At 33.2% G+C, this 144,179-nt stretch overlaps 1 protein-coding gene across 2 annotated transcripts; it reads right to left on the reverse strand.

The window, feature by feature from the left end:
- Nucleotides 1-580: 580 nt before the first annotated feature.
- Nucleotides 581-82,783, reverse strand: LOC126892118 (LIM homeobox transcription factor 1-beta). Of its 2 annotated transcripts, none has more exons than XM_050661592.1 (6): nucleotides 82,587-82,783; nucleotides 42,559-42,621; nucleotides 33,599-33,797; nucleotides 16,660-16,905; nucleotides 9,603-9,856; nucleotides 581-3,991 (listed from the first exon to the last, which is right to left on the reverse strand). In XM_050661592.1, exons 1-6 carry the CDS (start codon nucleotides 82,675-82,677, stop codon nucleotides 3,753-3,755), a joined length of 1,092 nt encoding a protein of 363 aa, XP_050517549.1. In that variant the 5' UTR covers nucleotides 82,678-82,783; the 3' UTR covers nucleotides 581-3,752. The 2 variants fall into 2 exon arrangements, with proteins under 2 accessions (XP_050517549.1, XP_050517548.1); XM_050661591.1 differs by having other exon boundaries at nucleotides 9,462-9,856.
- Nucleotides 82,784-144,179: the final 61,396 nt, after the last annotated feature.

The following is a 144,179-nucleotide window of genomic DNA, read 5'->3' on the forward strand; positions in this document are numbered from 1 at the left end:
ATTTTCGTTTGGCACAATTTTCTCAAAAGTATGGCCAAAAGCAACTGCAGCATCAAATGTTATTTCAGGTTTTCGTGCTACGGGAATATACCCGTATGATCCGAGTATCATTCCTGACATAGCTCTTTGCCCATCAGAAATAACAGAAAATAAATTAGACTCAGAATATTCTGCTATTCTATCAGCTTCGACTTCCGCAACGAATAATCCTATTGGCAGCTCCACTCCAGACAGAAAAAAGAAAATAAAAGCTCTAAAGGAGAAAAATACGCAAGATAGCTCTGAGAGTTCTGACGGTTCTGACAATGAATTTTCAGTACATGACAGCTCAGAAGAAGAAAACGAAATGTCAGTAAGTTTCAACGCAGTGTTAATAACACCAGAATTGGAAACTGGAAAACGCAAAGGTGCTAGAAAGAAATCCCTGAACTATCGAGCACAGGAAGTCACAAAATCATTGTTTGATGAAGCTGGTTTATATGACCCTAAAAACCAATCAAGAAAAGGAAAAAACTTGGCAAACGGAAAAATAGTCAAAAAACAACTAAAAAAAGGAGAAGAGAAAAATAAACACTGCTCACTTGAAACCTCAAAAAACAAAGAAGAACGAAAAGATAGTTGGTATTGTTTCGTCTGCAATGAGGATGTCGTTAAGGATATGAGACTTTGTGACAGCTGCAAACGATATATTCATGAAGAGTGTGTAGGACTTTCAGCAGATGATAAAGACTTAGTTTTCATATGTCCAGGCTGTTTGCAATAATTATTTTAAGTACCTATTATTTTTTACAAAATAAATGTCCTACATGTCACCTTTGTTTAATTTGATTAATGTATAGTTGCACCAATAGACCTTAAGCTTAAGACGTGGAACGTCAATGCGACATAAGCTGAACTGGGCTAAACTGGAGCTGAAGATCTGTTGGTGCAACCAGGCATAATTGTCACATTTAAAAAGTGAGCCTTATTAAGAACATGAAGTGGGCCTTATTAAGAACATGGTGTTCCTAATTAGGCCCAGAAGCAACCATTTTTTAAAGACTAAAAAGTATCAACTCATAAAACATTTGACAAAATTTAACAATCTCATATTAAATTTAAATATGTGATTTATCTTCTCTGTGGTTTTCAGATTTATATCGTGATTTTATTTATCAAAAAACAACTAACAAACATTAAGTGGGCCTTATTTGGTCAACTTACCTTATAGTGTCATAAGTTCACTCACACCCTATTTAATTTGAAAATGGTAGAAAATTGTTCTGTGTGGAAATATAAAATAAAGAAACAATTAACATACTTTTGGTAAATAATAAAATATTCGAATGAAGTTTATACATTTTTTCATGTTTTCAACTTTTCTCCGATCTATATTATTTACATATTACGGTATAGATAAATTTTCTCAGTGGTTATCTCTTATATAAAATCCAAACCTATATTTACGGAATAATATGTATTCTTATTCCGTATCAAATATAATAATTATTATCTGTTAATTAAAGTTTTTGTAAGTCAACAAAGAGTCAGTGAATTAATAAATCTGCCAGTGTTATAATTGCTAAACGAAACATTGAATTTCACAAATAATATTAATCGAGGTATCAACTAGGATGAAATCAGAGTCGTACGATCTACGTATGCCAAAAGACCAATATGAAAGTGAGAGTCAGCCACGTTAAACGAGCAAATGACTGCACAAAAAATCATGGATAACAGATGAGATCCCGAAACTAATGATTGAAAAAAGAAAAGCCAAAAATGACTCAGACCCAGACCCAAAAGAAGGAAAATCAGAGAGGCGAGAGAAAAAGAAGCAGTGAAGAAATAAAAAGAAATTGAGACTCTATGTACAGCCAAAGTACGATAATCACAATGTACATAGGAAAGTTAAAGAACTCAGGTTTACTAAAACGGAGACAGAAAGGAAATCTAACTGATTCTGATAGAAACATCATCTTGGACAAACAGTGTAAAATAAGAACGTGGAAAAGATACCTAGAGAAACTGTTTGAAGACCAAAGAGAACTTTTGAGCTAGAAAAAGAGGAAAATAATGGAGCAAAATTATAACACCAGGAAGTTTATTATCCAATAACAAAGCTAAAGGATGGCAAAGCAGCAGGCCCCGACAACATACAGGCAGAACTACTCAAACTAATGGATGAGTCAATAGCAATACTCACAAAGATACTCAACAATATATATAGAACTCTGGAGAAATATCAACAGAATGGCTGAAATGAATGAACAATTTTAGGCATCTCCTAAAATTGTTCCTAAAGATAATCCATTAGAAAATTTACAAGCTCTGTGAAAGTCAAATTTCCCACAACCATTTCAGGTTCGTAAATAATGCTGTTGGTATCAGAGAAGCTTTGTTCTAAGTGCACGCATGCTTGGTTGTTCAGAGGATCTGCTACCGCACTATAGTCATTATAATTAGTTGTCATATAGTTACCTCTGAATGTATTAAACTCAAGTGAGGGTCAAATGGTGCCCGGGGCCTAATCATGTGATATTTAAAACATCCATGTTAATTATTTTTTACCCAAATATTTTCAATTTTGGTGGCTTAGCATGTGAGCATCCTATTCAGCACTGATGATCTGTAATCAGATCTAAAGCTAGTTCTACATTATGTGATGTAGCCCTTTTTAGGGAATTTTAATAAATTGTATGCCTTTTATAAAGAATTTTACTTAAATTTTTTGTGATATATGGTATACAGCCAGCTACAGGAAAACCTTTTTCCTTGTGGATTTGAAAAGTAAGAATGGTGCGAGGCTATGTCTTGTCAGTCCTTTTTTATGAAGTCAAATTGTGGACCTTAAATGAAGATATGTGCAGAAGATTAGCAGCATTTGAGATATGACTATACCTAAAGGAGAATACTTAAGATCACGTGGACTGACTGAGTCACAAATGACGAGGTCCTCAGAAAAATAAAGAAAAAGAAAAACAGATATGCCCTCCTATAAGCCCAGTGCAAGGAAAATATTTGGAAAGTAAGGTCCAGGAAGGAGAAGAACATCCTGGTTAAAGAACCTCAATACCTGGTTCAACACAACATCTATGAAGTTTTTCTGCCCTACTCCAGATTAGATAAAGATTGTCGTGATAAACGCCAATATTCTTCACTGATATGTTAGGATAGGATAGACATCAAGAAGAAAGATATTTATGTACATAGCTGGTGTAAGATTTTTATAAACAGAAGTAGAAATATAAAGAAGAAAACATAAAATGACCAAAAAAAAAACAGAAAACATATCGCTATAAGTACTTATACTGGTTAAAATGGAAAAACAAGGATAAGTCAAGCAGTCAAGCAGGTAGGTACACAGACACAGCATTTTAGAGTTAACATACTTCATACCATAGAGGTATATATTGACACAGAGAGAGTGTCATTCAAAGCGAAGTGACGACACCATCTTTTTTCTTTGGATTAGTGCTGTTTCACTCTTACACATATTAAGCTGCGTTGTCAGTTAGACAGTTGTCCTCCTCTTCCGTGCCTATACTCACACCTTAATCTCATCTTAGTTTCTCGGTACAATGTGCTAGAAAGAGATAGCGCAAACCAGTCGAAGAGATCTTGTCGTCAGGACGCGCGGAGTGAAAATTTTAGTTTTTAAAATAACCGTAATTTCAACTCAAAATTTGACCAAATACTTAAGTAAAACTTTAATTTTTAACACTTGTTTAAAATCCCTTGAGAAAATTTATCCGTGATCTACTCCTGCTCGTCTACTGTTCTGTGCTAAAGTATGAGTTCTGCATGAGGTAGAGTTTGTCTATGGGATTAGCTATGGAGGTCGATGTGGACGTAGAGCCCGCTTCGTTGTGGTGGGAATGTGACTGAAGTTCGAGGTTTTGGAGAGACATGGTATCCGATGTAGCTTCATCCAGCTGATCGAAGTTTGTACTGTCGTCCAAAGAGATATCTGAGCTGCAGAAACTCTCGCCAGAGTGTGCTGGATAGTTATCTGGAAAAATGTAAATGTTGTAAATACACTATTTTTTAAATTCATTTATTAGATAATAGGTGAGGTGTATTAAAATTTTTTAATATTATGTTTGGTAAAAATAATAAATCACTCTCCATTGATTGCTTTAATGGGAGGGAGTTGAATCCAAATTCACTTGAAAACAAGGAACATTTCCAGAAGATAATAAGCTTATGTTGTTTTGAACTGAGAAACATTATGACGTATTGTTCTCACGTATTAGCTATAACCTATTAAAAGTATTGTTCAATTTTTCACATGCAAAAAATATTTTTTTTTGCTGTAAGATTTCAATCATTTTCATCCTCCATTTTAAACTATTCCTTAAGCCAATCCTGACTAATGCCGGATTTATACTCAGCCTTTGCCACTGCTAATGCCGCTGTCGGAAATATTGCCCGAAATACGATATCGACGCGAGTGAAGTGTTCACTGCAGTCCTCACCAATGTCCGCAATGTCCTCATGACTAATACTCACTCGCATTATACACTCTCCTTTGATTTCCGTCCCAAAAACCGACTTTTTGGGGAGCGTCGTGCAATAGCAGTAGCATGAGCAACGGCAGCGCGAGTGAGCTATTGACACATTCACGCTGCCCACTTTCCTGCCCAATTCCCTGTCCAACAGGACTGAGTTTAAATCCGGTATAACAGTACCTAGTTCATCCCTACCTAATTTCGTCCCTACCCATACAGACAATTATCTCTCTGTCTCTCTCTCTCTCTCTCTCTCTCTCTCTCTGTCTGTCTCTCTCTCTCTCTCTGTCTGTCTCTCTCTCTCTCTCTCTCTCTCTCTCTCTCTCTCTCTCTCTCTTTATCTCTCTCTCTCTCTCTCTTTCTCTCTCTCTCGTTATTGGAAGGCATAACGATTTTAGTAAGTAATAACAACATAGTAGTGCATAAAAGTGAGTTTGGACAAGCATGCGATTGCAAATACTTGGGTCATATGTCATATAGGTAAAGCCGTCATGTTTTTGGGTTGAGCAACTTAATCGTATGCTGCCGATACATTAATCTTAACACAACAGTTAACAAAGGGGTAACATATACTAACTGAAATAGAAAAGAGAACACCCAGTAAGACTCAATTTATTAGTCCTCAGTTGGTTCTACCTTTCACTCCTTGGTTCTACCTTCTACCGCTCACTCCTAGGTATCGAAGATATTAACTGGCATAGTACAGATAAAAGATGAACTGGAACTTTGAATGAAATATCGTTGTATGTTATGATGAATCCATATTATGTTTGGGCATGCATGTTGGTCGTGTGAGGGCGTGAGGGTGCAAAGGCAGGCGACGGGGTGAAAGATAAGATCCTCAATTTTTCATTGTAAGGCATGTAAACCACACTATTGCCATTATGGTATGAGGAGTTACTACTTATAGAAACAGGCTACTTTTGATGTTTATCAGAGGCAACACAACCGTTAACCGTCGTGCGTTACTCCAGGAAGTGGTGGACTTACATGTTCTGCTTCATACATGCACACTCCCCGAAACCATTTTTTCCACAAAATAATGCGTGACCAAATAAAGCCAGAATTAGGGTGCCTATTGCATGATTTATTGTCTTGGCCCCCTAGATTTCCCGATTTTTTACTTCTTGAACACATCTGGGATAGTATGGTATGAAGACTACTCTATTTACGTCATCCTTCACATATTCTAGCGACACCAGGAAAAAATAAACTCTGATGAGATACCTTACTGTATGATGAGTACCCAGACATACTTTTGAGTACGGAAGACATGGTGCAGGCCCAACACATTACTATTTTGTGACATTTTTTTCAACGGTTGGATTCTTCTGAAAATTTGATGACTTGCTTACCTAACCCTAAGAGACATGTATACAAAAAATTGTAATAAATTCAGTGTTACTGGGTTTACCTAACTTAACGATGATTTTTGTGCTATTGACTTGACGAATTATCAAGTTAGCAAAACGAGTATTGTATATTTTTGTGCATGGATATGCTTTAAAACAAGATTTCGAACTTGTACTAATTTTTTTCATAAACAAGTAATCACAAGAGGAGTTCTCACTTATTATACTGAGGGGTTAAAAACATAAAGGGGTAGTAATATGGGATAACGATCCTAACATCTTTAAGTGCTCTCTTCATCAGTGGAGTTGGCAACAATTTTGGAGAACTGTGTGTCTTTCTGCCATTCTCAGGAGTTTCTGCAAATTGAGTAATGTCCAATTGCCGATGTTCTTCAACCAAAGCACTGCCTATGGCCTATATTCTCTGATTCTATGATTAGTTTTGGGATCTGATAGCTTTAGATAGATAGAGTAATATTAATAGTTCTCTTTTTTTCCATTCAGCTCAAAACTTCAGTCCTAACATAAAGATACTATTGCTCATATAATATTTCAATCTGTATTTAGTACGTTCTTTAACGGTAAAATATTGCAAAACCTCTATTGACATTAAATTTGGCATACACATAGCTAATAAGTCAAAGAAAAAAAGTGATATTGTGCCGATGTGTGCTTTTGCCCTAGCGGTGAGTTTCACCCCCTCCGGGGGTGAAAAAATATATGTCCAAAATAATTCCTGAAATGGATGAAACTGGATAAACTGACTAATTCTAAGCAACTTTTGTTCTATATAGCTTTTTCACCAAGTCAATACTTTTCGAGTTATTTGCGAGCGAACATGTTCATTTTTCAACAAAATAACCACGGTTTTAAACGGTTTTTCGCAAATAACTCAAAAAGTAAGTATTTTCTCGAAAAAAACATTCCTAGCAAAAATATAGCCTGTAAAAAAGTGAAAGATGGTGTACATATTAGATCTCTATACGTAGCACAAGCACAGTTACTAGCCAATGAAAATATGTTCATATTCGTCAAATTCCAAATCGAATATTTTAACGTGATATAACCAAAAAGTGAAGCACTTTTTGGGGAAAACTCGTTACAACTTTTTTAAAGTGTTTAAAAAAGCTTTATTTTTGTTTTATAAAAAAAATTATAGCATTACAAGTAAACAAGTTACGCTCAAAATAAAGTTGGTAATTTTTCTTTGGTAAAAAAAAATCAGGAAAATCACCCCTTAATTAATATCTCAAATGAACTTAATCGTTACCATTTCACAAGTTACTTTACTCGTGTATGTATTGTTTATATGATCTGTAAGTTTCATCGGTTCAAAGTAGGGATGGCGGTTTTTGACAAAACACCGGTTTTCGGTTATACCGGTTTTTTTGCTTACGGTTTAACCTGGCGGTTATAACCGGCAAAAAAAACCGGTTTTTGGAAAAACCGGTTTTCGGTTTTTTTAATCCAATAGGTTACAAAGTTACATTTACAATACACTATGGTTTGCGATACTCCATTCGACTCGATATCAATATGATCAAATTACTATCGAAAGAACATATATTACTTTTAACACGTTTGTATATTTGTAGAATAGATACATTTTAACGCATTTAATACTTCCTGTAGGAGTGTATCGTCTTGAAAACGTAGCGAAATTCTTGGAGATTCGTATTCGTAATCAGAAATTCCATATTCATAGTCAGAGCATTATTTTTGGTAATCAGAAAAAGTCATTCACCCACTTTCAATGTCAAGAGTTAAGTGTGAAAAATAGATGATGTTTGCGTCTAATTCAACCAGATCACTTCTTATGTAAATATTATGATTACAAATACCTTTTCAAGTAAATATTATAATAAAATTTAATAATTGTTTCTGGCTGATGTGAGATTGCACTTTCAGTTTGCTTCTTTATTTTATAAAATAAAATAAAATTTGAATTATGGTTTTGTTTGGAATAATTACTTGAGAATAATAATTATGATTGGGATCCAAAATAATACCTAACCTAATCCTAATCACCGTAAAAACCTAATAACCGGTTTTTACTTTAAAAAGAAAAAACCGGTTATAACCGGGACAAAAAAACAACCGGTAAAACCGGTTATTGCGAAGTAAAAAACCGGTTTTAGGTTTAAACCGGTAGGTTTTTCCCATCCCTAGTTCAAAGTCCTTATTTTTGAAAGGGCTGTAGTTAAAAGATTTGAACGATTCACCAATCACGAGTGTATGCAAATTTAGAAACACCAAATCTTAACCAATTTTTGTCTTACAGAAAAACAAAAAAAATACAAAAGATTTAAAAAAGCTAAGCCGAGTTTTCTTATTATTTGAGATTTTTGTTATCTCCAACAATTTTTAAGTTATTTTGAAAAAAAAAAGCATTTTTTTCAAAATTAAAATTTTTAGAAAGTTTATTTTAAAACCAATTGTTTTCAAAAATAAGCACTTTGAATCGATTAAACTTACAGATCATATACACACAACATAAGTAAAGGAACTTGTGAAGCGGTAACGATTAGGTAATTTCATTTAAGTTGCTAATTAGGGAGTGATCTTTACGATTTTTTTTGCCAAAACAAAAGGGACCAACTTTATTTTGAGCGTAACTTGCTTACATTTGATGCTAGAAACTTTTTTTATAAAAACAGAAATAAAACTTTTTTTAAACCCTTTAAAAAAGTTGTAATAGGTTTTCCCCAAAAAGTGCTTCATTTTTTGTATATTTCACGTTAAAATACTCTATTTGGAATTTGGTGAACATGAACCTATTTTTCATTAGCTATAACTCTGGTTCTGCTAGGTGTAGAAACCTCATGCATACACCATTTTTTTTTTACTTTTTTACAGGTTATAGTTTTACTCGGATCATTTTTTTCGATAAAATACTTACTTTTTGAATTATTTGCGAAAAACCGTCTAAAAACGTGGTTATTTTGTTGAAAAATGAACATGTTCACTCGCAAATAACTCAAAAAGTATTGACTTGGTAAAAAAGCTATATAGAACAAAAGTTGCTTAGAATTAGTCAGTTTATTCATTTCAGGAATTATTTTGGACATATATTTTTTCACCCCAGGGAGGGGGTGAAAACTCACCCCCAGGGCAAACAGTCTCCTAAGCAACCGGTGGGGTACGTTAAAATATATTTGTTATTTGTGTATGGTGATAGTCTTGGTAAATAAAGAGTTGGTACTCTTCTTAATGGATTAGAAAAATTTTGTAGTATTCCAAAATGCTGTATCGTGGAAGCTGTTCAAAAACAGGAAAAGGAACTTGGTGTAGCTTTCTACTTACTTTAGTGTAGCAATTCCAATATAATATCCCGAAACTGTTATCATCGCTACAATTTAAGATGCAAATAGAGTCAAGTTCCAATTACACATACTTTTTGGGTCACTCTCTAATAAATTACACCAAAAAAGAATATTAAGATTATATATTCTACTGACTAAAGAATCGCCTTAATTATTTGTCTATTTGACCAAAAATGATGCTACTCAAAGTCAAAGTAATAGCCAGTTTTAAAACAATAATTATGACAGTTCTAAAGGAAATATTAGTTTATCCCCCAGCTACTCTGAATTTACCATAAAAAAATCAAACTATTTACCATCAGGTGAGTACGGAACGTTGGGATTTAGGGGTTGACTAGAAGTTTGAAAATGGCCATCACCCAAATTGCCCAAACTCATATAATGCCCGTGCTCACTACTTGGCGATTCTTGCTTAATAACTTTATCATCCTTATCACCTTTTTCTTTATCACTCGACGATTTCCCGTCGTCCTGTTTGGCTTTTCTTTGGATCTTCTTCATTTTGGCTCTCTGGTTTTGGAACCAAACCTGTACCACCCGGACGCTGAGGCCGGTTTCTTTCGCCAGGGCTTCTCGGACTTTGCGGCAGGGTTTGGGGCTCACTTCGAAGGAGGCTTTGAACTGTCGTCGTTGAGCGGAGGTGAGGATTGTTCTCGGTCGCTTGGGACCTCTTCTGCCATCTCTGGGTCTGCTGGAAGCAAAAATTTAACTATTAGCTTAGCTGAAGACACAAAGACCTTACACAAGTTTAATATACGTAACAGTAAAAACGTAGGTAAATAAATATTTTTTTATTGAAAAATCCTTTATAAAATGTATAAAATTTATTAAAATCCCTCAAATAACTACATCAAGTGCCGAACGTTTTCGATATGTAAAATATCATCATCAGTGCTAGAAGTGGTTGATCACACGCTGAATCACCAAAAAAATTCCAGGGTATAAACTCTTTAAATGGTGTGAAAATTTGTTACATTAATATTCTTCTTCTCCTTCTTTTTGTATAGACATGGCTCTGTCTGTTTTTTAAATGTGCCTTTAGTAAGTTGTCGTTCCATCGTTTTCGTGGTCTTCCCACTGATCATCTTTCTATTGGGGAACCGTCTCCCGCTGTCCTGACTACCCTATTTGTTTGTCATTCGGCTTATGTGGTCATTCCATTCTATTCTTCTGTTTCTTACCCAGTTATTAATGTTATCCACATTGCATCTCCGTCGTATATCTATACTTCTAGCTCTGTCCCATAGAGTCTTACCATTGATTTTTCGAAGGGTTTTCATCTTCGCTGTTTCGAGCCATCTTTTTGTCCTCTCTGTGTCAGGTCGTCGTGTCGGATGAGTGTTTTGTAAATTCTGCCTTTCATTTCTTTTCCGATATTTTTATTTCTCCATATTGTGACATTCAGGCAACCTGCGGCTCTGTTTGCTCTATTCGCTTGATCTTCCACTTCTGTTTCGAGCCTTCCGTAGCTAGATAGTGTGATGCCTAGGTATTTAAACTCCATCACTTGTTCTATTATCTGACCTTCCAGCTCCAATTTACATCTTATTGGATCTGCTGTTATAACCATGCATTTTGTCTTTCTTGAGGAAATTAACATATTAAATTCTGGCCAGTTGGTTGCTTAAACCAGTGCCAATAAAACATAAACACACACACAACATATTAAATTTTCTGGCGATTATGTTGAATTGGTGTAGCATACGTTGTAAATCATCTTCACTTTGAGAGATTAGTATTGCATCGTCCGCATAGCAGATTATTTTAAGTTGTTTTTCTCCCATTTGATATCCTTTTCTAGTTCTTACTTTTTTTATTATTTCGTCCATGATCAGGTTGAAAAATAAAGGACCCAAGGAATCCCCCTGTCTTATCCCATTACCGGCTTCAATTGGGTCAGTTAGTTCATCTTCCACTTTTACTTTTATTGTGTTGTTCTAGTAGATGTTTTCGATCGTTTTAATTATTCCCAGAGGTACCTCTCTCGAATATAACAAGTGGATAACGTCCTTTAATGTGACCCTGTCAAATGCTTTCTTAAGGTCCACGAAACATAAATATACCGGTTTGTTGTATTCCAACGATTTCTCTTGAACTTGCCTCATTATAAATATAGCGTTAGTGCATGACCTTCCCGACCTAAAACCTTGTTGTTCTTCTGCTAATGTTATAATTACATTCAATTTGTTTGTTATCACTTTTGTTGTTAATTTTAATGTTGTGTTTAATAAGTTAATCCCTCTGTAATCCTTCGGGTCTGATTTGTCTCCTTTTTTGAAGAGAGGTATTAGGATGCTTGATCTCCATTCTTGTGGTATTCTGTTTTGTTCTATTATTTTTTGTATTAGTTTTTATAGTTGTTTAGTTAGATCTTGTCCTCTGTACTTTAGGAGTTCGTTCGATATTCTGTCCTCTCCTGGAGATTTTCTATTTTTTAATTTTCGTAATGCTTCCTTTACCTCTCCATTAACATTGTTATTTAAAATCCCAAACGATGGATAACATTTATAAAGATAAAGATATTAGACACTGTATGACTCCCCCATCACGTGTGTTGCTGTTGCAACTGAGTTGCCATCCACCTGTTCAGTAACCCACGTGATGGGGGAGTCATACAGTGCGTAAAAGCCTTATCTTTATAAATTTTATCCATCATTTGGAATTTTAAATAACAATGTTAATGTAACAAACTTTATACCATTTAAATGTTTTATACCCTTGTATTTTTTGGTGACTTAGCATGTGATCAATCAGTTCTAGCACTGATGATGATATTTTATATATCGAGAACGTACTGTGTTTGATTCCTTTAAAGGATTTTAATAAATTGTATACTTTTTATTCAGGATTTTTTTAATTAAAAAAATTTTTGTGTTTGACAGTATACAGTCAGTTACAGGAAAATTCTTTCCTTGTGGATTTTTTAAAAAAATAATAATTTTCTTGTTTTCGAGAAAACATTTTTGTTGTATTTTAAAATACTCTGCAAAAGATCAGAACATTTTTAACAGTATTTGGTTATGATCCTTGGTTATTTTCTTGATGAAATTATTCCTTAACATAGACGACAAAACTGATTCAGTAGCACCCCAATCTACCGATTTAGCTCCAAATGAATTTTTCCTGTGGGTACATGTCAAAAACAAAATTTATAGTAGTGCGGCAGATTCGTGCAAATATTATAAGAATTGTGCATTTAATGATAGAAGCATATAATTTGGACCACATATACTAAACATACCAAACATACTAAACATACTAAACAAAGGTTCAAATTTAGATAGGAGGCCATCTCAGATTTTGCCTTTTACAAAAATGGCGGGGATTCAAAATGGCGACTATACATATGTGACTAATAGCACGATAACTTTTGAACGAGACTTCAGATTTCAACCAAATTTGGTATATAGGCTCTTTTTTTGATGTATAAGATCGAGGTCTTGAACCGGAAGAATCGGTTTACCAGAAGTTGTGTTTTTTCTGGTTTTTATGTAAAAATATGTTGTTTTTTTTCAATTATTTCATCCTGTATGTATTAATTTTTCAAATAGTTAATACGGCCATTAAAAAGAGCGTAAAAATATTTTTTAGGAAAGATTTTTAACTTTTTAGTTATGTTAATTACGATTTATTAAGTGCAAAACCTATCTTCACATGTACAGCTGGTTCCAAAAAAAACTGATACGACTCTTAAAGCGTATTTTATAGAAAATTGAGCAGTGTACTTTCTTCTTCTTCTTCTTTTTGTTTTTGGTCTTGCTGCAAGGCAATTACCAGCACGAATTATAGGCGATCTTGATGTGGTCTGGCTCAAAGCCATATCAAAATCGCTGACTATGTTCTTGTAAAAAGCTTTTGATGATGTGTGATATAATGAATATAAGTTTAATTATATTTAATTTATTATATTTTGATGGATAAATACTTACTATTTACATACTGTCACTGTCACTGCCAAATCTTAAAATTTGTCAGATAACTTCAACCTCAAAAAATGGATGTTTGTTTGTTTATTTTATTATTTATCTGTCATAATAAATATAATATAATGTCAGACCAATCATACACTGCTCAAAATGATCAAATCTTACTTAGAGTCGTATCAGTTTTTTTAGGAACTAGCTGTACCTATACGCTGTGAGCTCGTACTAGAGGGGATATTTATAAATTCGTGAGCGCCAGTAGTGACAAGTCTGTAAACGTTTACCGGAAATTTGACATAAATGTCAAAGTGATTAATTTTAAATTAAAATTAAAAACATTAATTATAAAAAATATTAGTTGATCAAAGCTGTGGTTTATATTTTTACCTTAAATATACTTACGTTTTAAATACTGAATTTGCGTTTTTTAATGTTCTGTAATATGTAATTATAAATTAATCTTGGCGCCATCTACATGATAATTGTGAAAGTATCCGAAGTAAGAAATTAATATTTCATCAATAGAACGTCAAAATGATTAGCAAAATCTTAAAAAAATCTATTACAATTTAATTACTTTTTAGCGTTGTAAATACTAAGCGATAACAATTAAATAATTAATTTAAAAATTACCGGTGAAAGTTGAATTAGTAACCGCTAGGAGCGACACCAGCGAAGCTCAGAGCGTATATGCGGCAGATTCGTGCAAATGCTTATTATAAGAATTATTGTGCATTTATGGTAGAAGCATATAATTTGGACCACATATACTACACATATAGAGGTTCAAATTTAGATACGACGCCATCTCAGTTTTTGTTCTTTTTACGAAAATGGCGGGCATTCAAAATGGCGACTATACATACGTGACTAATAGCACGATAACTTTTGAACGAGATGTCAGATTTCAACCAAATTTGGTATATAGGTTCTTTTTTTGATGAATAATATCGAGGTCTTGAAACGGAAGAATCGGTTCAAGATTCTTGAACCTGTATATACAGTGTGTCAATTTTAAAACTTACAATGGCTATATCTCACGAACAAAAGCTGATATCGAAAAATGCTTGAAACCGTTTCTATTATAGTAAGGGGGAACTAAAATGACACGAAAGAGAACTCACCCCCATCAACCCCCTAGGACCCACCCATCACAACCAAAAAAGTTTAAATTGCAAACCCCTACTTGTGATACATCATTGAAAAGGCTATAAAAAATGCTATTCAATGGTATAAATAATAATTATACAGGGTGAAGCAATAATTGTGAAACTTTGGCTTAAATGAAAAATTTAATAAGGTTTTGTTGAATTACAAATTTATTGAAAATGTCAATTAAGTAAATATTTAATGTAAATTCCGTTGTTTGGTAAACAATAATACAGCCTATTTTCAAATTCTGCACGAAATTTAGCAAATATTCTAGTAATAGGGCGACATGCTTGAGTAATTCTTTCTCGCAATTCCCCAAGTGAAGCAAGTTGAGTTTTATAAACAACTGATTTAGGGTAACCCCATAGAAAAAAGTAATATACTATCCTACTATAAAAAGTACTATCCAATGGTATAAATAATAATTATACAGGGTGTTAATATCAGCTGGCTTACTATGACTTTTGTATTTGTAATGCTATCTCCCGGACTATTATTTTAAATGGTAAGTGTCCTCTCGTACTTTTTTTGTTAATTAAAACTTAATTTGCCATTTTTGCCTTAAATCAGTTGTTTATAAAACTTAACTTGCGTCACTTGGGAAATTGCGAGAAATAATTACTCAAGCATATTACTAGAAAAACATTTGTCAAATTTCGTGCAGAATTTGAAAATGGACTGTATTATTGTTTACAAAACAACGGAACCCACATTGAACATTTACATAATTGATATTTTTATCAAATTTGTATTTCAAGAAAACCTCATTAAACTTTTTAATTTAAGCCTAAGTTTCACAATTATTGCTTCACCCTGTATAATTATTATTTATACCATTGGATAGCATTTTTTATAGCCTTTTCAATGATGTATCACAAGTAGGGGTTTGCAATTTAAACTTTTTTGGTTGGGGTAGGTGGGGCCTAGGGGGTTGATGGGGGTGAGTTCTCTTTCATGTCATTTTAGTTCCCCCTTACTATCCTAGAAACGGTTTCAAGCATTTTTTGTTTTCAGCTTTTGTTCGTGAGATATAGCCATTGTAAGTTTTAAAATTGACACACTGTATATGTAAGAAGGCACTTATGGAATAAAATTATTTCTGTCCTTGTTTTAATCAATTTTAAAAAACGCTGAGACCCGTAGATTTCATATATAAAAATGTGTGCTTTTTAAACATAAATTTAAATGTACTTTAAAAGTAATTTAAATGGATTCATGCAAGCCTACCGTAGTCCATAAGCTTTATTTTTAACACCCTGTATATTTTTATATTTTTAAAAGCTGCTTAATAATCTGATTTCATGCTGTTTATGAATAATACATTTAAAATTATAATGTATGGAAACCACTTATGGAATAAAATTGTTGTCGTGTGTCATTATTTTAGAAAATTATAAAAACGCTAGGATACGTCAACTTTTAAATTCAACTATGGACTATTTAAACATAAATTTGAATATACAGGGTGATTCACTCAAGTCTAGCATAGTCCATTATCCTTAATAAACACCCTGTATATTTTTGTTTTAGAAGCTGCTTAACAACCTCATCTCAAAAATGTGCATTATGTAGGGTCTATTATGAATAATGCAAGGTGAAATTTTGAAATTATGTATAATTTTCGTCAAGATATTAATCACATAAAACTTTGAAATTAATAATTCGGGAATCACACTTTAAATAAGGGTATTATTATTTTTTAAATATCTATCAATTTTCTAAACTAAGTATCAATATAAGTGAGTTTTGTATTTAATGATTTTTATTTAAAGACATTTTTAAATAATTTGAAAATTTCCGTATTTAAAACATTAATGAATACCTATTATGCAGAAAACGATTTCAGAAAACATACATGAGTTATGAACACGTAGTTCCGTCGACAACCTCTAAATAACATCTGTACCTATCTTTTAATCTTTTGTTGTGGAGAGAGGTCATCTTTAATTATTTCAAACACATGTTACTGTGCTTCATCTGTGTTACAAATTTTAAGATTTTTTCACTTGAATAGGTACTATTGTCCTGTTGTCGGAACATGAGCGGAGCGTTAGGGTGCAACATAATACAATTCAGGGGTCTATGTAAAACATAAAAGAAATTCCGTAGTTTTTTTTTTCATTTAAGTTAAAAAAGAATGTTACGTAACACGCTGTTCGAACCCCCTCCCCCCTATGTAACGCGCCGTAACGTTTTACAAGACCCCCCTCCCCCCAAACTGCGTTACGTAATACTTGAACGCTCCCTAAGCGGGTTCGACTGTATAGAGATGTGCTATAAAGACAAGGCCAAAGAAGAGTGACAAAAAAAGATTAAATAAAATAATGAACACTAGTGATTTGTTTAATGTCGGCCTGCATTCAGTTTTTTCTTGTTTTTGCTTATTGCAGCATAATAGTGATAATGAAAAATATTTTACCTATTTTCATCCAGTAGATCATCGTCCCCCGAACTAGCCTGTTGCAAAAGATACAGCTCCTTCTCAAAGTCTCCTCTACAAAAGAGTTGCCCAGCTCTAAGAACGAACTGTTCTCCTTTCTGGAGAGGTTGACCGCAGGCAACACAGGCGAAGCATGGTAAGTGGAATACGTGCTGCTGGGCCCTCATCACCATCTCGTGAGGAAGCAATCGGTCTCCACATCTTGAACACTTCACTCCAAATATCCTAGAAAATAAAAAAAAATATAATTTTAACGCTAAATTATTTTCGGGGTTTACAGACCGTCGTCTAGAATTATTTTTTCTTAATGTTTAATCTGAAACTGTGATGTCTACTCGTATTTATAAGGCCTGTGGTCAAAACAGAGTATCCAAAATTCAAAGAAAGAAGCAAATGTTTAATGGTAACAAAAGGAAAATCATCAGAGAAAAAATATGTGTCTGAATGAATTGAAATATAAGACGTCTCTAGTTTTCGTTTTACAACAGAATTATTATTTATTTCTATTAGTTTCATATATTATGTGGGACCAAGTTATAGAAACCGCGAAGGCGTTACCAGAAATTTTTTTGTCACCCTTGTTGCAAAATAGCAATAATTGCGAAAAAACCATAAAAAAACAAGTATTCGCATTTTAGGTTTTTCAACCATTTATGCTACACTTAGGACTTTCATATTTTACCCAGAAAAACTTTATGATATAATAAAACAATACCGTAAATTTCATTAAGATGGGCTCAATAAATTATGCAAAATAAATTTTGCAATCCAGCTTTCGCAAAAAAAATCATTTTTTCAAAATGTTGCAGAACTGAAAATAAAGCAGATAGCAAGTTGAATGTTTTTTTGCGTATAGAAATGTACTGTACCTTTCATTTGCAATTTGCAAAATTAAAATCGATTAACTACCTCAGCGTCAGGAATTTTTTTAAATAAACATTAATTATTGGTGCTGCGCGCAGGACAGGGGTGTTCGATTCACGCAAATTGATTTCCACCAAAATTTCTTCCAATCTTTATCTAATATATTATTTTCTTGCTCTATATTTTGTTGTATTTTAATATTTTAATTCCACATAAAGCAAACTAATTTGATTATTGTTTGTGAAATATTGTTTAAACAATTGCCTAAGTTTAAAAATAATAAACGTTTATTTTCTAAGTTAAAATATATGAACAAAGCAAATTTTTGGTAAAAAAGTGTTATTTTAAAGGACAGAGTATGTGTTTTTATTTTGAAATAAACAAATTTATTTATTTATATCAAAATGTACTAAAAATTAAAATTTATCAATCATTATCAAAGGTTATTGGAATGCCCAATCAGAGCAAACGTATCCGCTGTCCTGCGCGTAGCACCCAAAATTAATGTTTATTTAAAAAAATTCTTGACGCTGTGGTAGTTAACTGATTTTAATTTTGCAAATTGCAACTTGAAAGGTACAGTATTTTTCTATATGTAGAAAAGATTCAACTTGCTATCTGCTTTATTTTCAGTCCTGCAACATTTGGAAAAAATGAATTTTTTTTTGCATTGCAAAATTTATTTTGCATAATCTATTGAACCGATTTTAATAAAATTTACAGTATTGATTTACTATATCATATAGTTTTTCTGGGTAAAATATGAAGGCCCTAAGTGTAGCATAAATGGTTGAAAAACTAATCCTTTTAAAACTAATCCTTTATTTTAGGAAATTTAATTGCGCAACTTTTATTTTAGTACAACTTTTGTCAGAAATGAATACTTTTAAAGTTATAATCAAAAAACGAAGAAAAAAAATCGAATATTTAAACAATGTTCCGGACCTATTTGAGTGGGAGGATAACTCAAATATTATTATATTCGAGCAATTCGAGTTATTTTCGAGCAATTTCTGCAAAAAAATATGAGTCACCTGTCAACATCCAAATGTACTAATATTTTTACAGATGCGCCCTGGTCTATTAAACATTTTCTTTGTTTATTTAATGTTGTTCTGAAGCTATTTCCTTGTAATAATCTTATTTCCCATTGAAAATAGTTGATCTTCTTTGTTTTTGTACACAGGTACTGGTATTTTTACCCTTCCATAATTCTTCCAAATATTCTATCCCGGATTATTAAAAATAGAAATAAGCTCAAATTGTTTACGTATTTGAATAGGTACATTGTTAAATAATATATACAATCTTTGTAAATATAATATCTAGCAATAAAACAAACACCGACATTGTTACTAGATGAATTGAAGCACCAAAAAACCTACCGGGATAAAATTTTTCATTTTATAACAAGCCATAATGCCAGAAAGTCTATACAATATACACAATGTATTGTATATACACACCGCGAGGCAACATCCGTATCCCCGATTTATCTCGGAGATCCCTGAAAGGCTATACTATAGAAGACCTTTATTGGATCCGCTTCAACGCTTTTCCGAACTCATCACCCTCATCAATGGTGCTACAGCCCTATGAAAGAGTCTCGACCTTCCCAAGTCTATTACGCCAGTCAGTCCTATCCATTGCCAACCGCTGCCAGTTTGCTGCGCCTATTTTTTTCCCATCCTCATCTACACCACCCTTCCATCTGAGTTTGGACCTATCCCTATTTCTACTTCTTACAGGTTGTGACATAAGGATTCTTCTAGGAGGGTTGTTCTGCTGTGATCTTGCTAGATGTCCTGCCCATCTTAGTCTTCCTATTCTTATAAAAGATACTGCATCTTTACCACCAAATATTATGTTTATATCTGTGTTGTACCTCGTAGTTGTACCTCCTACTCCAAACACCATTTTCAAAGATGCCACCGAATATTTCTCTCAGGATCCTTCGTTCAAATATAAGCAGAAGGTTTTCATCTACCTTGGAGATGGTCCATGTCTTCGATCCATATGTCAACACTGGTTGTATAAAGGTTTTGTATGTGGTTATTTTTGTTTTTTGGTTTAAGTTTCTGCTTCTCATATGTCTACTCAGTCCAAAATAGCATTTGTTTGCTAGGATTATCCTTCGCTTGATTTCTTCCGTCATGACTAGTGTTGCCCAAATGCAAGACCAAGACGAGACTTAGACAGTCTTGGTCTTGGTATTGCGCTCCCGGTCTTGGTCTTGGTCTTGGTCTTGCAGCAAGAGTCTTGCAAGTCTCGCAGTTGCCTATTAGCCTATTACATATCTTTGAACAACGTGACAGAGATGTACATTTTAAGCTAGAATTTCATAGCCATAGTAAAGATCAGCCAAATTAATAAATATCTAGACCAGCGGTTCTCAATTTGGGGTGCATGTACCACTGGTGGTACATATCATTATTTGCGGTGGTACATAAAACGCAAACACAGCTAAAATCAGCACCACAATTATTATTATACTTAATTAGATTACCTAGCTAGATACCTATTTCAGTTAGTTGGTAACCATAATAATAAAAAGTATTTTGTGGTTCATGACTCAAAAAGATTGAGAATTACTGATCTAGACAACTACTGATACCGGGTGGAGTTTGAACTCATGATCTAAGATCTTAGTAATCCGTGCCTATGTTCTAACTAACTAAAGTTTATTAGAAACTTATATATTTTATTATATTAATGCAGATTAGAAAAACCATATCCATGATGAACGGCATTCTGTGGGACCAGACAATACCTAAAGCGAACAAACAGCTCATATACAATAGCATACTTAAAAGTATAATCACATATGGCAGTGAAGTTTGGCCACTGAAACAAAGAACGGAGAAAATGCTACTAGTAACAGAAATGGACTTCTGGAGAAGAGCAGCAGGCAAATCAAGAAGAGATCGGATACCAAATGAGAGAATACGAGAAATGATGGGAGTCACACCTACAATAATTGATGACATAAAAATAAAACAACTAGTACGACAGATGACAGGATCCCTAAGCAGATTTTTGCATGGACACCACAAGGGAGAAGAAAAAGAGGAAGGCCGAGAAGAAGCTGGAGGGAGGTAATTGAAAAAGAACTAGAGGAAAGAGAAATCCCTCCAGGTCTATGGTTAAACAGAGAAGAATGGCGGTTAGGAGTCGGAAGGCGTCGAAGAACGCTGTAAACCGATATTAATAGTAGTAGTAGTGTATTTTATTATCCAATATAAGCGAATGTAATGTCCAATATAAGTGAAAATATGAGGTTATCGTTGTAATTTCAGTATTTTATAAATGCTAGAATATTCCACAGAGCGATGCTAGCTCTGTAAAAAAACACACTTTTATTGGTACACCCGGTCTACAGTGACAATAATAATTGACCTGTCTAGCAACAATATTACACAGCGGTATTTATAAAAATAAGAAAACATACATATTAAAAAATCACTTAAATCGAACAAAAGGCTTAGGCTACGGCTCCACGGGCTGGAAATTAACGCTAGCAGTAGCCGCAAAACGAACTTAAGGTTCCACGGAACGGAATAGGAATAGCCGAACTGAACCGACTACGCGCAAGTCCTGTAGTCGGTACAGTTCGGCTATTCCTATTCCGTTCTGCGGAACCTTAAGTTCGTTTTGCGGCTACTGCCAGCGTCAATTTCCAGCCCGTGGAGCCGTAGCCTTAGGAAATTCAAGACATTAACAATGACCTGTTTTTAAGATGGTGAGTAAATTTTTTGGAGAAGTGTATATCGTTAATTTCGGTATTTTATTTACACTGTTCCTTTGTATCGTAATCATACTTTTAAATAATAGTCGCGCTGTTTCGGCAAATTTTCTGTAACCCAGTGATCTCGATCTCATAGCATAGGTCATAGCACATTCAGCAAAAACAATACATAATAGTCTTACTATTCTATATAAGTACCGATAAGATTAAATTTATTAGGTATATTTTTTATCCGCAAGGTGACATATTTTTAAAAAGTTTGGATACGATATTTGATATTACTATCGGCGTCGCAAAGCAAGAATGTTATGTTATGATTAGAAGGCGACTATTTTCATAATAGGTCTGGATCCCGCGTATGAAAAAAAAGTTGATTAATAGCAAGCTGAAAATTTGTTAAGAGCTTAAGGGTGTCTAGTCGTACAAACTTTGATATATGGGAACACTGGAACAGGGGAAGTTTTAATTGTGGAACAGGTTAAAAATTTGGAACGGTCAGACCACGAAAACATCACATGTATTTTGTCCGACAGAACTTCCAATAGATTTGTTACCGTTTCATTAAACTCTCATGCAAAAATGAGACTGATATTTATCACCTGTCATAATTCCTGTCATTTGACATGTTCTACGTGTTCCACTCATTATCATGCCCGTTTGGTGATAAATAGCAGCCTGATTTTTGCATGAGAGTTTAATGAAAGGGTAACAAATCAATTGGAAGTTCTGTCGGACAAAATATATGTGACGTTTTCGTGGTCTGACCGTTCCAAATTTTTAAACTGTTCCACAATTAAAACTTCCTCTGTTCCAGTGTTCCCATATATCAAAGTTTGTCTGACTAAGCACCCTTTAGCTATTAACAAATTTTCAGCTTGCTATTAATCAACTTTTTTTCATACGCGGGATCCAGGCCTATAACCCGTACAACTAATTTCAGAGAAGTCGTCTGATGGGAAGGAAAATACAAAATATTTTATTTTTACATTGTAATAATAACCTGAGTACGTGTCAAATGTGTCAAATGTTCTTTAAATGGATATTTTGACTCTCTATGTATGTTTATGGTATTGTTCGTAGCGAACATAAGTCCAATTTTCAACATTTTTGTTACAAATTTTTTTTGTTTCTCATAAAGTATGTAAGAATATAGCCGAACTAATATACATACTCCCTAAAACGACCCTCAGTTCTAACTGCAAGACGCAAGAGTCTCGCAGGCCAAGTCTTGTTCTTGCTCAAGTCTTGCAAGGTAAGTCTTGGTCTTGGTCTTGCTAAAATTAGGCGGTCTTGGTCTTGGTCTTGGTCTTGCTAAAATTAGGCGGTCTTGGTCTTGGTCTTGGTCTTGCGAAAACGCAAGAACAAGACCAAGACTGCAAGACCAAGACCGATTTTGGGCAACACTAGTCATGACATTCTCCTTGGTGATCAGAGAGATAAGTATGTGAATTTTTCCACCACTTCAAAGGTAGAGTTATCAACCGTGAATTGGTGACCGATGTCTCTTACTCTGTTGTTGGGTATTGATGCCATCATCTTAGTTTTCTTCTCGTTTACTTGCAGGCCCATATTTTTGAGACATTTGAGAAGGTGGTATACATTTCTTCGAGCTTGCGTGTTGTGCGGGCAACTAGGTCCACATCATCTGCATATGCCAAAATTTGGGATGATTTATTAAAAATATTGCCTCTGTTGTCTATTTGGGCATCTCTGGCCGCCTTTTCCAGAGGTATGTTAAAAAGGAGACACGCCAGCGCATCTCCCTGTTGCAGCCCAACATGTGTTTCAAACGCCTGTGATTGTTCGCCCTGTTATGAAAATGAAGACATTTCTTTGAAATAATCATCTCAGTTAATTACTAAGACAATGGAGGGTCAACAAAAATAGAGAACTGTTAAGGACTGTTAAACATCGTAAAATGTCTTATCTGGGACATACTGACATACATATTCAGTGTTTCAATTTATCAATCAAAGATAGAATAAAAATTTAATTTTTTAAAATAACGCGGGCACATAAATTTGATACACCCTGTATATTGATTTGTAAATATTTATTAGAAGTTAGCTTTCACGCAAAGTGGGTTTCTCTTTTAATAAGTTTTCCATGAAGAATTAAAAACATTTTTGTAAATAAAAGTGAAGGGAAAGTTATTTAGGATTATAATTTTAAACCGATTGTTTATTACGGAAAAGGGAAATCCACAGGTAGATGTAATTATTAGTTTTTAGAAAAATAGAGGTAAAGAGAATTGGAATTTTAAATATGTTTGTTTAATGACAGGAATATTTAGATAATTTCCGAAAAGTCATTAGTTTTGAGTAGAAGTATTGTTTGAAAGAATGACTGGGTTTTTCGAGTGAAACAGAGGGAGGTGGAGAGAGAAATGTTTCTGATTGGTTTGGAAATTTGGAATGGGGAAAGTTTTGTTTGAATGTTGAGATAGTTTTGAAAAGAGGAATTCATTGTGTTACTGGCATCCAGAAAGAGCAGTCAAAAGTTTTCGTGAGTAGTTTAGAAGCAAGTACTAGTGTTTTGTTTTGATAGTGGGAGTAGCCGAAAAGTGGTACGAGAGACAAATCAAATCGAGAAGAAATACCTCTTTGATTATGTACAGTCCAAGAGAGTAAGTTACAAGAATTATCATTATAAAAATTATTTGTGACAACAAGTAAAAAATATACTTGGGTCTCAGGAGATTATTGTTGAGAGAAAGAGAGGAGAGAGGTTTGGAGTTTATTGAACGAGTCCTGGTCAAATGAAGCCTGGCTTGTGTTTTGGAGAAATAGTTGCTGGTATCCTGCTGGATTGTTTGCTGAGAACGGAGAGGGCTTTGATTGGTAGCCTAACATAATCAACAAGGAGGAGCTGTTTGGGTCAAGAGGAGACATCATTGTGTGTGAATCAAAAAGGTCAGGCAATAACCTATGTGATAGATTTTTTTTATATTCAGAAGTTAATTTTTTTACGTAAAAGCATATGAATTTAAGATTCCAACATTTCAAAAATTTAATAGGAAGTATAAGTAATTTTGCGAATACCAAATTTGTTTGTTTAGCTGGGTTTATTAATGGTATCAAGAACAAAGCGATAAATATTTGTTTGAATTAGATTAATTTATATGGTAAAAGTTTCTTTTGGACAGTTATGCCCACAGAATTTAATTGATAAATTTACAAAACATTGCTTTAGATAATAAAGGTAATTGTATGTTTTTATTTATGATTTTTCTATTTATTTCCTTTTCCTATTTTATCCCGATAAGGATCAACTAAGAGATACTGAAACCACGAGAGAAGATAAGTATAACATAAGATAATTTAGACATTTTTTTATATTATAAAAAGGCACCCTAAGATTCTTTCTTAATTTTTATGTATGATTTGCGTTAATTAAATAATTGATCAAGTAAATAATAATTAATATCAAAGTAATAGAGAGCAGATCATAACAATATAGTGAGGGGAAATCGATATAGAATATTACAATTGATCCTTAAAGGCAAAATAGAGAGCCGTAGAAGTGTAGGAAGAAAACAAGTTTCTTGGATAAAATATATTTGTGAATAGATTCAGATATCAAAAGCAGAACAACAAAATTATTCCATGTTGCAGAAGACAGAAAAGCCTGCTCAATGGTGATTGCCAACGTCGCATAATTCTGATATAGCACGTGAAGAAGAAGACGAAGTAGCTCTATGGCCCTGTATTTTATATAAATTGTTAAATATCTTCTTTGCTTTTATACACAGATACTGCTTCTCCATATGGTATTTGTACCCTTCCATATAATTCTTCCAATTATTCTATACCGGATTATTAAAAATGGAAATGAGCTCAAATTGTTTACGTATTTGAGTAGGTACAGCTGGTTCCTAAAAAAACTGATACGACTCTTATGGTAGGGGAGCAAAGTATGCTAAATGTGCAGTCACTCGAGCGCTATGGGGACCTATTGGGTTGTGAAGAGTAGGTCCTAAAACCAAAAAAAGTTAAGTAAAGTTTCCCATTTTAGTGGGCGCTTGCCATTTTTTAATTTAATTTTCCATTTCCAACAATCGTTTTTTCCGCTTATAACGCCATCTATCCATAATTCGAAAAAATATTTCGAATAAAAGTTACTTATTTTTACGTAAGGAATCCAAATCTGCAATAAAAAAATGGGGGCTCCTATTTAAGATTATAAAGTAACCTCTCACCCCACGTCCGTGGGGGGTCGTGTTTGGTGCCATTTGATAGATTTTTTAAAAATATTGAATAAGTGTATTTTACAGTTTTTCGATCTGATGTTCATTTCGCGAAATATCGCGGGATTCGTATTTAAAATATTAAATTTACCCCCCACCCCTCTCCGTGGGAAGTCATGTTTGGTATAATTCGATAGATTTTTAAAAAATATTGAGAACATATTTTTTAGTTTTTCGATTTGTCATTCATTTCGCGAAATATACGCTTTTTTCTTGTGAAACTTTGGGACTCCCCCATTTCCTTACGCCCGGCTCAAATCGTCAGATTTTTGAAATATACACTCTTTTGCATGCACTTAACTTGCCTTATCTTAATCTGACAATTTCGAGTTTTTTTAAAGATAGATTCTTTTTTTCGGGCCCCTCTTAACGAACTCCCCTGTGTTAAGAGCCAATATATTATGGTAGAGGTACATCTGCAGGGTACCAGGTTTCTCCCCATATGATAATCTGACGCGCTCGAGTAACTGCAAAAATCCCCGCTTGGGCTCCCCTACCATAGTAAGATTTGATCATTTTGAGCAGTGTATGATTGGTCTGACAGTTTATTATATTTATTATGACAGACAAATAATAAAATAAACAAACAAACAGTCATTTTTGAGGTTGCAGTTATCTGACAAATTTTAAGATTTGGCACTGACAGTGACAGTATGTAACTAATAAGTATTTATCCTTCAAAATATAATAAATTAAATATTGAGGTTGACATTTTTGAGGTTGAAGTTATCTGACAAATTTTAAGATTTGGCAGTGACAGTGACAGTATGTAAATAATAAGTATTTATCTTTCAAAATATAATAAATTAAATATAATTAAACTCATATTCATTATATCACAACTCATCAAAGACTTTTTACAAGAACATAGTCAGCGATTTTGATATGGCTTACGAGCCAGACTACATCAAGATCGCCTATAAATCGTGCTGGTAATTGCCTTGCAGTGACACCAAAAACAAAAAGAAGAAGAAGAAGAAAGTACACTGCTCAATTTTCTACAAAATACGCTTCAAGAGTCGTATCAGTTTTTTTTGGACCAGCTGTACATTGTCAATTAATATATACAATCTTCGTAAATATAATATCTAGCAATAAAACAAGCACCGACATTGTTACTAGATGAATTGAAGCACCAAAAAAGCTACCGGGATAAAATTTTTCATTTTATAACAAGCCATAATGCCAGAAAGTCTATACAATATACACAATGTATTGTATATACACACCGCGAGGCAACATCCGCATCCCCGATTTATCTCGGAGATCCCTTAAAGGCCATAGAAGGCCTTTATTGGATCCGCTTCAACGCTTTTCCGAACTCATATCGCGAGCAAAAAGGGGGTAAAGGGGGAGAGCGAACGGCGCGCCGTGTATATAGAAAGCTCCCTAGTCGATTGTAATAAAGAATAGAGTTTTCCGCGTTTTTCTTTTCAAAAAAGCTCCGCCGTTTCGATTTTCTCTTTTTGTTGTATTTTATGGAAATAGCAAATGATTTTTCTTTCGCTTTTTCTTTTCTTCAATTCCTGCGTTATTTTGTAGCCGGATATTAAAAATTGCTTTTGTGGCAGATTCCGAGAAAAATGTATTCAGGATGCGTTTTTACTCAGAACGGATGATCGTTTATTTGCAACATCTGTTCATAATTTGTACTTTTTGAAATTTTAATGCAATTGTTTAATAACATAAGAAAATCTCCGGTTTCGTTTTGATTTAAATCTGTCTCCCTCCATCCTCCGATAGTACTATTTCTAGGTCTACCTGTTATTAAGGAGGCTCTGAGAAAGATAAATTTACACCAACACGACCGTAGTTTCTCGATATAAATTAAAACTATTTATATCGCAGTATGGTTAGAACGCCCTCTAACGGGGAATAAGTGAGCCTCCTTGACAACAGGTAGACCTAGAAATAGTACTATCGGAGGATGGAGGGAGACAGATTTAAATCAAAACGAAACCGTAAATTTTCTTATTTTACTAATGCCATACTCTGTATTAGAGTGCACAGACTCGTTTCATACAGGTTCTCTGAACTGTAAATTGGAATATTTTCCTAACGGTGCCTTTTGGTATTGTCATACCTGGGTTAAACAGAGAACTTAAATCGAGTCGAAATTCTTTCAATTGTTTAATAACTTGTCACAACTATTCCTCAATATATATTCCCCTCATTATAGTATTAGTTGAACTAACGTGGAAATAGAAGTACATATGTATGTATATGTCATAATGAACCATCCAAAAAGGCGATCCAAAGCGTATAATGGCATTTGAAATTGTGGGCCTATCGTAGAATGTTGCGCATACCACGGACCACACATCAAATAATTCAAGAAGAACTTAAAGAAAGTAAAAACTAGACTCGCCAGAACTATCAACCAAAATATTCTGGACATAAAACTAGAAGGAAAGAAGGCATGGAACGAATAATAGGTGAAGGAAACACAGCGGGTAAAAGATCCACAGAAAGATGCAATTTCTTCCTTGCATGTCTAGTCAATAAGGGTACCTACGTACAATTCGTCCACCTTCTTGCATTCTACAACTGATATATCCTCCACCTCTAATTTAAAAGAGCCCCTGGTATTTATTCCTTTTTTTCTCGAGATTTCCATGTATTGGGATTTATTAATTTTAACTTTCATTTCCATTTTTTAGCTTTCCCGAATTGGTGTTTTTGCTATACATTTTTATTCTTACAGATGATCGTTTATTTGACACATCTGATCATTTGTTCTCTCAATTTTAATGCAGTTGTTTATTAACTTATCACAACTCACAACTATTCTTCAATATATTTTCTCCTCCATCACTGTATCAGTTGAAGTGGCGTGGAATTAGAAGTATATCTGTGAAAATTGCTCCATAGGTGGCATTACTCATTTTTTTTTATTTAAATTTATGTGTCTCGGCAGCAATGGCCATTGACACAAACAATATTGGTTATACAATAATTGTGTGTGTGTGTGTGTGTGTGTGTGTGTGTGTGTGTGTGTGTGTGTGTGTGTGTGTGTGTGTGTGTGTGTGTGTGTGGAAAGATAATGGCATGGAATCAAGTCCATTTGCCACAGAAAGTTGTAAAAGGAATTTTCTTATAGTATAACTACAGAGATGTGGGTTATGCCGTTTTAAATTTGTATTTTATTTTCTTTAATAAAATTTACTAAAAGTTCCAAGGTGTTTTTATTGGCAGCTAACAAAATGTGTGTGAGATTTAATGGAAGAAAATATTTCATTTCAATAAGTGTACGAATTAAATCATTGGATTTTTTTAAATGTTTTTTGCAACCGAAAAATATATGATTTAGATCTCCGTAAGAGTTCTGATCACAACTACAGGCCGAGGACTGTATAATGCCCAGCTTATACAATAATTAATTACAATAAGGACTTAAAACTTAATATTATAACAGTTAATTTCTAAATATTAAATAACATTAGGTAAAAATGATGAAGAAAAAAAATTGGATATATAATAATTGGATAATATAGAGACGAACAACTAATTATAAAATTCCTTCGGTCTTCTTGGGATAATTCGGACGTTGTTTAGTTATAGTAGCAGTTGCATATGAACTAGTAAGATTACTGGAAGAATTGGATCCAGCCATGGTGTTGCTAACAGTGGGGGAACATTGATTTAAATTGTTACTCATGTAGTCAAAAGTAACTTGAATTTGTTTATATTAACGCTTTGGATGTCTGGAAATAAGTGATAACCTTGGATACATCACTCCAATACTGGTTGCCTAACCGTTGGCGTCCGTTGGGACGGGATAGCAACAGTGAAAAACTATTGACAGTTTGACACTGTATGTGTTTAAGTTGGAAGATTATTAAGTAAAACATCTCTTACTGACAGAAGTTACAGCTTGTTCTTGATGATTAACACTTAACACAATTGTTATTAGTCACTATTTAAGCGAAAACTAATTTTGATAACTAGTATTTACAGTAATAATTACAAATTTCGGCACTAATTTACAAATCGATACATACACGTTCTGACGTTAGTTTGACCCGCATTACTAATTATTATAGCAGACTGTATCCCTTTGGCATCGACGCTATAATAGCTGTAAGAGCTTTACCGCCTTTATTGTGAACCCAGTAATGGTAGATTCATCAAAATAAGCAGGCTGCGGTGGCTAGACTCTGTAGGGAGATTGAACGAGATGGAACTGTCGAAACGCATTAGTGAGGTTATGTCATTTATAACCAAATACCGGATATAGTGAGGAGCAGAGGTAGGTCCAGAGCACGATGGTCTGCTGATACTAATAGAACAGGCTGAAACCCACTATGTGTTGTAGAGCCAATGATGATCGTGGTGATATCTCTAAAAAGGGCATTTATTTGTAATACCTTCAAATTTAAAAAATCGTATTCCTTTTTCTTCTTTTTTCCGTGCCATGATCAATTACAGTGCATTGGCTATTAAATTTGCTAATTTGCTATACGTACTAATTTTGTCGACGGCAGCTTGAAAAAGGGATGCAGAGGATCTCTGTTTAAACAATCTTTCAGGTTTCTATGCCTTGACGTTCTTCTTCGACCTGACCACTTTGTGAATTTTGCATTTTGCGGTTGCGTCATTCTTCTTCTGAAGCGGCGAATTTGTCCTCAAACAACTTCTTGGGCCTTTTCTATAAAATATATGCTTAGAGTTATAAGTTTTATAGTGGGAAGAAAGGTCAAAAACAGATTAATAATAGCATAGAAATGTTAAAATCATAATAAATTGTATGAATAAAAAATATATACTTATAGTTAGAAAAGTAAGCCTAACTTTTGTTTTTATTGTATCCCTATGAGCATTCGAGAATTTGGTCAAGTTTGGAGCGCTGTAAAACCTATTAGGGCTGGATCCCGCGTATGAAAAAAAAGTTGATTAATAGCAAGCTGAAAATTTGTTAATAGCTTAAGGGTGTCTAGTCGGACAAACTTTGATATATGGGAACACTGGAACAGGGGAAGTTTTAATTGTGGAACAGGTTAAAAATTTGGAACGGTCAGACCACGAAAACGGCACATGTATTTTGTCCGACAGAACAGACTTAAACTCTCCCAATAGAGATTAAACTCTCATGCAAAAATCAGACTGCTATTTATCACCAAATGGGCGTTTTAATGAGTGGAACATGTAGAATATGTCAAATGACAGGAATTATGACAGGTGATAAATAGCAGTCTGATTTTTGCATGAGAGTTTAATCTCTGTTCGGAGAGTTTAAGTCTGTTCTGTCGGACAAAATAAATGTGCCATTTTCGTGGTCTGACCGTTCCAAATTTTTAACCTGTTCCACAATTAAAACTACCCCTGTTACGGTGTTCCCATATATCAAAGTTTATCCGACTAGACACCCTTAAGCTATTAACAAATTTTCAGCTTGCTATTAATCAACTTTTTTTTCATACGCGGGATCCAGACCTATATATAAATAAATAGAATTAAACAACTTTATAGTGGAAATTGTTCGCTGAAAAACCCTCTACAAAATTGCTATAATGTTGTTTTATTTTAAAATGAACTGAAAAAAAGTTGATGAAAAAAAGAACATCCAAAAGGAAACTTGTTAAAAAAAATTTATATATTTTTGGTTATATCTATTTTTTGGTCACTTGACGATAAAAAGTAATGGAGACAAAATTGTGTAAAATTTAATTTGCTACATTTTATGCTTAATTAGATTTTCCGTAGGTAGGGTTGGTAGTTTACGAGATATAGCGCGAAACCCCTTTGCACCCCATTTCCAAGATGGCGACCGGGGGACAAGGATGGCGACCCCAAAAACTTGAACTTAAGCTTCTACTGATCCCCCCTACACATTAAAGAAATAAAATTGACTCCTCTAAGAAATGCAAGGTACGGTCTAAAAAATGTAACATTTTAATGGACTATTGTATTATTAAATGAAGTATATTATATCTCTCTGGCTGACGAATAACATGGCCAAAATATTTCAGTTTACGATGTTTAACTGTTCTGACCACTTCCGTAACTTTTCCCATCCGCTGCAAAACAACCTGGTTAAGAACTCTATTTACCCAACTTATTTTTAGGACTCTCCGATACACCCAGGTTTCAAACGCTTACAGATTATTGAGAAGTGTATCAGTTAAAGTCCAACCTTCGACACCATATAGGTAAAAGCAAAGTCTCATTTGCTAATATAATTTTAAGTCTCAATGTGATATTGTTTTCACATAAGATTTTCTTAAACTTACAAAACGGAAGGACTAATCAGTTTAAGTTATTGTGTAACCTTTATAATAGTCCAAGTAATGAAGCTTAAAATAGGGCAAAACCTCGCAATTTTTACAGAATGGATCGATTTGCTTGAAAATTTGAGAATAAGTAGTGGATAGTCCAAGGATCAAAATCTATATCATGCCAAAAGGCGCTTTTACCATGGGGTGGTTGCCACCCCATCTCGGGGTGGAAATTTTTATTACATTTTGACCGCAAGAGTTGGTAAAAACATTCATAATAAACAAAAAACGTTCTATACATTTTTTTGATAAAATTAATAGTTTTCTATTTATTCGCTATCGAAAGTGTTAGCTTTATATCGAAAAAATCAATGTTTTTAATCAGTTTTCTGCTAATAACTCAAAAAGTTTTCGTTTTGTCAAAACAACTTTACTTAACAAAAATGTACCTTTTGAAAAAATAAACAAAACCGTTTTTTTTTTATTTTCCTTAAGACCAATAGTAATCGAGCTATACTTTATTATATGTTGGCTCTTCTTCGTCAAATGCTAAATATTGTAGTTTCAAAGTCAAAGAACGGGAAAACTATGCATTTTTCGAGGATAACTTGTTGAAACTAATTTAAAGTATTTAAAAATATGTATCTCCAGAAATAAAAAAAATCTCTAGCTAAAAAAATTAAGTGACATAATGAAAAGAATGTCAGTCCCTATGTTTTTCAGCAAAAAAGTGATCGTGAACAACCCCCTAATCACCACCCCAATTAAAATTTGTCATTGACCTGATTTGGTTTTCTTGATTTATGTATTGGTTTAAAAAAATGGAGTTAAAAGCGAATAACGAGTTTTTGTAGTTTGGTAAAAAATTCCTTTTTCTTCAGAATAGAAAGATTAGCATCAGAGATACGAAAAAATATGTAAATATGAAATTGTAGCTTATTTAATTACCAAGAACTTGGTTTGCAAAAATTGAGTGAGCTATTCACAATTAAAACTTGTAATATCATGCAAAAATCACCTTTACCAACCCTTTCAATGGCACCTCTTTTTGTGCCTGAGAATTTTAAAAGGATTTAATATTAATAGCCGTATAGATCTTGTAAAAACCTACAAATTATTTTTTAACGAACTTTCTAAGATAAAAAATATAAAAGTTACGGTTAAAAAATCAATATATTTTTTTTGAAAAAAAAAGGAGAAATCCAATTGGAAGCATAATAATGTAAGTTAGCGGTGTTTTTAGTCATTTTCCTTATTTATTTTTCTTTATTTATGTATTATTAATAGATTCTAGAAGTTTGGCTGCCTTAGAATGATTAGTTTTAAAAAAAACTGAAGTTTAAAGCGGATAACGAATGTTTGTAATTTGGTAAAAAATGCCATTTTCTTCAGAATAGGAATATTAGCATCAGAGATACAAAAAAATATTTAAATATGAAATTGTAGGTAATTTAATTCCCAAGAACTTGGTTTGATAAAATTTGTTCTATGGCAAAAATTGAGTGAATCGTAAATGAGTATACCATCGAAAAACATTGATTTTTTAGATATAAAACTAACACTTTTGATAGCGAATAAATAAAAAGCTATTAATTTTATCAGAAAAACATTTTTTGCTTAGAATGAATGTTTTTATTAACTTTTGCGATCAAAATATAATAAAAAATTTCCACCCCCGAGATGGGGTGGAATCATATAGATTTTGATCCTTGGACTAGCCACTACTTATTCTCAAATTTTCAAGCAAATTGATCCATTCTGTAAAAATTGCGAGGTGAAAAGCTTTGGTTCCTGGACTATAAACAGATATTTCTCATCAGTTAAAAAAATATAAAATTAATTGCTTACCTATCATAATCAGCCTTGCAATAAAGTTTGGTATTCCTAGTGTAACACGAATGGGACAGCAGTACTCCACATATCGAACAGCAGAGACAATGTTCGTGCCAGCTTGAATCTGCTACTCGCATCAGGTACCTATCGTGGATTTTGTGGCCGCATCCTTCGCACATTTCGTAAGTCTTCTCACATTTTATTATACTGCTATCTACATTAAAAAAGAAAAGCGTGTAAAAAATATATATCTGACAGTAAGTATAGGTACAGTATGAATAACCCTTAAGAGCCTACAGTAGCGCGTTATCAATATAACTTCGGGAGATCATGCCCTTTTTCGAAAGTTCTGCGAAACTTTGGCAACATTTGACATTATCTAAGATCAATTATGACCATATATATACTCATACCCTCACTAATAGAAAACAATTTTATTATTAGTAAATAAATATTTATAAAAATAAAAAAGTATGAAAAAAATATTTTTAAGAAACGCTTTTGTTTAGTTACGAGTGACTAAAATTAAACATATAATAAAAAACGCTGGACGGAAGGGCCGCCCGAGAACTTTATCGTACCGATCTATTATCGTTATGGTACTAGATACTGGCATTCTATAAAAATAACAAAGTTACTCGTTATTTTGATATTTTAGAAACACTTTCTGTACTTGAAAGTATTTTATGGTTCCACGCATCATTAATTCCTGCATTTGAGAAAATGTTCGATGGGCCGCCCGAGAACTTTATCGTACCGATCTATTATCGTTATGGTACTAGATACTGGCATTCTATAAAAATAACAAAGTTACTCGTTATTTTGATATTTTAGAAACACTTTCTGTACTTGAAAGTATTTTATGGTTCCACGCATCATTAATTCCTGCATTTGAGAAAATGTTCGATGCCATATTTCGGGGATACACTATAGATGTATAGATTATTGCATCAATAGAATATTATAGTCATACTTTCATTTCAAATTAGTTCATTTTTCTGAGAAATTAATAGTTTACAATATTTGCATTTCATTCTATTTCGATTACGCTAGTCTTCTTCTTCTTCTTCTTCCTCTTTATAAGCAATTCTGCTTGTTCATTGGCGGATTGATACCTCTATGGAAGGTTGTCGCTCCATCTTTTGCGCGGTCGGCCGATACTTCTTCTGCCGATTGGTGATTTATCTCGTGCTATTTTGACCACACGTGTCTCCCCCATTCTGGTTATATGGTTAAACTCCGCCTGCAGTTTTGTTTGGTGTGATCGAGTAGCTCACAGAACTGTTGCCGGTCCCAAGCCCGGATAAAGGAGGAGGGGGTCTACAGCCAGGTTAGCACCCTACTGATAGACGTTAAAACCATAGCTCATAGAAACAGGATTATGCCTCGGAACAGGATTACGCTAGTCAATGCGCGATATTAAGAACAAGATATTATCTTCAAATTCTATCCTACTGCATGGATTTTAATGAAATTTTGGGAGTAGCCCAATCTCCTAATTCAAAGTCTATCCTATATACTATGGCGCTTTTATCATGGGGGCGGTTCCCACCACTTCTCAGGGGTGAAATATTTTTATTTTCGAATTACATGGAGAAAAAGGAAGATTTTTAAGAAAATTTAAAAATTCATTTTATAATTTGATCACATTTTTTACAAAAACCATTCATTTTAAATCCGTTCAACTTTTTGAAAGTAGAAATAACACTATATTAAAAGGTATTGCAAAAGAAAAACAATGCATTTAAATTATGGTGGATGGGGAGTTAAATGTATATACTTTTCATTTTTCCTTAAAGTACATTAGTCATATATTTTTTTTGCACCATATCTCGCTTAATTTGTATGTAACCGGCATTTAACGGTGCTCGTTTTAAAGGCCTTTTCAAACACTACAAAAGGTGTTGGTAGCATCATACACCTAAAACCTACCGTTCCTCTGTTATTTCAAGTTGAATACACCAATTTGAGCATGCACCAAAAAACAAACTATTTTCACCTACCATATCTCTTTTTGTATTATAAATAGAACATTTACGAAGGAACGAATCTCTTTATTATTTATAATCTAAAAAATGTTTTATATAGTGTTTTTAGTTCGATGCATAGTTTTTAAGGTATTCACAAAAAATCCGTCCGAAAAGGTGTCATTTTTCAATGAAAATGGCCAATTTTCAACTACGCATAACTCAAAAAGTATTGAGTTCTCAAAAAATATATAGACCAGTTTTTGCTTAGAAATAGGTTCTTTAGCCACTTCCGTGCTTATTTTGACCAACAAATTTTCCACCCCCTTGAAGAAGTGGGAACCGCCCCAAGATAAAAGCGCCATAGTATATAGGGTAGATTTTGTTTCTTGAGCTATTCCCTACTTACTGTGAAAATATCAAGTACATCAATGTAGTAGGATGGAATTCGGAGCCAAATACCCTCATTGACTGCCCTACAATAATGCTCTCCTATGATCGCGTGAGAGAGGACACACATAAGATTAAAGCAAAATTTCTATTTAGCGTAACTTTTTGAGTTTTTGAGCTACAGCAATGAATTTTATGCCATTGGAAAGGTAATTTTGCATTCTTTCAAAACATTTAAAAATATACAGGGCGTATCTAAAAAATTAAGATTTATTATTTATTTCCGGTTCAACCGGAAGCCATATTTTTGGTAAAATTTATTGTGATAATAGATAATAAAGTACCATATATGTCTGCAAAATTTCAAATTTTAGTTTCTATTAAGAAGGAAGTTACGGGCACTCAAATATTTTTTTATAAAAAATTCATAACTCTTCTCCTATGGGGAGTTAAGAAATCTGACTAATGTCATTCAATTTAACGATAGGATATCAAAAATATGTCAAAAAATAAAAAAATTCCTTGGAGCTATTTTTGAGAAAATCTAGTTCAAATTTATGTCAAATTTTGACCCCTTAAATATAGGCAACCCGTAACTTTTTCTGAAAAACGATAACATCCTTCTTATAGCCCCATCTTTAGGCTATATAACGACTTTTTCAAATTAAACTTATCTTAAACAAGTTTTTAGATAGGTAGGGAAATGTGTCGGGTGGGCGGTCGGCCATGTTGGCCGCCATTTTGAATTTGGAAATGTCAAATTCCGTATTTTTATTTACCTATCGATGATCTTACTTTGAGTTGAATTTCATTCATTTCGGTCAAAATTTGCAAAAATGGGCCCTAAATAACCCCCCTATTTCGGCCCCCCTTTGAGAGGTTTTTTTTTCAAAGCTTAGTTTCTCGACAAAATTCTCTTAAACTTATACCAAATTTCATCAAAATCGGTTCGGTAGTTTTTGCTGGGCGGTGGCGACATACGTACGTACGTACATACGTACGTACGTACGTACATACGTACGTACGTACGTACGTACGTACATACTTCCGACATGTTTTTTTATTTGCTTTTTAGACTCAGGGGGACTCAAAACGTCGAAAAAAAGTGAAATCTGAAAAATTTTTTTTTGCACGATCCTATAACTTTATCTATTATACTATACTACGTATATAGTACGATAAAGTAAAAATCAACTAAAAAGCAAAAATAAAAAAAATTGAAAAAATTTAACACATTCGTCAAAGAAAAGCGTGGCGCGTCTTCATCGAATAAACGGTTTTCGCCCTACGCTTTTCTTTAACGAATGTGTTAGATTTTTTCATTTTTTTTTATTTTTTGCTTTTTAGTTGATTTTTTTATAATATGTTTAATTTTAGTCACTCTTAACTAAAGAAAAGCGTTTCTTAATAGTTATTTATGATATAAGTGTTAAAAGTACACGTTTAAGGCACGCATGTGAAAGTTTGCAGAATGAGCGAAAGCGAGTTCTGCAATTCACATGAGTGCCTTAAAAATATACTTTTTAACACGCATATCATACAATATTTTTTCTACAAACGTAATTACAGGACCTACAAAAACTTTTACTTAAACTTGACTTTTTAGTTTTTTTTTGACATTACGGTTAAAATTGCCTATACGGTCAATACGAACTGCAGTCTCTTAAAAATTTTAAAGTATTGTACCCTCGGAGATCCGTGGAAAAAATTTACACCCAAAATAACAAAATTCAGTTTGGCAACATTGTGTGAAAGTTGATAGTAACGTATCCTTTTTAAGATAAACACAACTGTAATTTAGTCCAAACAAATTAATATATTTTTTTTGCCAACAAAAATGAGATTTTTCAACGAAATAATGTTTTAAATAAGATGTGCAAAATAATTTCTAATTGGGTTCTGCTAATGGGCTTACTTTTTTTGTCATTAAAGTAAAAAAAAACTTTAAATTTTACTCATTAAATCATCATTGTCCGGTTAGAGTCTTAATTATTTTAACTGTACTAATATCCGTCGAGTAATTATGAATGATTAATAGGTTGTTAAAACATTTTATCTGTAGCGGCTTCTGGAATATCATAAAAATATCGAATTTCATTGATAAAATGCACATATCCCACCGATCTTCGCTTCGACCATACTAGTGCATTAAAGTAGCATTTTTAACGCTCGTATGGAGTGCTAAAAATTTCATTTTTAACACGGTTGTAGAAAAAAATATTTTTTTCATACTTTTTTATTTTTTACTTTTTAGTCTTACACTTTTCAAACATTAAAATATATCGTCATGTTTATTCAAATATGTATAAAACATACCGAGCGATCCACAATTATTGGGATCAAAGCTAGCCCTGCAAGAAATTACATATGTCTTGTTTTAACCTGAATTTATATCATTGGTTTATCAATTAATTTTGATTAACATTATAAAACAAAAAATCAGTCAAAACCTTTAACACAGAACTTTAATCAAAAATAAAAAGAATTCACAAAATTATAAGTAACAATAATAAATAAAATCAAACACGATGCTGTATATGTCTACCAACAATAGGGTGGAGTGAAAACTGGCTCGAAAAAAAAATATCCTTAAATCAATTGACCTATATGTGGAAAAGTTGCCTAATATAATGGTCTATTGTAGAAAAAAAAAGTGGCTTAAAATATTGCCATCTTCTACTGCCCATTTGACCGTGAAATGTAAAAAATTAAAGATAAATATTTTTAAAAGCCGTGATGCAGCTCTTCGCTTATTTCCATAAAAAATTCGTAATCTTTGATGAAAATAACCCAGAACTCAGTGCGTGGAGGTAGCTGCATATCGAGTTCCACCGCCCTCTCTCCCCTTTTTTTGTACTTTTGTGATTAATGTTCATTAAAAACTTGAAGATATTGACTTTTTGTCTCGAATACTCGCAAACTAGCTCTAGAAGCAATTCGTGCCCTTAAAATCCATCCCTTGCTGTATTTCCACATACAGCAACTGACGCTTCTGTTACTAATTTGATGCACCTTTCCACTGCTTGCGTATGGCATGGATATTTTAGAATTTCAATTTCAGCTGGAACATCTAAAATCATTTCTTCTAGTTCTTCATTGGAAATACATTTTGTCAGGGGAGGTTCTGTTATTGTTGTCGACTGCCAGTCAATCATATCGATGTAGTCTTCAGCATAAAAATTTAAAGATGGCAATTTGAATTCCCGTATTTCTTGTTGGTTTGCTGTTTTCCTACACTTCAATAATCTTCTAAGGCCTAATTCTCTCACTGTTTTCGGCTGAACAGCGAACGGCTGTTCACCGTTCAGCGAAAGCTCAAGCTGTCTAATAATTTCATTCTTATTACCAGTATTTACTGCTGTATCATCAGAACCTATAGCCTGCAAATTTGAAACGTCAAAATTATGCTCCAAAAATTCTAGAATGCTCTTCTTTATACTTTGCGAATTGCCAGATGCAGGAGTTAAATGACCAATATATTTGGATCCTGGTTCTGAAGCTAGGACTATATGCTCCTCAATCTTCGTTTTCTTGGACAAACTTACTTCTTCACTAGTTTGAACTAACGTTTGGTCTTTTCTTCCATCAAAATATATTCCATATACCAATTCAGAACCTTCTTCTTTATCTTTTCTCTTGAGCTCAAATCGAGCTTACGAATTTTGCTGCGGTCGACAATTTTTGATGAATCTTCTGTAGTAATTATTCCTATATCTTTTAACGCTGCACTAACAAGAATAATTGCTGCCGTCCTATCAGAAACACCCGTTCTGTCACATGCCTGTGCTACACTTGGTAGTTTTATTCTCATCTGAGAAGTTGAAGGAGTATCGACCCTGTCTTCTAATTTAATGACATTTTCTTCTGATGAACTGTTGTTTGAAGTCTCTTCTTCTAGATTAGATGACACTGACTGGTATGCTCTGCCAATTAAAGATTCTTTGTATTGATCATCATATTCATCATGCCTGATTCTCCTTTCCTCGGTTTTACTTTTACGCTTCCATCTCTTTTCGAGTACTTTTGTAGTTTTTTGATCAACTCTACCGATTACCATTTTACACGAAGTTCTTTGGTCGGTTAGAAATTCACGTTCTTAAAATGTCTTTACATTTGCATAAAGATATATCAAAGAGTTTCTTTTCGGCCAATTCTCTAAATAAAACAAACCTGTTTTGAATTATTAAGTTTACCGTCCTTTTTAGCCGTTTCATTATGTTACGATATTTACCGTGGTATTCTCGAATTTTATGTAATATTTGTTGGTCTGATACAACACAAATGGAACTTTTCTGTCACAAGTTTTTCAAGTCTTTTATTAAACGGGAACAGACATCATCAGCGAAACTAGGTCTTTGTTTACTTTGTTGTACAACAATTTCTTGTCGACGATATAAGTAACATTTAATAATATCCGCGTAGGTCGGCAACACATTGTTCTTAAATGGTTTTGGTACACCAAACACAGGGCACAATGAATCACTTCGCGTAAAAGACATTTTTTACATACGTTAACTGCTCTAATGCTTCCAAACAACTAAAATATTTCAACAACATAAATCAGCGGGGGCAGACGATACATAGGTCTACGACCACAACCGATTTATTGCGACGGAGTTCGTGGAATCCTGTTAGCCTCGTTGGCGCTAAGCCGGCGCAATTCGGTGTCAAAGAGCATGTAGTATTGTTTCAAGGTCATTATATTGAGTTGCTATTTGGTTCTAGGAATGTTTTGTAATACCTTCTTGACGTAATTATCCAGTAATAATTATTCATAAGATATTAGTGACAATAATAAGATATTCTATATATATTTTTAAATATAGGGAAAATTCCAATTTCAAAGCGGTTTGGGCAGTAGAAGTTTTAAGTTGATTGACCTGAGATTTTTTTTGGTCAATACTGGTAGTAAAAGGCAACTTTTCCACACATAGGCTTTAGGGAATTACGAAAAAAAAAATTTCGCTCCACCCTAACCAACAACAGCTCTATATAACCTAACTTTTCTTGTTAAGTTGACGTAAATTGGAAAGTATATCTCTGAATTAAGAATAGACATGCACTGTATAGCTATCTCTGTCGTTCAGAGCCACCTATGGCGACAATAATTTTGGATCACACGTTATTATGATGTACAGACATGAAAAGTAGTCGGAAACGGTCAAAAATTTGAAACTTTATTGTTTATTTATTATTATTATTATACATTAAATTTGAGCAGGGGTCGCAAGATCCATATGCCCATTAAATTACAAGATAATAATTATATAGTATGCATGGAATGTTAAATGGTTACATTACAATAGTTTCATATTAAGCAAACTAACTAACTAAATAAATATAAATAAGTACACTTTTTGAAAATATTGACAGATGGAGCATCTATAACCTCAGCCGGAAGGCTATTCCATATCGAGAACACTCGATTACAGAGAAAAAATTGTCTAGTTGTTGTTAACTTATGAATTTATGAAGCATAACGTAAACAGTTAACGTAAAAAGTGAAATTATGTATAGTTAATATAATTAGCTACAATCTGTAAAAGTTCCAAGTTTCCTCATTGTAAAAAACAAGACAATTTAAGCATTTTCCCTTAAAATCGTTTTTTATTTAAACAATTAATAAACAATTTTTTTTTTATTGACTATTCGTGTATTGTTCCCGCGAATGCATATGTCTGCAAATTTTTAGTCATTTGCATTGAAGAAAAGGCACTCAAATTAACGTCCAAAGATTGGACCCAAACGATTGAACTAAAGAAAAGCGATTAATTAATTAATACGACAAAACGAATTCAAATGTTAATTATAGCACAAAACGTCTCTACCGGTGGTTTTTCTAAGAATACGATAAAAACACGAATTTTTTTATTTCGAGTTTTGGTTAAAGTTTTGTTTCGTATCGTATTGAGATTTGACACGAATAAACGCCGATTTATATATAAACAAATATATGAGCGTTCAAAATTTGAAACTTTATTGTTTATTTATGAAGCATAACGTAAACAATTAACGTAAAAAGTGAAATTATGTATAGTTTATATCATTAGCTACAATCCGTAAAAGTTTCAAGTTTCTACATTGTAAAAAACAAGAGAATTTAAGCATTTTCTGTTAAAATCGTTTTTTTTTATTTAAACAATTATTAATAAACATAAAAAAAATGTTTATTGACTATTCGTGTATTGTTCCCGTGAATGCATATCTCTGTAAATTTTCATTCATTTGCACTGAAGAAAAGTCAGTCAAATTAAAGTCTAAAGATTTGATGCAAACTATTGAAGTAAAGAAATAAACCAAAATGGGTGAAAATTTTATGTTAACATAGGTATTTGCACGAAATAATATTTGCGCGATAATCTGACGCGCTCGAGTAACTCCAAAAATCCCCTCTTGGGCTCCCCTACCATAAGGTATAATCACATAAACACCCACAGATCAACTGAAAATATGGTCAGAGCTTAATAAAAACAACACCTGAGAACAACAATCAGTACCTAAATCATCAGATAGACGCATGAAAACTAGTCTATATTTAAAAATATCTGACAGTTTTCTAATTGTTGAAAATCTAAAAAAACGCACCCAAAAATTAAAGAATGTTATGTCGTTACTTACCTAAAGGATTATGTAAATTGTTATTGTCACACCACGCCTTTTCACATTTTATCAGTCCATTGTCTGTAACAAATAAATAAAATTAAAGTATACAAAAACATCATAATAAGTTAAATGGTACAAATATTAAGAATAAATACTATACATTGTTCTATTTTGTAGTCATTCCATAACTTTATGGTAAAAAAATTACAAGAACAATAGAGAAGAAGCGGAAGAGGAAGATCATATGCTGATATTTTTTGGCTAAAACATCTGAAGAAGAAGTGCTCCCTTGAAATCTTCTTCTTTGTGTGCCTTGTTTGTTTTCAAGCAATCACTATAGTAGTAGTAACAAGCTGATGAAATGTTTCTCGGTCGGCAGCTATATGAAACCATTTCTCGACTGATCGAGGACCATTGTCTAATGTTATGCAGGTAGGACAAATATTCCCCGGACAAATAATCCCGGACAAAAAATCCCCACAAATTATCCCTGGACAAAAAATCCCGAGACCAAAAATCCCCGGACAAAAAATCCGCACAAAAAATCCCGAACAAAATATCCCCAAGAAATATTTGATCAACAATCGATCTTAGGCTACGGCTCCACGGGCGGGGAATTGACGCTAGCAGTAGCAGTAAAATGAACTTAAGGTTCCGCGGAACGGAATGGGAATAGCCGAACTGAACCGACTACGCACAAGTCCTGTAGTCGGTACAGTTCGGCTATCCCTATTCCGTTCCGCGGAACCTTAAGTTCATTTTACTGCTACTGCTAGCGTCAATTTCCCGCCCGTGGAGCCTTAGCCTTACAGGCCTGAAATCACACTGGTAGCTACCAGCTATTTGTTCGGCGTAGTAATATTTTTTCAAACCTGCTTCAAAAGCTATGTCAAAAAAAACCTGTGTGCTGCGTTTTCATAACAAAGCTAAATATTCGTAATGGGGCAAAAGTTTTGCATGGATGCACACAGATAATAGGTAATGTTTTGAACATAGTTATTCAAAGCAAAGTGAGCAAAAGATTTAAGCGAATAATATTGCAACATGATTCCCACAGCCTTAGCTCATTCCCCGTATCTTCCACAATTTTTGAAAAAACTCACACTCTTTTGTCATGTAATTTTGAAGTTTTCAGCATGGAATTGGAATTCGAAATTTGGTAAAATTTCGGGAAACTTTTAGAAAACTATTCATTCTGCAGCAAATATTTCTTGGGGATTTTTTGTTCGGGATTTGTTGTGGGGATATTTTGTCCAAAAAAAATTGTGGGGATTATTTGTCCGGGATTTTTTGTCCGGGGATTTTTTGTCCAGGGATAATTTGTCCAAGGATTATTTGTCCGGACCCCGCCAGAGCAGTTGTTTTCTTCCGACCCTGACCCAGCATTTTCCTTCGATTTTGCCCTGAATGATCAATAGCAATAGTATGGTATAACTAGACCCAAACCCGGACATCCAAAGTAAAAGTTATCCTCCAACACCAAATTATTCTATATGGTCCACATAATGTTCAGAAAAAAGTCACACCATTTTGAGCGTCGGGTCTGGGGGGGAGAGGGGGGGGGGGAAATCGGTAAATTCGTAGTTTTTTACGTTTTCCGTCAATATTTCTAAAACTATGCTTTAGCGTAAACAATGTTCTATACAAAAATGTTCTACATAAAATTTAAAACAAAAAAGGTCTTACACATAATTGTTATAAAATCAACAGTTCCAGAGTTACGGAGGGTGAAAAGTGGAGGTTTTCGATCCTTTTTAAAATTATTTCGGCAATTCCCTACTGATTTTCTTTAACAGGATTGTGTTTTATAAATCAAATTTGCTATTTCAGTGGCCGATGGTATGCTAGTGATAAGCCCTTGAAGAAACGTCAACCTCACCACCCAAAATTATCCTCAATTGCCCAAAAAATATATAAAGTACCGAAAACCTCCACTTTTCACCCTCGGTAACTCTGGAACCGTTGATTTCATAACAATTATGTATAGGACCTTTTTTGTTTTAAATTTTATGTAGAACATTTTTGTATAGAACATTGTTTACGCTAAAGTATAGTTTTAGAAATATTGACGAAAAACCTAAGAAAACTACTAATTTACCGACTTCTCTCCCATCTCCCCCCAAACCAGACGCTCAAAATGGTGTAACTTTTTACTGAACCATATGTGGACCATATAGAACAATTTGGTGTAGGAGGAAAACTTTTATTTTGGATGTCTGGGTTAGGCCTTTTTTTGGACCAATTATACTATGCTACCTCCGTAACTTTGGAACCGTTCATTGTTCATTTTAGAAGGATTATGCATAGGACCTTTTTTATTTCAAATTTAATGTAGAACATTTTTGTATAGAGGGTTATTCATGCTAAACCGCACAGTTTTAGAAATATTGACGAAAAACGTAAAAAACTACGAATTTACCGATTTCTCCCCCCCCCCTCTCCCCCCCAAACCCGACGCTCAAACTGTGACTTTTTTCTGAACATTATATGGACCATATAGAACAATTTGGTGTAGGAGGATAACTTTCACTTTGGATGTCTGGGTTATGCCATCTTTTGGATCAATTCTATCATACTACAACCGGAGTACCTACGTGATATTTAGGTCCTCACATTATATGGGCGAAGTATTGAACCTTTCTGCTTTTAATGATGTTGATCAATTCTTGTTCTTTGTGCGTGGTCTCTAGCACACGTTCGTTAGATTCCCTTGCAATAATCAAAGAACTTTGGCATAAAATATTCTAAAATTTGCCTCTGGCAGCTAAGAGAAACTGCAGTTATGTTACTTGTGTTAAATATGACACCGGAGAACATAAATTATTTTTTTAATTCCACTTTAGCCAGCAACCTAAAAATATACATTTATTTATTATTTATTTATTTATTATTTATACATATGACCTGGCCTCTAGTGACTAATCCAGGTCGTTTTTTCCTGATGGGATTACAGATATATTTTTTTTATTTTTACATTTTTTACTCAACTATTAAATCTATTTTTACAATTAACAATTTGCCATAATCTATTAATTACTTTTAACAAACAAATTTAAATAAACAATTTAAAATATTTTTGGTTCTATCAACTCCCTTCTAAGTTATAAAGACAGTCCCTCTATTTTCAAAAGAGAGTTGGTAGTTTTTTTTTTTTTTTTTAATTTTATGAATTATGTATTGAATTATTATTTTTATTTATTTATTTTATATTGAATTATTATTATTATTATAATTGTAAATATCTATTTTTTAATTTATATTTTATTTTATTTATTTTAACTTTATCTTACTCAGCTTCATCAGGGTTGGATTATTGGTTGTCTTCTTCTATTATTATAGATTTCTTGTTGTTTTTTAGATATTATTTGTGTGAGATTGTTTAATATTTCAAAATATTCTTCATTTTGTAATATATCTCTTATTTCAATTCTTTCTAATCTTCTTCTCATTTCTCTATGTTCTTCATTTTCTATAGTATTTTCACAATGTAACACTATATGTTCTGGTGTACCTAGTTCTCCACATTCACAATATGCATCATCTTTTAAGTTAAATCTTTCCAAATATGTTGGGTACGGTCCATGTCCTGTTAAAAAGTGTATTAAACCTTGTTTTGGATTAAAATAATTTGGAATGTTTTCTAATATTGGTATAAAATTGTACAAACGTCTAGATTTTGTTGAATTTTCCCATTCATTTTGTCTTTTTCTATTTATTATTTCTTTTAATTCTCTTTTATTTCTTATATCTAATCCTATTATTTGTATTATTTTTTCATATTTTTCTTTTTTTAGCCAATAATTACATGCTCTTTTTTGTGTTTCTAAATGCATTGGCATTACTCCAGTTAAAACTGTGAGTGCCTGTGTTGCAGTTGTTCCAAATGCTCCCGTCATTCTTACAAGAAATCCTCTCTGAGCTCTATTTAATTTTTCTGCATTTTTTTTATTTATTAATCTATGTGCCCATACACTTGAACCGTACCCTACAATTGATGCAAGTATTGTACTTAGGTATATTCTCATCTGTCGGAACGAAATTCTATATTCCTTCTGTGCTAGACTAGCAATGGTATGCATGATCTTTGTTGCCTTTTCACAGACACAATTCATGTGTTTTGTAAATAATTTTTGTTCGTCTATTATAATACCTAAATATCTTGTTTCCATTTTTCTTTTTATTGTTTTCCCTCTAATTTTTATAATTGGATCTCTTTCTAAATTTCCTTTTATTAAACTATATGTTGTTTTTGAATCTGATATTGTTAATTTTACTTTATTCATCCAATCATTTACTCTTCTTAGTACTTCATTTGATTTATTTTCTAATTCTCTTCTTGAGTTTGCATCTATGATCAACAACAAATCATCTGCATATGCTATGCTTCCAAGCACTTCAGGATCTATAGTCAATTGTTCCAACAGTTCCTCTAGCATTACATCCCAGAACATAGGTCCACAAACTGATCCTTGTGGACATCCTTTTGTGATATGTTTTGTCTTTTTTCCTGTTGGACAGCTTAGGCTTGCATATCGGTCTTGACAGTAGTTTCTGAGACTTCCGTACAGATTCTTTGGACATCTCATTCTTCGAAGTCTTTCAAAGAATGACGGCCACCAAAGATTGTCAAAAGCCCCAGACACGTCTATAAAGATTATTAAAACATACTTTTTTATGCTTTCGTTTACTATTTCAAATACTTTATTTATTGCATCTTCTGTTGATCTACCTTTCCTAAAACCATACTGACCAGGATGTAATCCAATTTCTGTTCTTATTTGATTTAATTTTTTACATAGTAATTTTTCTTGTAATTTTCCCATTGTATTCAATAAACATACCGGTCTATATGATTTCGGTAAGGCAGGATCTTTATCTTCCCCTTTATGTATTATTATAACTTCTGCTTGTTTAAAATTATTGGGAAACCTTCTTTGTCTAAGACATTCATTATATAATGATGTTAGTACTGGAATTATTTGTTCCGACAATGCTTGAAGTATTTCAACATGAATATTATCCGGTCCAGGTGCCTTCTTTCTTTTCATTTCTCTCATACTTTCATATACTTCTTCTTCTGTGAATTCCTCTATTTCTCTTTCTTCTTCTATTTGGTATTCTTGTATCATTTCTTCTCTTATATTTCTTTGTTCTAATGTTTCTCCTTCTAATTTATCTGGAGGTAATAATACATTAAGTAATGTTTCGGCCGATTCTTCCCAACTTTCTGTAAATGTTCCATCTTCTTTTTTTAATGTAGAAAGCATTGTCGGACATCTAATTTTTTTAGAAACTATTTTATATATTATTCCCCACATATCTAATTCTAAGTGTCTTGATACGAAGGTTTCCCAACTTTTAGCTTTTGTTATTTTTATTTCTTGTTTATATTCTTGTTTTAGTCTTCTATACTCACCTAGAAGGATTTGCCTCTCAAGATAGATACCACATCGTTGATATCGCTTTCGCGCATATCTAACTCTGCTTCTCATTCTTGTGAGGTTTTCCTTCCAGGCTGAGTTTTTTACTTTACTATTTTCTTTTATTTTTGGTATTGCTATATCCATTGCTTTTTTAATTTGTTTGGTTAATTCTTTTGTTGCAATATTTATATTAGATCCCCTTTGTACCAGACAAGGTGGTCGAAACTCAGACTTTAATAGTTCATAATTTGCTTTACCTATATTGTATCTCACCGAAGATATTTCCGTATTACGTGAATTCAGGTTATTAAGATTGAAAGTTATAAGGTTGTGATCACTTATTGTTGCATGCTCCATCACTTTCCAATCCTTAACTAGGTGTGCTACTGCAACATTTGATATTGTTATATCTATATTGCTAGCCGCACCAGCTCTGTTCTGAAAAGTTGGTGGGTTTCCTGGTTTATTGTGTACTATCAACTCTAGTTCATTAATCATATCTTCTACTAATAATCTTTTTTGATCTGTTTGAGTTGAATTCCACAATATTGATTTTGCATTTACGTCTGCTACAACTATAACTTTTTCCTCTCTATACGTTATAAATATAGCTCTTATCTTTTCCACGTATTCATCAATATCTTCACAGAACTGACAATATAGGTTAGCTATGATAAATTTACCTGCTTTTGTTAGCAATTCTACACAGATACAGTGTCGATCACTAAATTGTTTTAGAATTAGAAGTCTCATATTTTTATTGAATAATACGGTTACCGCCATTGGATTTTCTCCTATGCTTGCACATTGTGCATTAATTGGCATGTGTTGAATTTTTCCTAGTCTTGTGTATGGTTCTTGAATGCAAACCATATCAAGACTATTTTCTTCTGCTGTTTTTCTTATTTCATGTAGTACTGTGATACTTCTCATACCATTTATTTGTCCTATTTTTATATTGAATGTTTTATTTGTCATTAATTAATTTGGTTTGTTTTTTTTTATTAATTTCATTTTGGTTTCCGTGTTTATTAGAATCGAATAAATTTTCATTTTTAGTATTTTATCAGTCTAAAAATATACAGTCCACACAACTGAAATTATATTGATTATTGAAGTTATACTTCTTTGGGCACGAAGGTGAATTTTTACATTCCCTGACGCATGCGCACACCGTCAGTATGGTATTAGTCGCTACAACTTTCAAGTTATGTAGCGCAAATAAGGTGTGCGTGAAAAGAATATATTATTAGTGTTTTTAGTAAATATATTTATTGTAATTCTTATGTCTATGGATTTGTCTTCCTCCTAATAAGTATTATTAAAAATGTTTATTTTCAATTAATGTATCTGTCACCGTGATTGTAATCAGGCCCGGCCCCAGGGGTGGGCGAACTGGGCGGCCGCCTAGGGCGGCACATTCAGGGGCGGAAAATTTTAGAGAACAGCTAATTTTTGAAATTGAACAAATAATAACTTATGTTTTTAATATTATAAAAAATCAATATTATGAACAAGAGCGGCAAAAATGCAACTGTAAAAAACGAGAATTAAGTAAGTGAAATAATAACAATTGCAAGGTTCATTCGACGGAAAATCGACAACACCGCCTTCTTCTTCATCGCATATGAATAGTAGGATTAGAACTAAACTAAATTCGCAGAAATTCACTTAAAATTAACTTTACTGAAAATGGATATAATAATTAGAAACATATGGCTGAAGCTTTGTCCAACCACGCTGTCTCCATCTGATCTACAGTCACAGCGACAGTGGGTAGAACTAGCAATTAGACTAGAATCGGGCAAAATCATAGATGAAGAAACACAAAAAGTTCTAAATGCAGGAACTGATCATCGAAAAAATGCAATACAACGACTTATATCAATAATAAAGTTCTTACCACAACAGTGTCTTTCATTGAGGGGCAATTCTGATAAACATGTTTATCAAAACAATGGTAATCTTTTTAAGCTTGTTGAGCTCTTTAAAAATTTTGATTCTGTTTTACAAGTGCACATTAGGAGAATAACTAATGAGAGTAACAAGCAGTATCACTACTTGGGAAAATGTATTCAAAACGAAATTATTCAGCTCCTCCATGACCAAATCAATAATAAAATTTTAAACTTTTTGAAATCAGCAAAGTATTATAGCATAATTTTAAATTGTATATCTGATATTGCTGAGGTGGAACAGATGACTATTGATGTACATTTTGTCGAGTTAGGTTCTTGTTCACATACTGTTAAAATTGAAGAACATTTTCTTGGATTTGTGCCTGTAGTGTAAACCACTGGCTTGGGAGTTACAGAGTCCCAGAATGAACTGGGAACACCTTTGAAAGATATGAGAGGACACGGGTATGATAATGGGGCAAACATGGAAGAGAAGAACTTGGGATTTCAAAACAGAATTTTGAAAATGAATCCTAGAGCATTTTTTGTCCCATGTTCTAGCCATTCACTTAACTTAGTCGTGAACGATGCTGCTAAAGCCTCACAGTTTGCAGTTTCTTTCTTTTCCTTAGTGACAAAAATTTACAACTTTTTCTCAGCATCTTTCATCGTTGGACTATGCTGAAAAATCATATTTCTGGCCTAACATTGAAACCTTTGTCCGAAACTAGATGGGAAAGTAGAATAATAATTGATGCAATTACTCCCATCAGATACCAAATTGAAGAAATCTACGATGCTCTTGTAGAAATCACTGTCAATAAAAACAACGATAAAATGGTTGCTCATGAGGCAAGGTGTTTGGCAAATCAAATCCGTGAGTTTACTTTTCTTTGCTCTGTGGCAATATGGCATGACATTTTACTTCACATCAACGTAGTCGCATATGCAGAGTATTGATATGGGAGCGTATCAAACTATCAGTTTATTAGAAAAATCGGAAATCAAAGCAAAATACCTATTTGATCTGCCAAAATACATAGTATGTAATACTTTTATTTATATAATTTGATTACCATCAAAATTCCTATCAATATTCACCTAATATATTGTTTTTTTACTCTATGTTTTGTTGTATTTTTCAATTCTAAATCATTTCAATTCAAAATTAAAATAATTTGATCAATTTTCAAAATATCAAAATATCACAAGTTTAATCCGTTTAGTTAGTCTATCTTCGTAAATAATGACACATAGTGTCCGTGGCTAAGTGGAGAAGGCGAATGAATTCCAATACCAACCGCTCTTATCAGCGCTGGTTCGAGTCCCAATAGAAACTTTCTTTTTTGTTTTTTTTAATACATTTTATGATTGTAAGTATATTTATTATATAATTGTATTTTCAGAAAATACGTATTTAGTTAAAAAAATTTTCGACAATTAATGTTCAGACATCATTTGTGGCTTGTTTAATGTGTTTGTGTGTGTTTTATTCTTTTATTATTTTAATTTTTGGCACTGTTCTAATAAAAATGTTTGAGAAGTAGTAAGTATAAATTAGTTTAATATTTAAACAAAATATAAATAAAAAGTATATTAATTTCGTTTAAATCATATAATAGAAGTATAACTTCTTACGTGCGTACAAAGTACACACACATTCTTTTTTTTTTAAATTTTTGGTATTCTTTTTGTTCTTTCTAAAAATAGTTTAATATTTAAATACAATACAAAATGCTGTTTAAAGTAGATAGGTATATTGATTTTGTTGAAATCATAATATGAAGTTAGATTATATTATAATAGAAGTATAACTTCTTACGTGCGTACAAAGTACACACACATTCTTTTTTTTAATATAATATGCCATAAATTGCACAATTCTTGTTGACGTCAAAAAAGTATGTATATAAAATATACATCGGTTAAAGACATCTAATCCTTTTTTGAACGAAACTCTTTAATGCTAATTTTGATCAGATCTGTCCCTTAAACGAAAGAAGCGTCAATTGGTATTCAAAATCGAGAAACTGTATTTACGTCATCCGTCAATTAGACAAGTGAGCCGCTGTGTGTTTAAACATCAGCCACCAGCTCAGAAAGCACTGAAGCACTTAACTCCGTCTGTAGCTCTAAAAGCTTGTACCGGCCGAAGATCAGGCAGAGTCGGAAGCTGGGCGACGACAGATCTGGCTGCGAACACGGAAAACGTTTTCTGGCTGCCTATAATTCTGGTGATTAGCGGTGCAGTGAAGATTACATTAGCAACCGCTACCATGGCATGCTCGATTTGGCAAGTCCTCGAGAACACGCCGTCTCCATTTTCTATTGAGGAGCTTTTAAACGCTCGACAGATTTTTGCCGAGTCGAAGTGGTTTTGTCGAATGGAGTGAGGGGTGTTTAATACGACAGGAATCGCTGAAAGAACTTAATGGGTTGGAGTTTTTTTATCGGCGTCGTCAGAGCCAAACCTCGTATGTACATTTTTAACGAAATCCACTATTTTTTTATTTATAATTAAAACAAATAATACTGATATAATCTTTAATATTAGTTCTAAATTTAATAAGATAATAGTACCTACTATTAACACATTTCGGCAAAATGATATTAATTTTGATAAAGATAAAAAAGATACAAGAGTTTTTTTCATTTCCTGAAAAATCTCACAACATGCACATACGAGGTTTGGCACTGATGCCAACGATATAAGTAAATATAATATTATTACTTATCAAATTCTTACCACAAATTTAAGGGTCGAGTTAAGGGCGTAGGCGTAAAATTTCGCTCCGATGTGTTTTAAATTTATTAATTTTTTTCGAATTCATTACCAAGGGCCGAAAGTCCCTGAAAACTTCTATAATGTTTATTTTAATAAGTTACAAGGGTGAAAAAAAATTAGTGTGATTTTTAATTGGAAATATTTGATTCAAAAGAAACTTTTTGTTTATTTTAAGGGACTTTCGGCCTTCGGTAATAATATAATCTTTCATTCTGCGTTTAAATTTTTCAAAAATACTTATTAGTTTTCTCATGATCCGAAAAAAAATAATGCATTTAAGACGCATAGGCCCGAAATTTTGAGCCTACACACTTAAGGCGTTAAAAAATGTATTTGGTAACATAACTGGTAGGTATAAGTACATGGGCTACATAGAATGAATTCAAGCAGTTATATGTATAGTGCACTTAAATTACATCTAGGAACAGTTGGGCATGCATCAAAATGGTAGACACTAAATTCCAGAAGATGGTGATGACCATTCTGAGTTATTTTTGGTCTTCCAGTGTTCAAAAATATTTTTGTAAAAGTGACAGTTAGCACTCCTAATAGGTATTAAAGAACTTTTACAATTTGTATGCACCTACTAGATACTATTCTCTCCCTAGCGCGAAGAAATGTTTAAACAAATATGTGGAATCTGCCATAATTGAACTGAATAATTTAGACATCGAATTATATGGATCAACCAAAAGGCAAAATATGCATAGAGTATAGGTATGCATATAAAATGAAATAAAATAATTAAATTTATCAGAATAAACTTGACGTGAACATGTGTAAGAGGTGAAACTATTGCATTAATTACAAATTCTGTAATAAGCCCAGGAATGTCAATAAATCAGATCCACAAGATTTTGTATTTTTCTGCTTTTTAATTAGCAATTTTTTCACTGTAGTGACCGCAGACCTTCGGATATAATTAGCGTCTTTTTGTAAAGACAATGAATTCGACTTTACTAAATAACAAGACATTTACTCAACACACACTACACATTACATCTGATTGCAAAATCAAGCGTACTGTGATAATAGCCTTAGTTGTCGAGCCATTTAAGCTTAATATGAAAAATATAATAACATATAATTCGCCCTGTGTAAACGGGTATAAAACCATTTTTGTTGCTGAGTTATTTGGCTAGTTGAAAAAAAAACATTATCAGTAAACTGATACAGTAAAAATATTTGTACAAACTTTTTATAGTTAGAATTCACTTTATATGAATCATTTTATAATACAGTGATGAGCGCTCTAATAACTGGTATCTAAAATAACGGAAAAGATAAAAAATATACTACGTTGTGAAATAAAATGCGATGAAACTAGTAGAGGTGAGAAATTATCAAAAAAACCTATAAATTTACATTACATATTTTGATAGTTTCCCACCTTTTAGGCGTATCGGAGAAGTTTGGCAACTTCCACTGTGACAGGAAAATTTCATAAAATTCTCCGGTGACAATTTGACTCGCCTATACGGCTAAAGGAGGGAAACTATCAATATAATATTTACAGGTTCCTATTGATAATTTCCTATATCTACTTTTTTATTTCACAACGTATTATCTTTTCCGACTTTTCCGTTATTTTTCGGTTATTAGCGCACTCGTCACTGTATATTAATTATATAAAATATGTTAGATCTATTGTACGTACGTATTGTTAAGTTGGTACGGCCAACCTAAGTGATTATTAGATATTATTTACGCACGCACCACAAAAAGAATATTGTTTATTAGAAACAATTAAATTAGTTCAATTTTGTATGCATAATATTTTTGCTGAAATCATAAGAAACCACTTACATATAATACCACTAAAGAGAAATACCGAGTACCTAAGCGTAAAATAGCATAAAAATTAAGAAAAAATCCTTGACTATACCGTCATATGTTGATGACATGATCATCAACACATCACAGTATTCTGCTCACAAAATAGGTCTGCTTTCGACAGAAAATTTAACAAATTCTTACTGGAGGATAAAAAATTCGCCTCCTCTTACAGAATCTTTTATCGATACGAATCTTTACCAACCTTATATTTCACAGCTACCAAAATTTCCTATTTTCGAACATGACTTTGAAGTTCTGATAGACAAACCAACCATTATAATGTCATCTTATTCAGACTTGCCAACTTTAACAAATCTTATATTTAAATCCATACTAAACAAATTAGGGAAAAATTTAACAGTAATTTATACAGATGGATCAAAAACATATGAAAGTACTGGTTTCGCATTTTTTGTTTCAAACAACAATTATGCAGAAAAATACCGAATTCCGGATTGCTGTTCTATTTTTACAGCCGAGGCTGCTGCGATACAGAAAGCACTAACTTGGTGTGCTTCTAATTATTGCGAGAACGTTGTAGTAGTCTCAGACTCTCAGGCAGTACTACAAGCTATTTGTAGCCATCCATTAGATAATTTCCAAGACTCCTGTATTCTTGATATCAAAAAAACATTACATAATCTAAAATCCACTAAAAAAACAGTTACTTTACTGTGGGTTAAAGGACATAGCGGAGTGGTTGGAAACGAAATAGTGGACGGAATGGCAAAAAATACATCCGAGATACCAGAAATCACAAACATTTTCAACTTCAAAGACCTATTTTCTGTTATCAGAAGTGTTGGCAGGGAAAGATGGAGGTCCAAATACGAAGATGTTCAGCAGACATCAAGAAATCATTACTTTTCTATTCACCCATTATTACCCAAATGTATACCTCATTTTAACTACAATTATAACAAAGTACATTCCTCATTAATAACCCGGCTAAAACTTAACCATGGCCTTTTTCCAGAGCATCTACAAAGGATTGGAATCTATGAAACTCCCTTCTGTCCGTGTAACTATGAGTCCATCGGGGATCTGAACCATGTATTCTTGGATTGTCTTAATCATAGGGATCAGACTCAAAACTTATATTTAGGTTTAATTAACCTTAACATTAGCCTTCCAGTTAGCATCAGCAATCTTTTATCTTATTCTGACAAATCTATATTTAATATCTTAATCAAGTTTATAAATGATTCTAAGATAAAAATTTAAACATATCTATAACAAAATTCTGTGGCAAAAAGACGCTTTGTCTAATGCCATCTCTTTCTCTCCACACACACACACACACATCACAGTATATTCAAGATTCAATGTCAAGAAAGTTAAAATGAAATCTAATAAAATTCTGATAGGTACCTACTTGTTAATTAAATCAAAGAATGGATTGAGTTGCCAAGAGATTGAATAAAAGTATCATAGTAAATAGTGATGTAACGAATGTCGTTTTTTGAACATTCGCGAATACGAATGCGAATATCTAATAACGACATTCGCGAATGCGGATGCGAATGTTCAGTTTTTTTTTAATTTGTTTCTATTTTTGAAATTATTTCTAAATTTATAATGATAAGTTAATTGATATTTAGTGTAAATCAATCTTAATCTTAAGCTTTATTACATTATACCATATAATAAAATAACGTGAAGGCTGATAATCTGATTATACGAGGTTAAGTTAACTTTTTTTAATAAAAAAAGATGAGAAAGAGAACAGATTTTGATTTTATTAATCTAACGTTATTTTTATTATTTTTTCTCTGATATTCATATTCGCAAAACATTCGCACAAATTTTGCGAATGCGAACGCGAATGCGAATATGAAAAAAGATGCGGATATTCGCGAATGCGAATGCGAATACGAATATTCGTTACACCACTACTATATTTTAATAAAAATTTAAAAAAAAGTTTAAAAATCCAAAAAGGATTACGTTCAGAACGTTTTCGGACTTATCAGTCCATCATCAGTGAACTCCCTGTCCTTGCTAAATAGTCACAATGCCAAACACTGGTTAAGTTGTATGTTCCAACTACATAGTAAAAATTGTAAAAGAATATGGCCTAAATTGGATGCCAATGGATTACTTTCTGCAACATGATGCTCTACTTCATTACACTAAAAGATTTTTTATGTGATTAGGTCTTCATTGAACCACGTTTAGTCTGTCAATAAGTATACTTTTACTATGTAGTTGGAAAATACAACTTAACCAGTGTTTGGCATTGTGGCTATTTAGCAAGGATATCAGTTCACTGATGATGGACTGATAAGTCCGAAAACGTTCTGGACGTAATCCATTTGGATTTTAATTTTTTTTTAATTTTTATTAACCTTTCCGGGACCGTGCTATAAAAACTTACGCTGCAGGCCGTGCGGGGCAACTATGGTACCCCACTAAAATACTTTAATAATTCATTTAAATTTTACATTATTGTTTGGTAAGTTATATAATAAAGCACTAGTAACTGAAATAATTTGTTTTTATTATTAAAAAGATTTACTTTTTTTATTTTTACCTGTAATTACAATTTGATCTAATTCATCATTTTTACAGTCAGGGCATAAAAATGTTTTTCCACCTACCTCTACCGAAAGTATACTTTTTCGGACCTGATTGTAGGGAGAAAAGTTGTACTTTTCCTCCCTAGGGAGGAAAAGTAAAAGTGACATCATGGTATTCCATTCATGAAATAAGTATAACTTATTGACGCCCTGTACAATACCTATTTTCTATTACGTAAGTATCTATAAATTTTAACGTTTATTTAAAAACACACTGTGTTTTGCAGAATGGTAAAAAACAGTAAATTGTTATTCTGATTTCACAATGTTTACATTAATAATTTGACTTATATTTGACAGTTGACAGTTATATTGTAACTACTTGTTAGTTTTAGTTCTAATAAATTTTGTTGGTTAGTTACATAAATAAATTAAGTAAAAATGAAAAAATGACTTGTTATTTGGGGAAGGTGGAAAAAACATATGTATAACATGGGAGTAAAGTGCCTTTTCCTCCCTTGAATGATTACTGCCCTTCGCTACGCGTCGGGCAGTAAACTTCATTCTCGGGAGGAAAAGTAGCACTTTCCTCTCTTGTTATACAAATAGCTATTACTTTCTTCTCGATGTATGGTGCAAATGGGTTTTCTGCATGTACTACATGATATGTTAGTCTTTCTATCACGTGCCCTGGCACAAAAGCTGCATCTTCGACTTGTATATTGTTGAATGTCTCTGGCATGGGTGTCTGGCACTGTGTGCCCCGAATAGTTAATTTCAATTTTAGTATAAAATTTAAATTATATTTAATAATTTTTATAAAAAAACGATTTAGTAATATATTTTCTAAGATTACCTGGAGGGATAAAAAAAAAATAAAAATATTTTGAAAAGTTATAAAGACAAAACCGCATCTGGGGTACCTAAGATGCCCCGCACGGCCACGGAAAGGTTAAAATATACCAACTATATACACCAAGGAGTGTTTTACTTCAAGTTAAATTTTATTTAACTAGATGGTATACAGCCAACCTTCGGGTATTATCCCGTTTTATTGAAATTAAATTGTGGGTGGGACTAATTTATAGAAAAATTGAAGAAATTAATAAAATTACGGTTCGGTAGCTCTCCTTTCATTTTGTTTTGTATCCTTTGTAAAATGCATACCTACATACAACATTTTGGCGAAGGATCTTGAAAATTTTGGCGGATTCTCCCTTACCGTATAAACGGTAGGGTAGATCTGAGCCGTTTGGCAGTTTCGATATAGGTGCCATTACATAACAGGCATGGTATAACAACATCCTTGCATTTTGTGAATATTTATAATAGGAATTATTTAGGAATTTAAATGCCGAGAAATGTGGCGAAATATTTTACAATGTTTTGTATGAATATGAAAGCTAACATGTTTGTTTGAGCACCACTAAAAATAATATATTCTGAGTCTCTGTATTGTATCGTTTGATAGAGAACTGAAGCATTTCATCTATTTAAAGAAAAGCTGCCATACACAGTGTAAAAGAACATGCTGCATTAGCGATTATGATGAATTTTGTAGATTGCGATTTTTATGTAATCAATAAAGTAGAGACTACTACATGGTAATGTAGTAGTAGTACTTTAACAGAAGATCTAACCTATCAGAACAGAAGATTTAAAATCGTTAAAAACAGATCAAAACATCTAGAAAAGGTATTTCAGCCACTAACAAACAGAGCCAATGAAGATGACGACATCTATGCATATTTAGATAGTCCTAATCAAATGAATCTACCACCCAAATGGGCAACTCCTAATGAAGTAAAAGGTCTAATAAAAAACCTCAATAAAAAGAAGTCGCCTGGACATGATCTGATAAAGGCCAACATATTAAATAACCTACCTAGAAAAGGAATAGTAAGTTTAACACAGATCATTAACTCAATACTAAGAACAGGCTACTTTCCTGTACAATGGAAGTTAGCAGAAATCATAACGATTCCAAAACCAGGCAAACCTCCACATGAGATTACATCCTACCGACCCATTAGCTTATTACCAGTTATGTCCAAAATTGCAGAGAAAATCATTGCAAGTAGACTAATTATTGATATTCAGACAAACAATATTATACCATCTCACAATATTATACCAAATCATCAGTTCGGTTTTCGCCAAAACCTCGGCACAACTAAACAAGTGCATAGGGTGGTAGAAAAGATACAAACAGCCTTCCAGGAAAAGAGCTATTGCAATGCCATTTTCCTGAATGTAAGTCAAGAATTTGACAATGTCTGGCATCTAGGATTGTTATTCAAACTGAAGAAACAAATCTCTCAGCCGCTATATACAATACTAAAATCATATCTCAAAGAAAGGCTATTTTACACAAGATACGAAGAAAGTGTGTCTGAAAATCACAAAATAAATGTTGGGGTCCCGCAAGGCAGTGTCTTGGGGCCAATTCTCTACACAATCTTTACAGCTGATTTCCCAACTGGAGAAGAATCTACAATCGCAACATTCGCAGATGACACTGCAATTCTGGTAAAAAAAAACCCAGATCCCATACAGACAGCTGAAATATTGCAACAAAACATACATCTAGTTGAAATATGGGCTAAGAAATGGAAGATAAAGATCAACGAAGCAAAATCAGTTAACGTAGTATTCACTAAATGTCACAAAGAAACACCGAATATCCTAATGCATAACAAGAATATTCCTAAGAATGATACTGTAAAATATCTCGGATTACACCTTGACAAGGGGCTAACATGGAAAAAACACATCTGGACGAAGAGGAGGCAATTAGGAATAAAATACAAAAAACACTACTGGTTACTCTGCCGAAAATCCACCTTATCTCTATCTAACAAAATATTAGTGTATAAAGCAATCATCCGGCCCATTTGGACATACGGGATTGAACTGTGGGGAACAGCAGCAGACAGCAACCTAGCAATACTGGAACGGTTTCAATCCAAGGTTCTTCGTGCTATCACAAATGCACCGTGGCTCATTCCAAATGCAGACATTTACAGGGACTTGAAGATCGAGACAGTGAAGCAGATGATCATCAAATGCAGTGATAAATATTTCAAACGACTGGAAAAGCACCACAACGAATTAGCAGTGAATTTATTGGACAACTCTACACAACTAAATAGACTGAAAATTAGAACTCCTCTTGACTTGCCATTTAGAACGTAAGTGTCTTAAAGTGTTTTAAGGTGTTAAGTTAAAGTAAGTGATTTAGTGTAGTTATTAGTAACAAATCTACTAGGACTTGATAGTCATTGGACTAAAACTCCTCTCACATTTGTTCGTTCAACAAAAATGCTTAGTGTTATTTTTTTTGTGATGTAACAGATTGTATTTAAAAACAAATAAAAAAACTACATGGTAATGTATCAGTTAGACTGCAAATTTATAGAAAATAGTGAGCAATCGGTGCATTACAATATAAAATCTATTTGGAATTTGGTTATTTGTAAGAGAAATAATTTTGATATTCCAAGTTACGTGAAGAAAATTGATTTTGTTTGATTTATTTCGTTTTGAAAATTGATTTATTTCGCCGTGTCCATATTCCTTATTTTTCCTAATTAGACTAGTGGCTTCATAGACGGGATGTCAGTCACAGTCATACTCACTCCTTACCTATTGAACAATCTTCAGAACAAGGTTCACAATCTTTAATTTTTTGCATAAAATTATCTAAAAAGTATATTTAAGTAGATATAAGACTGCAAAGCAAAATTTACCTTTGAAAAACAATATCTTCAGTAGTAAGAAACTTAAAAATAGGCCTTTTTTTATGTTTTATTGCAAAATGGGAAATAAGGCTTTTTTTATTTAGGACTAGGTACGTATATCAGAACAAAAGTCACATAAAAATATGTTGTTCTTTTCTGCAGTATGAGAATACGCTTTATCGCTATTTAAAAAATTAATAGGCCAACAAATAAATAGACATAAAAAACTAAAAAACTAAAAAAGTGTCCCGTTTTGTCCAACTCAGACATTTTTCAAAACAAAAATGGCTCCTGCCTAATCGTGAAAGTAAAATTAGATAGATTACACATGAGAATATTGGTTAATGAGTGCTTAATTAAATGTAATAGTCACCGGAATTATATGTTTAGATATGTAGGCAATATAATGTAGAAAACAACGCACTTAAAAGTACAAAGTACCAAAAAAGTAGAGTCAAACAATTCTAAACACAACAACTTTTCATCAAATAATGGCATCGAGGTAAAACGAACTGAGAATGTTAAAATGACGACTGAGAACAAGTTTTCGTCGTTGTCCGATTGATAGCAGCACTAGTTGTGTCTCTAGGCTAGGTATCCCGTTTTATCCGACTATCCCGTTTTATCCAACTCTCCTCTATTTAGTATTTAATTAAAATTGAATATTTTTGTTACCCCAAAGGTAATCGATTAACCAACATTATAATTAAATAATAAATAACAGTTATACAAATTAATTCTGATTAAATAGATGCCATTAATAAAAAATGTTAATTAAAATTATTTCAAACTCAGTGAAATTAGATAGATATGTGTTGAAAATATATTTTTTTATTTCCAAAAATCATCTTTTTGATGATGATTAACACGTTGATGGACAGTGCGTCAAATGTACCTATAAGCAATACTCTGGGCTAATTAGCAAAATACAAGGAAACGTTATTTACCAGCAATTTTATTGCTTGAGTCGAATGTTATGATTCTATATATTAATAATATATCTAGGTATGCAAAGTCCGCAGATAGTGTGCTATTTTTTTATAAACAAAATGGCGCCCAAAATCGTGTTTTTTCAAGTTTTTCTCTATAACTCCAAAGATTTTAACTTTACACCAAAAACACCCAAATAAAAATTCACCGTAATTAAATTATTTATAGAGACATGTTTTTCTTGATTTACTTCGAAGAAAATTTTCCTCGGAAAATGCGGGTTTTTCCAACAAATCTTTAGTTTTAAACTAAAATTTTAGGTTGGAAAGTAATTATGGATCAATAATTAAATAACTTGGAGATATAAAAGCTATTTTGGTATAGATGATATTTCCAGAAGCCGATCAAAATTGAATGAACAGTTTAGCAGCAATTAAATTGTTAATTAAAAATTTACGGTCGCTATAATAACCATAATAATTATGATGCATAAGAATAACTATGATTTTTGTATAAAAAAGCACTATAACTACCTAATGTAGTTTACAGAATTGAAATTGGACTATTTAAGCGGCCTCAGGAATAGTTAAAATTATAAACAATTTTTTGGCTTATAAACAAATAAATTATCTCGGAAAATATTAAATTAAATTACGAAAATGGTTTTGGAAAGAACCCGACAGGCTGCTTCTTTTAAAAGAAAAATCGTTTAATTGCGATGAGTGGTTCGTGAGATACAACCGGTCAAAATTGACCAGCATGTATGGCGAAGATATAAACGATAGGATGGTAATTTTTGAACCATCACCTTTTTATTTCGGTCCACTTTCTCCACACAAATTTTCATATCTTGAAAAGACTCATAACATATTTTATAATAATAAAAACTGTCGGTATTACGAGTGAAAAATGCCAAAAATAGCAAAATTTCAATCAAAAATCAGGTTGGAGAAAATGGAATCTCAAAGTTCAATATCGGTATACGCTAAAAAAATGCATTTTCTCAGCTTCCCATTGAGCAATTTTCTTCATTTTTTTTTGTTCCCAAGTAACTCGAGTAGAGCCACCTAATTAAAGCATTATTAAATGTCAAAGTTGCTTTTGTTTTGTATAATAATTTAATTTATTTGATTTTGATTTTTTGATTGACAACCTGTTTTTTCGATTGCAATTTTGTTATTTTTGGTAGTTATTTCACTCGTAATACCGATAGTTTTTATTATTATAAAATATGTTATCAGTTCTTCAAAGATACGAAAATTTGTGTGGAGAAAGTGGACCGAAATAAAAAGGTGATGGTTCAAAAATTACCATCCTATAGTTCATATCCTTCTATTTAATTATTGATAAATAGTTACTTACCTAAAATTTTAGTTGAAAATTAAAGATTTTGTTGGAAAACCCCGCATTTTCCGAAGAAAATTTTCGTCGAAGTAAATCGGGAAAAACCTGTCTCTATGCAGAATTTAATTACGGTGAATTTTCATTTGGGTGTTTTTGTTTTAAAGTTAAAATTATTGGAGTTATAGAGAAAAAATTGAAAAAACACGATTTTCGGGCGCCATTTTGTTTATAAAAAAAGTAGCACACTATCTGCGGGCTTTGCATACCTATATTATTAATATACTTACTTACTACTTACTTAAGCCGTCCTCTTGTACCTTACGGTATCGAGGTAAATGGAGAAATCAGACGTCTCCATGCCTTTCGGTCAGTAGCTAGTCTTTCTGCTTCTCTCCACCCAATATTTCTTCTTACGCAAGCCTTTCCAATGTTTGCGTTCCACGTTCTTGCTGGCCTGCCTCTTCGTCGTTTGTTGTCAGATGCCTCTTTCCATACCATCTTCACAGTTCTACCTTCACTCATTCTCGCCGTATGTCCGAATCACGATAACTGTTTCGTTTCAAGTCTGTCTAAGGTCCTTCCAACACCGCACCTTTCACGTATGTCTTCATTTCTTATACGATCACGTCTGGTCACCCCGGATACCGCACGTACATATCGCATTTCGCATGCTTCAATTTTACTACGGATGTTGTCGTTTACTGGCCACGTTTCACTACCGTAGAGTAGCACCGGCTCGTATACAGTTTGAAATACTTTCATTTTTGATTTCAGACTTACTTCTTTTTTTCTAATAAAACTTTTATTTAGTGCATAGTATAATTTTGTTGCACTCATTACCTTGCTGTTTATTTCTGGTTCTATATTTCCTTGCCCATTCATTGTTGATCCTAGATGCTTGAAGTCCTCTACTTGCGTAATGGTCTCATTATTCAGCTTTTCATTTATATTTTCTTGAGCTTTCAATATTACTAAAGCTTCTGTTTTTTCAATATTTATTTTCATCCCACAGGACACCTCACACATCTTATGGAAAATATAATGTCACTCAAATTCAATAAAATTTACATGAATAGATGCGTCATGAAATTTCAATAATTTGATACCATTGCGCCAACTCTGTATTTTAATTAACAAGAGCGTAAATTAATAAAAATAAATCTAAAATCAAATAGGAATGTACCTACGTGTCAGAGGTACATTAAGGCAGAGGTTTACTCTTATCTTTTCCTATTATGTATTATTAATTTATTAATAATAAAGTAGGTATAATTTAGTTGTACCGCCTCTAATCGGCTTAAGCTAGTGGTGAATAGACTGTATTCAATGGCCTCTAGACTAATATTATTTATGAATGCCAGTTTTATGGACTTCAAAATGCGATTTCAATAAACTTTAATTACAATTAACGCACTAATTAAGAAAAATTCAGAGTTGGCACAATGGTATCAAATTATTGAAACTTCAGGTCAGGACGCATCTATTCATGTAAATTTTATTTCATTTGAGTGACATTATATTTTCCATAAGATGTGTGCGGTGTCCTTTCTTAAAGGCTTCATTCCAAACACTCACATTCACTTGCAAGTCTTTTTCTGATTTTGCCACAATTACCAGGTCATCGGCATATATCAACTCTGACACGTAAACTTGTTGAAGTTTATACACCCCAACCCTAGTTCCTTTTACCTTACCCCTGCAATATTTTGCAATTTCGTCCATTAGAGTGATGAATAACAAAGGACTCAGATCACCACCTTGTCTTACACCTGTCCTAGTGTAGAATTCTAGAGATGAGCGATTGTCCGTTCTTACATTATTACGTGTACAATTTATATACACTCTTTATTGCTTGGATTAACTTCGGTTTCACATTTCTACGGTTTAATATTTTCCAGATATTGTTACGTGGCGCCCGATGCCCGATCAAATGTTTTTTCCAAGTCCCCAAAACAGAGAAACAACTTTACTGTTATGCTCTAGGGCTTTTTCTGATAACTATCTCACCGTGAATATTAGAGCGGTTGTAACTCGCCCTGGCCTAAAGCGGCATTGGCGGTCATCCAGTGTGGCCTCGACATTTTCTCGCAGTTTTTGCTCTAGTATTATTTCATAGATTTTACTAGCAACTACCAACAATGATATTCCCCTGTAGTTATAACACTTATGTTTATCACCTTTTTTGTGTAATGGTAGAATAGTTGCAAGAGTCCAATCTCTAGGTATGCATCAGGTACGCCAACAGCTCCTTATGATCTTCCATAGTAATTGTAATCCTTCTCCCTCCATATATTTAATTAGCTCAGCCTTAATATTATCGTGTCCTGTAGCCTTGCCATTTTTTAATTTTAAAATTGCTTCCCTGTATTCTTCTTATGTTATGTCATCATCATCTTGTTCATTTAAATTGTACTCTTCCCTGTCATTCCCTATTTCGTTGTTGTCTCCCATTAATAATTCCATAAAATTTTCCCGCCATCTTTCGGTAATCTCTTCATTTTTTAATAATACGTTACCATCTTTGTCCTCTAAGCCTGTTACTCCGTTTGATTTCTTTTGTCTTAAATTTTTTAGGGTCCTATAGTTCTATAGAGCAACTTCGCATTACCCTTACTATCACTTTCCATTTTATTTCCAAATTCTTCCCATTGACGATTCTTAGCTTCTTTAATTTTATTTTTAACCAGTATTCTCTGTTCCTTATATTCTTAATAATTACTTTCACTTTTATTGCTTATATACTTTTTCCACAATTTTTTCTTCTCCGAAACTTCCAATTTTATGTCATTATTCCACCAAGCTGTACCTTTCAGATATCTTCCTTTCGTTACACCACATACCTACTTTACTCCCAGTTGCATATACCAGCTTCTTAAAAATATTCCATAATATTTCTATATCCTCCTCATTTTTCCAATTTGTTTTTCGTATTTCTTCATTTAATTTACGACAGTATTCTTTCCTAATATTTTCATACTGAAGTTTGTAGGTATACTTTAAATACTTGGTTGTTCGTAGCGATATTATTCATTTTTAATATTAAATGTCTGTTCTCTGCGGGTAGTGGGTAGGAACTCATTTGGACAGTCCTACCAGGAAAAGTGAATCAATCCCTGCCCTCCGCAGATTCCAGGGGTTTCCTGACCCGGGAAACTAGTACCTGCTTAAGGTCCCTTGTCCAGGGTCACGGATGAAGACCACAACGGTATCCACGGCGGAGAAGAAGATCTTCGGTACGGTGTATATGGCGGAGGTGGCGACCCCCGATTTTAGGGATGGTATAAAATCAAATACAAATGGACAGATGGAGCTCTAGAGTCGTAGAGAAAACCATCCATCTAGGAGAAAGCAAACTTCAAAATTAAACTCTGGCCCTCCATGTTGGGGGTTGGATCGTAGGGCTAGCGACTCTACATTCGTAAAAAGGTACTGCTAAAAATCCGAAAACTCAGCCTCGGAACCCGGACCTGAAAAAACCACGACGACATCCGCAACGAAAATGGACAATGAATTATGGTACATGGAACGTCCAAGGATTAAAAGGAAAAATTGAAGACGTAATCAAAGGAATGAGACAACACGAGATATCAGTATCCGTTCTTACTGAAACAAAAAGAAAAGGTAAAGGTATAGAAGAAATTGATAATTTTATCCACATCTTCAGTGGCGAACAAAAACATCAAAGAGCTGCCAAAGGAGTATCAATCCTTATCGATAAGAGATATAAAAATAAAATAACAAATTGGGAAGCAATAAACGAGAGAATTCTGACTGTCAACTTAAACATCCATGGACACAGAACCACAGTAATAGGTATATATGCCCCTACCGAAGATACATTAATAAACGAAAAAGACGCATTCCAACAAGAGTTTGAAGAGACGATTTCTAAAATCGGAGAACAACGGGAGATATTAATGATGGGCGACCTGAATGCAAGAATAGGAAGACAGAAGGACCACAAAATGTTTTGCACCTAAGACATGTCATGCGGACCCATTGCCGTATATATTTGTTCACATATTTTAGATATAAATATGCTACATTGTAGCACTGGTGGCAACGCTTATAGGTAGCTACGAGAAGGTGAAGCGTTTGTAGCCACAGAAAAGGCCAGAAAAAAAGAAGCGAATCGAGATACATGTGTGCAAGATGCGGAGTCGGCCTTTGCGTAGTGTCATGTTTTGAAGAGTACCACACAAAAGAAAACTTTTAATATTAATTTACAGTACATTATTTTTTTTAAGTTTACATTTAAGTTAAGTTTACATAAGTTTAAGTTTTACATTTTTTCGAGTTGGTTTTGCTCTTTGATGAGCACTTTTGAAAAGATAACGTTTAAGTTGGTTAAAAAAAACTCATTAAAAAACATGTTTTGGTCATTTATTTGTTTATTTATATGCGACGTATATATAAGGCAATGGGACTCTAAGCATGAAAAAACCTTTGGGATTGAGGGACCAACATGCAAATTAAGGCCTGGTATAGAAAGGGTTAAAATCAGCGTTTTCGTACACCTGTTGTGTAAAGCACGGCTGGTCAATTTTCTGCGGATCGCCTGAGATTGCTGACACTTCCAGATAAGCAACGCGCTTGCTCAAAGTCTTGTAGTGGCAGTAAGGCCCAGATAGTTGGTCTCACTATTCCTTGCAAGGTTGGCCGTTTTCTCTACAAAAAGTACGGCTCAAGGAAATAGGTCGATGTAGTTTCCTCTTTGGGGTTTTGTTCGTCCTATACAGAAGCTGTTCGCCTGGAAGTGTAAGCATTCGCAGGCGATCCGCAGAAAATTGACCTGCCGTGCTTTACTCAGCAGGTGTACGATAACGCTGATTTTAACGTACATACAATCGACGAATACCACACTTTTTACGTCATATGTGGCATTTCTTGTATTGCGCCAAAACATGCAGTAGCTCCTAAGCAATCCATTCTCGGATAAAAAAACAAACCCGCGTCTGAGGTTTATGGAAGTCAGGGAGCTGTTCAACTTATTCATTTTAAAAGGACAAAATCTCAAGGTTTATCAGAAATCAAGATAACAGATCCGAAGGAAATGTTCACACCAACTGAAACTGTAACTCCATCTGTGCCTGATCTTCTGTGGCTCTAAGGGAAAAGCAGAGACATTCCCGGCCTCTTAAGACGGAATGGACTCATGGAAGCTGTCACAAGAGACATACCATACCTATGAACTATGAACTAACATTTATTATTTGTACAGAAAACTAGGATAAATTTATCAAATGACAGCATTCTAATAAAAAATAAAGTTTTGGAATGTAAAAAGTGGGTTTTGCCGAGACCGTTAAAAATTGGCAATTTTCAACTTGTACTTTAGACCGAACGGTTCGTCTGAAAAAAAAGTAAATAGTGATATTTGTAGATAATTTTAAGTAGGTACTTTAATTTCTGTTAAAAGACTATTTACTAAAAGTTAATGTTTTTCGAGATTTGAGCAAAAAAGCGGAAAAAAGCTGAAATTTTTCGCTTTTTTCAATGTTCCGGTAAGAAATTTTGTCCTCAAACCTCATATTCGGATTCAGCAGCCCAAAATCCATATATAGGTAATGAAATAAATCAGAACTACCCCAAAACTTTCCTAATCAAAACACAATTTTATTGAATCATTACTACGAATTAATCTACTCAGTTTACTCAGCTTTGGTCGACCAGAGGCCTAAGGCTACGGCTCCACGGGCTGGAAATTGACGCTAGCAGTAGCCGCAAAACGAACTTAAGGTTCCGCAGAACGGAATAGGAATAGCCGAACTGTACCGACTACAGGACTTGTGCGTAGTCGGTTCAGTTCGGCTATTCCCATTCCGTTCCGTGGAACCTTAAGTTCGTTTTGCGGCTACTGCTAGCGTCAATTTCCAGCCCGTGGAGCCGTAGCCTAAAGATATATTTTTTTTAATGCCTAGATTTTTTACCGGTGCGAAAGATCGAACTCAGATCCCTCCATGTCATAGTCAAACACGGATTGAGCTACCTATTTGGATGTCTTATATTTTAGGTAGGTCCTTTAGTCAAAACCACGAGTGATGACCGTTTTAACATTAAATGCTGATAACTTTATTACTACTGGACCAGGTAAGGGTATATTTTCGGGGTATAGCAGTTGTACCTGTACCTACCTATTCATATAGCGGTGCTTAAATGAAGTAAAATGAGCAATTTGAAAGAAAATAAAAAACAGTCAAAACATAGGGCGTTATCTCCAGAAGAACGGCGTTTTAGTTCTACAATTGGAAAGTTATTTTAATTTGGAAAAAAATAACATGGGTCCATTGACATCTGTTATGCCAGTTCAGCAGTGGCGGCTCGTCAGGGTCGGCAGTGCCGACCCACACATTTATGGACACATTATAGATTTTTTAAATATTTAATTTAATCGGAGTTGATGATATTCGTTTCTGTGAAGTAAAAAATATATCTGTGAGATAATACAGACTAAATTTTATTCATTGTTTTTAAAAGACTTCGATCCCGATACGTTAGTTAAGTGATCCCTGTGCGCTGTGCGTAAGAGACTTTTCAAATTAATGATCCTATAGCCATGCACCCGCACCCGATTGCGATTGTGTGAATTCTTATTATAAAGCCCGGCACGGCATGCCGTCCCCAGATCGAGGATTTGCTATATAATAAGAAGCTATGGAATATTAGCCGATAGGCAACCAGTTATACATTCTCCGTACTTATTTGAATGCAAAGTACGGCAGCGGGTACCTCTGCCGAGGCCGAGCGGTGATCTGAAAACGGCAGAAACTCACGTACGTAGCCACGTATTGCCTTGCTGGCGCGCCCGGGATAATTATGAAATAGGTAAGTAGTTTTACGTCGTTTAATTATTAATATTATTATTGATATTGTAATTCTTTTAAGTTGTTAGGAATTACCATTTAGGGGACAGGATGTATCGAATCATTCGTTAAATCAAGTTAATTATAGAGAACAAATAAAATTGTTTAACAAATACGATGTGGAATTTTCTAATTTATTTTCTGACTCGAAGAATATACCGGCGTACCTAAAACAGCACAGAATGAAATAATCAATTAGTAGTTACATTTTGATCCTTTTCGGTAGAAGTAGACGAAACTACTGATAGAGGTAACATGTCATTCACAAGTATCAATAATTGTTCTTCGATACGCGTTACGTCTAAATCTATGAGAGGTTGTTAGGTTTTCAGACGTGAGTACACCGAGAGAACAATTTCTTTTCTCCTAAAACACCGATTTCTTTGAGCAATATTTCTTAAAAGTTAACATATCCTATTAACTTAAACATACCGGTTCACATATAAAGAAACGAGTTTTTTAAACACAACTCAATAATTTCTTACAGATAATTTCTTCAATACTAAGAAATGCATTAATGGTTATATTTAATTTTCTTATCCTAAAGTTTTTATTTCTTAAATTGAAAACTACAAATATTTTGCAGTATAAGAAATATAATGTTAAGATAATCCATATTTATATTTGTGAACAAGAAATTTTCTTGCAATCAAATAAATATTTTAAACCACAAGAAATAATTCTTCAGAAATACCCTCTGTAGTAACTGTGGTTATAAAATAAAAACTTTGTCATTAATGCCGAAATGTTACTTGCAAATAGATTTTCTTCCACAAAAGAATTGCGCAGATTAACTATTTATGATTTAGTCGTCAGTGTTTGTCAAGATGGCGTGATATGTTCATATTCATATAGATGTATTTTAGATTTATTGGTGTTCTTTAAAAATTAACGGATATTTTGAAGGTACGTACATATATAGGTATTAAATAAAAGTAAATTGAGTAATTTAAGATGTAATAATAATATTGTTGCGTATGCGAATGGCTAAAAAAGAAACATAATAGTATCTTTATATGCTTTTTAGGTATAATGATGGACGACTCTGAAATAAAGGAGCTTATTATTCTAACTGGGAAATATGCCACAATTTAAAGCTGGGACAGAATGATATAATATATAGCTTCAAAACAATATTAAGAAAGGAGTTATTAACCAACTGCGGGGCCTTCCAGAAATGGTAGAACTTCATACATGTAAGTACCTTTTTAAAAATGTGTATATTTATGTATCAACTATAATAGGTTTCTTGAATGTATCGTCTTCTATAAAAATATACAATACAACGCTATATCAAACATGGCGGGTGCAACGCTGAGGATGTTTTCTATTAATTTATTTGAGATAAAGAAATCAGTTAGTCTAAAAGAAATATATGTTTATGGTTAAGAAATGTTATTGCCGAAAACCGTGAATTAGATAATATGTATTAAATCAGTGATTCTCAACCTGTGGGGCGCGCCCCCCTAGGGGGGCGCGCTTTTAGCAATGGGGTGGCGTGAAAATATCAAAAAAAACCTAAAACATTGACTAATTTACTAAAATCAAAGCAAAACAAAATTCTGACAAGCAAAAAAATAAAATACCCATGAACAAGGAGCTATACATAGTTATGAGCACTGAATACTAAATCAACAAGTTTAATGTAAATTAGTGACTTCCTTGGGCCTGTCTTGCAGACCAAAGCTTATCGAAACAGGGTGTAATATTAGAAATAGACGCTCTCAGTTCTTTCTCTATATTTAGCTGCGCGATCTATAATTGGCCTTTAAAGCAACCATCGCGGAAAATCCTGTTTCGCAAAGGTAGGATGGTGAAAACGGTAATAGTATACGGAACGCTCTGGTTTTCAATGCAGAAAACTCATCATTTACCCCTGCCCAAAATTCAAAGAGGGATCTAATATTAAACTGTTTATTGATTTCGGCATTTGCTGTGAAGTCTATGAAGGTTTCTTCTTCTGCAGTAGAGAGCTCTTCGGGTGTAATTTGAAACGGATTCCCGACCCACTCATAACTATTAGGTACGTATTAATTGGTCGTCGGCTAAAAAGTATCTTTTAAAATTTTTTGTCAGCATTGCTAAATGATTTTCAATGGTTACAAAAACAACTTTCACGTGTTGTTCTTCAACCTGGTAAGCTTTAAAACATTCATCCTCATTTTCAAATATTTCTAGGTTTTTTGCTTTAAATTTCTGCTCCACAATTTCAATTTTCTACAGAAAGCGTTAACTGTATCATTCGTATCAAATGTATATGTATTGGCCCCTTGAAGTTGTAAGTTTAAAATACTTAGTTTCTCGAATATATCAACGAAGTAACTCAATTTCATCAAAAATAAACCATCATGAAACATCTTGACTTGCGGCCTCTTTTCTTCTTCTAGAAAAATGGCGATTTCTTGTCTTAATTCAAAACACGTTGTAAAAATTTCCCACGTAATAACCATCTTGCCTCACAATAAAATAATAATGCTGAATGTACCGCATCCATGTCTTTGCAAAGTACATAAAAGATTCTAGTTTTCAAATGTCTCATTTTTACGTAGATAATTAACTATTGTTACAACCGTAGTTAGCACAATATTCAAGCCAGAGCTTCTCTGTTGTTCATACAGTGCGTCCATATACACATTGGAGACTTTTGTTTCACAAGCGGGTGTAGACTTACCGGACATAGTACGAGCACCATCGGTGCATATTCCAACGCAATTCTTCCACTATATTTTTGCTTCATTTATATAAACATTTAACATAGCAAATATTGCAAGCGACTTTGCTATAAATTCTACTGGTTTGCAGAAAAGTAGTTCTACTACTGATCTGCCATCACAAAATCGAACGTAGGCAATAAAATGAGCATATTTATTGCTACTGTTGCCTCATCAAGCTGAATCGAACTCAGCTTTTCACGCAACTTCCTGATTAGCTGATCCTGTACATATTCAGCTATATCACCAATTCTGCGGGCAGCAGTATCATTTGATAGAGGTATAAACTCCAATTTTTTAGCAAAATTATCTCCAACTTCTTCTAATCTCCAATAACTTTCTACAATTTTGATTGCAGTTGGTAATATAAGATCTTCACCAATAGTGTTAGGCTTTTTGGATCTGGCTATTTAATATCAGACTTTATAAGAGGCAAGCAAAGCTATTTCATTCACAGTCAAAGTTTTTATTAAAACTAATTTTTGCTTTTCACGCCATTTTAATTTTAACTCGAAGAATTCTTGGGGTTTGCTAATGTACTCACTATGAAGCGTTTCCCAATGTCTTTTTAGTTTATTAGGTTTCATGCTGCTCAAGGAATATTATTATTGTATAGATACAGTAGGAACAATGAAAGAATACCCATGAACGAACATATAAAACACGCTGTATTTTCCTGTCACCGTGTCACACAAAAAATTGGCCAGCGCAAGTACATATAATAACTATTATTACATGTACTTGCGCTGGGCAATTTTCTTTGTGACACGGTGATAGGAAAATACAGCGTGTTTTATATGTTCGTTCATGGGTATTCTTTCATTTTTCCGACTGTAGATATATTGTTATTGAACGAGGGGGGGGGGGCGCGGTAAAAATAATTATGGAAAATTGGGGCGCAAATGGTAAAACGTTGAGAAACGCTGTATTAAATGACTTAGATGTAAACTAATAATACTTTCCCGTAATAAAATTTCTTAATGATTAGGTATGCTGTCTCTTTTAGATTATAAAAATTAAGAAAATTACAATATTATTATGTCTGCTTCAATGTTTTACATTGGCTGTATTTCCCTCTTGTTTTAGCTAAACAATGTTTATTGTGTGACTTAATATTATACAGATAAATAATTAATATTTCATTAACACAAAGAAAAAAATTAACAAAGATGTGTAGGTTAAATAATGGCATGTTTGAACTAAATATGATTGATTATTATTAGTATTAATAGTTCTTATGTGGAGCCGTGTGTTTGTTTTTTTTTGTATTTCCTAAATTTGTCAAAATAAATATCTATATCTTTATAAAAAAATTTTATTAAAGTAAGTTTACTCTTTCTACATAACGATTTTGTTTTAGTGAATTGCTGATATACAAAGTGCTATTAACAAAAGAAAGAAAATTTGAGGAAGTTGGATTTGCCTCTCCATCCTTTTATTGTTGTGTAGAAGCCAGTGGTTTAAGAGTGGAGATAATATTTGTATGTAATAATAACGTTTTATATCTTGTTTTATTAATAAATAATGATTTTACCTTAACACAATGATTTATTTCGCCGTATGTAATATCACTTTATTTTCAAGAAATATTAACTTAACTCTAAATATAGTATATAACCTACGTTTATCTCTGCGAAATATATTTCTTACCATTAAATACATTAATTATTAATAGTAGAATAATAATATTCCTTACTAAGAAATATTATTGCTCAGAAGAATAGTTTTGTAATGTGTAGAAAATATATTTTTATGACTAATAAAATTAATTAACATCAAGTGTAATTTCTTTCTGATAAATGGGTTTGAAGTTTGCCAGAAAGTGATAGTTCAATCATGTTTAAGATATATTTCTTTGGCTATAGTAGAATTTATTTGAAATATTTTAGAAAATTATATCTTACATACAAAGATATATTTCTTAGGCAATATGCCAAGTCGATCTTTCTTATATATTAATAAAGTTTCTTTATGTCAAGTATTTTTTTCTCTCGGTGTAGAAGCCATAAGACATAATATATTTTTGCTGTTTTAATTTAAAGGATAGATTAAATTTTTTGATATCAAAAATAAATTGGTAAGGCAAATTTATGACGGGGCTGTCTTGATGTCCAGTGAATTGTATGGTCTCCGGACAAAAGTTAAAACAATTGCACCAGGCAAAACTATTATTTACTCACTGTTATAAGTCATTGACCTCTTTGACTATTCAAAATTTAAAAGTTACGCCAAAGAATTTTCAAAATATCTATTAGACAAGTTCATTAAAAATTATCCATCATTTTTTAATCAAATAAAATAAGAAAATGAATTAACAGTTTTATATTCTGATCCAAATATTTTCGGAAGGTGGGATAAGTTACAGACTATGTATAATTTTATATACTGCAATTCATTAGGTACAACAAACCAGTGGCGGATCCAGGGAGGGGGCCATGGGGGCCATGGCCCCCTCCGAGAATTTAAAAAATGAGAAATTTAAATATTTTCAGTTCAAATGTTTTTAGTTTCAAACACATATATATGTAAAAAACAGGGGATAAATATGTCTTTTGAACTAGAATTGAACAAAAGCTGTAACGGAAGCTTCAAGAATGGCATAGGATGTTTTGTAAATCAAAATGTTAATAATTTTACAAAGTGCCAATTGTTAGAACGACTTTGGCAACCATCAAAATCGTATCAATTTCTGTATTCTGTACACACAAAGAATAAAAAAGAAATGAAGAGTTATACTTGGGTCACCACCACTTAGAACAAAGTTGGTTGGTACTTTCCCACATTCAAAAGAGATTGTTTTGCAAGTATTCCGTTTTATTTTTCTAATGAAAAATATGGTCACAATGAAGGGATGACAGCCCAAAGTCTTGTCACGAAACCTTTAACATTTTTCGCCAAACTCATGGGCAAAGCGGAGCCATAAAACCCATGAAAAAACATCATACCACAAGGAGTGGGTTCAGGTTGGGCCATGATATTTTCTACAAAGTTATCGTAACCAGCAAAAGTCAGTCATTAACCAGATAGCCTCTCAGAGGTCTAAACAGACACAAGAAAATAGAGAAAGACTACGACCAATAGCAGCGTCCTCTAACACATAACATATTCCTCTAAGAGGCCATCGTGATGATGACTTTCTGCTTCTGGACGAAGATCTAGCTATGAGGGGAATTGTTAAGGTTTAAAATCGCATCAGGAGATAAGACTCTAAACAATACCTATCCACAGCATCTTCCCGAGCAACATACATTAGTAGCACCAGTCAAAATAAATTGATAACATGTTTTGGTGAAGAAATAATTGAACAAATAATGAATCTGGGTCAAAGTACAAATTGTTACTTTGTTATATTTGGCGAAACGACCGACGTATCCCACGTGGAACATCTTTCTCTCTAAATTTAAGATACATACACAGTAACACCATTTGTGAAGACTTTGTCAAGTTAATTGACGCTTATGAGAACATAAAAATAATTAGTGAAAATCAAGAAAGAGAGAAACAAGGCCTGACAGGAGAAGCATTGGGAAAAATAGTATTAAACTTATTTAAAAAACTGCACTTAGATCCGAAGAAATATGTAGGAATCGGTACTTACTTTAATAATTCTTTAATAACGATAAGTTTTGAATGTATTTATGGTACTCAAAAGTGTGTGAAAAGTGCCTTAAAACTCACCATCATTGTAACCCTAATTTTCGAAAATTACCAGGGTGTAATTTTCAAAATCCCCAAAAAAAGTTTATGGCCCCTCCCGAAAATTGGCCCTGGATCCGCCCTTGCAACAAACTGTTCCCGAAATTAATAAATTATTGTGCTCAAATGTGGGCAAATTCTGTCTCAAATGAACGGGATTTCTCTTGTCTCAAAAGAGTCAAAACGTATTGTCGAAACACCATGAAACAGGAGAGAATGTCAAACTTGTCTCAAATGTCGATAGAAAAAAACTTTTAAAATCCCTCCAAAACAATAATAAATTTTACGATTACATACATTATAACCCATTTTGCTACTTCGAAACAACATAGACTAGAGTTAATTTATAAACAGGTATAGTTTCTAAATTTATAGGAAAAAAACAAAAAAAAAACAAAAAAATAAAAAAAAAACAAAAACCAAAAATCTCCTATGAAATTGAAGCCTTTGGAGACAAAACCTTGCCGACCCTGTCCCTAAAGCCAAGAGCCGCCACTGCAGTTCAGAAACGCACATGTGATGCTTGCGGTATCTCAGAGAGGACATTCTGAAGAATTAACACCATGCGTGAGAATGAAATAAATAAAGTAGATATATATATATATATATATATATATATATATATATATAGATTCGCGTTAGAACGTCCTGCGACGTTGTCCGATGCCCAATAATTGCCATCGCGTCCTATCATTACAATCGTCATCTGTCAATCCTCGTTCGCTCATTGATCTTCGAACTCCTTATTCCATCCACGATTTCTTTGGTCTTCCTCGTTTCCTGTGTTCCAGTGGTATCCATTTTGCTACTTTCTTTGGTAGTCTTTCTTCTGGCATTCTTTGAACATGCCCATACCATATAAGCTGTTTTCTATCTATGCAGTCGGTCGCAGTTTCTTTTAGACCCGTTTCTTCCTTAATTGTGTTATTTCGAACCCTATCAAGTTTCGTTTTACTAGCTGCTCTTCTTAGTGCATCCATTTCTGTGGCTTCTATTTTCCTTATTTGATGTTATTTCAGACGCCAAGTTTCAGATCCGTACATCAGTGTGCTTTTTATCATTGTGTCATATATTCTCAATTTTCTTTGTTTTCTTATTTCAGTACTCCATAAAATTCCATTCAGAGATTTAATGAATTTTTTAGCTTTATTTATTCTTCTGTTTATCTCTGCATCATCCGTTCCTTCTTTGTTAAATTTATTACCAGGTATTTACAGTCTTCACATCGTTTTATTGTTTTCCAGTTGCAGGTCAGTAGTTTCCTCTCCTATGTAGAGGTACACCGTCTTTTCCATGTTCATTATCAAACCCCATTTTTCAAATTCCTTATTCAATTTTCGTGTCATGTATTCGAGATCCTCTTTGTCATTTGCACATATTACTTGATCATCGGCAAATTGGAGGGTATACAAATATACAAACAAGTATCATCGTCCACCTGTATGCCCATTCCTTTGCATTTCGATTTCCACTGGTTGAGAGCTTTACCAATGTAGATTTTTAAAAGTGTCGGTGATATGCATCACCCCTGTCGTAGTCCTTTATTGACTCTGACTGGTTCCGATATTCTGTTGCCTAATTTTATCTGGGCTTCCATGTTGTTATATACATTCTGAACAGGCTTTTTGACATAAACTTTTGACATACTTAGATAAGTAAGAGAAATCGTCGACATCCAATAACTGTAAATTTGCCAATTAAGTTTGCAATTAAAAACATTAGGTATATGATATAAAGCCAAAGAACAAGTAGGCAATAATTAGTGTTGTTGCAAAAAATAAGGGACAAGGAACTGTGTGATAGGTATTAGCATGTATTAGTTTAACCAGTTTGTCGAGGATGCTAGAACATTTAGGTTTCCGATATACAAAGACAAGTAAGTAGATATTATGTGAACTCTCTAATCTTGTGTCAAAACAACCATTTCCAATCTTGAATCGTATGAAAAACGGGTGTTGTAGTTATTGTGTTCCCAGTCAGGGCCGCCGCTACCATGTGTGCAAAGTGTGCATCGCACACGGGCGGCAGATTATAAGGGCGGCCAAAAGCAGGCCACTGATGATAATATTTTTTTTAAACGAAAATAAATTCAAAAAATTAAATACATAGTAATGCACAATAATGCCAGAAAATGTTATTTATTATATGAACTACCCTTTTGCAGTTGTAGTCATAAAGTAGTTCCAGGAATGCTTTTTAATTCAAAGTGACTGGCGGCTTTCGAACTGATAGTACGTTCTTTAACGGTAAAATATTGCAAAACCTCTAAATTTTAAAGAACCGCTTGGATTGACATCAAATTTGGCATACACATAGCTAATAAGTCAAAGAAAAAAAGTGATATTGTGCCAATGTGTGCTTTTGCCCTGGGGGTGGGTTTCACCCCTTCTCGGGGGTGAAAAAATATACGTACAAAGTGAGTCCAAAAATGGATAAATTGAATAATTTTAAGTAAGTTTTGTTTTATAGAGTTTTTTCATTAAGTCAATACTTTTCGAGTTATTTGCGAGTGAATATGTTCAACATAATAACCACGCTAACCAGGCGGTTTTTCGCAAATAACTCAAAAAGTAAGTATTTTGTCGAAAAAAACATTCTTAGCACAGGGAAAATTATCTCCTAATTAGTATCCCAAATGAACTTATCGTTGCCACTTCACAATTTTTTTTACTCGTGTAAGTATGTATTATTTATATTATGATCTATAAGTTTCATCGGTTCAAAGTCCTTATTTTTGAAAGAGCTGTAGTTAAAAGAACTTAACGAGTCACTGATCACGAGTGTATGCAAATTTAGAAACACCAAATTTTAATCAATTTTTGTCTTAAGAAAGAAACTCGCCTCAGCCTGCTATGCTATAAGATCTGTTTCGAAAGAATTCAATTTAGCATCTTCTAAACTAACATATTTTTCTTTGTTCGAGTCTCATCTTCGATATGGTCTTCCTTTTTGGGGTTCTAGTACAGCTGCCCAATTAGATGTTATTTTTAAATTACAAAAAAGAGCAATAAGGTATCTGTTTGGCCTCAGAAGAACAACACATTGCAGAAGTTACTTCAAAGATCACGGCATTTTAACCCTTATACATCTTTATATATTTTAGAAACTGTTTGCTTAATTCGTAAACACATGCATGTCTTTCCAGCAAGGCCTCGTCATGACTACTCCACCAGAAATTCAAATTTTGATGTCTATTTACCGATCCCGTCCTCTGAGTTAGTAAAGAAATCTATATTATATTCCGCAAAAAAACTATACAACCATCTTCCTTTACAACTCAAATCTGCAACATCTTTCCCCAAGTTCCGTAAAATGACAAAAGCTCATCTATCTAAAAGACCATATTATTCAGTAGAAGAGTTTCTTAATGACTAACTAAGAAATTACAGTAATGTACAAGTAACCAAACTTATCTATATTTGGGTGTCACATGCAGCAGCTTAAACTTATTAGTTCCTATGTCTATAAATAGTTTACTTTGTTGTATATTCACTTTGCAATTTCTATAAATTGTTGCAATATATCGATTTTGTTTTTTTTTTTCTTTACTTTATTAACTTATATTTTGTATTTATGTATTTTTTTTATATTGACGATTTATCAAATTTCAGAAAATTGTATTTGCTATTGTTAGATATTATTTATTTATTTTTTCTGACTTTAATTAAGCTTGTCCATAAAATTTGTATTTTCAGTGACAATAAAGCATATTTCTATTCTATTCTTACAGAAAAACAAAAAAATACAAGATATTCAGAAAAGCAATGCCGACTTTTTTTGTTTGTTGAGATTTTTGGTATTTCTAACAATTTTGAAAAAAAAAAATTCAAAATTAAAAATTTTATAATTTTTATTTTAAAACCAATTTTTTTCAAAAATAAGCACTTTGAATCGATGAAACTTATAGATCATATAAACACAACATAAGTAAAATAATTTGTGAAGCGGTAACGATTAATTTCATTTAAGTTGCTAATTAGGGGGCGATTTTCCTGTTTTTTTTGCCAAAACAAAAGGGACCAACTTTATTTTGAGTGTAAATTGCTTACACTTGATGCTAAAAACTTGTTATATAAAGAGAAATAAAGCATTTTTAAAACACTTTAAAAAAGGTATAATATGTTTTCCCCAAAAATTGCTTTATTTTTTGGATATTTCACGTTGATATATTCCATTTGAAAGTTGGCGTATATGAACCTATTTTTCATTGGCTATAACTCTGGTTCTACGAGGTCCAGAGATCTCAAGCGTACACCACTTTTTTACTTTTTTGCAGGCTATATTTTTGCTAAAAATATTTTTTCGCCATAATATTTACTTTTTGAGTTATTTTCGAAAAACCGTCTAAAAACGTGGATATTTTGTTGAAAAATGAACATGTTCAATCGCAAATAACTCGAAAAGTGTTGACTTGGCGAAAAAGCTCTATAGAATAAAAGTTACTTAAAATTAGTCAGTTTATCCATTTCCGGTCTTATTTTGGACATATATTTTTTCACCCAAAAAGAGGGGGTTCAAGTCATCCCCAAGACAAAAGCACATATCTGCACCATATCACTTTTTTTCTTTGACATGTTAGCTACGCGTATGCCAAATTTCATGTTAATCCAAGCGGTTCTTTAAAATTTACTGCAAAAACCGTGAACGAATGTAGGTACTAAGGCTAAGGCCACAAGGGCGATAATTTACAGCGCCGCAAGAGCAGTAAACCTGACGAGGCATTGGTTGACTAACTCCTATTTCATCTACAATTGGTGGAGGAGTTAGTCAACCAATTGGTTTACTGCTCTTACGGCGCCGTAAATTATCGCCTGTGTGGCCTACGGGTCCATATGTGATTTTTTAAAATTCTGAACATTTATGATTTTTTAAGAAAGTACGATACGACAATAGGATACTTTCCGAGAATTTAAATAAGTGCTTGTTAAGTTGCTCTAATTGAGTAATAAAAAAGTCTTTTTTATTACTCGATGGTTGCTCTGTTATAATATTGTTCCTTTATGCTTATGTATGGTTATAGATGGGTTATAGGTTATAGTTCAGTCAAGTTGAGAATTTGATGATTTTAGACACGCTTTTTATAAACGATTTTGTTTTGTAATATATAGTAGTGTGCCCGTGTCTTTTGCACCCTACTTTATTTCAAATAGGCCTGGATTCCGCGTACCAAAAAAAAGTTGATTCATAGCAAGCTGAAAATTTGTTAATAGCTTAACGGTGTCTAGTCGGACAAACTTTGATGTACGGGAACACTGGAACAGGAGAAGTTTTAATTGTGGAACAGTTTAAAAATTTGGAACGTTAGATTAGGAAAACGTCCCATGTATTTTGTCGGACAGAACATCCAATTGATTTGTTATCCTTTCATTAAACTCTCTTGCAAAAATCGGACAGCTCTTACTAGCCAACATGATTCCTGTCATTTGACATGTTCTTGGTATTCCACTCATTAAAATGCCCAGTTGGTGATAAACACCAGTCTGATTTTTGCATGAGGGTTTAATGAAATGGTAACAAATCAATTGGAAGTAAGGTACGACAAAATACAAGGAACATTTTCGTAGTCTGACGTTCCAAATTTTTAACCTGTTCCACAATTAAAACTTACCCTGTTTCAGTTTCCCATAAATCAAAGTTTGTCAGACTAGACACCGTTAAGCTATTAACAAATATTCAGCTTGCTATATTAATCTACCTTTTTGGTACGCGGGATCCAGGTCTAAAAGTAACATCGAGATCAGAGCAATTTTTATTCATATATGCGTTACGGTTACAATGTATCTCCTGTACATTTCTTTAAATACTAGTACCTATGTTGAAACAACTAAAGTGTTAAAAGGGGGGCGGCAAATATTAAGTTGCACACGGGCGGCGGCCCTGTTCCCAGCCATTCTAAGGAAGATTGTCGCAAATTACATGCCCAACAGTCTAATGATTCAACTGCACACATACGACTTCGAGAGTGTGTAATTTTGGGTGCGGGTGAATTATAGTTTCTTATAAAAATATTATAGCTCTTTGCATTTGCTTGTAAAAGTACAAAATCCAACATTGTTACCGAAGATACAATATAGCAAATTAAATGATTTACTCCTTAAGTGATGAGGAATTAATTTTTAAAGCTATAGAAACTGTTTGAGACCCGCTGATCATCATTTAATAATTAGATACTAACCGGTTTTCTAACGTGGTTTTGACTAAAACATGTGCGCTTTTATCATCGCATTAAAACGACTACATCGAACATTCACTCTACTATAATAGAGTAACTACAGTATCTAATCTATCGCTAACCAACCTGGTCGTCCATTGCAATCCGGGCCTCCAATCCCGTTCCTCTCCTGCATCATCGCCGGGTTCAAATTCAGATTGGGATAAAACTCCAACATCTTGTCGATACAAACAAACTCAAAAAACTGTCACATAAGAATCCGCGAGAGCACAAGACACGTTTTCAGCTACGCACAAGCACCAACCCTACATGCCATGAGCTTTTTCTACTAGGTTAAGCTTGCTACTGTTGTTTGTAGCTGCTGTCAGTTCGTGAGCCAGTCAATACGCCCCGCCCATTCGAAGAATCAGGGAATTGGCTCCGCCCTGCGGTAGTGCGCGTGCGCGGGGGGTGGGACCCTAGCCGGTTTCCCTACCACTTTAGTGTAAGAGAATGAGTCACCGACATGTGAAGTTGTTATCTTAAGAATGGGTATTTATATGGTGAAGGCTTTGAAAGAGGTTATTATTTTTAAAAAAGGAGAAAAGTATATTATTTATGTTTAGAAGTAAAGACTTTAAAAATACAAAGTATGGTCTGGTATGGTACCTATTAATTTATTGAGGTAGTGATGCAGTAAATGCGATAAAAATACCCAGGGCCGCCGAGGGGGATGAGCGGGCCCCGGTAAGAGCGGGCCCCGGCAAGAAGTGAAGAGCGAAAAAAATTGTTTAATTTTTATGGAAATAAAATTATCAATAATAAATAATAAGAAACATTTCAAATAATAAGTTTTTTTTTTAATTATGATTAAATTTTTATTTATACTTAGTGAAAATATTTACAATACCGGTGCTTTTCGAGTTTTTTGATTGGCAAAGATGTCTATAATTTTCGAAAAATCGCATGATTTTACCACATAATTCTCAATACACAAAGTTGCTAGGCCAGTTAGATCCAGTTTCATTTTTAGTGGAGTCAAAGAAAGGTTTTCACCTCCGATTTCGTTGAACCTTTATCGATTTTTATGAAAATTGGTGAGTAGTTAGAAGATACTTCAAGGAACAAAGGTGACATTATGCTAACTTACGCTTTTACCCTGGGGGTGGATACCACCCCTTCTCGGGGGTGAAATTTTTTTTAATAAAAAAAATACCAGAAATCGATAGAGGGGCAACTTTTAAGCAAAATTTGTTATATAAAGTTATTAACACACATCAATACTTTTTGAGTTATTAAATGTCAAAATTTTTATTTTTTCTTATAAAAAATGCATGTTTTAAAGCTGTTTTTCACGTATTACTCAAAAACTATAAACTTTTGTAAAAAAACTGTTATTACCAAAATTAAATATAATAAAAAATATAATATCTACATTTTCCACTTAAAGAACTAAACTAATGTTATTTCAAAGTGAGTTATGGGTAATTGAATGTATATTTTTTTCGACGAGTACTCAAATCTAAGTATTCAAGCTTACATAACGGGAAAACGATGCATTTTATAGAATATAGGTACTTGTCCAGCACTTGTCAAAGTACTTCGGAGTACCTATCAAATGAGCTCCAGTAGAAGTTAATAGCATCAAAATTAAGCAAGTTATGATGAAAATAAGAGAACCCTTTCGATTTGTTTAGGAAAAAGTGAAAAATTAAACATACGCCACTTCCACAAAACTTAAAATTTGTAGTAATACTCACAAGAATTTCTTTAGGTTAACATAGTTAATGATTGCAACAATTTTGACCGGTTTAGAATGCATATTTTAAAAAAAAAGATACAATATAAAAAAATCAGAATTTTTAAAATTATCGTACTTTTCATTTTCTTTTGATAATAACTCCAAAAATACTCACTATAAAATGATAAATGATATATAACTAAATTTTAGTAATTTTTGTTTTAAATACTATATTCATTTTACTATTTCCGTAGAGTAAAAAATAACCGAGATAGAAACGTTAAAAATTTCAATTTTGCTGCGAGAACCATGTAACCGGGGCCATTTAACCTTTTATTGTTAAAAAAGTCTAGACTAAGACTAATTTTGACATAGACAAGTCTAGACTAAGTCTAGAAAAGACTAATTTTGACATTTTTTAATAGCTCTTAGAGTCAACTTTCAACTAGTTTTTAGGTGAACCTGATATCTTAAAAATGAACGGAGTTATTTACAAAAAAACAATAACATTTTTTGGAAAAAATTTTAAAAGATACATTTTGAAACATTTTTGGTACATAAATTTTAATGCTATCACCTTGTTCGAGGGCTTATTTGATAAATATTTCTATGAACTTTGACAATTTTTTGACAATGCGACAAAACGTATCATTTTGCCGGTATTTAAGCTTGAATACATACTTAGTTTTGGGTACTCGACAAAAGAAATATACATTCAATTACCTATAACTTACTTCTAGTTAACAGAAAAGTTTTCCTAGTAAGGAGTTTATTTTGATTTTTTATTAGCCTCAATTTTGATAATAATAACTTTTTTGTAGAAACTTATAGTTTTTGAGTTATTTATGAAAAATCGGTTAAAAACATTCATTTTTCTCACGAAAAATTAAAATCTTTGATCTTTAATAACTCAAAAAGTTTTTATTTATTTTAATAACTCTATATAACAAATTTTGCTTATAATTTGTCCCTCTATCGAATTGTGGGGTTATTTTTAATAAAATAATTTTCACCCCCGAGGAGGGGTGGCATCCACCCCCAGGGTAAAAGCGCAAGTTGGCACCATGTCACCTTTGTTCCTTGAGATATCCTCTAACCACTCACCAATTTTCATGCAAATGGAGGTTCAACGAAATCGGAGGTAATAGCTCATATCCACCTTCAGTGACTGCACTATTGAGATCTCATAGCATTTTTTATGATAGAAAGAAAACTAAAGGATCTTTTCCCCTTTTGCGACTTCCACCGCAATATATGTGCAAATTGCGACTTCCACCGCAATACTTTGCGTAATGTGCAAAATATTCTTGACGCTATAACGACGTTAGGAAATAATGATTCCAATTTGGGATGTCCAATTTTTTTAAGTAAATCTATTGGAGAAAATTGAGATTCACAAATATTCTCCTTATATCGCTCTATCGTCTTCTTTATAAACTCACACAATATATCAATTTTTTCTTTATATTGTCGTTATCTTCATCTCAGAATGTCCATAAAATGTTAAGTTGCTTAGGTATTATACAATCTATGTATGACAATATTAAATATTTCCCAGCGAAATATTGCGTCGGGCTCAAAATAATTATCAATCGCCTCAAAACTAGGCCTTATATTTCAAAATAGAGGTAAAGGTCATATTAAATATAGCCTACTATTAATTAAACGCATTATGGACGTAAAGTGAAGAGAAAAAAAAAACGGGAAAAATTACGTCTTTGGTCTGGTCGACGCCGGGCCCCTTACATCGCCGGGCCCGGTAAAATGTACCGGCTGTACCCAGTGCTGAGCCAGCACGTGGTAGCGCCTGTGTGCAAATCATTGAATGGCGCCCAAAAATACGCAATTTTTCAAAAAATAACTAAAAATTCTCTAAAATAACTCTAGTAGCGCCCCTTAATTGCTGGCGCCTGTATTCACCGCACACGTGGACGGCGCTGCCCTGGCTGTACCCCCTCTCGGCGGGCCTGAAAATACCATGTATTTTCTAAAACATAAAAATAAGGATTAGATCTGTTCTAGTTTAAAAAATTTTGGTAACATTCATAGGCGTTTCCAGCTTTTTTTAGTGTGGGTTCTAATGATGAAAATAAATTTCGCTCCCCCATACACTTTTTTTTTAATCTCCAACAATAATATTTTCATAGATACCTATCTCTATAAAAAATATCTACTTAGTTTACAATTTTTTGAAATAATTTTTCTTCTTCTCTGACTATGAGTGACTATGAGTTTAGTGATCCTGTGCATTGCTTTAAAGTTAAGGTATTTTTGAGAGCTGTTGATATTCTTATTTCACAGTTAAACGAAAGGTTTAAATATGGTATGTATAACTGACACGTTCAGTTTTTTAAACCCAGATAATTTATTACATTTTTCTGACCAACAACTTGTAAAGTCAGCCTCTGAGTTTTGTAAAAAATATGAATCTGATGTGACTCATGCTTTGACCAATGAAGTAATTTACTTTAGAAATGTAGTCAAAGACGATATCAAAAGTAATAAAATAAGCAAAATCAGCCACTCGGCTGATTATCTATTGATTAGGAATAAATTTATTGCATCAAGTGTCCCAAACGTAAACCTACAGCATTAATAATGATTCTTACATTAGGTAGGTACCTACCCGTAACTGTTGCAAGTAGTGAAAGATCTTTTTCTTAACTAAAAATAATAAAGAACTACTTAAGGAACTCTATGTCCAACACTAGACTGTGTGATCTTAGTGTAATTAGTATTGAACATGAAAGAGCTCGGTCTTTAGATGTAGAAAAGTTAGCAAGACTGTTCCTAGAAACAAAGAGCCGCAGGGGCTTTGTCAGGGAATAGGAATTAACGTACAGTGTTGTTCCTATGAGCTGTAGGTAGGTTTGACTGTAAGAATGCATCATCTAGTCAAATTAATAAAAGTTTGAGAAACGGAACATAAACATTAGGTATATTGTTGCTTGCGATATCATGCGACGATGGTTAACGACATACTCGTAATTGGTAGTTGGGCAACTTTTAGTTTCGATGTTTGGCGGGAAATGATAGTTGGCGGGTATATGGGTAAAAAACTAGTTTTGAAGGGACTAGTTTTGAAAGCCATTAAAAATATATATATATATTTCTGATCCATTATGTTACGGGTCTGGTCCGAAAATCACCTAATAAGGAGAATTGCTGGGCTAAATACACTTTGGACAACATTTAGACATGTCTGTACCTAAATGATTAATATTGTTAAAGCAGTAAAATAAAAATATACGCATAAACGTAATAAGGCAACTCCAATAAACCTGACATATCCGACAAACATTTCAACAACAGCAATTTTTTTTCGTTTGATGCAAATACGGCAATATTACTTGCCTTGCAGTCGAATCTATTTACCTGCCTTTTTGTTTTCAAGTTTACAACTTCACTTGCGAGGGTCTACATATTTCATTTCAACTCATTTATACAGAATATTAACTTCTCTTTCAATTTAATTTAGACTAGGTACAAAAAAGTTTTCGCAATATCGGTAAAGTTGATCTCTATACGTTTTATAATATGTAGGGTTGGGTATAATTCAGTGGCGTAGTCAATTAAATATTTTTATCAGTAAGGAACACGATAATAATAAATATTTACAAATTGAAGAGGTCGATAAATTTTATATGTTAGGGTAAAAGAAGTCTAAACTCACAATCTTATTGAAGGTGTTTATTTAAAATAGTTTGTGGGCGACCGGTTTCGGCATTCACAATTTATATGCCATCGTCAGGCCCTTTTAGAAACTAACAAGCTAAAAAGTAATTAACGCTTCAATACCGTTGAACTAGGTTACAATTTAGAGTTCTAAGGTTTAGTTAGTACATAACAAAAGGTGTTCAAACCGACCAGTGCTAATCTTATGTAACTGTTAGGTATAGTTACTAAGTTAGTATAAAAGTTTCGAGATGTAGTGCTACCGTCGAATGCTGAAGATAAAATGGGTTGAAAGGCTCACAAACTTTGAAGTAATACGAAAGATAGGAAAATACCCAGAAATTTTGTTAACGATAAAACGAAGAAAACTCGAAAATTCGGGTCACATGATAAGAGGACATAAATACGCATTACTTCAAAATATAATGCAAGGGAAAATAGAAGGAAAACGGAATCCAGGCCGTAGAAGAATGTCATGGTTGCGGAATTTGAGAGAGTGGTTTGGCTGCACCACTAATGAACTCTTTAGGTCAGCTGTAGACAAGGTCAGGATATAGTCTGACCTGCTGATTTCCAATCTTCGATAGGAGTGGCACAAGAACAAGGAGATAGGAAGTTATAGTATTAACAATATACAGTATGTCCCTGTAAGTTATATCCATATGGAAAACTTTTTTATTATTAATTTTACGAAGAAAAGTTATTCTTCATAAAAATCTCTGCATGGTCCAAAACCTAAGATTCAACCATCAAATATCAAATTTTATAAATAATATACGAGGTGTGTCAAAAAGTTTGAATTTCACTCAAGAGTAAAGTAGCTTTATTTTTCACACTATTGAAAATTGCTATTATGAAAAGTTGTTTGGAATTAAAAACTATATTCTAATATGCAATTACATCCTTCTAATTGGAACTTTTTTTTTGAAAAATTATGGATAACTAACATTATTTTCAGTTATTTCAATTCTGATAGCTCTTATTATTAATTTTACGATAAAAAGTGATTCTTAATAAAAAGTTCTGCATTGTCTAAAACCTAAAACACAGCCATCTTATGTCAAATTTTATCAATTTTATACGAGGTATGTCAAAAATATGAATTTCGCACAAGAGTAAAATACCTTTATTTTTATTTTCACAATATCGAAAATTGTTATTACGAAAAGTTATTTAGAATTAAAAACTATGTTTCAGTATGTAATTATATTCTTCTAATTGGAATATTCTGAACTATAAAGATACTTTACTTTTGATCTAAATTTATCTTTTTTGACATACCTCGTATAAAATTGATAAAATTTGATATAAGATGGTTGTATTTTAGATTTTAGACTATGTAGAACTTTTTATTAAGAATCACTTTATTTCGTAAAATTAATAATAAAAGAGTTATCAGAATTGAAATAACAGAAATTAAAGTTATGTTATCCATAATTTTTCAAAATTTTTTTTTTCAATTACAAGGATGTAATTGCATATTAGAATATAGTTTTTAATTCCAAACAACTTTTCATAATAGCAATTTTCAATATTGTGAAAAATAAAGCTACTTTACTCTTGAATGAAATTCAAACTTTTTGACATATCTCGTATAATATTCATAAAATTGAATATCTAATGATTGGATCTTAGGTTTTGGACCATGCAGAGCTTTTTATGAAGAATAACTTTTTTTCGTAAAATTAACAATAAAAATATACAACTTACAGGGACATACTGTATATTCTAGAGTGCTATGTATTAAGAGTATAAGTCAAAAATGAAAATTTTTTATTAGGACTTTTCAAAGTCTTTTTTACCACTGATGAAATAACTATTACAACTAAATATAAAAATGGTGACGAAATATGATTAAGAGGATCGGTACGTATTTTCGGCTGCAATGCTATTCAAATGGGGATTCATTTTTTTCGAATCCTGAGAAAACTAAGTATTTTTGAAAAATTTAAACGCAGAATGAGAGATTACGTTATTAGCGAGGGCCGAAAGTCCCTGAGAACTTCTATAATTTTTATTTTAATAAGTTACAGGGGTGAAAAACTAAGAGAAAATGTAGTGTGATTTTTAATTTCAAATATCTCATTCAAAAGAAACTTCTTATATATTCTAAGGGACTTTCGGCCCTCGATAATAATTTGGTCTTTCATATTGTGTTTAAATTTTTTAAAAATATTTATTAGTTTTTTCAGGATTCGAAAAAAATGGACACCATGTCCGTGGAAATCGAACATTCGCTATCTTTGTCATACAACGCACTCAGTCGAATATAATGTTATGACAAGACTTAAGACAGTGACAAGTAGAGATGTGTCCGACCCGCTATTTTGATATAGCAGTTCATTCTGCTACTGCTTTTTAACGCTTTTACGATGATAATAAAATCAATCAAAGAGTTGTTTATTAAATAGTATTGATAGACATTGATAGTGTATTTGAAAAATAATAATTGATTTAAGGCGTACAATTAATAAAAAGTTATTTATTGTTTATATATTATTTATGGAAAATCCAAGTATTTCAAGTCATTAAAGTTTAAATAAAAGTATTATTTTATAAGAGTTTGTTCCGATAACAGTGAATAGGTACTAGTTTAGATATAAATTACATGGTGGCATAAAATGTAGTAAATGCTAATGCTTCAAGTACGTACTACATTTTTGAAGATTTCACTACACTTAAAAAGCATTTGCTTTTCTCCGTAGTATTTGCTTCTATTTACCAGCCTACATAGAAGAATGTACTACGCTTTTGAAGTATGTGCTTGTTTAGTAGTATTTTGCTTCAGTTTAAGTGAAGTTGGTGGGTGGACGTCTTCGGCGTAGGTATTTTTTTGTTACAATATGGCAGCATATGGCATATGGCAAAGTAAACATATCAGAGCAATTACCGATTCCAGAAGCTACAGAGGGGCAGATACCAATAGCGATCATATTCTAACGATAGCCAAACTTAAACAAGAGCTGCCAAGAAACCCAAGAACAGCAAAAGAAAGATTAACATACAAGATAGAATTACTTAAAGAAGAAAAAACGGCAAACAAATTTGTGGCAGAGATAAATAAAAGACTTCGTTACCCCACCGCAGAAGATATTGATGAAGAATGGAGGAATATACAGATAGCGATGACAGAAGCAACGGAACTATGTCTAGGAAAAGCACAAGCAGAGAAACGAAGAGACTGGTTTGACGAGGATTGTAAAATAGCATTGATACGTAGAAATAAAGCAAAAATAGAAAAAGACAAAAATAATACACAGGATACTACAGAAAAATATAAAATGGCAAGAAGAGAAGTAAAACAAATCTGCAGAAAAAAGAAAAGAGAACATCTTGACAAACAGTTGAAAACAATAGAAGAATCATACGTAAACAAGGAAATAAGAAATTTCTACCAAGAAGTAAAAAAATCTCGAGGAACTGCAAAGAGTAAAACAAGTTATTGTAGAGGTAAAGACGGTGTGCTTTTAGGAGAAACAACAGAAAAATTGAACAGATGGGCGGAGTATTTTGAAGAACTATTAAATGAAAATAAACAAGCAGAACCCCAGGAAATAAAACAACATGAACAGGATAACACAGAACAACAACGTGAAGAAGAACCTACACTACAAGAAGTAAAAGAAGCAATATTGAAGCAAAAAAATAACAAAAGCGCAGGAGAAAGCGGAATTCCGGCAGAGATTTTTAAAGTAGGAGGAGAAAAGCTGCAAGAAAAAATTTTCCGACTAATATTAACAGTCTGGCAAAAAGAGGAAATGCCGCAACAATGGAACAATGCACTCATCTGTCCAATCTACAAAAAAGGTGATGAAACAAGTTGCGAAAATTATAGAGGAATATCGCTATTAGAAGTGGCCTATAAAATACTTGCAAAAATCATCCGAAATAGATTGCAAAAGGAGGTAAATAAGATCATTGGAGAATACCAAGGAGGTTTTAGACCAGGAAGATCAACAACAGATCAAATATGTTTATTAAAACTAATACAGAACAACAGCTACGAACAAAATTTGGGACTACACATGTTGTTCATTGACTTTAAACAGGCTTACGACTCAGTAGACCGAGATATGCTATATGAAGCAATGAGATCCTTGGGTATTTCAGGAAAGCTGGTTAAATTAGTGAGAATGACGCTCAACAATACAAAAAACAGGATAACACTGGAAGGAAATTTTTCAAAACAATTCACAGTGAATAAAGGACTGAAACAGGGTGACCCTCTATCTACAGACTTATTTAACTTGGTACTAGAACACATAGTAAGAAGGATAAAAATTAATACAAGCGGTACCATATTTAACAACAGACAGCAGTTTATAGCTTACGCTGATGATCTAGTCATCCTAACAAGAACAAAGGAACATCTCCAAAAAATATTCCAAAAGTTCGAAGCGGAAGCAAAAAGGTATGGATTAAGAATCAACCAAGGAAAAACACAATACATGGTAATGAAAGGAGATATAAATAAAGAGGATAACTATATAAAAATGAAAGGAGAAGGAGATGAATATAAATTTAAGGAAGTAGCAGAATTCGAATACCTGGGAGTGACTGTAACCAGTACTGGAAGGGAAGAAAAAGAAATAGATAAAAGATTATTGAAGGGAAGTCGAGTTGTGGGTGCCTTAAACACGATATTAAAAGCAAAAAATGTATCAATAAACGCGAAAATCAGAATGTATGAAACGATAATACGGCCCACAGTGTTGTATGCGAGCGAAACGTGGGTAATGAATCAACAAGAGGAGAAGAAGATACAGATATGGGAAAGGAAGATCCTGAGAAAAATTTTTGGAGGTATACAGATAGCGGAGAAAACCTGGAGGAGACGAACAAATGAAGAAGTAATGAGGATGTATGGGAGACCAAAAATAACGACAAAAATACGAGCCCAAAGAGTTAGATGGCTGGGACATATTACTCGAATGCCAGAAACTAGAAACGTCAAACGAATATTGAATGACAGAGCATTGGGAAAAAGGAGACGAGGTCGACCAAGGAAGAGATGGTTAGAGGCTGCAGAGAGGGATTTGGAAGAAATCGGGGTGAAGGACTGGAGAAAGAGTGCAGAGGACCGAACAGAATGGAGAAATATTATCCAGAATTTAGAAGCCGTAGGCCTATAAGGCCTGTTAGCGCTGTTATATATATAATATGGCAGCATTTACGAATGTGTGTCATAGAAAAATTTACAAACTAAGAAGAAGATTCTTAATTTTTGGTGTCATTCTTTTATCAAATAAAATTTAATAATTGTGAAGAAGGTTAACAAATAACAATTGTTCATTTTTATCCTCGCGTAACTCGTTTGTCGCTTCGGAATCTGAGTCACTCGTTTTTACTCATGTACAATTCTAATAATTAAATAACCCAACAAATAGTTTATTCCTTTAAACGAGAATAAAATTTAATGCGAAAATTCTTGGTTTACCGATAGATTTTATAGCTCATATTTTCACTATAAATTTAAAATTAATTTAAAAAATACAAAAGTAATTAATTTGATTTATGTAAAAAAGAAAAAAGTACTTACTTCAATTGAGCTAACCGTCTATTTCTTCGCTTTTCAGTAACACATTTCTTGTAACAACGTCCCATATTTTAATTTGCACAAATAAAAAAATAAATTGTTCAAAAATATTTATTTGTTTTCTCAGGATTCGAAAAAAATAAATACATTTAAAACACATTGAATATTTTGACAGAGGAGATGTTACGCCTATGCCCTTAATGGTTGCCAAAAAATACTATTTGGTTTATCAATGGACAATTCAAAATAAAAATCATTTTGAGTTTTTATGACTTTCTTTCATTAACAGAGGCATTTATCTCATCGAAATAAACATCTGGCATCAACCTGCAGTTTCCTAGAAAACACGACAATAGAAAAGTATTTCTAAAATTCAAAACTGACCATAGGGTTATTGGTTTTACAGGCTACAAAATAATGTTATGTTTGGGTTTAAATTTTAAATAAATCAATATAGATGCATTAAGTTTTCTTAATTATCCTAAATAGCGGGTTTATTGGGTTTAATTTGTCTGTCTGTGGTTTAAATATCTTCTTCTTCTTTCTCGAAACTCCAATATGCACCTCAGGGGCGTCGGAGGTTTTATTCATCCTCTATCCATATCTTCCATTTCTTGTGGTCCTTTGCTAACTCTTTCATTTGTTGATGTGTTTTTCCTTTTTCCTGTCCAATTTCTATAATCTGATCGATCCATCTCTTCCTTGGCCTCCCTTTCCTTCTTTTACCATATCTCTTTGATTCCATCACCTGCTTTGGTAGTCTTCCTTGGTCCCTTCTGTTAATGTGTCCATACCATTTTAATTTTCTTTTTTTTATATCTTGGTTATTATCGATTCCTGTTTCAGTTTTTGTCTAATATCTTCCTTTCTTATTCTGTCCAATTTCGTTTTTCCTGCTATTTTTCTAATCTGCTTCATCTCCGCTGCGTTTATTGTAGTGTCTATTTTTGCATTGTTTACCCATGTCTCACTTGCATATATTTATTAAAGTTGGTACAGAGATTGCGTTGTATACCTTCAGTTTTATTTCTTTATCTATTTCTTCCTTTCCAAATATTGTTTTATTTATGTATACATGTATGAGATTTCTTGATACATATATCTTTCCATCTTCAGATATTATTACTCCAAGTTATTCATTCAAACGTCGAGACTGTTTCTATTATTTCGTTATTGCACCTAAATATCATTTGGTTTATTTCTTCCTCTTTCTTTTGGGTTACGTTTTCTTTATATTTACCTTTATTTTAAAATTTTCTATTTCCTCCACCCAGATATCGAATAGTTCTTGCATTTTCTCTTTATTGTCTGCTATTATTACTAAGTCATCTGCGTAATATAGTAATCCCTCCATTCTCACTGGTACTAAATTCCTGTACCCTATTGTTGACTGTAATTGCCTTGACCTTCTTTTAGCGCTCTTCATTACTCTATTCATTACTAATATAAACAAAACTAGGCTGAGACTGTCCTCTTATTTTATTCCTCTCCTTAGGTTTATTATTGGCGATCTGTTTCCGTTTATTTGTACTTTAGCAAGTACGTTTCTGTAATATGTACTTTTTACCACGCTTACTATCTTTTGCGGGATTGGCAGATCTTCCATTACTGACCGTATTACTTCTCTATTTATAGAATCAAAAGCAGCTTTAATATCTATAAACGTAATATATAAGTCTTCTCCTATTTCATTTTTCCTTTCAATTATATTTCTCAGTATGTATATATTATCTGTTGTTCCTCTTTCCTTACTAAAAGCCTCTTGTTCTTCTTCTAGTTTTCCTTCCAGTTATTTTCTGAATTTCCTTTCTATTATCCCGGTGTAGACTTTATATGCCACTGATGATAAGCGTATAGCCCTATAGTTATCACATTCCGCTTCATCTCCTTTCTTGTGTATTGGCATCAATACATTTTCTTCCCAGTTTTTCGGTATCTTTTCTGTTCTCCATGCTTCCCTCATTATTTCCAGTAGCCAAAGCTTGACACGTTTTCCCACGTACTTCATCATCTCCGGATCTATGTCATCGGCACCTCCCGCTTTTCCAATCTTTATTCTTGCCAATCCTTCTTCAATATCTTTGATATGAATTTCGTCTACTCGATTGTCCCTATCCTCTTCTCTTGCCTGCTGTCCTCTCTCCTCATTTTGTTGGTTGCTTGCCTCGAATTTTTCGTTATAGTGCTTATTCCATATGGTCAGTATGTCTTGTATGTTTGTTTTCAATTCATTTCGCTAATTTCTAATTCCTCTTATTTGTTTCCATTTTGTTCCTTTCATGCTTCTTATTTTATTCTAAAACTGTTTATTGTTATTCCCAAAATCTTTGTTCAATTCTTCACCGAATTCCTTCCAGCTTTTCTTCTTCGCATCTTTTACTAGTTCTTTCACTATATTTCTCTGTCTTCTGTATTCGTCTCGGTTTTGCTCTTCATTTGTGTTTATGTATCGCTTCCACATTTCTTTCTTCTTTTTTACTGCTTGCTTTATTTCCTTATTCCACCATCCAGTTCTTTTATTATTCTTGCCATTCTTTCTTATTTCACATACTTGTTTTGCAGTGTTCCATAACGTGTCTCTTAATTTTTTCCATCTCGCTTCCATATTCCATATTGCCTCATTGTTTTCATGCTGTTCCAGTATTTTATCTGTCTCTCTTTGGTATGTATAACTTCCTCATTTCCATATTTTTCATCTTATGTATTGCTATTCTTGTATATTGAGGACTCTCTATTATTTCCATTAGTTTCATGTTTATCTCTGCTGTTACTAGTCTGTGTTGGGTACCGAGTTCGGCTTCGTTCTCTGTTTTTATATTTTGTATCGTTAGTTCTGCGTCTCGAGGATATACTATGTAGTCAATTATGCTTCTTGCATTTCTTTCTTCTGCTGCGTATGTGTATTTTTCGTTTCTCGGTTGATACCAGAAAGAGTTCATATTTAGACATCTATGCTTGGCTTGTTTATTACGTTCGTTTTGAAGTGTGTGCTTTGTGAGATACTATCTGAACCTGGATATTTTTCGGCTCAGAATAAGTACCAGAACAAATTGAGTCTGATTTTGAAGGTATTCCCACTGCACAAATTAAGAGAAACAATCTGTAGTCGAAGCAGTATTAATAATTAAGAAAAATAAATATACTGATGTATTTGACGTAAGGCAGGTAATTTCAAAACAATGAAAATTGCAAAGCGCATAAATATGTAAAAATAAAGAACAGTATTATAAAATGACACATAGTGAACTAATACTTTAAAACGAAATTGAAAAGTTGCAAAAAAATGCGTTAAACCTACTCTATTAAAAATATTATATTTTGTTGTTCCTTCATAAATTTTTGTTAAAGTAGACTAAATTACACTTGGTATGATAAAAAACCATTCAAAGAATTCTTTGTTTTAATCTAGTAATAACACAAAAATATAAAGAAGTTATCGATAAAAGGAGACTTGCAAGCAATTCTAAGCATACAACAATCACTTTTAAGAAATATATTACCCTGTTTTGACTATAATCGCTTCCTATATCAAGTTACTTTTATATGGAACTCATTGTATTATTAAATTTCTTATCTTAATTGGCAACTAACATATCTATCTCAACAAAAAAGTGTATCTACGAAATAAATTATTTTTCAAACTTTTTCAAACTAGTTTGACAAACAGTTTGAATTTTCAAACCTGTACGATTGACCAGTTTGACTTGACTTGAATTATTTGTCGGAAGGATTGACTTGAGTTTGACTTGAAATTAAGTCAAACTCAAGTCAAGTTCAAACATTCAAGTCAAACTTGTGCAACTCTAAGAAGGGATAACCCAGAAGAAAAGCTAACAGTGCAAGGTAGACCCATCGAGTGGCAAAACGAAGCTAAATACCTAGGAGTCACAAGGAATCAAGGTCTAACATTCACACCACATGTTAAACCATGCCTGTCCAAAAACAGCATCAGTACAAATAAATACCAATTATTCTATAAGCATCTCTTGCTTGGGGACAAAGTCATAGCATAACAAAGAACATTCAAGCAGTACACAATAACTGTCTTTGAGAAGCTTGAGAAGCAAATGTGCCCGTAGGTACGTCCTTAACAGTTCCTATTCGGAGACCTAAAACAAATAAGGTTACTGGATATGATGGAGGGAAAAGCCAAAACAAAATTCGCTAATCTAGAAAATCATCCAAACTGGATCCTGCGAGGGATGCTAAGGTATGATGTGTACCATAGATGAAAGCGCAGACAACCCAAAGAGCAAATATTAACAAACATATAATAAAGTCTACATGATCGTAGCTCTAACAAAAGAAGACAACGCGTTCAACTTTGCCATCGCAGTGTATCCATTAATGTTGATTTTGTATGTTTCAGAAAGCCCTCAAAAAATTTACAGAAAATATAAAAAACGGCTTCGGCCACAAAAAAAAATAAAACACTAACAAAAGGCGCAAGCCACAAAAATACTAACCAATCTCAAAAAACGGTCAAGAAGAGCCTCTACAAACTCGAAAATCGAGTGACCGAAATGGACATAGGGTCCCGAGCAAGCAATACAGATACATGATAGATCACTCGAAATATAGGGGGAATAGAGCGCCTCATAATCACCGACAAGTAGCAAATCTTTAAAGACGTTACAGTTCTAAACCAGTTTTCAACAGGTAGCGACTACAGAATGGTAAAAGCCTCGATAGAAATAGACCGTAATCAAAAAGAAGTCTACAACCAAGGTCCCTATACCATAGGTTGTATGGTAACTTTGACATTGACAAATGAAATATTGTCATCGTGACGTCACCCAGACGATCAATTTTACGAATTGTTTGTAAACATAATAGGATACGTGGTCTGGAGGCTATATTTTGTTATTAAATATCGTTAGTGTTTTAATTTGTGTTTATATCTTGAGATATAATGTATCTATAGATATCATTAAGGTTATACAGTAGCGATCAACAGGTAGCCAAAACGCGTTCCAATATTGCGGCTGTAATTTTGAATATTTTTTCGAGATATTTGGCACACGTATTTGTAATATAATAAAGAATGGCGGTACAGAGCCCACTTTGAAAAATATATTAATATGTGGAAATTACTCTGTAATTAAATACAATATTAAAAAAACGAGCCTGTACCGCCATTAAGAAGAACAAAAAAATACACTTTCTTCAAATAAACTTTTTTATCAGATGCCTAGATTTTGTGTCATTGTGGAACTACTAATAAAATAAAACATTTTAGTAGTTCCAAAATGACACAAAATCTAGGCATCGGATAAAAAAGTTTATTTGAAAAAAGTGTATTTTTTTGTTCTTCTTAATGGCGGTACAGGCTCGTTTTTTTAATATTGTATGTATTTAATTACAGAGTAATTTCCACATATGAATATATTTTTCAAATTGGGCTCTGTACTAGAGATGCATCAAGTCAAACTAGTTTGATTTTATTCAACAAACTTGACTTGACTTGAAAATCAAACTTTTTGTATAAAAAAGTTTGACTTGACTTGATTTCGATATCTTTAGGTTTGACTTGAATTCAAACATCTTCAAACATCTTCAAACAGTTTGAAAAGTTTGAATATTACGCAACGTGTTTATTTGTTCAGAGGCGAATCAACGGGGGGGGGGGGTAATGGGTGGGGAGGGGTAGGGGAAATTCCCCAATCCCAACAAGGTCCAAAAAATTTTTTTTGACAAATTTCAATAAACAGAAATGTATTGGCTGATATGATATTTAAACCGCAGACAGACAAATAAAACCCAATAAGCGCGCCAGTTAGGATAATAATTATTAAGAAAGCTTATAGCGTTTTATAGTATGATACAATTGATCCAAATAATGGCATAAACCAGACATCCAAAGTGAAAGTTATCATCCAACACCAAATTGTTCTATATGGTCCACATAATGTTCAGAAAAAAGTCACACCATTTTGAGCGTAGGGTTTGAAGGGAAGAGGGGGGAGAAATCGGTAAATTCGTAGTTTTTTACGTTTTTCGTCAATATTTTTAAAACTATGCGATTTAGCATGAGCAACCTTTTATACAAAAATGTTCTACATTCAATTTGAAATAAAAAAGGCCCATTGCATAATCCTTCTAAAATGAACGGTTCCAAAGTTACGGAGGTAGTATAGTATAACTGGTCTAAAAAAAAGGCCTAACCCAAACATCCAAAGAAAGAGTCTTCCTCTAACACCAAATTATTCTATATGGTCCACATATTGTGCAGTAAAAAGTTACACCATTTTGAGCGTCCGGGTTGGAGGGGAGATTGGGGAGAAATCGGTAAATTAGTATTTTTTTTACGTTTTTCGTCAATATAAAACTATACTTTAGCGTAAACAATGTTCTATACAAAATTGTTCTATATAAAATTTAAAACAAAAAAGGTCCTATATATAATTGTTATATAATCAACACTTCCAATTTGGGCAATTGATGATGATTTTGGGTGGTGAGGTTGACGTTTCTTCGAGGGCTTATCACTAACATGCCACTGAAATAGCAAATTTTATTTACAAAACACAATCCTGTTAAAGAAAATTTCTTTCATCAGTAATAATATTATAAGTTTCCCAAATAATATAAAAAGTATCGAAAACTTCCACTTTTCACCCTCCGTAACTCTGGAACCGTTGATTTTATAACAAATATGTATAGGACCTTTTTGTTTTAAATTTTATGTAGAATCCTTTAGAAACCGCATAGTTTTAGAAATATTGACGAAAAACGTAAAAATCTCCGAATTTACCGATTTCTTCCCCCTCTCCCCCTCAAACCCGACGCTGAAAATGGTGTGTGTGACTTTTTTCTTAACATTATGTGGACCATATAGAACAATTTGGTGTTGGAGGATAACTTTCACTTTGGATGTCTGGGTTTGGGTCTAGTTATAAGTTATACCATACTATTAATGCATATTTATACATTAATTTTTAAAAAATTTAAACCCAACATTTGTAGCCTGTCTCCGAAAGAAATTTAAATTGTAGATAAATGTAGGTAAAACCATATAGACCTGGATCCCGCGTACCAAAAAAAAGTTGATTAATAGCAAGCTGAAAATTTGTTCATAGATTAACGGTGTCTAGTCAGACAAACTTTCATGTATGGGAACACTGGAACAGGGAAAGTTTTAATTGTGGAACAGGTTAAAAATTTGAAACGACAGACTACGTAACCGTTCCATGTATTTTGTCGGATAGAACTTCCGATTGATTAACATCCAATTGATTTGTTACCCTTTCATTAAACTCTCATGCAAAAATCAGACTGGTGTTTATCATCAACTGGGCATTTTAATGAGTGGAACATGAAGAACATGTCAAATGACAGGAATCATGTTGGTTAGTAATAGCAGTCTGATTTTTGCATGAGAGTTTAATGAAAGGGTAACAAATCAATTGGATATTATGTCCGACAAAATACATGGGACGTTTTCGTAATCTGACGTTTCAAATTATTAAACTGTTCCACAATTAAAATTTCCACCGTTCCAGTGTTCCCGTACATCTAAGTTTATCCAACTAGGCACCGTTAAGCTATTAACAAATTTTCGGCTTGCTATTTAATCAATTTTTTTTGGTACGCAGGATCCAGGTCTAATAACCCAATGGTTAGTTTTGAATTTTAAAGAAATACCAACAAATATACAGCAATACGTTTGTATTGTATTTTCGAGTGAACTAGCAGATTGGTATGTACCAGATGTTTTTCTAACTGGCCCTTAAATGCCTTTTTTAATAAAAGAAAGTCATAAAAATTCCAAATCATTTTATTTTGAGCTGTCCATTGAGACACATGTTACTGTGCTTGACTGCTAAATACAAATTTTAAGATTTTTTCACTTGAATACTATTTTGTCCTATTGTAACATGAGCGGAGGTGAGGGGGCAATATAATACAATCCAGGGGTTCTATGTAAAATATAAACGAAAGTTGAAAAGGTGGAAGATTGTGATTCGGTAGTTTTTTTTTTTATTTAAGTTAAAAAAACAATGTTATGTAATAGTGATGTAACGAATATTCGTATTCGTATTCGCATTCGGGAATATCCGCATCTTTTTGCATATTCGCATTCGCGTTCGCATTCGCAAAATTTGTGCCAATGTTTTGCGAATATGAATATCAGAGAAGAGAAATAATAATTTGAAAATAAAGTTAGATTAATAAAATTAAAATCTATTCTCTTTCTCATCTTTTTTATTAAAAAAAGGTAACTTAACCTCGTATAATCAGATTATCAGCCTTCACGTTGTTTTATTATTTGGCATAATGTAATAAAGCTTAAGGTTCAGATTGATTTACACTAAATATCAATTAACTTCTCATTACAAATTTAGAAAACATTTCAAAAATAAAAACAAATTAAAAAAACTGAGCATTCGCATTCGCATCCGCATTCGCGAATGTCGTTATTAGATATTCGCATTCGCATTAGTATTCGCGAATGTTCAAAAAATGACATTTGTTACATCACTATTACGTAATGCGCTGTTCGAACCATCCTACCCCCTCCCCGTGTAACGCGCCGTAACGTTTTACATGACCCCCCCCCCAACTTGCGTTACGTAATACTTGAACCTGAACGCTCCCAACGTAGATTAAATTACACTTTGTATGATAACAAACTATCCAACGAATTCTTTGTTTTAATCTAGTAACACTCAGATATAAAAAAGTTATATGGATAAAACGAAACTTGCCAGCAAGCAGTTTAAGCATTCAGGAATCATTTTCAAGAAATTTAAATTTACGACCCTATTTTGATTATAATCGCTTCCCGTATTAAGTTACTTTTATGTGGCACTCATTGTATTATTAATTTTCTTATCTTAACTGGCAACTAACATGTCAATCTCGACAAAAAAGTATATCTACTAAATAAATTATTTTTCAAACTCTTTCAAACTAGTTTGACAAACAGTTTGAATTTTCAAACCTGTACGATTGACCAGTTTGACTTGACTTGAAATATTTGTCAGAAGGATTGACTTGAGTTTGACTTGAAATTAAGTCAAACTCAAGTCAAGTTCAAACATTCAAGTCAAACTTGTGCAACTCTAACTCTGTACCGCCATTCTTTATTATATTACGAATACGTGTGCCAAATATCTCGAAAAAATATTCAAAATACAGCCGCAATCTTGGAACGCGTTTTCGCTACCTGTTGATCGCTACTGTTTCCTCTTAAGTGTTTTTAGTATAATAACTTAAACCCAAAACTCTTTTACAAGTGTTAAGATACATTTTAATGTGGTTGTATTAAGTACCTACTTACTTACTGGATTTTCTTTCTGCTGTATTGTGTAGTAAAGGACATTCTTGTATAGAGACATTACAGTTCTGTAATGTCTCTTGCGGTTCTTCACATCAAGTTTACATCATCTGTGTAGGTTACAATCTGCTTAGACTTATTGAACAATATATCTAATTAAGTCTATAGATAATAGATCTATTATATGTAATTGTTTCATATAAAATTATAACCAATATTGCAGCCATCTGAAGATAGTTTGAATAAACAATTATAAACTAAATGAATATATAAAATGGGGAAAATTCCCTTTATTGCACTGAAATTGTATTTTTTTTATAATTTACTGTTAATGTAAAACTTTACAGGTACCTATTGAATGGAATCATAATGTTTTAATAGTTTTAGATATTATAATCCAGTACCTAACGTAATCAGATGCTCTTATGTCAAACTTAAGCGAAAAACTACTAATTTTGATACATAATCTTTAGTTGAATCTCTTTTTTACCATGGTTTACATGTTAGGAGGAATTTATAATAATATACTACAAGCATTATCCCCAATTCAAAATTATTATATACCTACTCAAAATCATTTAAAAAAGTAAATTGTATTCAACCCATTATTAATATACCTAGGATATTTGAAAGATTTAGTCCCATATATACACAAGAAAGAATCTCCTTCTGCTTTAATTAAGTAGTAATATTTTTATACTACTGCATACATCTAATATCTACTGCATATATTTCTACTATATCTACTGCATATATTTAATTGCAATTATATTCTATGATTTTTATAACTCTACAGGTATCTACCACATTTTTTAAAGAATATATGAAATAAATAGTCATTAAAAATCCAAACGTATTTTTTTTTAAATATACACATTTTCAATACATTCCTACTTTCCGAGTTCATTTCAATGAGTGAAGTGAATGAATTTGAATGCAGCATTCTGGGTGACGTCACTCCCGCCATTAGATTCTCGGCGCTGATTGGTGGAAAGTTACCATGCAACCTGTCTGTTTATGAACCTTGGTCTACAACTACCTGGACCGAAGCTAAAAATCTAAATGCATTTGAAGAACATATCAACAGCAGTCTCGAAAGCGATAGGACTACAGACCTAAATATTAACACCCTTAATGGCATTATCATAGAAGCTATAGAAGAGAGAAAAAAAATACACTGCCAAAAGACATCACATAACAAAAGAATAAGCCCCCAAACACAATCATTAATGGAAGAGCGGAGAAAAATGCAAAGTAATAGAAGTAAAGAACACCATGAACTTAGAGAGATAAGTAAAAGAATACAAAAATATATTAGGAAGGACAACCGAAAATATAAAAAAAAACAAATTCAACAAACAATTGAACATAACAAGAGCCTCAAAGTTCTAAGAAGACAATAAAGAAACGGCAAAATAGAAATAACGAAATTAAAGGATAGAGATGGAAATATCAACATCAACAGAGATGAATTATTAAGGGTAGTAGAAGACTTCTATACAGAACTATACAACAGCCAACAAAACCATGATGAGCCACTAGAAGATTCAGGAAAAAGGTCAGTCAACCAAGGATCGGAATTGATGCCTGATGTATCAACAGACGAAATCAGGAACGCATTGGGAAAAATGAAAAGAAATAAAGCTCCGGGAGAAAACAATATCGTTATAGAAGCCGTAAAGATTTGAGGAGACAGACTTTTAAACAACATAAAGGAATTGTTCAACTTATGTTTGCACCAAAGTGAAACACCTACAAGATGGCACAGTGCACTTACCATCTTATTACACAAAAAGGGCGATCCAACAGACCTCGAGAATTACCGGCCCATAAGCCTATTAGACCACCTCTACAAGTTATTCACAAGAATAATAACAAATAGACTGGAAACCAAATTTCATTTTTACCAACCTAGAGAACAGGCGGTTTTAGGAAAAACTTTGGCACTAACGACCACCTACACTGCATAAAAGGAATTATAGAAAAATCTATCGAATACAACCGACCATTGGTCCTGGCTTTCGTAGACTTTCGCAAAGCATTTGATACGATAGAAATTAACAGCATAATGAGAGCATTGGAGGAAAGTCGTATAGATTATCGGTACTCCAAACTTATAAAGAACGTATACAATAATGCAACCATGACCGTCCGACTACACAAAGATACCAAATCTATAAAAATCAAACGAGCAATTAGACAGGGAGACACGTTATCTCCCAAACTCTTTACGGCAGTTAGTACTTGAACATGCTTTCAAACAATTGGAGTGGGACGCCAAAGGAATAAATGTCGACGGTGAAAGGCTCTCCCACCTACGATTCGCAGACGACATAGTTCTTATAACAGACAACTTAAAAGAGATTAGAACTATGCTTACTGAGTTAGATGCCGCCTGTAAAAAAGTTGGTTTAAACATAAATTTTGGAAAAACACAATACATGACAAACCTGGTACCAAACGAAAATCCAAAAGTCGACGTCAACGAAATAGCATTGGTCCATAAATATAAATACTTAGGGCATGAAATCCAAATTGCCAGGGACAATCAAACTACCGAATTACACAGAAGCATCACCTTAGCATGGGCCGCATATAGAGCTCTATCAGACGTCTTCAAGTGCAACTTGCCAAATTATTTGAAAAGGAAGACGTTCAACCAATGTGTGCTTCCAGTCATGAATTACGGCGCCGAAACATTATCGTTAACCCAGGCCACAGCAACGAAACTTAGAGTGGCCCAAAGAAGAATGGAACGGTCACTACTTGGACTGACTCTCAGAGACAGGGTCAGAAACGAAGAAATCAGAAGAAGGACAGGCGTCACAGATGTCATAGAGCGAGTAGCATGGCTGAAGTGGAATTGGGCGGGCCATGTAGCCAGAATGAAGGACGGGAGGTGGACCCAAAAAATTACAGTGTGGAGACCAAGAGAAGACAGAAGAAGTAGAGGTAGACCACCTACACGATGGACAGACGACGTCAAAATAATTGCTGGGAATTGGTTGCAGAAAGCCTAAGATCGACAAAACTGGAAGAAATTAGAGGAGGCCTATGTTCAACTTTGGATGCAGAAGGCTGGATGATGAAGAGCACCTCACGTTGGCCTGCATTGTTCGGGATAGGATTTCGTGCGGGAGTCTTTGTACAAAGAACTCCCACATGATAAGCACTTTGCTGATAAAGAGTCTGGAGCAGTGTGGAGTGATTCTCATAATTTTAACACCCGAATGCCATTTTCAAGGGGTGTGCAAGTCTCTCTTGCGATGATTTTTTGTTAAAATTAATTTTGCATCCCATTTTTTTCATTTATGTTCCCTCCGCCGAATATTCCATTTATCTAATACTTATTGCCTTCATTTTTATATAAACCTCTGCCTGTTGAATCATCAATTTTGATAAATCCTAAAACATTTTTGATGATCTCTACAATGTTGTCGATGCAGGAAACAAAGTTTCAAATAAACTAACAAAAACAATATCGAGCGAAAATTTGATTTACATCTATGTTATTGCAATACGTAAGATTTTTAATTGTTGCGGACGCTACTGACATCAATATCAGTTTTGCCTAAAACATGGCTAATAAACAAACAAACGAGAGTTTGAATTCCCCCCAAAAACATCACAGTGGAGTGTAATACGTTCAAAACTCATATAAAGGCAATTTAAAATTTAATTTCAAAGGTAGAATGATGCAGAAAAACGGCTGAAAAAACTACAGTCGAATGCTGAAAAACATTTGATTAGAAAACGTTCGCTATTGAAATTTGAAACGGTTCAGATCAAAGCTCAAACTTAAAGCTTTCCGGAACGAATCAATTGCCATGGCGACTCCCGCGATTGGTAAGTACGAATTCGAAGCATCGAAGCTGGTCAGGGACGAATTAAAAATTTTTTTCGCTCTTTGGCAACAATCTTAATAATTTTTGTTAAAGTCTTTTAAGAACTTTTTATCATAAAATAAAATTGACCTGATTAGCTATTAGCTGATTTTTGCAATGTTATTCCATTTACCTCTATCTTCTGCCATTCTAGTACAATCTGACAATGCAGCGTCAATAGTAGCAACAATAGGTATGGTCCTTTTATCGTGTGGGAGATCTACTTTGACTTCTTTTGCCTTATAGCATTCATTGGACGGAAGTTTTTCAAGACGTGTCCAACCTAGCCTATTAATTATTATTTGTTCTGGTATTTGTGTTTTAAATCTTTTCTTTGTGTGTACCTGGTTCAGTAGGTGTTATAGATTCATTTGTTCTTCGGCCTATTGTATTCTCAACATTTTTTCCAGCTGTAGCTACATCTCCAATACATCTATATAATCTATAATCTTTTTATCTTTTTTCCATTAGGGTCCAGCATTCCGACGCATAAGTGAAAACTGAAAAAACTAGACCTCTTACTAGTCTCATTTTTGTATCGATTGTTATTTCATGACTTTTCCAAATTTTTGTTAATTTTGCTCTAGAGCTTTTTGCAATTTCTGGCCGGCACTTTATTTCTACAGTACAGCCCCCTTGTTATTTTATTAAAGAGGCCAGATTCCAGTGGCGTACCGATAGATCAGCGGGCCCTGGTTCCAGTTGGAATGCGGGTCCGCCCGCCCAATATACATGTACATTGTATATGTACATTGTATATCAAAAGTTTTTAATAAACATTAAATACAGGGTGTAACAAAAATACAGGTCACAAATTTAATCACATATTCTGGGACCAAAAATAGTTCGATTGAACCTAACTTACTTTAGTACAAATATATAGTTGTACATAAAAAAAGTTACAGCCCTTTGAAGTTACAAAATGAAAATCTATTTTTTCCAATATATCGAAAACTATTAGAGATCTTTTATTGAAAATTGACATGTGGTATTCTTATGGTAGTAGTATATTAAGAAAAAAATTATAGTGAAATTTAAAAACCCCATAAAAATTTCATTTGGGTTTTGTTCCCTTAAACCCCCCAAATTTAATTATTATTGTAGTACCATTAGTTAAACACAACATTTTAAAAACTTTTTTGCCTCTTAGTACTTTTTCGAAAAGTCAGTTTTTATCGAGATACTTTGAATATTTGTCAAATCCACCACATATTTGTATATGGCTAAGTAAGATTATGGAGACTTGGTAATAATATGAAAATTTATTTATGATTTACATTTTTAGGTATATTTTGAACGATATTAAAAAATAAGTCACATCTCGATAAAAAGTGCCTTCTCGGAAAAATACAAAGAGGCAAAAAAGTTTTAAAAACACTGTGTTTAACTAATGGCACCGCAGTAAAAGTTTAATTGGAACATACACAAACATTTGGGGGGTTTAAAGGAACAAAACCCCCATAAATTTTTTATGTAAACATATTAAAAAAGAAGCCGCAACTCGATAAAAACTGCCTTATCGAAAAAATACTAAAAGGCAAAAAAGTTTTATAAATATTGAATTTAACTAATAGTACCACAATAATAATTGAATTGGAACGCACAAAAAAGTTTGGGGGGGTTTAAGGGAACAAAACCCCCATAAAATTTTTATGGGGTGCACAAATTTCACTATAATTCTTTTTTAAGATGTTCCTGCCATAAGAATGTCACATGTCCATTTTCAATAAAAAATCTCTAATAGTTTTCGATATATTCGAAAAAATCGATTTTCATTTTGTAACTTCAAAGGGCTATAACTTTTTTTATGTGCATATTTGTACTAAGGTAAATTAGGTTCATTCGAACTATTTTTGGTCTCAGAATATGTGATTTAATTTATGACCTGTATTTTCGTTACACCCTGTATACCTAAATCATCATAATATACAGCTTGTCTACCTAAGTTGGAAACATATGGGAAACTTTTTTATTATTAATTTTACGAAAAAAAGTTATTCTTTATAAAAAGTTCTGAATGCCCCAAAACCTAAGATTCAATCATCAGATATCAAATTTTCTCAATATTATACGAGGTATGTAAAAAAAATATGAATTTCGGTCAATGGTAAAGTACCTTTATTTCTCTCAATATCGAAAATTCTTATTATAAAAAGTTGTTTGGAACTAAAAATTAGATCAAATATGCAATTAAATGCTTCTAATTGAAAAAAAATTTTTTTTCTCAAATTTATGGATATTCAACATCGTTTTTAATTATTACAATTATGATAACTCGTTTATTATTCATTTTACGAAAAAAAGTTATTCTTCATAAAAAGCTTTGAATGGTCTAAAATCTAAGACACATCCATGATATATCAACTTTTATTAATTTTATACGAGGTGTGTCAAAAAATATGAAATTCGCTCAAGATTATAGTATCTTTATATTTTACAATGTTTCAATTAGAAGGATTTAATTGCATATTGAAACATAGTTTTTAATTCTAAACAACTTGTTTAATAACTGTTTTCAATATTGTGAAAAATAAAGGTACTTTACTCTTGAGTGAAATTCATATTTTTTGACATACCTCGTGTAAAATTAATAAAATGTGATATTTGATGGTTGCATCTTCGGTCTTAGGACATACAGAGCTTTTTATAAAGAATACCTTTTTTTCGTAAAAGTAATAATAAAAGAGTTATCGTATGTGTAATAAATAAAAACGAAGTTAGTATCAATAAATTTGAGAAAAATTTGGAAAATATTTTTTTCCAATTAGAAGCATGTTATTGCATATTTGAACTTAGTTTTTATTTCCAAACAACTTTTCATAATAAGAATTTTCGATCTTGAGAGAATTAAAGGTATGTACTTTACTCTTGAACGAAGTTCATATTTTTTGAGATACCTCGTATAATATTGACAAAATTTGATATCTGATGATTAAATCTTAGGTTTTAGAGCATGCAGAACTTTTTATAAAGAATAACTTTTTTTCGTAAAATGAATAACAAAAAAGTTTCCCATATGTTTCCAACTTAAGAGGCTACAGTAGCGAACAACAGGTAGCAGCAAACGCGTTCCAATATTGCGGCTCTAATTTTGAATATTTGTCGAGATATTTGGCACACATATTCGTAATATAATAAAGAATGGCGGTACAGAGCCCAATTTTAGAAATATGTTAGTACGTGGAAATTACTCTATAACTAAATAAAATATTGAAAAAAGGAGCCTGTACCGCCATTAAGAAGAAAAAAATAATAAACTTTCTTCAAATAAACTTTTTTATCGCATGCCTAGATTTTGTGTAATCTTGGAACTACTAAAATTTTTTATTTCGATATATAACAAGAAATCGAACATATTATAACTAAATAACTAATTAGGCAACATAGAGAAATTATCAGTGTCATTTTGACAAACCTGCGTCAGATTTTCTCTAATTTGTTCTGTCACCTTTATTGATATCAGTCCAGTGCAGTAGTGTGTTAATTTAAGAATTCGTTATAGTTGTTTCATAGGAAAATAGTGTTTATTGATAGTTATTTATTATATTTTTGTTGTTGTTGTATAAGTTGTTGGCCTGTTTGAAATAATAGATTGTTGTTAATTGTGTTTTAGTTCAGTTCTATGTAGGTAGGTAAGTATATTTTACGTAAAAACATTTCGAATTCTAATGCGAGTATAAAGATTTAGGAGGATATTTTATTTTTAACATATTATCAATAGTTTAAGGAAATGGGAAAAGTTAATCAAACGACAAATAAAGCGAATAATTCCAAGAAAAAGTCCATTAAAAGCCGTGCCAAAATTATGAGAACATCGAAATTGGAGCCACCACAAATTTTAACAATGTAAGTACCTATGAGAAGTAATCTACTGTTGTCCATGTTGTTTCCCATGAAAATGAAATTCGTAATAAATCTATGTTTAGATACAGAAATCCTGACTACAGTACAAATGCCAATTTTTTTTAGGTAGATATTCATAGTCCTGTCGCCAAAGGGGTACAACGGCCTCCTTTATTCAGATGGTCTTACCCAAGATTTTTTATGTATCTTGACCCGTAGAACACGAATTTGTTGGGTAACAGTTGATCCGGATGTCAATAAGATTGTTATAAACAAAGAACTTGAGGAATTACATAACAGCGATTTCTCGCAAAAGAAAACATTTTTTTTTGTATTTTTTGGGTCATTCTAAGCAAAAACTATTCTGACAAGTTTTTTCGTAGGATGCATAGTTTTCGAGATAAACGCGGTTGAACTTAAAATCGAAAAATTGCAATTTTTGAACCCGAAAAAATTTATTTTTGCTAAAGGTGATACAGTAGCGATCAACAGGTAGCAAAAACGCGTTCCAAGATTGCGGCTGTAATTTTGAATATTTTTTCGAGATATTTGGCACACGTATTCGAAATAAAATAAAGAATGGCGGTACAGGGCCCAATTTGAAAAATATATTAATATGTGGAAATTACTCTGTAATTAAATACAATATTAAAAAAACGAGCCTGTACCGCCATTAAGAAGAACAAAAAAATACAATTTCTTCAAATAAACTTTTTTATCCGATGCCTAGATTTTGTGTAATTTTGGAACTACTAAATTTTTTTATTTCATTAGTAGTTCCAAAATGACACAAAATCTAGGCATCGGATAAAAAAATTGAAGAAAGTGTATTTTTATAAAAAGTGCAGGAGCTAACAATGCCGAGGAAGATCTATCAGGCTGCATCTCACTTCCCGCCTGTCCAGCACGGTAAAATTCCAACAAAGCTTAGTTCCGAATACTCAGATTACGAGTAGAACTAATCAAAATAATAAATAATCATTCCATGAAGTACGACATAACCTAGTAGTTAGATTAACCTGGTAGATTTCCCTCGGCCTTCTTAGCTCCGGCAATTCGTTGGCTTGCAAATTTTAGAAGCCACAAGCCACGATTGGTTTAACCAGAAGACTAGTTCCAAGTTTTATTTTATTTTTGATATTGTTAATATTAGAAGTAAAACTTTCGTTCGTCTTTAGCAGATACCGCCACGGCATTCATGCCATCATTTCGTTGTGAACCGATAACGGTAGCCCGAATTTTAGTAGTTCAAAGAGAATGAAATATGCACCTCTGATGGGACCCTAAGAAGGGTTAAAGGGTGTTCTAGAGTGCCTTTGGCGCTCTATGAACTAAATAAAATAAGACTGCTCTCGTTTCGCTTCACAAGGAAATTATTATTTATTATTATTTTTTCGTACAAATACCTATGTTAACATAAAATTTTCACCCATTTGGGTTTATTTTTATAAATATTTATTTACTAATAACAAAATTGTTTTCGGTTACTTCCATTTAGCGCGCCTATGAGTTAAATTGTCAATAATATTAATCTTACATAATGTCAAAGATTACCAATGTTGCCAAAGTTTATGATACTATCTCCCGAAGTTATATTTTATTGCTACCTGTTGATCGCTACTGTTTACTCTTAAGTAGACACGCTGTATATTTATAAAAACTCAAGCTAATTTTTGACTCACAGTTTTTGTTGTAAATTTTAAAGAACAGCTAACACACATAGCTAAAATTTCAAACAAAAAAAAATGGTATTGTGCCAATGTGTGCTTTTGCCCTGGGGGTGAGTTTCACCCCTTCTCGAGGGTCAAAAACATACGTTCAAGATAAGTCCGGAATTGGATAAACTGTTTATATAAATATTTTTTTAATATATTTTTAATAACACGTAATATATTTTTCAACAAAGAAACCACGTTTTGAGACAGTTTTTCGTAAATAACTCAAAAAGTATTTTATCGAAAAATATTCCTAATAAAAATATAGCTTATAAAAAGTGAAAAAAATGGTGTATACCTATAAGAAGTCTATAGACCCAAAAGGAGCAGAGTTGTAGGTAATGAAAGCAGGTTCTTATTCGTCAAATTTCAAATCGCATATTTCAACGTGAAATAACCAAATAATGAAGCACTTTTCCGGAAAACTCATGACAACTTTTTTAAAGTTTTTAAACAAGCTTTATTTTTGTTTTTTTTTAGTTTCTAGCATCTAGTTTCACGCTTGGCCCCTTTTTTTGGTAATAAAATCGTAAAAATCACACCATAATTATCATCCCAAATGAAATGAATCGTTACCGCTTCACAAGTTACTTGACTTATGTATTGGTTATAACTATGATCTGTAAGTTTTATGTTCAAAGTGTTCATTTTTGAAAAAAAAATTGGTGTTAAATTAAAGACATTTTATTTTAATTTTGAAAAAAAATTTTTTTTCAAAATAACTTAAAAATTATTTGGTATACCAAAAATCTCAACTAGTAAAAAATGTTTTTTTACTAGTTGCTATTGTGAATATCTTGGACTTTTTGTTTTCCTGAAGACCAAAATTGGTTAAATAAGATATGTCTGTTCAAAATTTGCATACACGCGTGATTAGTGACTCGTTTAAGCCCGTTTAACTACAGCCTTTTCAAAAATGAGCACTTTGAACCAACGAATCATACATACCTTATAAACAATAAAAAAAAACGTTTGATAACGGTAGGGTTGATATCTTTTTTTATCAAACGACGTGATTTTCTTAAAAAAAAGTTAGTGTCTATAATTATCCTTATGCGTACCACTATTGTCTATATTTAGAATTTAATTTCAGTTATTAAGAATTCACTAAAAGTATAGGCTGAAGGATGAGGGTGCTATAAACACGAGTATCGAACATCGAGTCTATTGTATTGGGATTACTTTTATGACCCACCGTATAAAACTTGTATTCAATAAATATCTCAGTTTCCAAATTTCTGCAACTTTGTAGTTTACCTACAACTTATTCATGGATCGTGCTAATATAAAAAAATGCAAGTGTTTGACTTAGCACGTGTAGGCAGGCACTGGCGGTTAGTTTACAAGTGTTGAAACCAGGGCCTCGGTAAGCAGGTAAAGCGAGTAAGGAATCTTACAAAAGCGTTCTTTGTGTTTCTTACTAAATTTTGTTTTCAAATTTTTTGATAAATAGGTATTCTTCTTTTTATTTATAATTACCTACACAAAAATTAAAATTTATTAAGCAGTGACCTTTCCTAGTGTGTAGTTGAAAATGTCCCCATCAAATTAGAAACAAAAGAAGCAAAAAGCGCGTTGTAACCCCCGGAACCATGCTCAGTACGCCACTGCCAGATTCACACATTTATCTACAACACCGATATTGTTTATCATCATTAGATGATCTTGAATGTTGTTAGCTCTGTCAATTATCATAGGAAAGGACTCGAGCCAGGCGAGATGAGCTTTTGACAAGCTTAAGCTTTTGACAAGCTTGAGCTCGACTCGAAACTTCGAGCTGCAGGTTGAGCTCGCGGCTCGTATCGGCTTGGCTCGAATACGGAACCTCGATAAGTCGGATTAATCGGGACCGCGGTTGATCCGGGTTATCGAAAATTCGGGTTAGCCGGAAAATATGGTAAAAATTAATAAAATACGGTATACTTACAGATAAACTCCATTATAACAGTAAAAATATGAAATACATATTACTTATACACAGTACATCTAAATTACGTTACAGTTGTATACACTAGGTATTGTTTATTTCTTGGTAAAAAACTCAGTCAAAGTGAAAAAAATGTTTGTTAAGTCAATTTTGTCTGATACAAATCGGTCAGGGTTAGCCGGACTTTCGGGTTATCGGAGGCCGACTTATCGGGGTTCCACTGTTCGAGTCATTTCAAAAGTCTTTTAGTTTATTAAATAGGTATCCAATTTATTTAATACTTTACGGACACACTATATATTGAAAATACATATTTGTAATCTGAATTACTTTATTCTCAAAAGAAGTATCTAATGAATTAGAAAAAGTATTAGAGTACAGTGGAACCCCGATAAGTCGGCCTCCGATAACCCAGAAGTCTGGCTAACCCGAACCGATTTTCATCAGACAAAACAAATATTTTTTCACTTTGACTGAGTTTTTTACCAAGAAATAAACAATATTGTATACTTACTAACAAAGTAAAACTTCACTTGTAGGTAGATGATATATAATATTATTAAAATTTTTTCTAAAAAGATCCTTTAACATCGACTTATTGTCGACATTGTTGTAGCCGAAATGTCTTAATTCTTGTAATCCTAAGGTCTTTCGACCTAACTATGTAGCTAGAATTCCAACTACTTTGGATGAGAAGTTTCAACCTGATGATGGACTGATTAGTCCGAAAACGTTTGTGTTTTTTGTACTAGTGATGTAAACACTTTAATCCAACTTGGATCTTTTTAGAAAAAATTTTAATAAATTTATATACCATCCACCTACAAGTGAACTTTTACTTCCTTAGTAAGTTTTTTATTATGGTATACAGCCAATGAGAGGAATCTTTTCCTTTATATAATATTGTATACAGCTGTACGTACGTTTTTTTTTTCACAATTGTCAATTAGTACAGACGTTTGAAAGTAGCTCAGTGTTATATTTCAATTTTAGTTTTGTATAAACTGCCTTTTGAACTTAAAGTGTGATATTAGTGTAAATTATAGTATAAAGTGAAAATAAGAATCAAAAATTACAAGCGAAAGAGGCTGTAAGTAAAAAATTTTGAAAATTAAATTATTTTAAAACTGACAACATATAATATTTAACAACTGTCAAATAAAAATATTTGGCTAGAGATAGGAGTAAACATTTTGGAACTGTAGAGGTGGGCGTTACTCCTTACGGTATAATAATAAAATAATAGCTGATAAAACTAAAATGGAAGTCAATATTCCGCCAGAACCACCTGACAGGGGAAAAAATTCTAAGATGTCAACAAATGAAAATGATAAGGTCATAAAAAATCTGTACACAAATAATGATAACGGACCTTTTTACGTATATATCGAAAATAAAAACGGTAATTTTGGAAAATTGCACCGAATCGGGACAGCCAGAATAATATTAAAGACAGTGCCGGAGGTACAAAATAATATTACATTAATAACAGTAATTGGTAGGAATAAAGTAAAAGTCGAACTTAATTCTTTTGAAAGTGCAAATAAATTAATAATTTCCGAAAAGTTAGCAGCAAAGGAGTATAATGTTTACTTACCAACATTCCTTATACAAAAAAGGGGAGTAATTAAGTTAGTTGATAAAGACCTGGATGAGAAAGAATTAATTAATATAATTCAACCTAGATATGGATATAAATTTGAGGTAGTTAATGTAAAAAGAATTAACAGAAGAGTTAAGAATTCAGATGGAAATATAGAGTATATCCCTACATCTACCATAATAGTATCTTTTAAGGGTCAAACGATACCTCAGCAGGTAATTATAGAAAAAATGATATATGAAGTCTAAGCATATATCCCCAGATTAGTTCAGTGTTTGAAATGTTTGAGATTTGGACACGTAAGTTCCCAGTGTAGAGGAAAAGATAGATGCAAATATTGTAGTGAAGAACATGAAAGTAATAATTGTACCGACAAAAAAGATATAAAATGTGCACTTTGTAGCGGTAATCATATGGCAACAGATATGACGGCACGTTGTCCAGAAAGGGAAAAGCAAAAAGATATTAAAAATATAATGAACTCAGAAAAACTATCTTACTATGAAGCCAACGTCAAATACAAAAAAAACTTTTCTACAGTGGTTAAAAGCAATCCAGCAACTACCTCGAGTTATTATACAATAGCAAAACGGAAGAGGACTGGAAGTATTAGTTCAAATACGAAAGATACGGCAACAATGGAGCAACATAAACAAATATTACGTAATCCCAATGTACAGTCACAACCGGTTTTTTCAAACTACCATAATATACCTGATTATCACAATAATAGTGATAATTTACAAATGGACAGTAAAAATGTTTGTGAAAATATATTAGATTTTATAAAAACTAAATTATATCAATTAAGTTATACTATGGACATAGAAACATTAGCAGCTTTAAAAAATAATATAGAGAAAGTAATAAATAACACTAATGGCTAATATTAATATGTTGCAATGGAACGGTAGGTCTGTTTTAGCAAACAAAGGTACTTTAGAAAGGTATCTTTTTGATAAAAATATTTCTATTTGTTTTTTATCGGAAACTTGGTTTAAAAGAAATATGAATATTCATTTTTCAGGATATAATATATATAGAGAAGACAGACATGATGGATATGGAGGAGTGGCCTTGCTGCTTAAAAGCGGTTTGGCTGTTTCTCCAACTCCATTATATCATAAAATAAATAATGTAATGACTATTAGCATAGCTGTCTCAGGAAAAAAATAAACTTATACTCAATATATGTTAAACCTGGATTAAGTATTTCACAGAATGATTGGAAAAAATTTTTTGGTAGTTTGAAAAAACTATTTTTGGTAGGTGGTGATTTTAATTGTCATAACGTTGCTTGGGGTTGTAGTACTACGGATCGTTTGGGGAAAAATTTATTAGAGGCCATTGATGAATGCAAGTTAATATATTTAAATAATGGTAAAGAAACTATTTTGTCTAGACCGGGAAGTATTAATAAGTCGGCAATAGATATTACTATTTCTACAGCCGATGTTGCTAATTTATTTGACTGGGACGTGGATGATACGACATTAGGTTCAAATCATTATGTAATTTTAATGAAGATAAATTTGAATTATAACGTTAATAATATTAATTATACTAGAAAAAAATGGAATATAGAGAATGCAGATTGGACGCTTTTTTCTTCTCTTATGGAACAATATGCTGAAATTAATAAAAATAATAATGACTACCATACCTTTATTGAAGAATTTAAAAAATGTATTAAAATTACTGTTCCAGAGAAGAAAAAATCGTTTCACGCAAAATTTAATAAGAATTGGTGGAATCCAGAGTGTAGTAGAGCAATAAAGCAACAACAATTAGCACTTAAACAGTATAAAAAACAAGGAACAATTGAAAATTACATTAACTACAACAAATGCACAGCTATTACTAAAAAAATAATAAAACAAAGTAAAAGAAAAGCGTGGAGAGAATTTTGTGTCTCTTTAAATAGAAACACAAATATTAAAACCATTGGGAGTCAAATACGAATGTTAAATAATGCCTATAAACCACCCATAAGTTCAGTTATGGAAGGAGATTGGATAATAAATTTTTTTAATAAAATTTGTCAACCGGGTCCTGCTCAAAATATCATATACTCGACTAATGTAGAAGAACATTATTTAGTAAAATCATTTACTATGAATGAATTAGAAGCGAGTATAAAAATAAACAAAAACACAGCTCCAGGACTTGATGATGTTCAATATATCATGATAAGTAAATTGGGAGAAGGGGCTAAGAATATGCTACTGGCAATTTACAATAAAATATGGAATACCGAATGTTATCCATCAAGTTGGAGAGAGTTTATAGTTTTACCCTTTCTAAAACCATAGAAAAATCCAGAATTGCAAGAATCATATCGAGGAATCTCGTTAGGATCTTGTATTAGTAAAACATTTGAAAGAATGGTAAAGTGGAGATTGGAGAAATGGTTAGAATCTAATGAAAAGATACCGGCTTCACAATTCGGAATTAGAAGAGGATATTCTACCACAGAAAACATAGGTCATCTAGTAACAGATATTAATCTTAGTTTTACTGAAAATAAGTCTGTTACAGCTTTATTTATGGACATAGAAGGAGCATACGATAATGTCAATCTTAGTATTCTATATAACAAAATGTCACTAATTGGTCTTCCGGAAAGTTTTAATAAAAAAATAATTAAGATGTATTCCAACAGAAAAATATTCCTAAACATCAACAATAACCTGTTAGGACCTCAAATTGCTAGAGATGGATTACCACAAGGAGGCATATTAAGTCCAGTATTGTACCTTATATACACACATGATTTAGAAAAAACAGCAAAATTTTCAAAAATTATACAATTTGCAGACGATTTGTAATTTATCAAGATCAAACTGAAATTAATCAAGGAATCAAAAATATCAATGATAACTACATAACAATTAGTAACTGGGCATTTAAAAATGGACTTACATTATCTAAAGATAAAACTCAAGCCTGTCTATTTACTAGACAAAGGAAAAATGTCCCAGTAGAAATAAAATTAAATAATATAAATTTTCCGGTGCAAAAAACTGTAAAAACACCTCGGTGTCATTTTGGATCAAAAACTTCTATGGAAAGAACAAATAGAAAATATAATTAGGAAAACAGAAAAAGGAGTAAATATCTTACGAGCAGTTTCACATTCCACATGGGGAGCAGATCCCAATCTCTCTCTTTTGGTCTATAGAGCTTATATAAGAGCAATAATAGATTATGGATCAGTATTTTATGCGGACGCAGCCAACTGTTATCTACAAAAAATTGAAGTCGTTGTGAACAAATGTTTAAGACTGTGTTTAGGCGCTCTAAAGTCTACTCCAATAAATAATTTATTTATAGAGTGTTCTGAAATGCCTATGACAATAAGAAGATGCAAACTAGGCAGTCAATTTTTAATTAAATTACTTCATAAAGAATCCAATATAATTGAAAAAATTCATCGATTGTCAATACAAGATTTAATGAATAAATACTGGCAAAAAAAGAAATCACCTTGTATTGCAGAATGCTATAGACAATTGGCTAAGTACAAGGAAAATATTCACACTACATCAATAAACCTAAGCTATACCTATAAATTCGAAGAAACGATGAAAATAGATATAAATTTCCTTCGAGATTATTCGAAATATCCAAATCAAATAAGAAATCTAATGTTTAAAACAGATGTAAAAGAATTAGTACCAAATTCATATCAAATTTATACAGACGCATCAAAAAACAAGGAGGGAACAGCCTGTGCAATATATGATCCACAAGTTAAGTATAAAAAAATGGTAAAATTAAATATAAACACAAACATATATTCGGCGGAGTTAATAGGTATACTAGAAGCCTTGAAGTATTGTCAACATATTGTCATAAATTCAGAAATTGTTATAATAAGTGACAGTAAAAGCGCTTTGTCAAAAATAAAGCACCTGAAGATAACTTCCAAAGTAAATTATATTATTTTGGAAATAATCAAAAATATTAACAAATTAAATACAGATTTAAAAAAAATACGGTTAGTGTGGGTCAAAGGACACAGCGGAATTATGTGTAATGAACTGGTGGATTCCTTAGCTAAGCAGGCTCTAAAAGAAGGGATATATATTGACTACAAATGTACACCTGAAGAAATTAAAAATATTAGCACTAATATATATAAAACAATCTGGAGCAAAGAATTTGAGGAAATTAAAAAAGGTATGTACTATAAAGAAATCCAATGTACAATACCATCAAGACCATGGTTTGCAATGACAACTCTTCCAAAATACGCAGTGAGACAAATATGCCGGTTAAGATTTAACCATGCATTGATTCCAACATATCTACATAAAATTCATTTAAGAGACAATCCATATTGTCAATGTGGAGAAATAGGTGATGCTGAACATATGATTTTAAATACCCGTGTTGAGCTGCCCCCCCCCCACTTGCAAAAATTAAAAAACAAATAGCCTTGATTTATGAGCTATTTATGAGCTCTCATATTCCGCAAACTAAAAATTTTGAGCTCGTTCCACTGAGCAGGAATTTAATACCCTAGTGGGGGGGGGGCTGAGTCAGCCCCCCCCACTACTTAAAAATAGGAATATTGAATCGGTTTTTGCGGCAGAATTACGAGCTATTTATGAGCTCTTGAAATTATATAGTTTCGATTTTTGAGCTCATCCCCTTCACCCCCAAACAACCCTTTAATTGATTTAACTTAAGAGAAAGATGCTGAGAAAACTTAAAATATATCGTATTGCGGATATAATTCCTATAGCTTATATATTCTAAGTATAAACTATTAAATCAAGGGCATTTCGATTATTGAGCTGCAACCCCTTCGCAAGAAAACCACCCTATCTTCCCGGCTTAAGAAAAAGTTGTATTTATAATGCGTTAAACTAATTATTTGGCGACTGCATATCATTTAATAATTTATAAGCTTCCAAATTACGCGCATTTAGATCAGTAAATTGCAATTTATTTTGTATAGTGCAGTCACTGAAGGTAAAAATCAACGATTACCTTCAAGTTCGGTGAACCTTCATCGATTTTCACGAAAATTGGTCAGTGGTTAGAGGATACGTCAAGAAACAAAGGTGACATGGTACCACCTTGCGCCTTTACCCTGAGGGTGGATACCGCCGCTTCTCGGGGGTGAAAATTATTTTATAAAAAATAACTGCACAAATCAATAAATGAACAAATTAAAAGCAAAATTTATTATATAAAGTTAATAAAATAAGTCAATACTTTTTAAGTTATTAAAGATCAAAGATTTTAATTATTTGTAAAAAAAATGCATGTTTTGAAGAGGTTTTTTGTAAATCACTGAAAAACTGTAAGTTTTTACAAAAAAGTTAATAGTAGTTTAATTCGCATAGCTTATATTCTAAGAATAAACTCTTAAATCACGCACCTTTCGATTACATAGCTACAACCCCTTCGCAAGAAAACGACCCCATTTTCCCGGCTTAAGAGAGAGTTGTTCTTAAAATAATTTAAATTAATTATTTGTCGACTATATATTGTTTAATAATTTATGAGCTCGCAAAATATACGCATCTCAATTATTGAATTGCCATTTTCTTTCTATAGTGCAGTCACTGAAGGTAAAAATCAACTATTACCTTCGATTTCGGTAAATCTCCATTTATTTTCACGAATTGACAATAACAACTTGGGGTTTTAGCCTGGGGTATATGTCACCCCTTCTCGGGAGTGAAAATTACTTTATTAAAAATAACCCCACAAATCGAGAGAGGGACAAATTGTAAGCAAAATTTGTTATATAATGTGATTAAAATAAATCAATACTTTTTGAGTTATTAAAGATCAAATATTTTAATTTTTGTAAAGAAAATGCATGCTTTAGAGCGATTTTTCATAAATGACTCAAAAACTGTAAGTTTTTACAAAAAAGTTTTCATCACTAAAATTGAAGCTAATAAAGAATATAATAAATTGCTTACTTGAAAAACCTTTAATGTTAATTTAAATTAAGTTATTGGTTATTAAATGTATATTTTTTTCCGCGACTGTTCAAATCTAAGGGTTCAAGCTTAAATAACGGGAAAAAGATGCATTTTATAACACTTAGGTACTAAATACTTGTCAAAGTACTTTGAAATACCCATCAAAAATAAGATCCAGAAAAAGTTGATAGTATCAAAATCCGCTCACCAATTTTCGTGAAAATGAATGGAGATTTACCGAAATCGAAGGTCATAGTTGATTTTTACCTTCAGTGACTGCACTATAGAAAGAAAATGGCAATTCAATAATTGAGATGCGTATATTTTGCGAGCTCATAAATTATTAAACAATATATAGTCGACAAATAATTAATTTAAATTATTTTAAGTACAACCCTCTCTTAAGCCGGGAATAAGGGATGGTTTTCTTGCGAAGGGGTTGTAGTTCAATAATCGAAAGGCGCGTGATTTTAGAGTTTATTCTTAGAATATAAGCTATACGAATTAAACTACTATTAACTTTTTTGTAAAAACTTACAGTTTTTCAGTGATTTACAAAAAACCTCTTCAAAACATGCATTTTTTTCACAAATAATTAAAATCTTTGATCTTTAATAACTTAAAAAGTATTGACTTATTTTATTAACTTTGTATAATAAATTTTGCTTTTAATTTGTTTTTTTATTGATTTGTGCAGTTATTTTTTATAAAATAATTTTCACCCCCGAGAAGGGGCGGTATCCACCCTCAGGGTAAAGGCGCAAGGTGGTACCATGTCACCTTTGTTTCTTGACGTATCCTCTAACCACTGACCAATTTTCGTGAAAATCGATGAAGGTTCACCGAAATTGAAGGTAATCGTTGATTTTTACCTTCAGTGACTGCACTATACAAAATAAATTGCAATTTACTGATCTAAATGCGCGTAATTTGGAAGCTTATAAATTATTAAATGATATGTAGTCGCCAAATAATTAGTTTAACGCATTTTAAGTACAACTTTCTCTTAAGCCGGGAAGATAGGGTGGTTTTCTTGCGAAGGGGTTGTAGCTCAATAATCGAAATGCCCTTGATTTAATAGTTTATTCCTAGAGTATATAAGCTATAGGAATTATATCCGCAATGCGATATATTTTAAGTTTTCTCAGCATCTTTCTCTTAAGTTAAATCAATTAAAGGGTTGTTTGGGGGTGAAGGGGATGAGCTCAAAAATCGAAACTATATAATTTCAAGAGCTCATAAATAGCTCGTAATTCTGCCGCAAAAACCGATTCAATATTCCTATTTTTAAGTAGTGGGGGGGGGGCTGACTCAGCCCCCCCCACTAGGGTATTAAATTCCTGCTCAGTGGAACGAGCTCAAAATTTTTAGTTTGCGGAATATGAGAGCTCATAAATAGCTCATAAATCAGGGCTATTTGTTTTTTAATTTTTGCAAGTGGGGGGGGGGCAGCTCAACACGGGTATTTTAAATTGCCCTCTAATACAAATAAAAATAAATATGTTTATAAGTAAATTATACAGTTGTATAGATATAACACACCCAATAAATTTAACATATATATTATCACAAATTAATAATACAGAATTAATGCAATTATTTATAGAACATATTAAAAATATAAAAATCAAATTATAAACTAACTAACGTAAAGACCGAAATTAAAATCTATTACAATATATAAGTAAAACTGTGTTTTTGCCTGATGTGGTATTCCCACTGATCAGTGGTCATTCCTTATAAAGTATGTAGAATAAGTAGGATAGAAAATGTTGAGTAGATAAGTATAGGAAAATATTATTGTAAAATAAATGAGCAAAATTGGTGAATCGGCGAATGAGCTTTGAAGGGCCCGTAGTCATACAATTCCAAAGAAAAAAAAAAAAAACTGTACGTAATTTAGATGTACTGTGCATATGTATTTCATGTTTATGCAATTATAATGTGTATTTGTTTATTATTTATATGTATTTTATTAATTTTTACATTATTCTCCGGCTAACTCGGATTTTCGATAACCCGGATCGGCCGCGGTCCCGATTAATCCGACTTATCGAGGTTCCACTGTATTAGCTAAAGTATTGACAAGCTAGTTAAGCAAAGCTAGGCTCGTTTCTAATTCAGCTCGGCTCGGCTCGGTTCGAACAAAATTTGATTCGGCTCGAAGCTCGGCTCACAAGAAACAAACCGGCTTGAGCTTGTGGCGATCCCTAAGTATCAAAATTCTCGTAGTGTCTGTTTATTTTAAGACCCATCGTTAAGCTTACTTATTCAATCCATTGTAGCAGGTGAATCAGTTCAACCTCGGAACTAGCGAGGTTGGTTGTATGACTGCAGCTCTTAAGTTACAAATCTTCTTCCTGCCTATAGTGACGCTACCGTTCCATCCTCAGTAGCTTTTCGCATAATCAATTCACCATAAATGTTGGATATAATTAGATTTATTATGCACAGGAGCGTCATTTGAAATTTTGCTAGGGGGGGAAAACATTATATATACAATACATTATATATGCAAACATAATACAAAATTGATCTATTTTTTGTAATTTTCAGGGTCAGGGGGGCAAATGCCCCCCCTGACCCTATCAAATGACGCCCCTGATTATGCAGCCTTGCTTCACGCCCTTAGTGACCCTGAAACTTGTAGCATTTATTGCTACCCCGTAAGTGTTTTATTTGATGCGCCTATGTATCTTTATAACTCCCTAACGCTTCGACGTGTCGGCGCAGGCCGAACGACCTACGGGACGGTAGAGAGAAGCGAAACTCGTAATAGTAAAATCAGTTGGTTAAAGAACATCCGCTCTGATACGTGAGCTGTTGCTATTTGTAGACGAACTCTGGGAAAATAATGGACTGAAATTAAATATATTACATACCACCAGTAAACTAAACATCAGGAAACTCAACAGACAATCTCCAAAGTAACAAAAAAACAAGAATTCAAGAAATTATAACATAAATTATACCACGTGGTCACGTATCAGAGATCCCAGGGTAAGCGAAATCAAATTATTTATCCTTCTGTTCTGATATATGTACATATACATATTGCTACCGTTTCATCGTAACCCAACATTTAATCATGTTTTTATGTCCTGTTAGGAGAGTGCTTTGATATTTTTTTTATTATTAGTGCGTATAAGGTGTGGCATTCATATTGGTTTTTTTTTGGGTTTTTATGAATCCATTTGAAAAACTGGTAAGTGTGTAGACCATTCTATAAACGCGCAGCTGCGAAAATGTCAGAAAGTGACATTGATCAGATTGACAAGTTTGACGGGACATAACCTAATGTTTACTTGTTTGGGACAGCAATGCTTTGTTTGGGTCCGGGGAAATGGATGTAATTGCATTATAGAGAGTGGCTAGAGGTCTTAAATGTGTATTTTTAGGTTCGTTTTACATTCTACATCATATTTCCATTCCACCCATAATATGGATACTTAGCTGGATTTTTTTATGGTTAAATATACCTTATATAACTAATTTGGATACTTAGTTGGATTTTTTTTATGGATAAATAAATGGATAAACTTACTTTATATAACTAATAGTAGGACATCATAAACCATTACCGACCCGTTTCACCAAATACATCCACAGAACCTCTCAACTTCAGACCGCTCCACACAGATGTTATAGTGCCCAGAGATTTCCCAAATCTAGTGGACCTTCCCATGAATATACCCAGGAGTTGCAAAAGATAAGAGTTTTTTTTCTTTATTTCAATTCATACCTATAAATATTTTGGTTTTTACTCTACAGTAATAAATTTGTGTAAACTGTTTATATGCATATAACAGGTACCTATACTACACTATATACATAGGTTTTTGAAGTAGGATTTTAAATAAAGTTAGGTAATGGTAAATAATAAATAAATATTCAAATAAAATAAATTAATTGATAAGGGAAATGGGAATTAAGACATATATCAAGATTGTCGATAGGTTTTAAATAATATTTCTGGATAAGTCTTTAACCAAACTCATTTTGTTAGTTTTATATAGCTTCCAGCATCTATGTTTACTTAGGTATAGTACTTAGACATAGATCTGGTATTTCGATTGTTTCGGACACTTAATAGTTCGATTGGTGAGTACGTCACCCTTTAAGTCTCTGCTAGATAAGGTATTAAACTTTTTTTGTGTAACCATTAGTTGTTCTAGTATTAACTATACCTTATCTAGTCTAGGATCAATTAATATTAGTATACTAACCATAGTATAGGATTTTGCTACGCTTACGGACACTGACCTGGTTTTCGTTATTGATATTTTTTATATTGCGCAATAGCGGTGGTAATTTACTTGGCGTAACCCTTTGGGTTCTGGATTGTTATTTTTCTCAACTCCACCACTATTGTTTATCTCACATGTTTTATAAGTATCATGGATACATTGTAAGTTGTGAAATATTATAAATATATTTGTTCTTAGTAAGGTTGATTTTTATTTCAGTCTCGTATCACCAGTTGATAATATAGCAGAACAAGGTAAATAGTGAATATTTTTTTTTGTATTTCAGGTCATTGTATCACTGTCATTTATTTATTGGTCGTTTATTCTGTTTTTCTTTATTTCAAAAAATCTCGAACTTTTCAAATCCTCGGTTCAGAAATCTGAGATGTTCGTTCGAGTTGGCGCCCTTTTTCTTCTTCTTTCCTTGTCGTATCTTCATATTATTCTGTCTCCAGCGTTCTTATCTCGTTGCGTTCCCTTCTCGCATTAACCAGTCTCATTTTCTTCCTTGTTTCTACCCCTTCATTATCCCATATCTCTGTTTGTATATTTTAAAGCCAATATTTAGTGCACTGAAGCTAGCCCGAGTCCTCACTTGAGATATAGTGTCTCTCTGCCTCTTTGATTTGTTCGTCTGAGCTAAGCCACTCTCCATTAGTATCTTAACCCTCTTCTCTTCTCTTTTCCCCCTCTTTCATCAGCTCTTTTTCTTCCAAATCCCAATACCCAGAGTATTGGGTTACAAATTGGCTCTGACCCAACGTGTGGCTTCTTTTGCACTTCTGGCTTTAAAAATATCTCCTTGAACTTTTGGTTTTCTCTGGGGTAGTTGTATTTTAACATTTATTTTTCTACTTCAACTTGCTTTGCACATTATTTTATATCTATTATAGATATTAAATAAACTTGTTTTGCTATATACTGGATAGACTGAATAAATTGCTTTGTTTTTTTATTAACTAGAGATCTATTTTGGACTAAAAATAATTAAAGTAAATTTAAATTTTAAAATTCTAAATACCTTAACATCAATAACGTCATCGTTATAAAAGTTCGTAGCATCCAAATAGCTCACTTCACTACCTTGAAGTAACATTCTCTTAAAATTTTAGGTTTCTTTGGAGTTACAGCAGTGCATTGCATCAGGATTAGCGGCTGGACCGAACAAATAAGCATTGCTGGTAAAACCATTCATAGTGAACATTAGCTTGAGGATAGAGAGTAAGTTGAACTTTGCCTACTTTTATATCGCATTCTCAAGTGTATTCCCCAGTTGCATAAAATGGCATCTTTTAAGGTAGAGCATCTGCTAACTCCTGAATTGGATTATGAATTAAAAATTCGTCAGCTGACCGACCCATCGTTAACTACGGATGAGGCTAAAGTAGTCTTGTTGAGAGGTGCCTTAAAGCAAGCTTCAGCAAATCGGAGTCATGCTGTTCTGTCAGCGTTCCACCTAAAGTTTGATGATGAGGTCCGTGAAATAGAAGTCACTATTGCAGATCTCAAGGCCCAAATTAGCTCTTTTGTTGGCTCCCATAATGATGTGTTATATGGTCGTTTGACTTCCCGTTTAGGTCATGTTTCAGGTAGGGTTCATTTGTTAGAGTCAGCGACCGATGAAGAGGATGCCATCAAGAAGTCTCTTAACTTCAAGATTCTTAATCTGGAAGGAGAACTTGAGTTTAAAGTAACTCCACAGGCTCACTCCACTCCTCATAACGCTAGTGTCTCGGTAAATTCATTTCCTTTTATTAGGTCGGCTCCTATTCATAAATGGGGTGTACGTTTTTCTGGTGATTCTGATGAAAATGTAGTTAGCTTCTTGGAGAAAGTAGAATGTTTGCGTCTAGCGCGTGGCAACAGCGAGGATGAATGCTTTTCATCGGCAGGAGACTTGTTTAAGGATTCAGCCTTTACTTGGTACCTCAATAACCGAGGTAGTTTCGCTTCATGGCAACAGTTAGTTGCCAAACTTAGGTCAGATTTTCTTCCCTACAATTATGAAGACAGCCTTTTGGACGAAATTAAATCCCGCAAACAAGCTCCACAGGAGAAAGTTACCATATTTATTAACGAGATTGTTAGTCTGTGTAAACGTCTGGAGACTCCTCTCTCTGAATCTCATATTGTCCGGATCATTAACAGAAATTTGTTGCCATCGTATCATTCCAGTCTGGCACTTACAGACATTTCTTCTATTGCGGATCTTACTCAAAAATGTAAGAAATTGGAAGAAGTTTTGTCATGGTCTTCTGACACTGCATCTAGTGTCCCTAGCCGTTCTAATTTTAAAAATCATGAATCATCCTATTCTGGTAGGCAAAATTATTCTCGGTCTGGTAACGTATCTACCTTTAATTCGAAGATTATCTGTTGGAACTGTCGTCAGCAAGGACACGGGTACTACGACTGTCCTGAGCCTAGAATTCGGTTTTGCTATGGATGTGGACGTCAAGGGGTCCGTAAATTCGAATGCCAATTCTGTTCGGGAAACGAGAGAAGGGGTGGATCGTCCCTGGCAGCCGCCCCTCATCAAGATACAGGGAATACTACCGAAAATCCTCAAAACCAAGGAACTGGTTTCTCGAGCCTGGAAGCACAAGCTTCGACAAGTCAACCATCTCACCCTCTATCGAAAGACAAACGACCTCAGAACGGCAAACACCAACCGAAAAGAGGACAACGTTAGTCGATTATGTACAGTGTGATTCTTCTGTAGTTTCTCCAAGTAATCCTTTACCTTCACTTATTGATGTTGACATAAATTCATTGTTAGTCCGTAAAACCAAGGATAATCGTCCGTACCTTGAAATCTCTATCTTGGGACATTCTTGTTTAGCTTTGCTGGACACAGGGTCCAATATCTCTATTTTGGGTTCTTTAGGTCTGGAATTTCTCCAGAATTCTAATGTTAAGATAGGAATGGATAAGAGTTTGCAGGTGACTACAGCAGATGGTCAAGTTCAACCGATTTTAGGTCAGTTTACAACTGAGATTTCTGTTAGTTCGTGTACAAGGATGGTTACCTTTTTTGTTATACCTTCTGTTAAGAATTCAGTTATCCTAGGGATGGATTTTCTGAGAACGTTTAATAGTGAATTAAATTTTACTGAATTTTCCTTATCTGTGTCCTCTTTTAATGTCTCTTGTGTGAATGCAGTTAAAGATATGAGTAAACTTAATGCTCAGGAGTTAGAACAGTTGGATAATGTTATCAAATCATTCTCTTCTATCTCTTCGAAGAATCAGTTAGGTAGAACTCACCTCATCGAACACCACATTGAAGTGGGTTCGTCTAAGCCCTTCAGGCAATACCAATATCCCTTGCCTCAAGCCTGGCATGAAAGCTTGGTAAAGGAGGTGGATGAAATGCTTAAGCTTGGTATTATCGAGCAGTCTTCGTCCAGCTTTTGTAGCCCCTTATGGTTAACAAAGAAGAAGGATGGGACTTTTCGTGTCTGTTTCGACGGACGTAAACTTAACAGCATTACGATGAATAGGGATGCCTATCCTATACCTCGTATAGATATCATCCTCACTAAGCTACAAAATGCTAAATACATTTCATCCATTGACCTAAAGAAGGCATTTCTACAGATTCCATTAAGCGAAGAGAGTAAGAAGCTTACTGCCTTTGCAGTAAGTGGCAAAGGATTGTACCAGTTTACTACAATGCCTTTTGGTCTGGTGTCTGCTCCCCAGACTATGTGTAGATTAATGGATTTGGTAATAGGTCCTGCTTTAGATCCCTATTGTCAATATTACCTTGATGATATTCTAGTCATTACTCCTGATTTCGACACTCATATCTCGGTATTGCAACAGTTGTGTCAGCGTCTAAAAGATGCAAATTTGACAATTAACTTAGACAAAAGCAGCTTTTGTCGTGACTCTATTAAGTTTTTAGGATATGTTGTTGATTCCCATGGCCTACATACTGACCCTGACAAGGTGTCAGCTATTCGTGATTTTCCTGTGCCTAAAAATACCACTCAGGTCCGTCGATTGTTAGGAATGGTGGGTTATTATAAGAAGTTCGTTAAGTCTTATTCTACCTTGTTATCTCCTATCACTGATCTTCTTCAAAATAGGAAAAAGGGACAAAATATTGTGTGGACTCCTGAGGCTAATGAAGCTTTCGTTAAAATCAAGGAGGCTCTCACAAATTCTCCAGTTATGGTAGCCCCAGATTTTAATAAACCCTTTTATTTGATGACAGATTGTTCAAACACCGCATCTGGAGGTGTACTGTATCAAATCGTAGATGGAGAAGAACATCCGATAGCCTATACAAGCAAGAAATTAAACAAAGCCCAGAAAAATTATACTACAACTGAAAAGGAGTTGTTAGCTATAATTACGGGCATTGAACATTTCAGATATTTTCTTGAGGGTCGTTCGTTTACGGTCATAACTGACCATAGTAGTCTGGTGTGGTTACAAAGTATGAAGAACCCATCTCCTCGTTTGGCTAGGTGGATTTTAAAATTGGCACAGTATGACTATAAAATCGTTCATCGCAAAGCTGCAGGGGTAGTAGTCGCTGATGCCCTTTCTAGGACATTTGATATTAATTTGTTAGACTTATCTTCGTTACAACCAGATGATTGGTATAAAAAAATGTTGTATGATGTACAGAATGTACCAGGCAAATTTCCTGATTTTAAAGTTGAGCATGGTGTTTTGTATAAACATGTGCTAAGTTCTATGGATGCCCTTACTGGAATGTCGGAGTGGAAGATAGTAGTTCCAACTCCTAATAGAGCAGAGGTTTTGGCCACTTTTCATGACCATCCTACTGCAGCTCATTTTGGTTTTTACAAAACTTTTCGTCGTATATCCGAACTTTATTACTGGCCGAAGATGCGCCAGACTATTCGTGGCTATATCGCTCGATGCAAAATTTGTGCTACGTGTAAGTCGACAAATCTTCCTCAACCAGGTTTAATGGGTAGTTATCGACGGATTGATTTTCCTTTTCAACTTGTCTCTTTAGATCTCATTGGTCCTTATCCTAGATCATATAAAGGTTCGCAATATGCTTTAGTAGTTGTTGATTACTTTACCAAATTCCCTTTGGTTCATACCATGCCTAAGGCAACTACTTCATCTATTATTAAGTATCTGGAGAATGAAGTTTTCCTGATTTATGGAGTCCCACAGATCGTGTCATGCGACAATGGACCCCAGTTCACAGCTAAGGCTTTTCGTGATCTCATGGCAAAATATAATGTACAAAAGATCTGGTACAATGCAAATTATCATCCACAAGTTAATCATACGGAAAGAGTTAATAAATCAATCGTGACTGCTTTAAGATCTTATTCATTTCCTGATCAGAGAGCTTGGGATACCCATATCCACTCTATAGTACAAGCGATCAGGACTTCATCTCACGAAGTAACCAAATGTCCTCCATCTTATTTAATGTTTGGTCGTCATGTTCCTCTCTCTGGTGATTATTTTGGTAATATCTCAGAAAATGCCACAAATTTTCCTACTATATCAGATAAGTTACACCGCTTAGAAGACATTCAGAATCTTCCTGATATTTATGTTGATGTTCGAAAACGTTTAAAGGCATCTTATGACAGAAATAAGTGCCATTATAACCTGAGAAAGCGAGCCTTATCTTTCAGGGTTGGAGATTCCGTTTTAAAGAAAAATTTTGTCAAATCTGATAAAGTGAATTTCCAATCTGCCAAGCTGTGTCAAAAATACATACCTTGTACTGTCATTAAAGTTATTTCTCCTTTAATTTATGAGTTAAAGGAAACTTCTACTGGTAAGAAACTGGGAAGGTTTCATATTAAAGACTTACTCGAGGATAAGACAGTAGGTCCACATAACTTGGTTGATAATTTAGACTATTCATCTTCAGACGAAGATTAACGTGTAAGGGACCAGTTTGTTTATTTAAGATCTATTTACCTGTTTTGTTTGCCTGGCCAACATATGTCTTTGCCATCCATTTTTTTGTTAAATTTTTATCTTATCTTAATATTGTTTAGTAGCTCGGTCACTAAAGCCCGGTTACTAACTCGGTCATTTTATTGTTAGTTGTCTCTTGGAGGTACAAATTTTATGTCATAGGAGTACTGGATGGATAATGGGAATTTTCCCCATCTTGAGTTCTTGGTTAGATGGATATTTACAGGGATAGTTAGGGAATTTTTTTTTCAAAATCTTTGATTTATGGTTTTGCATGGGTCGCGAACCATGGCCATAAAACTTATATAGTCACATAACTGTTTCAGGGTTTTAGCGTGGGTTCAGGATTGATCACCCTGGACTTGTGCACTCCACTTGGCTCAGAAATATATTAATACCTATCAGTTGTTCCTTGAGTGTCTCTTAGGCTGAAATTAGAATGTGTCATTTAGAATTGGATCGTTCTAATAGTCGGCAGTAAGTAAGTCCATTTGACTTCGATGTCATCTCCTATACTATTATTTATTTTAAACAATTCGAGTTTAATATACCTCATTACCTGAAGTTGTTTACCTCTCTCTCCACCACCTGCTTGGATGTGAGTATGTGAGTTACCTTATTTGTCTCTCTAATGAGCATTATGCTAGTAGATGTTCTTCTGCCTTAAATATGAAAAGGTAGATGTGAGGTTATCGTTATCTTTACCTGAATTGACGTTGTCTTTACCTTTATCTTGGGTTCATGTTGTACCTTTACCTTGATGAGTTTGTCACTTATCTATATCTTGATTGAGTATACCTCTTACCTTTATCTTGTGTATAGAGTCCTAAGAATCTGTCCTTCACTGTCTTTGTCGTGAGTGTGGAATTGGACCACGTAAATAGTACAGTTTAGGTATTACAATTAGGACATTTAATGTCTTTTACCTTTGTGCAGACCCTCTACCAAGAGTAGATGCCGGCTTGCCAGTATCTTTACCTTTTGCATACCCTATACCATGAGTATAGTGACATTGCTAGGGTCTTTACCTTATTATGTCTTCCTACTGCTATGAAAGCTAGTAGAGATGTTATGGATTATTTTTACCTTGAATTTTCTATGTTCTTGATATCCAGAACCACATCATATATGTTTAGGTTTCTAGTAATATAGTTTTAACTAGTCCTAATAAATTAGGCCCTCAGTGAACTCTTGGGTGATTAATAGAATCTGGTCATTCTAGTGTCATTGTTGGGTATATTGATAGGATTCGTTTTAGGTTAGTTGTTGTAAATGGTTCTTGGTAGTAGTATTTTAAAGGGTTGTTAATATACAACCATAATGTAGTTTTAATGAGGTTTATACTAACACTTGAGAATGTAGATGATAAGTAGTGTAAATAGTTAACTTTCTCTATAAGATTATAGTATTGTAGTTAAAACGTAGGTGATTAAGATGTAATTTATTTTTTTTTCTTTTTGTATCTTCTTCCTTTCTTAACCTGTAGTCCTACTAAATTAAATTATATTATCTCGTTTGATAACTCTGGTCAGTTACACATCCCCTCTCTGTTATGTCTTATGAAAAACGTAATTCAATGTATCTCGCGTATTCTCTATCTCTCTCTTACTGCGTCATTTATTTCGGTCCGGTCCCTCCTCTGCCAATGGTTTAGGTGGTAAAATTAACATCATGTCATCCCTGAAGAAAACAAAAAAAAAGGAAACTTCTGGAAGTTTTCCTTTTTTTTACTGAAGATAGGGGAGAATGTAGCATTTATTGCTACCCCGTAAGTGTTTTATTTGATGCGCCTATGTATCTTTATAACTCCCTAACGCTTCGACGTGTCGGCGCAGGCCGAACGACCTACGGGACGGTAGAGAGAAGCGAAACTCGTAATAGTAAAATCAGTTGGTTAAAGAACATCCGCTCTGATACGTGAGCTGTTGCTATTTGTAGACGAACTCTGGGAAAATAATGGACTGAAATTAAATATATTACATACCACCAGTAAACTAAACATCAGGAAACTCAACAGACAATCTCCAAAGTAACAAAAAAACAAGAATTCAAGAAATTATAACATAAATTATACCACGTGGTCACGTATCAGAGATCCCAGGGTAAGCGAAATCAAATTATTTATCCTTCTGTTCTGATATATGTACATATACATATTGCTACCGTTTCATCGTAACCCAACATTTAATCATGTTTTTATGTCCTGTTAGGAGAGTGCTTTGATATTTTTTTTATTATTAGTGCGTATAAGGTGTGGCATTCATATTGGTTTTTTTTTTGGGTTTTTATGAATCCATTTGAAAAACTGGTAAGTGTGTAGACCATTCTATAAACGCGCAGCTGCGAAAATGTCAGAAAGTGACATTGATCAGATTGACAAGTTTGACGGGACATAACCTAATGTTTACTTGTTTGGGACAGCAATGCTTTGTTTGGGTCCGGGGAAATGGATGTAATTGCATTATAGAGAGTGGCTAGAGGTCTTAAATGTGTATTTTTAGGTTCGTTTTACATTCTACATCATATTTCCATTCCACCCATAATATGGATACTTAGCTGGATTTTTTTATGGTTAAATATACCTTATATAACTAATTTGGATACTTAGTTGGATTTTTTTTATGGATAAATAAATGGATAAACTTACTTTATATAACTAATAGTAGGACATCATAAACCATTACCGACCCGTTTCACCAAATACATCCACAGAACCTCTCAACTTCAGACCGCTCCACATAGATGTTATAGTGCCCAGAGATTTCCCAAATCTAGTGGACCTTCCCATGAATATACCCAGGAGTTGCAAAAGATAAGAGTTTTTTTTCTTTATTTCAATTCATACCTATAAATATTTTGGTTTTTACTCTACAGTAATAAATTTGTGTAAACTGTTTATATGCATATAACAGGTACCTATACTACACTATATACATAGGTTTTTGAAGTAGGATTTTAAATAAAGTTAGGTAATGGTAAATAATAAATAAATATTCAAATAAAATAAATTAATTGATAAGGGAAATGGGAATTAAGACATATATCAAGATTGTCGATAGGTTTTAAATAATATTTCTGGATAAGTCTTTAACCAAACTCATTTTGTTAGTTTTATATAGCTTCCAGCATCTATGTTTACTTAGGTATAGTACTTAGACATAGATCTGGTATTTCGATTGTTTCGGACACTTAATAGTTCGATTGGTGAGTACGTCACCCTTTAAGTCTCTGCTAGATAAGGTATTAAACTTTTTTTGTGTAACCATTAGTTGTTCTAGTATTAACTATACCTTATCTAGTCTAGGATCAATTAATATTAGTATACTAACCATAGTATAGGATTTTGCTACGCTTACGGACACTGACCTGGTTTTCGTTATTGATATTTTTTATATTGCGCAATAGCGGTGGTAATTTACTTGGCGTAACCCTTTGGGTTCTGGATTGTTATTTTTCTCAACTCCACCACTATTGTTTATCTCACATGTTTTATAAGTATCATGGATACATTGTAAGTTGTGAAATATTATAAATATATTTGTTCTTAGTAAGGTTGATTTTTATTTCAGTCTCGTATCACCAGTTGATAATATAGCAGAACAAGGTAAATAGTGAATATTTTTTTTTGTATTTCAGGTCATTGTATCACTGTCATTTATTTATTGGTCGTTTATTCTGTTTTTCTTTATTTCAAAAAATCTCGAACTTTTCAAATCCTCGGTTCAGAAATCTGAGCTGTTCGTTCGAGTTGGCGCCCTTTTTCTTCTTCTTTCCTTGTCGTATCTTCATATTATTCTGTCTCCAGCGTTCTTATCTCGTTGCGTTCCCTTCTCGCATTAACCAGTCTCATTTTCTTCCTTGTTTCTACCCCTTCATTATCCCATATCTCTGTTTGTATATTTTAAAGCCAATATTTAGTGCACTGAAGCTAGCCCGAGTCCTCACTTGAGATATAGTGTCTCTCTGCCTCTTTGATTTGTTCGTCTGAGCTAAGCCACTCTCCATTAGTATCTTAACCCTCTTCTCTTCTCTTTTCCCCCTCTTTCATCAGCTCTTTTTCTTCCAAATCCCAATACCCAGAGTATTGGGTTACAAACTTTTCTGTAAGTTCCCCATTTACTCTACTCTGGCATAATTTATATTGTATACGTTTTTAATTAGCAGTATAAGACGATTCGCGACTCCCATTTCAGATAAAACCTGCCACATTTTATTCAAATTGACTAGATCGAAATCTTTCGTATCATCTATAAAGTATGTGTTTTACCCCTTTTGTATTTTATTTGAGCGTTCAGCGGTTTATAGGTCTCTTTATCATTGTCATTGTTCAGTTCTGTGGCTTTTCAGCCCTTCGTCTCCTGTATTTTATTCCATGAGTATTCTGTTATCTATTGTTTCCTTTTTCTTTTCTATCACTCTTAATGTCATTTAGTTGAGGTATTTCTTGTTTTTGGACTGTTTCTTAGGTTCATGCGTAATTCAGCGAATAAAAATTGATGATCGCTTTTAGAATCTTTTCGTGGATAAGTTTTAACATCCTTAACAACAATCCTCCAATCAATTTTTACCAGGATAAAATTTTGATTTCTGCATCTATTTCTTGGTGATATCTAATTAAAATCCTATTGTTAATTATATTTGTACAAATGCAACTGTTGTTCGCATTTTTCATTTTTACATTTTTTAAAAACTGTGATTTCTGGCGTGGAAATCTTCTTCTTCTTGTAGTGCCTATCCATTTCGGATGTTGGCAACCATCATGGCAATCTGTACTTTGCACACTGCTGCTTTAAAAAGATTTATGGTTGTTGTGTTGAACCACATACGTAGATTTTTCAGCCGGCAAGTCCTTTGCCTTTCTATGGTCCTCGCTTTTTTTTCTACTTTTCCTTGCAAGATTAGTTGCAGCAGTCCATGTCAGAAAACGTCAAAACAATTATGAAATGTAATTTTCATTACAGTCAATGTTTATATTTTAATTTGTGTAGCTTTATATCTGGGTATATAAACACAATATTACCTATGTTTTTCTGTATTTATATGTAACTTTGGTAGCTTTTCTGTCACCCATAAATAAACTCCGGTCCTGCATCGACGTCTTTGTCATCTTAGAGCGTTATAGTTGACGCCGTGGTGCGTCCTTTTTTGTTCGGGCCTTGTTTTCGACGGGATCATCTTTTTGTAGTCGGGACGTGTTGTCACGTGCCACCTGCGGGTCGGCGATCATCTCCTGCTGCCTTATATTAAATACGGAATCCCCGAGGTTTTAGAACAGAAACGCTGAGGGAAGTATATAGGTATCCCTTTTCTATATTCCACATAAACCCTTTTCGCTTTAAGTGGTTTATGAAAGGGTCTATAGTTTTTTGAAATCTAGCAAGAAGTTATAGAGAGTTTATAAGAAGTTACGGTAATTAAATGTAAATGTCGACCTTCGTAACCATACCCAAAAAATGTCGACCTTCGTAACTATACCCAAAAAATAGACTAGGTACAGATCAATTAGCCTAATGAGCTACTTAAAAAGGTTTTTAAAAGTGATGTTAAAACGTATCTACACGAAGCGACAAATAAGGCTGTAGGAGAAAAATCATTAGTAGAAACACGGAAAAACTACTGGTGGAACGAGGAACTAGAGGATCTTATAAAACAAAAGAAAGAACTTTATAATAAATGGCCGAAGACCTAGAAGACAGACAAATGTACAAAAGGTACTGCTATATGGTCAAGAAGCAAGTAGCGAAAACAAAAAACGAATTCTGGGACAGAAAATGCCATGAGATCGACAGATTATTGGGGAGCTCAAAATCTAGAGAAGCCTGGAAAACTGTAAGAACCCTCAAAACTAATAGAAACGAAAAAGTAACGATAGACCCAATTGGACAAGAAACGTGGAAAAACTATTATGCAGACTTACTAACTGAGAAAAGAGAGAAATTTAAGAATGTTAATTACTACTTCCAAATGACTCAGAATAACTGATCCATTTACACTAAAGGAAATAAAACAAGCATTATCGAAAATGAAAAACAATAAAGCTCCTGGGCCCGGAGGTATACCTGTGGAACTTGTTAAATTTTCCACGGATGTAGTATTGGAAAACTTGACGAAAATATTTAATAAATGCCTGAATGGAGAAAAGATACCATCCGAATGGAAAACTGCAAGCATAAGCTCCATACACAAGAAAGGGAGTAAACATGACTGCACAAACTACAGAGGACTCAATGTTATAGCTTCCGCAGGTAGACTGTACGGCAGAATACTACGAGATAGAATATAGGAAGTCAATATGAGGACTGGGAGGAGCAGAGTGGTTTTAGAGCAGGAAGATCGTGTATTGATAACCTGTTTTGTATAAAACAATTAATTGAAAAATCACTAGCATATGGGAGTCAGCTACATCTAGTATTTATAGATTTGAGGAAAGCCTATGGCAGTGTACCGGTAAATAGACTTTGGGAATCTCTAATAGAAAACAATGTACACCCACAATACATTAATGCGGTGAAAAGTTTTTACCAAGGAAACAGTAGTTAAAATATATAAAAACGAGAGATGGACACTCAGAAAACTTTCAGGTTAACAAGGGTCTAAGACAGGGATGCTGCCTGTCCCCTACCCTCTTCAAAATTTATATAAACACGGCTCTGAAGAAATGGTTCAGAAAATGTAAGAAAATGGGAGTACAAATAGAAGAGGGTAATCTGACTACTTTGTTATTTGCTGACGATCAGGTGGTTCTAGCGGAGGATACAGAGGACGCTGCTTATATGGTTCGAAAACTGATAGAGGAGTATGAAGATTGGGGTCTGGAAATAAATACAAACAAAACAGAATATATGACAATAGGCTGCACAGGCGAAGACCTAGACTTAGAAGGAAAATAATAAAAGACACTAAAGAATATAGATACCTGGGAGTTACATTGACGGAAGATGGAAACGACGAAACAGACATACAACAAAAATTAGGTAGAGGAAGAGCCATCACAAGTCAGATAAACTCATAAATATGGAGTAAAAATATACGAGAAAGTACAAAAAACAACTATATAAAACATTTATTGAAAGTACAGTTACATATGGCTCAGAAATCTGGACAATAAATAAGAAAATGCAGAACCGGATAAACGCAGTAGAGAACAATTTTTGGCGAAGATGCTGTAGATTAACATTACACGATCATGTAAGAACCGATAGAATAAAAGAAATGATGAAGGTGGAAACAACATTAATGGATACGATAGAGAGAAAACAACTATCCTGGTACGGACACATGAGAAGAATGAATGATGAGAGATTACCGATTAAAACCCGGAGGTGGATCCCAAAAAGAAGAAGGAAAAAAGGAAGACCAAAAAAGTCTTGGGAAAAGGGATCAATATAGCCATGAACAGAAGAAATATAGAAATAGATTCATGGCATGGCAAAACAGAAAACAATGGCGTTCGAATTGCGATAAACGGCCTATGATGCTGTAAAACAGTCGCTATATAGGGTGAGGCAGATAACTGGCCTATTAGAAATATCTCGAGAACTAAAGGCAACAGAATCATGAAAATTGGAATAAAGGGGTTTTGAAGGATGATCTATTAAATGAAAATATTTTCATCTCTTTGCAACTTCCGGTTATACCGGAAGTTGCTTATAACTTCGTTTTTTAAATGGGACACCCTGTATATTTTTATATTTTTTGATTCTCTTCGATGTCTTCTTTCTTAAAATATGAGGTTTTGTAATATTTTACAGGGTATTTTAAAAGATAATTACGTTTTTTTATTAATTTCGTAGCAACATTCACACCCTGTAGAATTGTAGCAGTTTGACACCTAAAACTCTACTTACGTTCAAATGATTTTTAATATACTCTACTATTGTTAAGAATCATTAGTATAGCTAAATTTTTAATTTTAGTATACAGGGTTGGTCGAAACTCGGAATGAGTATTTTCTGAGTTTTCTTAAATAGAACACCCTGTATTTTTGTATTGTAGTGAAATGATATTTTATAGAACTTTTTTATTTCTTAAGCATTCCCTATACCTAACTGCTCTAATTTGTGGGTTATTGGTGATTCAAGCTAAACATTAATTGCACCAAAAAATACGTAAAATTTTATTAGGTTGGCCGTGAAAATACTCAATCCCAAATAATTTTTCAGAAATAAATAGATATTAATTACCAGAGTGGTCCTTAAAATTACCAATAATGGTTTAGCTATCAAAATACCTACGTAGTTAAGATTGTTGGTGCGATTAACAATTAAGCACAAATTAAAGCAGTTAGGTATAGGGAATGCTTAAGAAATAAAAAAGTACCATAAAATATCATTTCATTACAATACTAAAATACAGGGTGTTCCATTTAAGAAAACTCAGAAAATACTCATTCCGGGTTTCGACCCACCCTGTATACTAAAATTAAAAATTTAGCTATACTAATAATTCTTAACAATAGTAGAGTATATTAAAAATCATTTGAACGTAAGTAGAGTTTTAGATGTCAAACTACTACAATTCTACAGGGTGTTAATTTTGCTACGAAATTAATAAAAAAATGTAATTATCTTTTAAAATACCCTGTATAATATTACAAAACAACCTCATATTTTAAGAAAGGAGACATCGAAGAGAATCCAAAAATGTAAAAATATACAGGGTGTCCCATTAAAAAAACGAAGTTATAAGCAACTTCCGGTATAACCAGAAGTTGCAAAGAGATGAAAATATTTTCATTTAATAGATCATCCTTCAAAACCACTTTATTCCAATTTTCATGATTCTGTTGCCTTTAGTTCTCGAGATATTTCTAATAGGCCCTTTATTTGCCTCACCCTGTATATAAAAGTGATATATGGTAGAATATATTAAATATGTTAACGGATCTCTCAACAACCTAACATATTAGCAATAATTAAGGCCCAAATACTTATGTAGATGATTGGGCCATGGGCAGAAAATGATTCCTCCTAGAATTCATTCTCAGAATGGTACTATCTCGAGTGCATTGGCAGACAAAATCGAAGAGGAAGACCGGGGCCAATAGGGAGCAACGGAGTTAGAGATACGAGAAGAATTAACGTATTCGCAAAATTAAATTCCGATAGATGGCGCATAAAAATTTAAATAAACATTTTATTTAAGAAATAAATTGACTTGCCTTTACGTTACAGCAAGTCCTGTACAAAATGACTGAAGGCCTCAAAAAGGCTGAAGGTCCAAAGGTAAAAAGGTGACTAAATGAAGGTCCAAAGTTGGCGGAAGACCCTAATATTCAAAGAAAAAAGAAGGGCACAAGATCTCTCTTATGCCTTTCTCCTCCATTGTCTTATATTCATGGTTTTCAGGTCGTCCTCCACATCATCTAACCATCTCGTCCTGGGCCTTTCTTTTTTCGCCTTCCTACGGCTTCCACTGTAATATCTTCTTTGTCGTTTTCGTATCTTCTGGTCCCTGAACATGTACCAGCCATGACAGTCTTTGACTTTTCACAAATCTTACAATATCATACCCTTCATTCAGTTCATTAACCTCGTCGTTTTTCCTGATTCTCCATGTGCCGTCTTCCTCGTGCACCGGGCCATATACTTTTCTCAGTATCTTTCTCTCGAATGTCCTGAGTTGGGCTTCATCTTTTTTCGTCATTACCCAGGTTTCACAACCATAGGTTACAACGGGTTTAATCAAGGTTCTGTAGATAGTCATTTTGGTTCTTTTATCTAGTAATTTCGATGTCATCAATCTTTTATTAGCATAGTATGTACGATTTCACTGGAAATACGTGCATTAATTTCGCTAGTTACGGAATTCTGGTTGATTTCTACCCAGATATGTGAAGGCATCCACACTTTCAATGCTATAGTTGTCTATTGCTATATTATTTTCATTCTCAGGTGTTCTTTTGATGGTCATGTACTTAGTTTTTGTCTGGTTTATTTTAAGCCCTCTTTTTTGTGATTCAGGATCAATTTCCTTCAACGTTTTCATTAGTCGTGTCTTGCTTCTACTAATAATGGCGACATCGTCTGCATATGCAGTAATTTGTACTGTTTTGGTATTTATATGGCCGGTTACATTGGTTTTTCTGATGACTGCCTCAAGAACTAGGTTGAACAGCATGGTTGAAAGTACGTCTCCGCCCTGTCTCACCCCATGTTGATGTCAAACAGGGGAGACAGTTCTCCATCTACTCTAACTGAGGCTTTTGAACTCTGCAACGTCATTTTTATGAGGTTGATATATTTTTTTGGTATACCTAGATTACGGAGGTCTTCCAGCATTTTGTCTCTTTTCACATTATCAAAAGCTTGTTTAAAGTCTGTAGGGGAAGGTGAGGTAAAATGGGATACTTAACGTTTGAGGCTGTATAACACCAAAACTATGTATTGGAGGCTACTCATATTTTGGTACAGTGAAAACTCATTATTTTTGTATCAAAAGGACAAAAATAGATTTTTTTTATAAACGTATAAAAAAGTTATATTCAAAAATTTGACACCAATACAATTTCCCATTTTACCCCCACTGTGTGGGTAAAACGGGATACACCGTGGGGGTAAAATGGGATAGGATTTTTCTGTGTTATTTTAATTAATTTTCTTTTTTTTTAAGTTTAATTTTTTTTTATTTTTATGCAAAATACAACAACTTAAACTCAAAAATTCAAAAAGAACGAAAAAGAGCAATTAACTAAATAAGAAATAACGATGGGTTAAACCCAAAAAACCCAATTTTAATAGGAATAATAATACAGAACATTTTTCTTAAATATTAATAAGAATAATAATACCGAACATTTTGCTTAAATATTAATAGGAATAATAATACCGAACATTTTGCTTAAATATTAATAGGAATAATAATACCGAACACTTTTCTTAACTTAATCATATCTGCAATATTCGCAAATAAATACATCATCATCGCTGTCAGCTCCTGCACAAGCCTCATGTCCCCATTTTTACAATTGCAGCATTGTATCCAGCCTTCTCCTTTTTTGTCTGAAGAATATCTATTGTTGCAATAGAAGCATTCCTCATCTGCACTACTGTCACTTTCATCTTCAGGTTGTATGTTTTTAACCTTCTTGGAAGTATTTTCTTTGTTTACGGTTTTCTGCTTTAGTGACTTAATCTTGGTCTTTGAGTTAATATTTTTAACATTGACTTTTGGTTTTCTAGTAGCTAGAGATGTCTCCAATTCTTGTTTATAAGGGGTGCTTGTTAATATGACAGTTTTACCTTTATTTTTACTCTGTTGCTTAATTTGTTTTTGCGGTGCTTTTGGATAGGGAACAACTTGTTCCGGAGAAAATAGACCTAAACCAGTACTTGTTGAGGGCATGTCCATAAGCAAATCTTTAGAAGATTCATTATTTTGTCTTTCTGGAGTAACTTTTTCTTCGACAGGCTGGTCATTTTTGGATTGACTTTTTTCGGGGCTGGATATGTTTTCTTCAATATTTGGCTCATGATCAGTAGGCAAAGCTGCAGCGAACATCTCTTCTGTAAAAACAGTACGATTCAATGGGAAAATTCCTGTTTTTTGGAAACCATTAATGACATTTAGTGGAGTAGATGCTCGTAGGTAAGCTTTTCCAAATAGGTGAGGCACCTCTGAGATAGTTACACATCGCCCTGGATGATTTCTCAACACTTCTATTTCTTGCATATAAAATGTACTTAACGGATACATTAAGGAAACATCCAAGGGCTGCATCCTATGGCTCGTATGAGGAGGCAGGCAAATTATTGTCACTCCATTTTCACGTGCTTTATCAATAATAGCAATATTTTGTGTATGGGTTTTATGGCCATCCAAGATTCAGAGAGACGGGTTTTCTTTTGATGATTGACTGTGATGAAGAAAATGGTCAAACCATTGTTCAAACAAGTTAAGCTGCATCCAACCAGATTTATCAGTAACGACTAAGGTTCCTGGCGGTGCACCCTCTGAGAACTGCGGCTTCATATGAACTCTGGGAATTATGATCATAGGAGGAACAAATACTCCACTGGCACTCATGCAGATTACAGCAGTAGAAAGCTCCCCTCGTTCTGCAGATGTTAGGGTGCCGACCTGTTTTCTACCCTTGACAGCAATCACTTTTGATGGACGACCTTGAACTGTTGCAATCCCGGTTTCATCAACGTTAAAAATACGGGAGGGTGGAAAGTTAATTTTTTCTTGAAGAGGCTCCAAAATGTCAAAAAATGATGAAACTGCTTCCTTGTTAAAACCTCGAGCACGTGCAGCTGATGTTGCTTCAGGCAAACGGAGCAAAAGTTTATTCCGTATCAAAAAAGCGCGAAGCCATTCCCACCCAGCCAACTTGGTGTTTTTGTTGAAATGATGTTTGATGTTGTTTTTCTCTGCCCTCTGATATGCCCAGCTACGCATAGAACGAG

This window comes from Diabrotica virgifera, chromosome 9 (genome assembly GCF_917563875.1).
Source record: "Diabrotica virgifera virgifera chromosome 9, PGI_DIABVI_V3a".
In the NCBI taxonomy this organism is placed as follows: domain Eukaryota; kingdom Metazoa; phylum Arthropoda; class Insecta; order Coleoptera; family Chrysomelidae; genus Diabrotica; species Diabrotica virgifera.

Coding starts and splice junctions, on each gene's coding strand:
- LOC126892118 (XM_050661591.1), bottom strand. CDS start 82,677: ATGTTGGAGTTTTATCCCAATCTGAATTTGAACCCGGCGATGATGCAG. Junction 16,906..33,598: donor TGCAAGGCTGATTATGATAG/GTAAGCAATTAA, acceptor TTTATTTTCTAG/GATATTTGGAGTGAAGTGTT. Junction 3,992..9,461: donor CGTTCCGTACTCACCTGATG/GTAAATAGTTTG, acceptor ACATTTTTCCAG/ATAACTATCCAGCACACTCT.